Source organism: Cetorhinus maximus, chromosome 15 (genome assembly GCF_964194155.1).
Source record: "Cetorhinus maximus chromosome 15, sCetMax3.hap1.1, whole genome shotgun sequence".
Lineage (NCBI taxonomy): Eukaryota > Metazoa > Chordata > Chondrichthyes > Lamniformes > Cetorhinidae > Cetorhinus > Cetorhinus maximus.
In genome coordinates this window covers 3,486,482-3,605,918 of record NC_135893.1, presented here as the reverse complement: position 1 = coordinate 3,605,918, position 119,437 = coordinate 3,486,482, and the positions used below count along the sequence as shown (strand labels likewise).

At 41.1% G+C, this 119,437-nt stretch overlaps 1 protein-coding gene across 5 annotated transcripts; it reads right to left on the bottom strand.

Annotated features, from left to right (window-relative positions):
* Positions 1-37,567: 37,567 nt before the first annotated feature.
* Positions 37,568-114,420, bottom strand: LOC144690336 (guanine nucleotide-binding protein G(I)/G(S)/G(T) subunit beta-1). 5 transcript variants are annotated; one of them, XM_078557696.1, is made up of 11 exons: positions 114,396-114,420; positions 66,828-66,935; positions 64,001-64,039; positions 56,466-56,572; positions 53,924-53,987; positions 48,451-48,613; positions 45,525-45,591; positions 44,466-44,667; positions 41,413-41,629; positions 40,890-41,003; positions 37,568-39,091 (listed from the first exon to the last, which is right to left on the bottom strand). In XM_078557696.1, the coding sequence occupies exons 2-10, from the start codon at positions 66,882-66,884 to the stop codon at positions 40,897-40,899; spliced, it is 1,023 nt and encodes a 340-aa protein (XP_078413822.1). In that variant the 5' UTR covers positions 66,885-66,935; positions 114,396-114,420; the 3' UTR covers positions 37,568-39,091; positions 40,890-40,896. The 5 variants fall into 5 exon arrangements, with proteins under 5 accessions (XP_078413822.1, XP_078413819.1, XP_078413821.1 ...); XM_078557693.1 differs by having other exon boundaries at positions 114,004-114,403; XM_078557695.1 differs by lacking the exon at positions 114,396-114,420 and adding an exon at positions 94,992-95,158.
* Between the last annotated feature and the right edge of the window lie 5,017 nt (positions 114,421-119,437).

Here is a 119,437-nt window from a genome sequence, read left to right as displayed (position 1 = left end):
AGGCCAGACCCCTAATTAAACCGCGAGTAACTAATTTGTCAGAGCCGCATGAGTTAATTGTGCAGAGACAAACAAAATAGAATAGTCAGGAAAACAGGAAACAGGAAAACAGGAAAATGCTATGGAACTCGATTGGGGGAGCCCCGGACTCCATCACGAGATTCATAGCAGAACAATAGTAAAAATTAATCAAGAAAATGTGGAAGGATGATTGGGATCTGAAAGGTCCCCTACTGAATTTTCTGTAACTTAATAAAATGAATTGATCTAAGTTACAAGAGCTGTTTGTGCTGAAGAGAGAGAGAGAGAGAGAGCGGGAGTGTCCCTAGGGGGGGTTAATGAGCAGTGACATGTAGGAGCCAAGGAAATGTGAGCTTCAGCCAGTTTGATTGTCCCTATAGATGGAGCCTCCAAGATCCCTTTATTCCCCCCACTGTCACTTGAAGTTTCGTTTAGAGTATGAGTTTTAAGTCGTTAAGTTCAATATTATAGGAACATAAATACATACCTTTATATATGTGTTTGTTTGTGTGCAAGGAAGCATTTGTGTGTGAGCTTTAATGTGTTTTCTTCCGTAAATTGTTATTTGTGTGTGCAGTTCAGCACTTTAGAGTTGAAAGCCCCATGTTAGATTAAAGGAAAAGTATACTCAAACATTCTAAAGTTTTGAGTATAAGGTTTGAGTTGAGATTTCGGGCAAAAATCGCAATTTAAAGGTATTGTAAAGCTAAAACAGGGTTGGATGAACCAGCCTTTGTACCACCCCCTTGCAGACTAGTATCAACAGCTTCCAAGCTGATTGGGATTGATACATATGAGTTGGTTTTCTAAAATTCTGAGGAATAAAAAGATTACCTGAAATTCAAAAGGATTCTAGGAAAACGAAAAGACATAAACACACGGTCTAGGTGGTTCCAATGGATAAAAAGGGGTTTTTTTGAAGAGATGAATTAAACATTAAAGGAAATCTGCATCTCATTTTGAATTTGGGACAATCTTGAGATGTGAAAAGTGCAGTGTAATTTAACAGGTGACTTCTGAATAACTAGGATGCTATCCAAAGATAAAGAATGTGTCGATAAACATATGGGACCTTTAATCTGGATACAAATCATTACACATGAGAAAGAGGTTGTTTTAATTTTGATAGTGTAAATTAATTTCTTACAAAGTTTAAAATTTTGAGGTTTGGTTCGCGATGAAGTTCTCAAAAGGGAATTTTCATTTTAAAGGGTTTTTGACAACAATTGACACTAATTCAAATGCTGCAAGCTTTGTATTTGTAAGTCTGTTCCCAAAATATGAAGCTAAGCTCAAGACCTTGACAAAATTTGGCAGAAATCCAATTTTTGGCTGAGTTAATGAACCTGGGATAATTCTAAGAAAAGGGTCAGACACAATTTATTGGGTTACTTTTAGGACAATAAAATGTTGTTTGAGAAGAAGATAAGGAAGCAAAACATGTCAATGCCTGATTTCGATATTAAAACTGTTATGAGAATACTTTACTGGACTGTAAAGTCTCTCCAGACAACCTGAACTAGATAAGATGGTAGCTGTTGTATGTGTAAAATGGTATGAGGCAAGTAGGAGAAAGAGTCAGGGAAAGAGGACACAATGTACAAACTGTTTTAAGGGAAGTGAATTTGATAATCTGGCCATCGACTGAGACATTGGAAACGCACAGGAGGAGATAAGCAAAGATCTAGAGACAGAGATCCTCATTGACGTGGAATAGTTAATACAGCCTAAAGAGTAAGGAAACATTATAAACGATCAAGACAATAGAGAAACTGACCTCAAGAGAATCTTAGGATGATCATGGTCAGGGAAAAAAAACATAGAGGTAAAACTATGTGGAATCTGTAGTTCAGGAACTGAAATGTAAGGAGAAATAATACTTGACAACAATTTACCACAAGATGGATACAGATAAAGGGAAAGCTGGAAAAAGGCTAAATAGATGTATTCCTGATTATATTGATGTGCCTGCAAGCTACAAAAAGTAAGGCCACAGGATTAACACTATGATGACAGACAGTTAAGCAGCTCCCAGAGAGAACCATCACTGGAAGTGAAGATACTGAGCCATTGAAAGATAGGATAAGAAGGTGCATTGTAGAGTTGTATTGGCAGTTTAAGGAATTGAGGTCCGGTGTGGGACAGCAGCAGGAGACAGTAGACTAGAAGGAGTGGAGGGGGCCCATCCAGATGGATTCAGATCAGGGAACTCATTTCACAGGAAGAGTCATTAAAGAAATGTATAAATTTAAATTTAAACAGAAATTCCACATTCCCTACCAGCCACAGAGCTCGGGGATGGTGGAAAGGATGAACCGAACTTTTAAAGAAAAACATCAATCACAAAAGCAATTCAAGAGACAGGGAACAGCCCAGTATTCTGATGCGCCTTAGGGCCACCCCAAGCAGAACCACCAGGTTCACCCCATTTGAAATAATGACAAGGAGAGCAATGCAGTTACCCGAGGGAATCCTAGTAGGAGGGGGAGATGTAGGACCACTAAAAGGAAGGATGCGAGACTATGTGAGGGAAATAAGTAAGCAATTGCATGAGTTAAGGAAGGAAGTCAGAGATCAACAGGTGATTAAAGATATGGAAACAGGCAAATCCAAAGAGCAACAATGGACCCCCGCCCCCCCAAGTGATGAGTAAGGTGATGGTCAAGGTGAGCCCGGAGCGAACAGGCATGGACCATACGAGGTAATTATGACAGGTGATATGTGGGCACTTGTAGATATGAGAACGGGAAGTAAATGGAGGCATTACGCACAGTTAAAGATACATGACAATTGACCAAGCGGTAACCTGGACAACGGGAGCCGATGTTAATGTCTCCAGAGGTTTACGATCCTGGTCGTGGGCCTATCAGTACTGGCAACAAGGTCGGGGATCATCACTGCTCATCCCGCACCGCAGGAGGAACTTTGGTACAGCATGGACAGTGCCGAATGCGACACGCAATGGGGAATGATAAATGTAACAGTAGGAGAACAAGTGCTTTTGAATTGTAGTAAGGGTTTGCTTCAGATCGGGCGTGGGAGGTCCGCCCAAAAGAGAAGATTAGTACCACCACCCAACCACCTCCCACGTCTACTTCCACAATTCGAGTAGAGATAATTGAAGCCTCTCAAACCACACCGACTGACCCACCTTGTCCGACTATGCATCCAGGGGCGACGAATGGTTTGGTGCTGGTTAATCAGAAGTTTTGTATGATAATGTACACCATGAGCTGGTACCTGTAGTCTTGAACATATCCGGAATTGCCCCGCCCCAGTGGTGCTCAACCCATATTCAAGCACTAAATACGGCTTGAATGGGCCAGCTGATGACTGAAGCATCTCAATTCAACGGTGAGATGTGACCAGGCTTGGGAGGGAACCACGTTAAGCGCAGCCTGATAAATGACGCTGCCACGATATTCACAACAGGGACTATATTCAATACAGGGACTATGGGCCAAGTGCTGGGTAAATGGGATTAGGTAGGTAGGTCAGGTGTTTCTCATGTGTTGGTGCAAACTCGATGGGCTGAAGGGCCTTTTCTGCACTGTGATATTCTGTGATTCTGTGACATCAGTGGTTAATTCAGAACCTGGCAACTGTTGACCAGGAGGCCCAGACCTTGAGCTCCAAGTTTAAGGAAATTTTAGAACGGATACATGGAATTCACAACGCCCAATTAAACACAGACCAGGACATGACACGGTTAATTCAAAACCTGACTACTCTGCTTGAAGGTCATGCGGGGACTATCATTAAACTGACCGGGATAGGGGAAAATATTTCAGGTGAAGCAAGTAGAAATGATGTTTGCAGCACCTATGGATCCTGGGCACTGGAACAAGCCCGAGAGAATTTAAGACAGATTAATGAATGGGTAGTTCCTTTAGGGGTAACTAATGAACATTTATTTAATCTTTCACGACATAAGGATCATGACTTGACTGGTTGCCAGCTCAGAGGTTTAACACGTGTATATAGAATGAATGTTGAATGTGTAGTGAATAATAGTATGCTAATTGTCTTAGTGATACCTGTTATACCTATGTCAACACCCGGCAGAACATTACATGGAGTAGAACATATTGGGGTGATACGGGGGGATTATCATATTAGGTACCATGACATTCCATCATATACAGTAGATATAGAAGGGAATATAGTTAGCACCACATTAGAAGGGTGCAGTATAGAGACCACCGCAGTAGTATGCGTGCACCCAATATATGAGACGGAAGAAGCTAGGTGTGGATTTAAAGCAGCAGCAAATTGTACAATGGAACTAAATGGGCTGCAAAAGAACCGACTCATGTTGCATATACAGGGAATGGGAGATATTGTGTCACCGCATGGCAGGAAAAGATCCAGTACAGGAGCAACGTGAAGTGCCCCATCCACAATCATTCAGTGTGCCTACACCCGCAGGTGTCGGCAAGGGTGGGTAAGGTGGAACTGGTTGAAATGTGCAAGAGAGGAGTGGCTACTATTCAGGTCATGGGGAGCCTTAAGGATAACCTGACACAGTATTTGAACCAGTTCTCCTATGAAATTCCCCTATTACCAGAGCACCTAACCGTGAATCGGAGACAGGCTCAGCAGATATATAGAACTTACCATACACTGCAGCAACAGGTTAGAGCCTTAACAGAGGATATCGAGCAAATAGGTTCCTCCACATGGTGGTGGTGGAATTGGGGCTCAGATGTACAAATACACCCATGGATTTGGATTATCTCCCATGCCCTGGTCATGATTCAGCTGATACTAGTTATATATTTAACATACTTGATTCATTGTACCTGAAGGTGGTAAAAGAGGTGGTGCTGGGGGAGTTTTAGCAGGCGGAGAAGAAATTTAGTAAGACAGAGGCCTGAATTGAAGGGCCAGATGATACAGCTGATCTGACGGTACCTTTTACAACTCAAAGCTGAATGACTGGCCAGCATCAATGGGTGGCGGTGCATAAAGGGACGGACAGGACCACTGTAGTTGGCTACCTTGAGCTAGGTCAAGGACCAAAAGTGGGGACTGTTAGGGGGAAGAAAGTAAGTGAGAATTTATGGTAAGGGAGAATTCATTATAAGGGAATTAATTACTTAAATTAGAGTCTACAGGCAGGCCAGCGCACATCAGTAAATCAACAGTTAAACAGATAAACCAGACAAACTTTGTACACCCGCAGAGCTTGCAATCACCAGCAAGGTCCTGGGAGCTAGACTGGACATGAAGGAATTAAAAATAAGATAGATTGGGTGTCCTGGGAGTCAGACTGGAGACTTAGGTTGGAAAACAACTAAGATTAAGTGTACTCTTCAACAGATAGGGGAAGGACAGATGGTCCCAGTTTAGATAGGAGGGAAGGTCTCTGCCTGGGTGAAAAGTGGGATGTACCTGATGCCAGAGATGTACATGATCAGTAAAGTATAAATATGCTGAACACTAGTAATTTAGCAGAGTGCTATCTCAAGCTGCCTTGAGATGGTTCTCTTCTTGCAATTGCTTAAATAAACAATCGTGACCTGTACCTGAGCCTCCTGTGGTCCATTTGTCAAAGTTACCACAACAAAACATATTAAATTATTATTATTGATTAAAAGAAACAGAAATATTAGCGTGAATTGATAGTTTTGTCTCGCATTTATTTTTATTTTTACAGAATCTGGAAATTTGACATTTTGAACATATAAAGGCTACGTCTGGAAATTTTAGGTCTCACCAATGTCATTGTTGAATCATCCAACTGTGGGAATACCAGGCCAAAATGAACTGAGTCAACCTTTGAGTTTGTTTTACTTGGTTCTCCTCAAGCATCCTAGTTTCCTGCAGGCATTCCAATTCCAGAATTTTGGGAATTTACAATGTGAGGAATCATGGAGACACTTCACAATTCTCCTGCTGAACCCAGGAATTTATTGGATCACATGTCCCAGCTCCTAATAGTTCCCTGCAACATTGGAATCCAGAATCCATCTAGAATCCTCATGTCTGAACAAGGAATGTTGTAAAGATTACAGAGGTACAAATGTAAGTTCCACTCCAGGACCTGAGCACATAAAGCTGGGCTGATACTTCAGTGCAGTGCTGAGGGGTTGCTGCACTGCCAGATGAGTCATTTGCTGAATGAGATGTTTAAGCTGATCTCCAGCCTCCTTTTTCAATTCAATATACAAGCTCCCATGGTGCTATTTAAATAAGAGCAGGGAGTTCTTCCGGAGTCCTCACTAGAATCCAAAAGAGATTAACTGCGCATTCATTTTGTTACTTGGACTTTGCTGTGAACATGGTTTGTGAGCCACTTGCCTATAAAATATGAGTGACTACATTTCAAAAATAAACTGTTGTCTGTGTAGCTCTGAGATGTCCCAATAAGATGAAAGGCATTTTATAAATGCAAGTCCTCTCTACTATTCTATAATGTAATGCCTAATAAATCTCTATGCACCGGACACCGGTGAACAAATTATCTTTAATCCTCTGATGAAACTAGTTAAGTCACTTCTAACAATTAACATAAAAGGAATGTTAAAAACTAGTTTGTTCTGTAAATCAGGAGATGTAGCGGAAGCCACTTGAAGGAATGTTTGCCCTATAGAAAAAGTTTGCTACTATCAAATTTCCCTTAAGAAATCCTTCTGGATTGACAGGTTGCTTTAGTAGTTACTGGAGCAACTGTTGCTGGAGCTCCCTAAGTGCCAGTAAGAGGAAGAAGCTGAGCTATTGTCCCATGTAGCAATAGAGTCTATAATGCAAATAAATATAAAGGAATGACAGGGGCCAGAAAGGAAATCTTTTGCAAATGCCGGGGTGGGGGCACAGCTGAGATACAAGATGTGTGTTTTCTGTCCTTACTAGAGAAGATTCCGTCAATGTCACAGTGAAGGAAGAGATAGTAGAGAAATTGGACAGGGGAAAGTAGATAAGAAGAGATACAGAGAAAGGTTGGCAGCGCTTAAAGTAAAAAATCACCTGGTCCAGATGGGATGCACCCCAGGGGAAGAAAGGGTTAAAATAGCGGAGACTTTTGCCACAACCCTTCTATCTTCCTTTGTTAAGAGAATGGTGCCAGATGACTGGACGATTGCAAATGTTAAACCTCCTCCAAAGAAGGGGAAGAGAAATAGACCAGGAGCTACAGGTCAGTCAGCCTGACGTTGCCAATGCGAAAGCTTGCAGGGACAATAATCTGGGACAAAATGAATTGTCACTGGAAGAACAGAGGTTAATAAATGACAGCCAGCACAGGATTGTTAAAGGCAAATGCATGTCTGACTAACTTGATCGAGCTATTTAATGAACTGATGGAGAGGGTTAATGAGGTGAGCCCAGTTTCTGTTGTGTACATGGAGTTTCAAAAGGCATTTGATAAAGTGCCACATAAAAGACATTAGTAAAATTGAAGGCCATGGGATTATTGGAATGACAGCAGCGTAGATGTGATGCTGGCTGTGTCTAAGGAAGCAGGAATGGTGGGTGAATGTATTTCAGGCAGGAGGGAAGTGTAAAGTAGTGTTTCCCAGGGATCAGTATTCGGACCAGGGCTCTTTGTTTCAATGATATGAATAACCTGGACTTAGACATAACAGCAGGTAATTTGCAGATGACCAAAGCTTGGAAATATAGGGCAGAATATTGCTGTCAGTGTGTAGGGGCGGGCCCGATGTGCTGAGGCGTAAAATGATGCGCGATGATGTCGGGCGTGCGTCCAGACATTGCCATGCATCATTTCAATATTTCGTTTGGCGGGCGTGCGCTGGAGGTGGCTGCACACCCACCGAACTGTCAACGGCCTATTAAGGCCATTAAAACAGTAATTAAACCAGTTAACAACGCTGCCCGTCCAACCTTAAGGTTGGCAGCAGGTGAAGAGCCCAAGCGGCCTTCGCGTTTTTCAGGAAACTTGGATGAGGTTTCCTGAAGGTTTTATAAAATAATTACATAAAATTTGCAAAATGCACAAGCATGTCCCAGCTCGTGTGACACTGTCACATGAGGGGACATGTTTAAATAACTTTTTACTTAATTTATTGAAAAGTTTTACGTTCAACTTAATCTCCCCGAGGTAGCTCCTTGCCTCAGGGAGATCGCTGCGCTCCTTTGTGCGCATGTGCGTAAGAGCTCAGGCCAGGGGCATTCTCCCTCCCACCCCCCCCACTCGCACAGGTACTGCTACCGGCCACATGTTACGCTGGGCGGACCTTAATTAGCCCGCCCGCGTAAAATGGCGGCATGCAGCCAATCGTGGGCGGCGATCAGCACCGCGCCCACTCCCGCCCAGCACACCCGCCATTGGAAAGATTCTACCCATAATAAAGAGTGAAGAGGACAGCAGCAGAACAGGAAAACATACACAGACTGGTGATTTGGCCAGGCAGTTGAAATTTAATGTAGAGAATTGTGAAGTTATCCATTTTAGTCAGGAGGATAAGGAGAGACAATATAAAATAAATGGAATAATTTTTGAAGGGAGTGTAGAGACAGAGAAACCTGGGGATGTCCATACAGAAATATTTTTCGGGGCAAGACAAGATGAGAAAGCTGTTAAAAAGGTATATGGGCTTTATAAACAGAGGCTGAGCGTATAGAAGCCAGGGAGTCATAATAAACCTTCATAAACCATTGCTTAGCCCCCCGCTAGAGCATTGTATACAGTTCTGGGTGCCACACTGTAGGAAAGGTATCAAAGCCTTAGAGAGGGTGCAGAGGAGATTTACCAGAATGGTACCAGAGATAAAAGGCTTCAGTTATGGGGAGAGACTAATGAAGCTGGAATTGTTCTCCTTAGAAAGGATTAAGGAGAGATTTAATAAAGATGTTTAAAATTGTGAAGAGTCTTCATGGGGTTGATCGGGATATACTGTTTCCACTGACAGGAATGTCAGTAACCAGAGGATAAGAGATTTTTTTTTAGTTTCAGTTGCTATAATCTGGAAGGCGCTGCCTGAAAGGGTGGTGGAAGCAGATTCAATTGTAACTTTCAAAAGAGATTTGGACGAATACTTGAAAAGGAAAATCTTGCAGCGCTATGGGGAAAGAGCAGAGGAGTGGGTCTAATTGGATAGTTCTTCTTTTAAAGAGCCAGCAGGGACATGATGGGCCAAGTGGCCTCCTTCCATGCTGAAGAAACTACAAATCTATGAGCTCTGTATAAAAGCTGAATAACAATATTCCTTCCTCCTGTACCGAATACTGGAAAAGAAGAACAGGTTGAACAACATCTAAGAGAGAAACATAAGAGCAGGAGTAGGCCATTCGGCCCATCACGCCTGCTCCACCATTTAATTAGATCATGGCTGATCATCTACCAGGCTGCATTCCTGCACTATCCCCATATCTCGATGTCATTAGTACCCAGAAATCTATCAATTTCTGTCTTGAACATGCTCGATGATTGAGCTTCCACAGCCCTCTGGGGTACCCCAGGCCACAAGTAACATCCTCAAAGACTCACCACCCTCTGAGTGAAGGAATTTCTGTTCATCTCAGTCCTGAATAGCCTGCCCCTTATTCTGAGATTGTGTCCTCTGTTCTAGACTCACCAGCCAGGGGAAACATCCTATCCGCACCTACCCTGTCACGTCCTGCAAGAGCCTTGTAACTTTCAACGAGATCACCTCTCATTCTTCAAAACTGCAGAGAATACAGGCCCAGTTTCCTCAACTTCTCCTCATAAGACAATCCTGACATCCCAGGATCAGTCTGGTGAGCCTCCATTGCACTCCCTCTATGGCAAGTATATCCTTCCTTAGACAAGGAGACCAAAACTATACACAATACTCCAGGTGTGGTCTCACCAAGGCTTGATACAATTACAGCAACGCATCTTTATTGCTGTGCTCAAACCATCCACTTTCCTAATTGCTGGCTGTACCTGCATGCTAACTTTTAATGACTCATGAACAAGGACTTCCAGGTCCCTTTGGATATCAACACTTCCCAAGCTCTCACCATTATCTTTTATTGATTTTCTACCAAAGCGAATAACTTCACACTTATTCATATTCTATTCGATCTGCCATGTTCTTGCCCATTCACTTAGCCTGTCCAAATCCCCTTGAAGCCTCCTTGCATTCTCCTCACAACTTACATTCCCACCTAGTTTTGTATCATCAGCAAATTTGGAGATATTACATTTGGTCCCCACATCCAAATATATAGATTGTGAACAGCTGTAGCCCCAGCACTGATCCTTGCTGTAACTAGTCACAGCCTGCCATCCTGAGAATGGCCCATTTATTCCTACTCTCTGTTTTCTGTCTGTTAACCAAATCTCAGTCCACAGTATGTTACCCCCAATCCCATGAGCTCTAATTTTATTTGCTATCCTCTTGTATGGGACTTTATTGAAAGCCTTCTGAAAATCCAAATACACCACATCCACTGGTTCTCCTTTATCTAGGCCACAAGTAACATCCTCAAAAAACTCCAACAAGTTTGTCAAAGATGATTTCCGTTTCATAAATCCATGTTGACTCTGCCAAATCATATCATTATTTTCCAAGTGTCCAGTTATCATATCCTATATAATAGATTCTAAATATTTTCCTTACTACTGACATCAAACTAACAGGTCTGTAGTTCTCCGTTTTCTCTCTCCCTCCTTTCTTAAATAGTGGGCTTACATTTGCTACTTTCCAGTCTGCAGGAACCTTTCCAGAATCTATAACATTTTGAAAGGTAACCACCAACGCACACATTATCCCTATAGCCACCTCCTACAACACTCTGGGATGTAGTTCATCTGGTCCAGGGGATTTATCAACCTTCAATCCAATTAATTTGTCCATAAGACCATAAGACATAGGAGCAGAAATTAGGCCATTCAGCCCATCGAGTCTGCTCCACCATTCAATCATGGCTGATAAGTTTCTCAACCCCATTCTCCCGCCTTCTCCCCGTAACCTTTGATCCCCTTATCAATCAAGAACCTATCTATCTTGGTCTTAAATACACTCAATGTCCTGGCCTCCGCAGCCTTCTGTGGCAATGAATTCCATAGATTCACCACTCTCTGGCTAAAGAAGTTTCTCCTCATCTCTGTTCTAAAAGGTCTTCCCTTTACTCTGAGGCTGTGCCCTCGGGTCCTAGTCTCTCCTACTAATGAAAACATCTTCCCCACGTCCACTCCATCCAGGCCTTTCAGTATTCTGTAAGTTTCAATCAAATCCCCCCTCATCCTTCTAAACTCCATCGAGTATAGACCCAGAGTCCTCAAATGTTCCTCATATGTTAAGCCTTTCATTCCTGGGATCGTTCTCGTGAACCTCCTCTGGACCCTCTCCAGGGCCAGCACATCCTTCCTGAGATACGGGGCCCAAAATTGCTCACAAAATTCTAAATGTGGTCTAAATGTGTCAAGTTATTTATTAATTCTTTATTAATACTAATTTCTTCCAGTTCCTCATTTTCAGTAATCCCTTGGTTCCCTACTAGTTCTGGAGGATTTTCTGTATCTTTCTCCATGAAGACAGACACAAAGTAATTGTTTAGTTTCTCCGCCATTTCCCTGTTCTCCATTATAAATTCTCCTGTCTCCGCCTGTAATGGACCCGAGCTAATCTTTTCCCCTTTTCACGTAGCTAAAGAAGCTTTTACAATCCGCCTTTATGTTTGTTGCTAACTTGCATTCATATTCTTTTTTCCCTTTCTTTATCATTTTTTTAAGGCTGGATTTTCCACCCCCACCCACCGCTGGGATGGTCCGGTCCCGCCGAAAGTCAATGGATTTTTGGCTGGGTTGTCGAATCTCCCACGGTGGGCTCGGCCATGACAGGGGTGGAAAATCCCAGCCTTAGTTCTCATTTGCTGGATTCTAAATTGCTCCCAATCCTCGGGTTTATCACTTTTTCTGACAACCTTATAAACCACTTCCTTTGATCTAATGCAATCTTTAACTTATTTTGTTAGCCACAGTTGATTCACCTTTCCTGGTGGGTTTTTGTGTCTTAAGGAAATGTATATCTGTTGTAGATCATGTAATATTTCTTCAAATACTAGCCATTGCCTGTCCACCATAGTCAACTTGACCCTCATACCTTCCTTTGTTCAGATTTAAGACCCTAGCTTCAGAATGAACTAAATCACTTCCAAACATCATGTAAAAATTCTATCATATTATGGTCACTATTTCCTAAAGGCTCCTTTACAGCAAGGTTATTAATTAGACCTTTCTCATTACATAATACTAAATCTAAAATAGCCTGATCCCTAGTTGGCTCTTCAATGTACTGCTCCAGAAACCCATCTCCTATGCACTCCGGGTATTCATCCTCTACAGCATTGATGCTCATTAGGTTTACCCAGTCTATATGTAAATTAAAGTCACCCATTATCACTGTAGTACCCATGCTACATTCCTTGATTTACACTGGGCCTATAAACAACTCGCACCAATGTTTGCTGTTTTCTTAGCTCCACCCAAATTGATTCTACATCTTGATCCTTCGATCTAAGATCCTCTGTCACTAATGTACTGATCTTGTCCCTTATTAACAACATTACCCCTTCTCCTTTTCCTTTTTGCTTATCATTTCTAAATAATGAATATCCTTGAATATTCAGTTCCCAGTCTCGGTTACCCTGTAATCATGTCTCTGTAATGGCAATTAAATTATACCCAATTACCTCTATTTGTGCCTTCAAATCATTTACCTTATTGCAAATGCTGCATGAATTCAGATAGAGCACCCTTAACTTTATCTTTTTAACATTATTCCACATTCTGGTCTATTTGATGCTTGCTTATGCTTTGTCTATCTTTTAATTTTGTTTTCTACTCTTCTACTTCCTGTTATCAGCTTTGCTTCCCTCCAATCTGAGCTCCCGCTCTGGTTCCCATTCCCCTGCCAACGCCCCCAGCAGCACTAGCAAATCTTCCTGCGAGGATGTTAGTCCCGGTCCTGCTAACGTGCAACCCGTCCATCTTGTACAGGTCCCACCTTCCCCAGAACTGGTCCTAATACCTCAGAAATCTGATGCCCTCCCTCCTACACTAATTCTCCAGCCACATGCTCAATCCTCCTATTCCTATGTTCACTAGCATGTGGCACTGGGACCAATCCTGAGACAACCGCTTTTGAGGTCCTGCTTTTTAAATTTCTTTCCTAGTGCCCTAAAATCTGCTTTCAGGACTCCAACCCTCTTCCTACCTATGTCGTTGGTACAAGATTGGCTTGTGTTTCCAGTGTAGAAAAACTTAACCACTTCATTGCCTTCACCTATGGAAATGGGAGGTGGTGCTGATCCAGCCTGTGCACCTCATGCAAATTGGGACACGGAGGAGGTTACCCATTGGCATCAACAATGGCAACTTTCCCCAACAGTGTGTCTTACACACATTCATCACAGACCAACACTTGAAGAGATATTGTTCGACTTGGAGTTACTTTCAAATGATTCTTTAGTTTTGTTTCTTTGCATGACAGTAAATTGTAGGTCAAGTTAAATGTTATTGTTGTTATGAAAGGTATTCATGTCATCTAATTTTGGGCAGCTGATTAGGTATCAGCCACTGTTATTTTATTTTTGTTTTATGTAAGTTTATGGAATGAGCAATTCAGCTGAATGGATTGTCTTGGTTTCACCCACAGGTGGCGCTCAGACCCTTGGCACAAACAGAGCCTTTCGATTGCTTTGCTGATCGTGACATTCATTCATAACCTTTCCTAAAACACAAAACGCAACCCAATGCCAAACTTATAAAGTCTATTTTAGCTGCCCAGCAACAGTGATCTATTTTTAAATACAAATAAAAATCTGGATTGAAATAAAGTGGTTGAAATTCTGTATATCTACATTTATTCTAAACTGACATGTTATAAATTGGAATAATTTCAAAACTTCTCGTTGTAAACTTTGCTGACATAAAAAATTCCTAAATATAATGTCACTCACCTAGACAAGGAACAAGTCTGAACTATTAATGCCGCACATGACTTGTACATATATCCTTATTCCATGTTTGCATCCTCATGTCCCTTGCTAACTGAGCATCTGTTTTCCTTATGCCTATTTATGAAGCAGCTGGGACATTTATTTACATTACAGATATTATATAAACATAAGTTGTTGCTGTTGTTGTGATGTAGGATTTGTCATGCAAATATTCCCATTGTAAGAATGAGCTGAGTGATAATTTTGTCTTGCTGTGATCAACATTTTATCAAACTGAACTCAAAATATAGAAACTGGTAACCAACACTGATGGTATTCTATTCCTGATAAACCAGCCATATTTTTCACAGTTAAAATAAAATAAGCATGTTACTTACAATCCTGCACACCTACATTTGCGATAATGATCTCAGATTAATATCAACACCATTTTTTCCAGTAGTTTCTTGCCTCCAAGTATCTTAAAGACATAATACAGTTTATATCACTCATTTTTATGTCTAGTGAATTCAATTACTCTTTTTGTTTAGTCACATATTTGGGTGAGTAGGACAATAACGTTACTGTTCCTTCTAACTATTATGAGTAAAGCATGTTATTGAGGAATAAAAGCAAAGAACTGCGGATGCTGGAAATCCAAAACAAAAACAGAATTACCTGGAAAAAAACAGCAGGTCTGGCAGCATCGGCGGAGAAGAGCACAGTTGACGTTTGAGGACTCAAAATGTCAACTGTACTCTTCTCCGCCGATACTGCCAAACCTGCTGAGTTTTTCCAGGTATTTCTGGTTCTGTTTATGTTATTGAGGAATGTCAGTTCTTGTGTAAAGTTCATCCCAGGACATTGGTTTTAAGTGATTTTTTTTCCCCCTAAAAATATTTTATTAATAAAATTTGTAAAAGTAAATTACAAAATATTTTAACTTGGAAATTACAGAAAGTGCAATAAAATTCAACTTGTCTCCATACAGCATGTTCCACTTTGAGGTGCTTCTATACAATTGTAATACTCTTTGATATTTATAATGTACATTCCTTGTCAGGCATACAGCCCGAGGGGTTCTGCACAATTCTCAGCCCCTTGGTGCACTGTGGCAGAAAGGCCTTAGACAGCAACCTTTCCCCATCGCGACTGTGTAGTGGCTGCCCCAAGTTTTACTGCACCCCTCAGCATGTAGTCCTGGACCTTGGAATGTGCCAGTCTGTAACACTCAGTTGAGGACAACTCTTTGCGCTGGAAGACCAACAAGTTTCGGGCAGACCAAAGAGCGTCTTTCACCGAGTTGATGATCCTCCAGCTGCAGTTGATGTTTGTCTCGGTGTGTGTCCCTGGGAACAGCCCGTAGAGCACAGAGTCCTGTGTCACAGAACTGCTCGGGATGAACCTCGACAGAAACCACTGCATCTCTCTCCAGACCTTCTTTACAAAGACACATTCCACAAGGAGGTGAACAACGGTCTCTTCCCCACCACAGCCACCTCGAGGGCAACGTGCAGAGGGGGTGAGACTCCTGGCATGTAGGAAGGATCTGACGGGAGGGCCTTTCTCACCACCAGCCAAGCTACACCTTGGTGCTTGTTGGAAAGTTCTGGCGATGAGGCATTCTGCCAAATGACTTTGACAGTCTGCTCAGGGAACCATCCCACAGGATCCACCCTCTCCTTTTCCCTCAGGGCCTCTAAGACGTTATGTGCCGACCACTGCCTGATGGACTTGTGGTCAAAGATGTTTCTCTGCATAAAATTTCCCACGAGGGACAGGTGGTACGGCACGATCCAACTACTTGGAGCGTTCTGCGGCAGCGTGGCCATAAGACCATAAGACATAGGAGCAGAAATTAGGCCATTCGGCCCGTTGAGTCTGCTCCGCCATTCAATCATGGCTGATAAGTTTCTCATTTATAAAGAAATAAATGCCAACATTGCATTTGCCTTCCTAACTACCGACTCAACCTGCAAGTTAACCTTAAGAGAATCCTGGACTAGGACTCCCAAGTCCCTTTGCACTCCAGATTTCTGAATTCATTTAGAAAATAGTCTATGCCTCTATTCTTCCTACCAAAGTGCATGACCTCACACTTCCCCACATTGTATTCCATCTGCCACTTCTTTGCCCATTCTCCTAACCTGTCCAAATCCTTCTGCAGCCTCCCCGCCTCCTCAATACTACCTGTCCCTCCACCTATCTTTGTATCATCTGCAAACTTAGCCAGGATGCCCTCAGTTCCTTCATCTAGATCATTAATGTATAAAGTGAAAAGTTGTGGTCCCAACACTGACCCCTGCGGAACTCCACTAGTCACCGGCTGCCATCTTGAGAAGGACCCCCTTATCCCCACTCTCTGCCTCCTGCCAGACAACCAATCTTCTATCCATGCTAGTACCTTGCCTCTAACACCATGGGCTCTTATCTTACTGAGCAGCCTCCTGTGCGGCACCTTGTCAAAGGCCTTCTGGAAGTCCAAGCAGATAACATCCATTGGCTCTCCTTTGTCTAACCTACTCGTTACCTCCTCAAAGAATTCTAACAGATTTGTCAGGCATGACCTCCCCTTGATGAAACCATGCTGACTTTGCCCGATTTTACCATGCACTTCCAAGTATTCTGAAATCTCATCCTTAATATTGGACTCTAAAATCTTACCAACCACTGAGTGGCCAGACCCATCCTTTGCAACACCGGGGGACAGGTAGAACCTCAGCACGTAGCGACACTTGGTGCTTGTGTACTGAGGGTCTACGCACAGCTTGATGCAGCCGCACACAAAGGTGGCTATCAGGATGAGGGCAATGTTGGGCATGTTTTTCCCCCTTTATCTAGGGGTTTGTACATCGCATCCCTGTGAACACGATCCATTTTCAATCTCCAGGTAAAAATTTCAAGTGACCTTTTTTCAAAAATGTTCTCCATTTATAAAATTTATGAAGGTATATTGCAACAATTTCAACTTGGAAATTACAGAAAGTGCAATAAAATCCAACATTTCTTCATACAGCATGTTCCACTCTGGGGTGCTTCAATACAATTTCAATACTCTTGATATTTACAAATACATTCCTTGTCAGGCATACAGCCCAAGGGGTTCTACACAGTTTCTAGCCCCTCAGTGTACTATGGATGAAAGGCCTTAGGCAGTGACCTTTCCCCATTATGCCACTGTGGCGGCTGCTTCAAGCTTGAGTGCGTCCCTCAGCACGTAGTCCTGGACTTTCGAATGTGCCAGCCTGCAACACTTGGATGAGAACAACTCTCTGAACTGGCAGACCAAAGAGTGTCTTTCACCGTGTTGGAAGTTCTTCAGCCACAGTTGATATTTATCTCGGTGTGTGTCCCTGGGAACAGCCCGAGAGAGAGAATGGGCATTTCTTTAACATCTTTCGTAAAGGATGTCTCAGAGTGCCTCACCGTCACTGAATTACTTTTAAAATGTTACTGTCCTGAGTCAAAAGCTGCTGTCTATTTGTACACAACAAGATTTCACAAGCACAATAAGATGAATGATCAGTTGTTTGAAGTTGGCAAAGACATCAAGGAAACTCACTGCCTCTGATGTTTGTAGCATCTTAACACAAATGTCAAATCAACCCCAGTCGCTTATGGCAGTCTCCAGGGACAGGATTGATGGGACATTTACTCAGCCATCTCCACTCTGACCAGGAATTGCAGTGTCACTATGTACAGGTGTAAAAGAACTCATTCTCAATGTGCGTAGTTTGTAGAAAAATAATCAGTGTATAAACTAAACCTTTTCCTGCTAAAGTAATGGAGTAAAACACAGACAGGTCTTTATTTGTTCAGAACCTTGAATGTGTAATTCTGATGGAGCCTACCTCAGTGTGTGATATGTGACAGTATTGCTGCAAAATTCACATCACCGTTCTACATGCAGCTTGAAGTTACATCAGTGAAACTATCACTGAGGATGACAGGCACTTCACCTCAAATGGGGGTAACTCTGTTTCATCCAAAACATGTACAATCCCATTTCAAATCAGCATTGATGGTACACGGCAGTCTTGCCACAATGTACAATTGACATTTACTTTTTCTGTATATTCCTGTACTCAGCTATTAATAAATAAAAGAGCTGAAATAACATGTTATTCTGTAGGTAGTAATTTACTGAAAATGGCACATTTTCTTAATTTTCCCATTAAAAAAAAACAATAAATACTTTGTAAAGTGAATACAGAAAACACAAACATTTGGCACTTGTTATTAGCAATTCAAAGTTAGCTGTGATTCAGTGGTTGGCACTGTCTACCTCTGACTCTCAAAGTCATGGTAACAATCCCCATTCCAGAGTTGCCAGTTCTGTTGAAGGGTCATTCGGACTCGAACCGTTAACTATGTTCCTCTCCGCAGATGCTGCCAGACCTGCTGAGTTTTTCCAGGTATTTTTGTTTTTGTTTTGGATTTCCAGCATCCACAGTTTTTTGCTTTTACCCCATTCCAGAGACTAGGGCCAGGATTTTACAGCCCCTCCCGCCCATCAGGATATCACAGTCCCGCTGAACTGAATGGAGACTTAAATGGTTCGCTGCATTCACTGGGGGAGACACCATGGTGGGGCTGTAAAATCCTGGCCTTGGAGTATGTAATCTAGGCTGACACTTAAATGCAGTACTGAGGGACTGCTGCACTGTCAGAGGTGCTGCCGATCAGATGAGATGCTAAATCAAAACTCCATCTCTCCTCTCAGTTGGATGAGAAAGAAAGTATAGAACGATTTCAAAGATGCGCAGGATGATTTTCCCTGCTTGCCAATATATATCCCTTAACCAGCTACACTAAAACAGATTAACTGGTCATTATCACATTATCACAGACCTGCCTGTGTGCAAATTGAGTTACGTTTCCTGCATTACAACAGTGATCATACTTCAGATGCACAGAATTGGGTGTGAAATGTTTTGGGATGTATTAAGGTCATGAAATGAGCTATAGAAATACAAGTTATTTTTCTCTCAAAGTGACATATTAGTGCTGAACACAAAACTCTGCATTGAAAAAAATATGCCTAAACTGATTGTAGCATTTAACATGTTTAGGGCAGTTAAAGTAGAGTTAGCTATCTTAAATACAAAATCCCAAATAAATTACACTACATCAGCATAGTGCAATTTTAATAAATCATCATTCAACAGTTTAACACCCATTATGGAAAACTGATACCTTCTAAACAGTCATCACTCATAAAACACTTACATCAATAAACATTGATTTTCTCATATCTATCCTGTGATATCACATAATAGCTCTTAGCAACTCATGGTGAAATATTGTGTTGGAGCGTAATGACCATGGTTATGTGGGCAGTTGTTCTGCAGCAACAATATTTCACAAATCGCAATCGGACAGAAGATTAGTTAATGTGTTTATTTTGCTAGTACATTTAAGGGAGGAATTTGGATAATGCACTGCAATTTTTAACACTTCCTTGAACTGTAAGACCGAATGGCCAAGGGATATTACAGCGGGTGTGTGGCAGACACAGATCAAGACAAGGTAGGTTTTGTTTCAATTACATTAGAAGAATGAAAAGTTGTACAAAACTCTTCAAGGATTCAGTTCCAACATTTTCAAATGTACGAACATTTCTGCTCCAGATCTGAGGGAGGATTTATAATAAAACACATCGTGCCATTACTCGGGGCCCCCAGAATGATGAGGGAACGCTGAACTGTGGGCAGTGTCATCTTTCAGCTGAGACATTAAACGATTTGCATACAAAAAGTCTCCTGGCAGTTTCCCTCCCTCTCAAGACACAAAACCAAAGCATGATGTGATTTGCGAGCTGGATTCGGCTGGAGAGAAGGGGGGGTGGGGGGTGCGGGGAAGAGTGGGGGCGATGACGGTTCAGGATAAGCAGCCTCAGTGTGCTCCAGGCAATGTGAATGAATGGCTGAGCTCTGAGAGATGGGAGACACTCTCCAGTGGTGTTCCTGTAATAACGCCACCTCTTGCAGCTTTTAGATTCACCTTTCTGTGCTCGCTCGGTTACAGTGTGTGGGCTGCTTTTGTTGAGCGCTGCAGGTTTCACTCGTGCAGGTTGATTACAATGAACACAGCACGGTTCCAGGGAGAGGAATGGTGAGATGGTACTAACCTTCAGAGGAACCAGATTGCATTGCTGGGCGGCTAGTTTTCAACTTTGAATATAAAACGAGATGGGTGAGGGAGAGAGAGAAACGATTTGGACGCACAGTGCTTTCATTTTACTGCATAATAACCCTTCTCTTTGTGGGCAGTATGACAGCAGGAAAAGAACCTGCATGTTGCAAAACAAAAACAGAAACAGAAATACCTGGAAAAACTCAGCAGGTCTGGCAGCATCGGCGGAGAAGAGCACAGTTGACGTTTCGAGTCCTCATGACCCTTCAACAGAACTAAGTGAAAATAGGAAAGGGGTGAAATATAACTTATATGATATTGTATTATCTTATATTTCACCCCTTTCCTAATTTTACTTAGTTCTGTTGAAGGGTCATGAGGACTCGAAACGTCAACTCTTTTCTTCTCCGCCGATGCTGCCAGACCTGCTGAGTTTTTCCAGGTAATTCTGTTTCTGTTTTTGTTTCGGATTTCCAGCATCCGCAGTTTTTTGTTTTTATCTCTGCATATTGCAAAAACTGATTTGGGGTCTGAGTTGAACTGAACAATGACCGGGAGGACAGGGAGGGGGTGGACCGAGAGACAAAGGGGATGCCATTCCATTGCAGTGCTATTCATTCAGAGGGAACTGGGTGGGAAAGGAGGTGGTTTTGATGCTTTCTTGAAGCTTCAGCCCTTTTTGTTGTGTGTGTTAATGGGGGTTTGGGCTGACAGTGTTTTCTGGAGGAGTGGGGGAGTTTTCCCTGCAGTCCTGCTACCCATCAACCAGCGTCACAAAGGCAGGTTGTCCGGTAAAGGCCACCTGTTGTTTGTGGAGCTTGCTGTGTGCAACAGTGACTACAACTCAGCAGGTACTTTACTGGCTGTATTGTCAACGTTTACGGCCACTGGATGACTCAAAGTGTTATTACATTTCAGTCTTTCTTTTAAAAACTTCAGTGTAAAGGCGGGGAGAGCGATCAGGGTCACAGGTTAAATTAACCTGGAGACTGCTAGTTAGGAAGCTACATGATGACACACCTCTCACCCACACCGCCTAATGGGAATTCTATTGCCCCATCCATATATTGATGCATTTTAAAGGGCAATAAATAAGTTGTGAGGTGAGCCTAGGTATAACTTAACTGTTTTTTTAAGATTGAGCTTAACCATGGACTTTAATCTCTATCCCGAATGTTTAACCTATCCATAACATATATTACCGATAAACATCGGATGGTTTAGATTACAATAATCATCTCTGTGACATTTTTCGATCCGAGAAATTGGCAACATATCGAACAACATGAAACGAGTTAAAGAATCAACACTCAGATGAAACACACAATGCAGGATCAGTGAGATCAGAAGGACCATCGCCTTTGTTTCTCTCTCCACAGAAGCTGCTTCATCTTCTGAGTATTGATGTTGATACTTGAGACATTTAACCGAGACAGATCCGTCCTCAATCTACAGAAATTGACCCCTTCCAATTGAATTATTTTATTGCTGGAGGTTGTGCCGTGTCCTGTTCCACAGCTAGCCGGAAGCTCATGTTCTTTGCAATGTGAGCTGCTCAACAGAAGGTCCTCTAGGTTTGGCTCGAACTCACAACCTCGGCATTGCACATGCCTCAAACTCGCCATTAATGTACCACGTGCTGAATTATTGTACCACAAGAGCAAAGCAGCACTCACTTTGCAAATTTGTTTTAAGTTGTATCGTCTCGTTAGAGGGACTAAGTTTTTCCAATTGAGTAGCGAGAGCTGAGGTTATATGATACCGTGTGCAGAAGTAGTTACATGACTGTGAAAAAACCAGTGAAATAACCAACGCTTTGAAGTTTTGGGTTATGTCCAGGGTGGGACAGCAACCCAAAAAACAAAGTTGAGCTTCGGGCCCCATTAACTGTAAATCTATCACTGCTCAGATTGACAGTTTTGAAGCTGTTCTTAGAACTGATTTACTTTTAATAAGCCAGCTTGGCATTTCAAAACTAGTTAATGCCACTAATGGGGGGACTCCACACGTCTCATATTCTGGCTTCATGCAGGTGAGTCCCCTTCCTGTGAGATAAATCCATCAAGAATTAAAAGGACTTAAAAGAGGTTCTTAAAGTTATGATTCTATCAATATACCCTAAGAAACAGTGACCATAAAATGGTAGAATTGAGCATTCAGTCTGAGAGCGAGAAACTTGAGTTGGAAACAACTGTGCTAAACTTAAATAAGGGTAATTACAAAGGAATGAGGTCAGAGCTGGCTGGAGTCGACTGGGATAGGATTTTAGCAGAAAAAACAGTTGATGAACAATGGCAGATATTTAAGAAAATAGTTCATGACTCAGCAAAGATATATCCCAGTGAGGAGGAAGGATTCTAGGAGGGGGATAAACCAACCATGGTTAACCAAGGATGTTAAGGATAGTATCAAATTGAAAGAAAAGACATACAATGTGGCAAAGATTAGTGGTAAGCCAGAGGATTGGGAAAGTTTTAAAAACCAACAGAAGATGACGAAAAGAAATAGAGGGAGAAAATCGGTGATACACTTTGGAAGGTGTAATTTGACAAGGAAGTATTCAATGAACGGCATGACACTAGGAAGTTCTGAGGAACAGAGGGACCTTGGCGTGTGGGTCCATATGTCTCTGAGGGCAGAGGGGCATGTTAGTGGGGTGGTGAAAAAGGCACATGGGACACTTGCCTTTATCAATCGAGGCATAGATTACAAAAGTAGGGAGGTCATGTTGGAGTTGTATAGAACCTTGGTGAGGCCACAGCTGGAGTACTGTGTGCAGTTCTGGTTGCCACATTATAGGAAGGATGTGATTGCACTGGAGGGGGTGCAGAGGAGATTCACCAGGATGTTGCCTGGGATGAAACATTTAAGTTATGAAGAGAGGTTGGATAGACTTGGGTTGTTTTCGTTGGAGCAGAGAAGACTGATGGGCGACCTGATCAAGGTGTACAAGATTATCAGGGGCATGGACAGGGTGCATAGGGAGCAGCTGTTCCCCTTAGTTGAAGGGTCAGTCACAAGGGGGCATAAGTTCAAGGTGAGGGGCAGGTGGTTTAGGGGGGATATGAGGAAAAACTTTTTTACCCAGAGGGTGGTGATGGCCTGGAATGCACTGCCTGGGAGGGTGGTGGAGGCGGGTTGCCTCACATCCTTTAAAAAGTACCTGGATGAGCACTTGGCACATCATAACATTCAAGGCTATGGGCCAAGTGCTGGTAGATGGGGTTAGATAGGTAGGTCAGGTGTTTCTCACGTGTTGGTGCAGACTCAGAATCACAGAATCAGTGCAGAAGAGGCCCTTTGGCACATCAAGTCTGCACCACTGACAAAGCTATGCTGACTATCCCTGATCAAACCTTGCCTCTTCAAGTGGAGATAGATACTCTTCTTCAGAAATTTCTCCAATAGTTTCCCTACCACTGATGTGAGACTCACTGGCCTGTAGTTCCCTGGCTTATCTCTACAACCCTTCTTAAATAGCAGAACCACATTAGCTGTTCTCCAGTCCTATGGCACCTCCCCCGTGGCCAGAGAGGAATTAAAAATTTGGGTCAGAGCCCCTGTGATCTCCTCCCTCAGCAGTCTGGGACACAAATCATCTGGACCTGGAGATTTGTCCACTTTTAAGCCTGCCAACACCTCCAATACCTTGTCACTCCCTATATCAATTTGCTTAAGAACCTCGCAGTCTCTCTCTCCAAGTTCGATACCTTCATCCTCATCCTCTTGGGTGAAGACGGATATGAAGTATTCGTTCAACACTCTAGCGATATCCTCTGGCTCCACCCTTAAATTGCCCCCTTGGTCCCTTATGGGCCCTATTCTTTCCCTGGTTATCCCCTTCCCATTGATATACTTATAGAATATCTTGGGATTTTCCCTACTTTTACCAGCCAGAGCTTTCTCATATCCCCTCTTTACTCTCCTAATTGCTTTCTTAAGCTCCACCCTGCACTTTCTGTACTGCACTAATGCCTCCGCTGATTTGTTTCCCTTGTACCTGCTAAAAGCCTCTGTTTTCTTTCTCATCGTAACCTGAATATCTCTGGTCATCCATGGTTCTCTGGGCTTGTTACTCCTTCCTATCACCCTAGAGGGAACATGTTGTGCCTGTACCCTCCCCATTTCCTTTTTGAACACCCCCCACTGTTCCTCTGTAGATTTCCCCACAAGTAACTGTTCCCAGTCTACCTTGGCCAGATCCTGCCTTATTTTACTAAAATCCACTCTCCCTCAATCCAAAACATTTTTTTGCAACTTGTCAATTTCTTTGTCCATAACAAACTTAAACTGTACCATGTTGTGGTCACTATCGCTATCGCTAAAATGCTCGCCCACCACTACCTCAGCCACCTGTCCGGCTTCATTCCCCAGAATTAGGTCCAGCAATGCGCCGTCCCTTGTTGGACCCTCTACATATTGACCTAAAAAGTTCTCCTGTACACATTTCAAGAAATCCACTCCATCCAAGCCCTTAACACTATGTCTATCCCAATTAATGTTGGGAAAGTTGAAATTACCAAATATAATTACCCTATTGTTATTGTTTTTACACACCTCCACAAATTGTGCACATATTTGCTCCTCAATTTCCCGCTGACTATCTGGGGGTCTATAATAAACACCTAACAATGTGGCTGCTCCTTTTTTATTCCTAAGCTCTACCCACAAAGCTTCATTCAATGCCCCTCCAAGATATCATCTCCCCTTACTGCAGTAACTGACTCCTTAACTAATAATGCAATTCCTCCTCTTCTTTTACCCCACCCCCCCCAACCCCCCCGCCGCCCGAGTCTCGCCTGAAGATTCTATATCCCGGAATGTTAAGCTGCCAATCCTTCCCTTCCCTCAACCACTTCTCAGTGATGGCTACTATATCACAATTCCACGTGTCAATCCTCACCTTTAACTCATCCGTTTTACCTGTAATACTCCTGGCATTAAAGTAGAGGCCATCCAGCCTTGCCTTACTCCCTTGAAGCCTAATGCAGCTGTACTCCCTCTGACTTGATTGTTTTACTGTATTATGATGTGTCCCTATTCTGCTAACATTCTGTGTCCCCTTCCCCTGCCAAATTAGTTTAAACTCCTCCCAACAGCACTAGCAAACCCACCTGCAAGGATGTTAGTCCTGCTCTGGTTCAGATGTAGACTGCCCCGCTTGTACAGGTCCCACCTTCCCCAGAAATGGTCCCAGTGATCCAGGAATCTAAATCCCCCCCTCCTGCACCAACTCTTAAGCCACGTATTCATCTGCACTATTCTCCTATTTCTGAGCTCGCTAGCACATGGCACTGGGAGTAATCCAGAGATTACAACCCGAGAGGTCTTGCTTTTTAGTCTACTGCCTAACTCCCTGAATTCTTGATGCAAGACCTCATCCCTCTTTCTACCTATGTCATTTGTACAAACATGTACCATGACCTCTGCCTTGTCACCCTCCCCCTTCAGGATGCCCTGCAGCCGTTCAGTGACATCCCGGGCACTGGCATCAGGGAGGCAACACACCATCCTGGAGTCACGTTGACGGCCACAGTAGTGCCTATCTGTTCCCCTGGCTATAGAATCCCCTGTTACTATTGCTCTTCTTCCCTTCCTGTACAGACAGGCTGCTTGTGGTGCCAGAAGCTTGGCTCTGTCCGCACTCCCTGGAGGAACCAGTGCCCTCATCAGCCTCCAAAATGGAATACCGATTTGTGAGACTCGATGGGCCGAATGGCCTCTTCTGCACTGTGTGATTCTGTGAAAATAAACTTTGAGGGTAAACTAGAAAGTAATGTAAAAATGGACTGTAAGAGCTTCTTTAAATATATAAAAAGGAAAAGAGGCCAAAGTGAACATAGGTCCCTTAGAGAATGAGGCCGGGAAAATAATAATAGGGAACTAGGAAATGGCAGAGAAGTTGAATATATACTTTGTATCAGTCTTTATGGTAGAAGACGCTAATCGCATTCTAAAAATGCTAAATAAACAAGGGGCAAAAGGGGGTGAGGAAATAAATACAATAACTATCACTAGAGAAAATGTACTAGGGAAACTAATGGGGCTAAAGGCTGATAAGTACCCTGGACCTGATGGGTTGCATCCTAGGATATTAAAGGAAGTAGCTACAGAGATAGTGGATGCACTGGTGGTAATCTTCCAAGAATCCTGAGATTCTGGAAAAGTCGCAGAGGCCTGGAAAACTGCCAATGTAACACCCTTATTCAAAAAGGGAGACAAAAAACAGGTAACTATAGGCCAGTTAGCTTAACATCCATGATTGGTAAAATGTTAGAATCTACTATAAAGGACGTAACTGCAAAGCATTTAGAAATGCACAATCTAATCAAGCAGAGTCAGCATGGCTTTATGAAAGGGAAATCATGCCTGACAAATTTATTAGAATTCGTTGAAGAGGTAACTAGCAGTATAGGCAAAGGGGAACCAGTAGATGTAATATATTTGGATTTCCAAAAGGCATTCACTAAGGTACTGCATGTAAAGCTAAATAAGAAGAGCCCATGGTGTTGGGGGTAGTATATTAGCATGGATAGAGAATTGGCTAACTAACAGAAGACAGAGAGTTGGGATAAGGGGGCCATTTCCAGGGTAGCAACCTGTAACTAGTGGAGTGCCGTGGGGATCAGTGCTGGGGCCACAATTATTTACAATATATATTAATGACTTAGATGAGGAAAGTGAATGTACTATTGCCAAATTTGCAGATGATACAAAAACAGGTGGGAAGGCATGTGGTGAGGATGACACAAGGAGTCTACAAAGGGATGTAGACAAGTTAAGTGAGTGGGCAAAAAAGTTGCAGATGGAATATAATGTGGGAAAATGTGAGGTTATGCACTTTGGCAGGAAGAATAGAACTGAATATTATTTAAATGGAGAAAGACTGCAGAAAGCTGCAACACAGAGGGATTTGAGAGTCCTTGGGCATGAATCTCAAAAAGCTAGCATACAAGTTCAACAGGTAATAGGGAAGGCAGAAGGAATGTTGGCCTTTATTTCAAAGGGAATGGAGTATAAAAGTAGGGAAGTCTTGCTAAACTGTACAAGGCACTAGTTAGACCACACCTAGAGTACTATGAACAGTTTTGGCCCCCTTACCTAAGGAAAGATATACTGGCATTGGAAGTAGTCCAGAGAAGGTTCACTAGGCTGATTCTGGGTACTGAGAGATTTTCTTATGAGGAGAGATTGAGTAGGTTGGGCCTGTACTCATTGGAGTTTAGAAGAATGAGGCGACCTTACTGAAACATTTCAGATTCTTACAGGGCATGACAGGGTAGATGCTGAGAGGTTGTTTTCCCTTGTGGGAGAGTCTAGGACCAGAGGGCATAATCTCAGAGTAAGGAGTCACCCATTTAAAACAGAGATGAGGAGGAATTTCTTCTCTCAGAGGGTAATCCGTGGAATTCTTTACCGCAGAGGGCTGTAGAAGCTGGGCTGTTAAGTATATTCAAGGTGGAGATGGGCAGATTTTTAATCAGTAAGGGAATCAAAGGTCATGGGTAAAAGGCAGGAAAGTAGAGTTAAGGGTTATCAGATCAGCCATGGTCTCATTGAATGGCAGAGCACTCGATGGGCCGAATGGCCTACTTCTGCTCCTATGTCTAGTGGTCTTATGCTTGAACTTTGTGATCATCATTGCATGGCAACCACCCTGGGTCTACAAGGTATTCAGGCAGGATGTACATTAAGGAATGGTGTATTAGAGGCTCAGTTGTAAATGGCTACACAAGCAGTTATTAAGCATTACCAATTAATGTCATTACAGGGGGTGCAAATCAAAAGGAGATGCTCTACCATAGCATGCATAAATTGTGGAAACATTTTTCTCCTCTGCAACACCAGATTACAAAGTATTTACAGCATAGAAAGCGGCCATTTGGTTCAATAGGTCTGTACTGTTGTTCATGCTGGACATGGGCCTCTTGCTACCCCTTTTCATTTAACCCCATCAACATGTCTTTCCATTCCTTGTGTTATCTAGCGTCCACATAAACATATAGAACCATAGAAAAGTTACAGCACAGAAGGAGGCCATTCGGCCCATCTTGTCCATGCCAGCCCAAGGACACCCAGGTGCCCTTTCTAATCCCACCTTCCTGAACCTGGCCCATAGCCCTGCAGCTTACAGCACTTAAGGTGCAGATCCAGGTACTTTTCTATCCTTATCTATGCTTTTCCCCTCAACTACCCACGTGGTAGCAAGTTCCATATTCTCACCACTCTCTGGGTAAAGAAGTTTTTTTTCTGAATTCCCCATTAGATTGTGCAGAAGCCAAACCCTTCAGATATTTACAGTTCTTGATGCATGAGGGGTAGCACTACACTGACCAGAAGTTCCAAAAGCCAATTCTTCTGTAGCAAATACAGAAATCACAAGGAATTTAGTTATCGTCTCCCAAATCCTTTTGATAATCAGGAATATTGAGACACAAAATATTCTTCCAGGACTTTTCCCTTCAAAGAATTGGTAACCCATTTATTGTCACTGCTCCATTGGGGACTTGAAAAACTGTGGAAATACTTAATTGAAAATCAATCTCAACAGGATGCTTGTAAGGATGGATTTTGTCTCTGTTAATGGGATTATCATTTTGTTCTGTTGACTGCTGAGTTTTACGCTGCTCATGTTTGACAATAGCCTTAATACAATGCAGATATATTAGTATAAAAGGAAAATATTGCAGATGCTGGAAGTCTGAAATAACAAACTGTTGTAAATACACAGGTTTGGCAGCATCTGTGGAGAGAGAAATAGAGTTAACGGATGGAAATGTTAATTAACTCCACAGATGCTGCCAGACCTGCTAATATAGTCAGCACTTTCTGCAGATATATTAGTGTAAGGTCTGGAGAATGTCTTCTTGCCAACTGATAGGCCACACCTTCAAAACCTTATTTAGAACAGTTTTCTTTGAATGGATCCATCACTAATCTGCAAATTTAAAGCCTCTTTATGTGCTAAATATCAGATAGCAAACACAAAAGAAACAGTGTCTATACTTCCTGCAGATGGGGGTCCATCTTGAAAGATGCATCTGTCACATAAGCTTAAGATGATGCTTGGAGCCACAGGCATACTTACAGGTATGTAGTTTGACTACTGTATGGCTGATATCCCTGGTTGATTGCACACTTTACTATCTCAATAAGTTACTATGGAGCGCTTCCATAACAAATAGGATCGCTTCTCGGCCTTTTGGCTAAGATCAAGTGTTGCATGGGCGACACCATGGTCCTGCCATGGCAAGGTCGGGATGGAAGGGCGAAAACCAATCGCAATCCGAATTCATACCGTGGGTTACCTATCACCGTCCGAGTCACGGTGAACCACAGCGACGAAGGAGGATCACCTATGGATCGGGGCTTCTTCACCAGGAGGATCCTGTTGAAGGCGTGCGGCTTCCAAGCTACGGAGATCTTCACCCTGCACGACTCCCGCAAAGGTGGTTATTTCGACGTCACGTTCAAGCAAGTGGCAGACTGCGTCCGGCTCCTGAGGGTGTTCGAGGAGAAGAGAGACCTGCCGGAGATGAAGATCCTGACGGCGGAGCCGCACTTTTCTCTGCCGTTGCAACGGGAACGTGAGGTGATGGTGCATGTGTACAACCCCTTCGTCCCTGTCGCCGACGTGGTCACCTTCCTCACCAGGTACTTCGATAAGGTGGGGAGCGGCACTGAGATTCGAGACGACTTGGGGATCTGGACAGGCAAACGCCTGTTTAAGGTCACGCTAAAGACCGATGGTAAGGGAGCCATTTTCCACCCTCCTTCCAGCTTCGCAATCGGGGGAAACCGTGGCTACCTGGTCTACGCTGGGCAACCCAAGCATTGCCGCTCATGCGGCAAGGCTGGTCATGTGGCGGCCAACTGCAGCGCCTCCCTCTGCAAGATCTGCAAACAGGAAGGGCACCAGACAAAAGACTGCAAACAGGCCAAGTGCTGCAACCTGTGTGGCGAGGCAAGTCACCTCTACAGGACCTGCCCCAAACGCTGCCGTACTTACGCACAGGCAGCCAAAGCCGACCACGGGGAAGCAGAAGAAATGTTCCGTGTCACTCCAACCACCAAGGCCCCCAGGGAGCTCAACGGGACAAAGGAGGACACAGAGAGAGACAAGGTGGAGAAAGAGATTGAGGCAACAGAGAGCCAATCAACAGCACCACCCCCTGAACCTTCCAGTCCTCAGGACAGCGAATCAATGGAGGAGGAGGCAGCAGTGGAAAAGCAGCAGGGGGAGTGGCGGACGGTGAAGAACAAGAAAAGTAAGAGGGAGCGAAGAAGAAGCAAAGGCGTTTCCCAGAGAAGCGGCAAGAGGCGTCTCCCATCCGACACGGATGACAAGGGCAGCAGCTCTTCGGATGAGGAAGTGCCAGAGCGGCACCGACAGAAGAGGCGGCAAAGCTCCAGGGCGTTGGAGGACGAGACACCCGAGCTCCAGAAAATTGGAGACAACAAGGAGACCAACGCACCCCAACTTTGCCTGCAACCTGAGGAGGCCAGTGCACCACAGCCCCTGGAATCTGGGAGCAGTGAGGCAATCATCGCACCCCAGCTCCAGGAAGCCGGGAACAGCAACCCCCCAGAGGGGGTGAGTTTTGGAGAAGCTTCTCCAGCAAAGGTCATCTCAAAATCCGCTCACTACGTGAACCTCCAGATGCCACTGGAGCAGAACACGGCCAAGGAGATCTACCTCAGCCCATCCAAAGTGAAGGAATTTGAGCTCACTACGGGTATGAAGGAGCAGACTAAAGGTCTGGGACTCTCAGAGACAGTGGTTTTGGTAGGAGAATAAATGCTTTAATATGGGTTTAAAGATTGTATCCATAAATGTGCGTAGCATTAAATCTACTACGCGATGTGTTGCGACCTTGGACTACCTTGCCAAGGTCAAAGCTGACCTGTTGTTTCTGCAGGAGTGTGCGATACCGCACCTCAGCTCCTACAGGCAATGGTCACGATGGTGGTCCCACGGGCCATCGATCTGGTCGGGCGGAAACGACTCTCGTTCCTCCGGCCTGGGTATTCTGCTGCGGGGAGGCAACTTCACCGTCTCCGAGGTCAAGGAGGTGGTGGGCGGGCGACTCCTGGTAGCAGACGTAATGTACAAGAACGCTCCACTCCGGTTAATTAACGTGTACGGCCCGGCACAAGGGGCTGAGCGGCTGGAGGTTTTTCAGCAGCTCCCACTGCTGCTGGCGACCTCCAGGCCGGTCATTCTGGGCGGGGACTTCAACTGCATCATCGATGCGGCTGGACGATCCGGCAGGGCCGGAAGCAGATTGGACGCTACGTCCAGATCCCTGATGGAAACAGTTAAGGATGCCAAGCTGCACGACGTCTTCAGCAACCCTGCAGACGGAGCGCAGCGTAGATACACCTGGTCGCGGCCAGACGGGTCCATTCGTTCCAGGATAGACTTCCTGTTTGTGTCCCGTGCATTCACAGTCAGATCCACCGACGTCAAGCCGGTGTTCTTCTCTGACCACTGCCTCCTACTGGCGGACTGCCACTTGGAGGAAGACCTGAGGGTGGGCAGGGGGGCATGGAAGCTAAATGTGCAACTGCTGACCCCAGAGAACATTGAGGAGCTCAAGAGGGATTACAAAGGTTGGAGAACCGTGAAACCCCTCTTTGAGTCCCTGACACACTGGTGGGAAGTGATCAAGGGAAGCATCAAGAGGTTTTTCATCCTCAAAGGCACCCAGAAAGCTAGAAAGGAACAGAGGGAAATGTCCCGACTCCAGGAAAAGATGCAGAATCTGCTCCGGCTGCGGTCGATGGGGGTCGATGTCAAGGAGGAGCTCCAAGAGGTGAAGGGCCAGCAAGCCTCGCACTTTGCCTCGGAGGCCTCCAAGATCATCTTCCGTTCCAGAGTCCGCTCCGTGGAGCAGGAGGAGACGTGCTCACGTTTCTTCTTCCAAAAGGTACACAGAGAGCGCTCTGTGATCAGCAGCCTGAAGGAAGAAGACGGCTCAGTAAAGTCATCACGGTCCGACATTCTGAGGATCAGCAAATCCTTTTATGCCGGACTGTATGACGTGAAGCCCACGGACAGCACGGCCTCCCAGTCCTTCCTGTCCTCTATCACGGAGGTCCTAGACCACAGTACTCGGGAGAGCCTAGACAAACCGCTAACCCCTGACGAACTGACTAAGGCCCTCGAGTCCTTCGAGAAGAGTAAAACCCCCGGAAGCGACGGCCTGCCGGCGGAGTTATATTCGGCTCTGTGGGACTTGATCGGCCCAGACCTGCTAGAAGTGTACGAGAGTATGCTCCTGGCCGGCAGCATGTCAGAATCCATGAGGAAAGGCATCATCACCCTCATCTACAAGCACAAGGGGGAAAGGGAGGAAATTAGAAATTGGCGACCCATTTCACTGTTGAATATGGACTATAAGATTCTGTCCAAGGTCATCGCCAACCGGGTCAAATCCACTCTGGAATTGGTGATTCACCCTGACCAGACCTGCTCTGTGCCAGGCAGGAAGATCTCTGACAGCCTGGCGCTGCTCAGGGATACGATTGCCTATGTACAGGACAGGGGTGTGGATACCTGCCTCATCAGCTTGGATCAGGAGAAGGCCTTTGACAGAATATCGCACACCTACATGGGGGATGTGCTCTCCAAAATGGGGTTTGGGGAGGGAATTCGAAATTGGATCCAACTGCTCTACACTAACATCAGTAGCGCAGTCTCAATCAATGGGTGGGAAACAGATAGCTTTCCGATTAAATCTGGAGTCAGGCAGGGCTGCCCTCTCTCGCCTGTCCTTTTTGTGTGCTGCATAGAACCCTTTGCCGAGTCCATCAGGAAGGATCCGGGCATAAGAGGAGTGACGATCCCAGGCAGTGGAGGCACTCAGGTAAAAGCCTCCCTGTACATGGACGACGTCGCCGTCTTCTGCTCGGATCCGCTGTCGGTGCGCAGACTGATGCACGTCTGCGACCAGTTCGAACTGGCCTCGGGAGCCAAGGTAAATCGTGGGAAGAGCGAGGCCATGTTCTTTGGGAAGTGGGCTGACCGATCCTTTGTCCCCTTCACTGTCAGGGCTGACGGCCTGAAGGTGCTGGGGATATGGTTCGGAGGGACCGGGGCATGCGTTAGAAACTGGAAGGAGCGAGTGGCTATGGTGAAAAGGAAACTGGGCATGTGGGAGCGACGCTCCCTCTCCATTGCGGGTAAGAACCTGGTCATCAGGTGTGAGGTACTCTCGCTGTTGCTGTACGTGGCGCAGGTCTGGCCCATTCCACACTCCTGCGCGATGGCGATCACTCGAGCCATCTTCCGCTTTATCTGGAGGTCGAAAATGGATCGTGTCTGCAGGGACGCGATGTACAAGCCTCTAGATAAAGGGGGAAAAAACGTGCCCAACATCGCCCTCATACTGATGGCCACCTTTGTGTGCGGCTGCATCAAGCGGTGCGTAGACCCTCAGTACGCAAACACCAAGTGTCACTACGTGCTGAGGTTCTACCTGTCCCCGGTGTTGCGAAGGATGGGTCTGGCCACGCTGCCGCGGAACGCTCCAAGTAGTTGGACCGTGCCGTACCACCTGTCCCTGGTGGAAAAATTTATGCAGAAAAACACCTTTGACCACAAGTCCATCAGGCAGTGGTCAGCACGTAACGTCCTAGAGGCCCTGAGGGATAAGGAGAGGGTGGACCCTGTGGGATGGTTCCCCGAGCAGACTGTCAAAGTCATTTGGCAGAATGCCTCATCGCCAGAACTTTCCAACAAGCACCAAGACGTAGCTTGGCTGGTGGTGAGAAAGGCCCTCCCCGTCAGATCCTTCCTACACGCCAGGAGTCTCACCCCCTCTGCACGTTGCCCTCGAGGTGGCTGTGGTGGGGAAGAGACCGTTGTTCACCTCCTTGTGGATTGTGCCTTTGCAAAGAAAGTCTGGAGAGAGATGCAGTGGTTGCTGTCGAGGTTCATCCCGAGCAGTTCTGTGACACAGGACTCTGTGCTCTACGGGCTGTTCCCAGGGACACACACCGAGACAAACATCAACTGCAGCTGGAGGATCATCAACTCGGTGAAAGACGCGCTTTGGTCTGCCCGAAACTTGTTGGTCTTCCAGCACAAAGAGTTGTCCCCGACCGATTGTTGCGGACTGGCACAATCCAAAGTCCAGGACTACGTGCTGAGGGACGCACTAAAGCTTGGGGCAGCTGCCGCAAAGGCGCAATGGGGAAGGGTCGCTGTCTAAGACCTTTCTACCACAGCGCACCGAGAGACTGGGAACTGTTTAGAGCCCCTCGGGCTGTACAGATCAAAATGAAAGGCTGTAAATGATTGTAATATTGTTTGTACTGATGCACCTGGTGATACATTTGTAAAAGTTTAACCTGGATTGTACCCTTGTAATGTTGTTTTTGAATTGGTTTTGAATGTGATTGAAGATTTTTTATGAATAAAGTATATTTTTACAATAAAAAAAAACAAATAGGTAATTACGTGGGCTGCCATTACCCAGAATACATAATCATTTACCTGCAGTGCAAATGCCACATGGATTATGACATTCAGCTAGTGTTTACAATAAATCTATGAAGGAACAAGTAGTATTCACCGTCCCATAGTGCATGCTTAACTGGTTGTAAAGCACTTTGGGATGTCCTTACAAATACAAGAAGTTTGGTGTTGAAAGAGAAAAATGTCTTGAACCTCGCTAAGTGCTTTGCAGTCAATTAAGTACTTTTTAAAAATGTAGTCACTGTTGTAAGAAACTCAGTGGACAATTTACACAAACATGCACTACCCAAATAAAAGGCACGGTGTTACTTGGTTTCTGTTGACTGAGTGTTTGCCAAATGCTTGTTGGCTACCTATGATGTGGGAGGGGTAGTTAATGACCTACGTACTTGATCAGGTTACAGAGCTGGAACTACGAGTGTGTCTGGGGATTGTAGTTATTCATTAGGATATGCCAACTATGCTACAGACAATCTATTGAAAGGACAATACCCTTCTAAGTGCAGGATTGTTCCTCGTGCTTTTGCCTGACCAATTTCCATGGAAATTCTTGCAATACCCCATATTTCCGGTTTAAAAACTCGAAATTCACTTCAATTTAGCCTTCAAAGAGCTCGAGGCTCAAAAAGAATACCTCAGGAAACTTTCTTTGATATTGCCTGAGAAACCCAAGATGTTAAACTGGACAAAATGGCTCTCCTTGTACACCATGCTCAAGAACAACCAAGACCAGTTGCTGGAGATTTGCTATGTGCAATGTACATAAAACAAAATATGGCGGTGCATTATGTCTACTCTCTCCCTACACCACCTGGATTTGAAAATCTGAAGTGCCTTATATCTAAAAGAATCCAGTCAACATTGATTGGAATTCTTTCAGGCTCAACTGCCACGTGCCCCTTTGCCCGAAAAATGCAACACTGAAAACTACGAAGGTTCTTTGGTAGGTGTTTCCCCTTGTGGGGGGGTGTGTAAAGTTAGGGATCCATAAATACAGCATAGTCACTAATAAATCTAATAAAGGAATTCAGGAGAACCTTCTTTACCAGAGTGGTTAGGTGGAACTTGCTATCACAGTAAGCAGTTATGCTGAATAGCAAAAGATGCTAGCTAAATACACAAATGAGAAAGGAATAGATGGAAATATTGATGGGGTTAGTAGTAGTAGACAGGGAGGATGTTCCAGAGCAGCATAAACACCAGTATACTCCAGCACTGCTGTAAAATCCATCTAATTCTGAATCAACCTTGAAGTTCAGAAGCCAAGGTAATCTCACTGTTAAAAATCAACTCCCCAACATGAGTAAATTGACTTCACAAAAGTTAAATAGCAATGATGACAAAGAATGGGGCTGTTGGTGAGAAACATGACCGAGCTTGAAATTCTTGGAAATCTCATTAGTGGTTGGTTACTTGCCTCAAAAAAATGGATGCTAGAAGTTTGTGATAATGAAAACTTGTGGAAGGAATGGACTTGTTAGGTGAAATGGCCTCCCCCCCCCCCCCCCATCCCCCCGGTGGTCTCGCTAGGCGGACCCAATTCAAAACTTCACAGCTGAAATTTTGTTTTGAGCCATTAGTAGCTTTTAAAAAAAATTAAACTGCTCACCTGAGAATTATCTATTTTCAACCTATCCATTTTAATTAGAAAAATATTAAACTATGTAACTAGAAGAGACCAATGAAGAAATGTGCAATGTTGTGCAGTTACTTGTAAATTTATCTGTAAAATGTAGCACTGCCTATTTAATTATAAAGCTTAAAATTTTCCAGAAATGCTACAAAATGTGCAACCAGGCAGCATAAATCATGGCTTGTTTAATGAAATCTTCACACCAGAACAAAATCGGTGCACAGGGCAAACAGTAAACTCATGATAGAACACAAAGTACTGGAAGGCTATTGACCTGCATCCTTAATAGTGGTAACACACTACAGTTATAACAGTGCTTTTATTTAAGGCAGCGGATTTCATTTAGATCAATTGTTATTTCAGCGATTTAAACAGGCATCTTTACTCATCAAGATTCCTGCACAAGAAGTGCAATCATAGGTTTGAAATATTTCTGAACTAATATCTTTTAAATTCAGAATGGCAGCTCAAATTTGCATTTAAAGGAGGTATGCAAATCAACCACTTTTCTATTTGGACAAATGGCTCTCATTGGGCCGTGAAAATATTATAGCTCAGAATAATTGAAATGAAATGATTGTTTGGCAGAACATTAAAAACATTACAATTGGCACAGATATATCATCTATGCTCAGTTAATTTCTCCAGCTGCTTGGATAAACGCATGGTATGGGAAGGCACTGTGCAATACAGATCAGGGAAGTTTCAGGTCTGACCTCCAGCTTCTGCTGATAATCTTAAAACAGATCATTAAGCAAGCAAGATTGAGCCTGACTACATGACTTGGACAACTCTGCCCACTTCGGTGAAGGCTACAAAACCACATTTCAGCAGGAGTCATCACTTTCAGGAATGGAAGGGAGCAAATAAACTTACAACATACAGAACAACTACAATCAATTGCATGAAAAAAAAATGATGGTAGAATTTCTGACACTGACAGCTTAAGGTTAGTATTTGTTTTATTAGTCCAATTTTTCTTTGGCTAGAAATCATACATTACATTCATAGCATGCAACAAACAAAGTACAGTGTACATGATATTGTGCAATAGCAAGTAAGCCTTGCAAAAGGGTCTGAAGGCAACACTGGGGGCAAGTTTTGGGGAGTGGTGCTATTATGGTATATACTGTGCTCACTAAACCAATGTTTGGTGTGTTCTGGCTGTGCTACCTTCCACACAGCAGTCCATTAACCTACTCTAGTTGGTGCAGCATGTCCTCCCATGCAATGCTGAAGCTATGCGCGGAGTGTTGCTGATGCCCCATCTAACAGCTGAAAGTAGGCCAGAAATGGGGAATGGATATTACCAAATTTCTTCTATTCAGTGTCAGGAGCTTTTGAAGTTTCTAATTAATGATGGACAATCTTGCTTCTGTGAGTCTATGGAAACATATGCTAAAAGTAACCAGCCGAGACATACCTCATGTCAAACTGCTTTATTACATCTTAAATAACAGTACATTTTAATATAGTTATCTATCTTGCATCCAGCTTTCTTGTAGTACACCAACTTCAAAATTAAATACAAAAGGCAAAAGGAAAGGAGTGAGGAGAGACCTACAGAATTAATGGAAAGGGTTGCCAGTCCAGGCCTACGCACAATTACAGCACATCTGTACAGGTTTGCAGGAACAGAATGAGAAAGCCACTAATGCTAGTAAAGAGCACTTCTGTTTACAGTAAAGTATGGTGCAGAAAACTCTGCCGTTCAACTCAGCAAAATCAGAAAGCCAGAAACCTGTTCTAGAAAATGATTCTAACATTAAGCTTTCTACATAAAGAATTTCAATTTTTAATGTATAAACAGGATGGTTTGTTTCCTTAAGAATCATTCAAGGTGAAGATCATTTGAACAGGCCAAGTTTGTTGTGAGAGCACTACTCCAGAAAGTGCATAGCTTTTTTATTCTTCATTGTTTATGCACAGAGTAGCCATGATTACAGCTGCAATGGTTACAATTTAACAGGTGTGTCTTAAAAGAACATCTACTGACTTAATTCCATAAGCACTTTTTGCAATTCTACAGCATGCTTCTATAAGAGTAAACCCTCCCATGGCAAAAGGAAAAACAAAAAAAAAACCTCCCAAAAAAAATTAACTTAGAAACCTCAAGATCATTATTTTCAACATTGACTTACATCATTTGATACACACATTGACCAAATCCAAGCACAGGACATCTGCGGCTGCTACAAGCAGGAATCTCCAGTAAGTGTGGGCAGAGTGAGCCCTGAGCAACTTTACTGAGAAACCCACCAGTTTAAAATTCATTGGGGAGTTTTAATTTTTCTACGTAACCCACAAGGTGAAGGGGGAAAATATTACATTATTTTAAAAACAAGCATTCATTACCAGGACTGTGTGCTTGGTTAGTTTAGTTCCAACACATTTTAAATGCAACATTTGTGCAACAAAAGGTCCGTGACACAGGACAAGACCAAAAAGAAGATAGCTCTGGGACTAATTTACAGTCATTGACAAACCAGGACGATGCTGGTCTAGGACTCCCTTGTTTAGCAGAAAAATTTCATACCAGCAAATTCCTTAGCTAAAAACACAACTTAAAATTGAGATGCGTGTTAAAACAGAGCTTTCAACCCTTAACTGACAGCAAACCTTCATGGATCTAAAATTTTAAACTACTGAGAAATTACCTGTTTATTCATGATTACCAAGTTTATTTTATAGCTACATTTTGTGGGATGATAGTGTTTTCTCAAGACAGAAACAAAATAATGGTCCCAAAAGGAATGCGCAATCTCATTTTTATACCACAGAATCTTCCATTTAAAGATGCCTAACATTGTGCTCTTCATTATAGCAAAGGTTAAAAGTACATTTTGCCCTTTGAAGTTGGGGGTGTCCAAGTCAGTATCAGTGGATCGGATATGCAATGTCATTGAATGTGGAATGGTCTTCCAGTCACCATGGAGTCCATCTGCAATCTGGAAAGAATGAAGAAAATTTGATTTGATGAGTATTGTACAGTTGCTCCTTGTTTAGACAGACATTGGAAATAAAAACTTCCTGACTGAACGAGCCCTTGTTCACAATTCATCAACATTGTGCCCTGGGACTTGATGTTAGTCAGCTAACATGTCTACATCACACTAGTCAGAATGTTATGATTCAACTCCCTACTTTAAAAATGAGCTTAATCCATGGTGTCACTTCTTTATAGGTTAAACACCTTGGTTAATACCATATTTTTATACTCAAAACACATGGAATATTCCCAAAAATTTCCAAATGCACATAAGGCCATTTGATCCATTAGGTAATTCTAGCAAATATGAACCATTTTGTTCTTGTGGGACAACGCTCAAGCAAAAGGATCCCGTTGTTTTTCTCATCAAATGTCAGGGGCTCCCTACATTGTAGCTTGCAAGGTTCTGGGAAAACTATTTTGGAACACATGCATGAAAATGTCATGGGCTTGCCTTGTTCTACACAAGCTGAATTAACTAATTTAATTTCCAAATATTTGCAGAGCACTAGGTCCAATTTTCAAATGTGGGGCAGCAGGTACAATGACAGAATTCCTTCACTCAAATGAAACTTAGGGGATACCCACGGAGTTTCTGTGGTCTACCCCGCCTAAATGCAAATTAAATATTGATAACAGTGATGAATAGCAGCTTGAAGTTAGTAGGGTGACTTTGCAAACCACACTGACAGCACAGCCTTAAATTAAAGAACCACGCATATTTGAAGGGCAAATGTTAGTAGTAACTTGAAGAGCAAAATCATGACCACAGCAGAGAACCACTGTGGGTCTCACTCTACAATTTTCTAGAAGCTTGCATATAACAGGATACCAAAAGGTGATTCCCTAACTACCCAAATATGTCATCATATGTTTGAAGGGCGCAGAATGAAGGAGGATGCATTGCTCATGGTACTATAACTTGCTATACACCAATTGTTTTATTTAACACAAGCAAAATATGGTAGCCAAAGTAAATTTGATTACATGCCCTTTAATAAATGAAGAGCCATTCTTCATGCACTTCATTGGTTTGCTTTATAAAATCAGATCCAGAACATATCAGGAAATTCTATTTGATTCAGCCCAACATGAGGAATTACAGCACTTTAGAAATCTCTTTAGAAGTAGCATGAAGCTTCACTCCGGTAGCTGCAGCAAGATTTTTCATGCTGATATTTCCTCTTCCCTCCCAATTGCTTGTACAGAAACCTGTAAAGTTACACTGCCGGAAACAGATTTTCTTTCGTGTTTGTGCAGTGAGACTTGGACAGCAAATTTTTCTCTTCACGAAGCATGAAAAAAGCAAACTTCATTATTCAGGAAAATTGAGAACAAACCAGTATATTTTTTAGGATTTTAATAAAATGCCAATCAAGACATGGAGGCCAATTGGAAGAGAATTCTTAAGATTCTCCACAGTATCACCGATGAACTGCACCACTATTCACTTCCAAAATTCTCTTCATAAACAAAGTGATAAAGAAATTGTATAGAATACATTCACAATGATTGCAAAATCAGTGCAGGGTCATAAGACAATAGCTAATAGAAACAAGGCTGCCAATAACTCATTTTCAGCTTGCTGTGATCTGTAAACATACTAATTGTATTTTCTTCTAATAATAGCGCAACTTGCTTTCGCAATCAAACTGATTTTTTCACACCAAATTTGAACTTAACCTAATCGCAAGAAACAAGTTTACATACAACACAAATATGTTGGATCATCTGCAGAGAAAAACTGCTCAACAAACCTAAGATTTAGTTCCAGATCTTCAGAAAACTATCCCATGATCCTGTTGCAACTGCCATGCCATCATCAGTAACACCCAGACAGCTTACACGATTATCATGGCCAGCCAGAACACCTGAAACAGTTAAGGGAAAAACCTTTAACATAACTTGCACTTGGATTTCAGCAGGTAGGGAGCAATACCATAAAACTAAAGATGACCTCCATTCATTAATCTGGATTTAGGGCTAATTTGATTTGAGTCCAGATTTAGATCTCAGGCTGCATATCTTTGGTGCTTTATTTGAAAAAAATTAGGTGATGTTTTCTGCCATTCCAAGAATGATGAATACATTTAGCTAACATTTTACCAGTGTTAGTTGTAATGATGCTAGTTTGTTAAATTGCATAGCAAGACTCAGAAAAATCATAGGCTATTAGACAATTTTAAATTTACTTATCCAAAATCTATTTTACACAGGAAATATTTTCATAATCCACAAAATAAAAGCAGGGCATAATTAAGGTGAAAATGTGTGAAGTACCAGCACGGTCAGCTTTCAGAGTATCCCAGACATTGCAGTTGAAGTCATCATAGCCAGCTAGCAGCAGACGACCACTCTTGGAGAATGCTACAGATGTAATGCCACAAATGATGTTATCATGGGAATACACCATCAACTCCTGATCAGCACGCACATCAAACAGCCTGCAGGTGGCATCATCTGAGCCAGTCGCAAATGCATTTCCATTAGGGAAGAACTGAAAGGCAATAGAGCACATTAAACACTTCCGTATGCACACCGGCATTTTACACGCACACACCAGCATTTTACACACGTACGAGCGCACACCAGCATTTTACACACGTACGTGCGCACACCAGCATTTTACACACGTACAAGTGCACACCAGCATTTTACACACGTACAAGTGCACACCAGCATTTTACACACGTACATGCGCACACCAGCATTTTACACAGGTACGTGCGCACACCAGCATTTTACACACATGCATCCAGGCATTTCTAGCATTAAGACATAGGCAGGCATTTACAACAGCTTTTATCTATATAGCACCTTTGTCGTAATAAAGCGTCTCAAGGTGCTTCAGAGGCGTTATAAAACAAAGTATGACACTGAGCCATATAAGGAGATATTAGGGCAAATAACCAAAAGCTTGGTCAACGAGGTAAATTTTAAAGAGTATCTTAAAGGAAGGAAGAGAGCTAGAGATTTAGGGAGGGAATTCCAGAGCTCAGGGCCCAGGCATGAAGGCACATCCAAAGATAGTGTGTTTAAAATCAGGGATGCTTATGAGGAGCACATATATCTGGGGCTTTAGGGCTGGAAGAGATCAGAGAGAGAGAGATGAGGCTATGAAGAGATTGAAAACAAGGGTAAGAATTTTAAAATAGAAGCATTAACTGGGAAACAGTGTAGTTCAGCAGCCACAGGGATGATGGGTGAACAGCATTTGGTGGGAGTTAGGATACAGTCAGCAGAGTTTTGGAGGCCTTTAAGTTTATGGAGTAGAATGTGGTAGGTCAGCTATGAGTACGTTAGAATAGTCAAGCCTGGAATTAACAAAAGTGTGAATGAGGCTTCAGCAGATGAGCTGATGCAGGGACAGAGATGGGTGATATTATAGATGTGGAAATAAGCGGTGTTAGCAGTGTCACGGATGTGCGGTTGAAAGCTCATCTAAGGGCCAAGTATTAATTGAGCTTGCCAGCAGCCTGGCTCAGCTGCATAGTTGTCTGGGACAGAACCAGTGGTGAGGTCCAAAGGCAACAGATTCAGATTTCCAATACTTAACTAGAGAAAATTTCTGCGCACTCAGGGAAAACAGGAAAGAAAGGGTTAGGGAGAAAGGTTATCTAAACCGATACTCATATTTTGTATTTCTAGGCTCCTGCCCTCCTGAAGTGTTCTTGTGATGTCAATTACATGTGTCTTAGAGTGTCCAGATTAAATGGGGTGAGCAGCGTGGGCTTTAAGTGGCAGCTGACCCTAAAGTGCTGAATGACAAAAATGCTCAAGCAGCTCAATATGCAGCAAAGCTCATCAACACTGTTTTGCCCCTGGAGCCAGGTGACCGCAGATGGCCTATTATTTTGTATGCCAAGGCTAAACCAGTGGGAAACAATATTATAGTTTCTCCTATACTATAGTATTGAGGAGACTGGGCCTATATTCTCTAGAGTTTAGGTGATCTCATTGAAACATACAAATTCTTACAGGACTTGACAGGGTAGCTGCAAGGAGGATGTTTCCCCTGGCTGGGGGAGGGGGGGCGCCTCTAGACACAGTCTCAGAAGAAGAGGTAGGCCATTTAGAACTGAGATGAGGAGGAATTTCTTGACTCAGAGTGGTGAATCTTTGGAATTCTCTATCCCAGAGGGGTGTGAAGGCTCAGTCATTGAGTATATTCAAGACAGAGATTGATAGATTTTTAGATATTAAAGATTATAGAGATAGAGGAGGAAAGAGTAGATAATCAGCCGTGATCTACCAGAATGGTGGAGGAGGTTCAAGGGGTCGAATGCCCTAACTATGCTCCGATGTTCCTGTTTTTGCAGAGCTTTGCAGAAGTAAAATCACCAAGTTGTCTTCAAGTGATTTAAAGGAACATGGAAAATAAGCCTTTCTGGGTAACCATTCAATTTTAAACTTTGAATGCAAAGTAGAAGTAGAAACATGTTTGAACAGAGATCTGCTCCAACTTTGTCTGAGCCCAGAAAATATAGTTAGATACAGTATATTTCCTCTTGCAGAAAGTTAAACATTTAAATAGACACAAGTCAGGAATGTGAAGGAATACTCCCTACTTGCCTGGGTGAGTGTAACTTCAACAGCAATCAAGACATTTCACATAATTCAGCCCAAAGCAGCTTGATTGCCACCCCACCCATCACCTAAAACATTCATTCTCGCCATTACCAATGCATAGTGGCAGCATTGTGTACCATCTATAAGATGCACTGCAGTAACTCATCTTCGACAGCACCTTCCAAACCTGTGACCTCTGCCACCCAGAAGGACAAGGGCAGCTGACGCATGGTAACACCATCTGTAAGTTTCCCTCTTAGCCACACACTATCCTGTGGTTCCTTCACGGTCACTGGGTCAAAATCCTGGAATTCCCTTCCTAACAGCATTTTGGGTGTACCTACACCACATGGACTGCAGTGGTTCAAAAAGACAGCTCCACACCACCTTCAAGGGCAACTAAGGATAGGAAATAAATGCTGGCCTAGCCAGTGATGCCCACATCCCATAAATTTTTTAAAAAGTACTTGATCTTTGCTGTGTCTACAAATGTTTTTTGATCATATGTGTTATTAATTTGACATGTTTGTCATGTGTCGGTGCAGACACGATGGGCCGAAAGGCCTCTTCTGCACTGAGATTCTGTGATGCCTCGTTATTTTAAGCCCCAAAGAAATTCTCAAACCTTATTTTTGTAGAAATATTTTACTAAGCTAGGGGAAGGATCAAAACTATATTTTGTTGGTTCTGACTGACTAACGATTAGAACAGCATCACTCCAGTCAAGCACAAAACAAACCCACAAAAGATAAAGCTAAACTTACACAAATGGCATTTATGTCAGATTCATGTCCAGTAAAAGTCTGTCGGCACATGCCATCTCGAATGTCCCAAAGTTTGCCTGAGGCATCACAAGCACCAGAGACAAAAAGCCTTGTATCAGGGCCAAGAGAAAGGCTCATGACATCACCAGTATGGCCAGTGAATGTGGTTGTTTGCTGCCCGGTTTCAATGTCCCAAAGAGCACTGATGAGAGAAAATGTATAAAAGTAAATAGCTTAGATGCAAAGGAATGCTTCAAATTAACATTTCAATAATCTCAACGGCCAACGTTTCATCTGAGAAATTCTAACATTTCAAATTGTGTTTAAATCTGCATATAGCTTTAACCCAAGTGCTGCGCTCAGGATAACTAAACCAAGAAGGCTGCCAATTTAAGCAGAATCACAAATTCTGCAACAAGGTTAAAGTAAACATGGAAATATAAAGGGGTCAAATGCATCCTCCTGATTTCCCCCCATTTGCTTGGATGAAATAATTAGGTTTTTATATAAAACTGTAACAAGGCAAGGCCAACTTATTTACTATATCCTATCATTCCGTTCCATGCTCATGGCTGACAAGCCATTTCAATATCCCCCCACCATAATCAATGAGCCAAGCAAGAAAGATGGAACTCATTTCTACTGCAATCATGAAGCAACATTTAATATTCAAGCTAAGGCTGGTATCTGGCCTGGTGTTGGCAGCTTTCATATTTTACCCCTTATACTATGTTTAGTATGTAACTGTGTCCTTATTTTACTTCCATCCAATACCTTATGACCATAAAAAGCTCCGGAAAAACATTTTGCTTTTTTTGCCCCCAGATCATTTTACAATAATTTATTCTGGTGACTCTTTCCTTACTGCACTTCAAGGATACAGTCCTTGGACTTTTCAAAGTAGACTAAATGCACATGGTATAGAAAAGATGAAATTTTCAACACTGTGCCTAACTTTCATCCAGTATCCTGAATACTACATGAACATAGGTTGCTCACTTGACAGTACACTTCAAAGCACATTTTAAAAATAGTTGGCAGCATGACTTCAACACTCACCAAGTGGTGTCTCCTGAACTGGTTACAATTTGATTATCATCCAGGAAGCGGCAGCAGGACAGATAGCCTGTAATCAAGAACAGTTAAAGCAGAAATGATTAAAACTGCAGGTGTATATAAAAACAGCCAAAATCTGTACTCATTTTGAATAACTCTCTTCCTGTAATCTAGTCAAAGTTAAAATTACAGTTAACGACAGTAACGTTACAATATGCATTATGCTTATTTTCATTAATTTATTTTGCTAGTATCAACTTCTTGCTGCAGTGTGGCTCCATGGGCACCACAAGTCCTTCTGTAACCTGCCCATATGAGTATTATTTAAGGCTGTATTAGCAGCCACCGCAACTGCAGGCAGCATATTCAGAAGACGGGACATGAAGTCACAGTGCCTGTGATGTCACTGGTGCCATAGGTAGCTGCCTGCATCAAAGAATTGGACCATCCATAATACTGAGCAATGTAAAACTATTTAAACAATTGCAACATTAATAAAACGTGTTCTTTTCCACCCCCACCATGGTTGAGGACCTGGTTTTCACAGAAAATTGAACCCCAGAACACCAGTTAAAAATCCTAGGATCACAACTGTGCTTTATTCGCTGCCTCACTGGTCACCCCGCTCCCAACCCCTCACTGCCCTGTTCCCTTGCTGTCTACAGCGAGGGGGACTGCAGCGAGTGAAGCCAAAGGTTGGGTGCGAGGTGAGCAAGTGGGCAGTGAGCATTCAACGGGTGCACAACGATGACATCAGCAGCACCACTGCACATGTGCCAGACATACAATGATGACAGAGTGGCAGTGACTTCCTGTTCAAGTGTGGTGGCAGACATAGTGATTACTTCCGGGACAACAGACACTGGTAAGTTACCTTGTTTCAATCAAGTTCAACCCTGCCCTCACTCACGTCCACATATTTGTTGCAGCACCCACAGCCGATTGTCCCCTCTTAACTCAGGGAACGGAGGAAAATGATAATATCCACATTAACATAGGGCTGAGATCAGCTAGTTTGGTAGAAATCAAGTTGAACCTAGGACTTTCCCCATATGGCTCAAGTACTCACTGCAGCAAAGGAGAAAAATACTCATCTTAACTCTACACAAGGGGAAACAGGAGGAGTAAAGATTTGCCACATCAATTTATCAAGGACCAGCCATCTGAATACCAGGATGTTCAAACATTGAGGATCTGTTAACATCCTGGAAGGCTCAACCTTCTGAGTGAAGCAGTTTCCCCTCATTCAAGTCCAAAATAGCTGACATCTTTTCCTGATACTGAGAGATCTACAAAGGTGTTGTCAATGAGTCTCCATGGGGATGGCAGCCTGGAACTACCACATAATCAGTATAAATGTGTCTCAGCTATTTCAAAACAAGAACTTGGAAAGGTTGCTGTTAAGATAGTAAGTATTTCTTTAATTCCACAAAGTAGTATTTATTTACAACAATTTTGCACAGGTTTGGGTCATTTATCACTAAAATTGTTATTGCCATCAATCCAAGGATTTGGTTTGAATTCTGTCTTCCATGCTAAGACGCAGGAACTAACAGGCCATGCCCCTTAAGATGACTAGTGACAGTGAAATTGTGCGAGATTTGGCTGAAATCAGGGTCAGAAAATAAGCCTTTTACTCACTATAGCTGGGAATTTTAAGGGTGAAGTCCACTACCCCCAAATACTGAGATAGTGTACTGCTGTTCACCAGACTGACTGGAGTGCCATCAATATCCAGAACATCAGCAAGGAATCACTAAAGTCGCCATGTATTATCAACATTCTGGTCTTGTTAAATTCAACTGGAACTTTTAACTCCAGGGGTGAAACTTCCAACAACATTTAAAATAGTTGTCTTTTTAAAAAATTCAATAATGGGACGTGGGCATCGTTAGCTAGGCCAGCATTTATTGCACATCCCTAACTGCCCTTAAGATGGTGGTGGTGAGCTTCCTTCTTGAACTGCTGCAATCCATGTGGTGTAGGTACACCCACAGTGCTGTTAGGGAGGGAGTTCCAGGATTTTGACCCAATAACAGTGAAGGAACAGCAATATAGTTCCAAGTCAAGATCATGAATGACTTGGAGGTGAACCTCCAGGTGGTGGTGTTCCCAAGTGTCTGCTGCCTTTGTCCTTCTAGATGGTAGTGGTCGTGGGTTTGGAAGGTGTTGTCTAAGGAGTCTTGGCAATTTCCTGCAGTGTATCTTGTAGATGGTACACACTGCATCAGTGGTGGAGGGAGTGAATGTGGATGGGGTGCCAATCAAACGGTCTGCTTTGTCTGGATGGTGTCAAGCTTCTTGAGTGTTGTTGGAGCTGCACTCACCAAGGCAAGTGGAGAATATTTCATCCCACTCCTGACCTGTGCCTCGTAGATGGTGGACAGGCTTTGGGGGAGTCAGGGAGTGAGTTACCCACTGCAGGGCTCTTAGCTTCTGACCTGCCCTTGTAGCCACTGTATTTCTACAGCTAGTCCAATTCAGTTTCTGGTCAATGGTAACCTCCACGATGTTGATCATGGAGGATTCAGAGATGGTAATGCCACTGAATGTCATGGGGCAATGGTTAGAATCTCTTCCGTTGGAGAAAGTTTGATCAGTGGGTTGAACTGTATGAAAGGTTTTGGGGACCTCCCTCAAATAATCTGTAGTTTCCATAGCTCTTTCTGAACTTAAGAATGTAAGAAATAATAATAGGCCATATAGCCCACGAGCCTGCTCCGGTATACAATTAAGGTCAAGGCTGAACTTCTACAACAGCTCCACTTTTTGCCAGATTCCCACATCCCTGGTAAATCCCTTATCATTTGGCAAAGTACAGCCTTACATAGGGTCAAAATGTCCATTAAAATTAATACAAACACCTGTGTTTTTATATGAATACAGCATCAGCCTCCAATAAGAGAAAAGATCTGTTGAGACTCCTTACCTGTATGCCCAGCCAACTCACGACTCACACGGACATTTCCTTCACGGGTTTTCAGGTTATAAATGGAACAGATGTTATCCAAACCACCACAAGCAACATAGTTCCCAGAAGGAGCATATGCACAAGTCATGACCCAGGAAGACCTCAGAGGAATGGCATGAACCTATTGTTCAGACACAAAGAACAAGATACAGTACATCTTGAAGTGGTGCCTTATTTCTAATGCGTGAGAGAATATTGTCACGCCAAACTGATTTAAAAATTCACCTTATTACTTAGCAATAAGAGCTTAAGATTATGAATTTGCTTTGTTTTTTTCAAAGCCAATTTTGTTAATTGACATTGTTTTTACTGTCTTGGTTTCATAATTACTCTATTACACACAGCAACCACAAAGAAAGAATGTAACTCAAGAGTCAAATTCATCTGCACTGATACTTGGCTGAACATCAGAATTTGTGTAACTCTTTGACAGGTGTGGTAACAGTTTCAAGTGGAATACTTTAGATACCAGACAATACACTAGCTCGCCATGACTCAAACATTTAACAAGTTCAAAAAAAATGTTCAAATGTGAAAACACTCCCATCACCAGCTGGATTTTTCTACCTTTAATCCTTAATGTCAATCTACACAGTTACAACTGTATTATTCATTCTGACAAGATATTCATTTCTCCATTTGAAAAAATATTCTGAAACTTCCCATATTAACACCACAGAATTGCTTGTAACATCATATTTATACTCAAGCCTGAACAGACAAACATGTTGGATGAAGACAACAATTAAGCACTCTCCTGAAGCCAGCACAAAAGATGTCAAAAGCTGTTTTCAGAAGGCTTCACCTGGTCAGTCTCAACCTAATTCTTAGTAGATAGCAACACAGCACGTGTTGCAAAATTCAATGAATCTGAATGAAAATGAAACAATGGAACAAACTAACCAAGTGCAAGTTTGTGGTTGAATGTTGCTGGGACAGCATCACTTTTGCATTATGAATAGCATACATTACCTGTTAATGCACCAATAATTCACTAGCAACAGACAGTGGGAACTTAGTTTTAAAAAAGGTTGATTAAACCTAACCTATTAAAAAAAGTGCATTATGATGCTGATCCCAAACAAGTATTCCATTCTTTTGCATTAACTGTTCACAAAAATGAGCAAAAAATTCAAATCTATTTAATAAAAAGTGAACAAACATCCATGGAGCATAGGAAAACATCCAGAGATCAAAGGCAGTTTAACAAAAACACTTCCACGAGCTAATCAGAAAACACCATTATCCACTTAACTACTGACACATCTACCAGAAATGTCCACTGTATCCCCCAACACACCAGAAACAAAACCACAAGAGACCCATAAATTCTTACAATTTACAGTGGCAAACACGATCTGAACCAAAATGACATGACTTAGTTTCTACCAGAAACTGTTAACTTAGAGAAGCTAGGACAAATGAAACATTTTCTCAAGAGCTTCAGTTGAAGTCAATTCTTTTTTTTTAAGATCACACGTTATAAAAAATGTCAGCTGAAGCACAGCTGGAGGGGTAGGAAGATAAGAGGGAAAGACTTGCAGTAGTTGTATATGTCAATGCAGTTTTCTCCCTTCTCTAACATGACAGATAAATGTTCGGAGTTACTTTTATTGTAGTACAATAGAAAAAATAAGGTACATGATAAGCCAGAAAGGTGTAATTTTGCCAGTGTTCTGATCAGATGGCTATCAAGATGCAGTGACATTACAAATCAAACATGCCTTTGCATTAAATTTTAACATTAAGGTTGCTTGTCACTACATTATCAAAGTGCCATCAACTATTATAGATTAGAAAATGCCCTGAAGTAAGACCTCTGACTCACGGACTATGTACCGGGATCTAATTAAGACAGCACAGTAAAGTCATCATGGAGATGTTGAATATCTGAACAACCTTTTTAGTAAGGTATAAAATAGAATCCCTTTATCTAAATTATTCTACAAAATTAAAGAAACACATCCCATGTGGGCTTCATTTTCAATTGATTCAATCTTTACTGTTTCCCATTTGGGCCAAAAATTTCAATTTGATTTTTTAAAACAAGTAGAGCAATCAATAACCAGCTGTATTTACATAGCACCTTTGAGAAAAACATCTCAAAGTGCTTCACAGAGGCACTGGACGTACTGTGCCAGTGAAGGAGATATTGGGAGGAGTGACCAAAAAGCTGTGTCACTAAAATAGGTTCGAAGGAGCAAATTCCACAGTGTGGGCCTATATGAAGGTGTAGACACCAGTGGTGAGGAAAAAGGAGGGGTGGGGTTTGGTGGCCAAGTATGTCATCAAGGCACCCTACCAAAATTGAAGTCAGTGGCAAATCGTGGGGAAATCTCTCCACTGTTTAGAGTCATAACTAGCACAAAAATAAATGGTCGGGGTGCTGAAAGTCAATCACGGCTGGAGTTCCTCAGGGTAGTGTCCTATGCCCAATCATCTTTAGTTGCTTTACTAATTATCTTCCCTGCAAAAACGGTCAGAAGTTTGCTGATGACTGTAGTGTTCAGTACAATTTGCAACTCCTCAGATGCTGAAGCAGCCTGTGTTCACATGCCTTGACATTCAACAGCATTCCTATCGCCGAATTCTCCCATCAACATCCTGAAGGTTACCACTGGCTAAAAACTTAACTGGATCAGCCATATAAATACCGTGGCTTAATACAGATCAGAAGTTGGGAATTCTGTGGCAAGTAACTCGCCTTCTGACTCCACAAAGCCAATCTACCACTACAATGGAATACTTGCCTGGATGATTGCAACTTCAAAAACAGTCAAGAAACTCAACAGCATCCGAGACAAAACAACCCGTTTGATCATCACCCCATCCACCACCTTAAATATCAAGTCCCTCCACCACCAGTGCCCAGTGTGTACCATCTGCAAAATGCACTGCAGCAACTCACCAAGCCTCCTTCAACAGCACCTCCCAATCCCATGACCTCTATTACATAGAAGAACAAAGGCAGCAAATGCAAGGGAACACCACCATCTGCAAGTCTCCTTCCAAGGTACACATCATCCTGACTTGGAACTATATTGCTGTTCACTCATTGCTGCTGGATCAAAATCCTGGTGCTGCCTCCCTAACAGCACTGTGGGTTAACTTACACTAGATGGACTGTAACGGTTCAAGAAGGCAGCTCATCACCACCTTCTCAAGAGAAATTAGGAATGGGCTATAAATACTAGAGCTGGGCTGGGTGGCAGGGGGGATGCCAGTGTAAGGGGCTATGGGCTATATTAGATGTGTAAGTGGGCAGTCTTTGTGATAGAGAGGATATGGGGTCACGAGCTCAGCTTGGTGCTGAATGAAATGCCAAAGCTGCAAACAATCTGGTTTAAACTGAGATGGCAGATGGATGGAGGATGACATCATCGTTGAAATGGGTAGGGAGGTTGAAGCAGGGAGCAATGACAGCTTCAGCTTTCCTATTGTTTAAATGGAGGGTAAGGAACCAATAACACATCCTTGGGGCACTCCAGAGATAACAGCCTAATGAAGGGAAGAAATGTTACTGTTGGCAATTCCGTGGCTATAACTGGATAAGAAAGGGTGGAATCAAATGAGGGCAGGCCCTTTGAGTTGGACAACGAACAGCATTGGAAAGAGAAGGTGGATCAACCCTGTCAATACCTGCAGAGATGATGAGGAGGAAGAATGCATCATAGCAACAATCACAAAAAATATAATTTGTGACCTTAATTAAGGCTGATTCAGTTGTAACAGGGTCGGAGGCATGGTTGGAAAGGTTCGGAAGAGTTGAGAGAAAGATGGAGACACTAATTTGGGAACCGACAGTATGTTTAACAACTTTGGAGAGGAAAGGGAGGTTTGAGATAGGGCAACAGTTTATAAAGATTGATGGAATCAGCTGTTTTGAAAAGGAGGTGGAGATGATGGCAGCTTTGAAAGGGAGGGAGATATCACCTGGGAAGTATTTACAACATCAGCTAGCATAGAGGCTTGGAAGGGAAGCTAGATGTTCAGCAATTTAGTGGCAGTGGGAATAGGTGACGAACTTGGAGATCGTGTGAGGGGTGATAGAGGAATGTGGGCTTAGAGCTAGGGTGGGGGAATCTGGTGGGGTAGGGGTAGGGGTAGGAAGGCTTGGCAACCTAAACAAAGGAAAACAGGGGAAGCAGCAGAAACTTGTTGATGTGAGGGTGGAGATGTCACCACACAACTAGCAAAAATATATACTCGGGGTGAACATAATGGTTTTCATGTCTCCCACCTGGTGTTTAGCTTTTGCAATGCTCTTTAATAACATTTAGCAGTCATATTTTTGCTGCACTTTATCAAAATTACTTTTGAATGTGAAGTCCAGCATTTTTAAAGATAAAATGGTTAATAGACTGATTACAAATATATATTCAGGCTGGTTCAGGTGGTCAGGCTGAGCCTCTGACCCCATGTCCTCTCTATCACAAAGACTGCCTACATACACATCTGTAACATAGCTATCCTCCAATCTCCCCACCTCAGGCCATCTCCAACATTTATTGCCAATCCCTGAATGCTGCTAGTGACTTAAAACACAAGATAGAGAGTTTACCATATATAGTTTATATCAATGTTATGCTTATGTCAACTCCATTTCAAATGTAGTGAGTTAGTCATCCTCCTGTAGTAGATGTACCAGCCTCAATACAAAGTGCTGCAGTACACCATCACATCAGGAATTTCCAGCTGATTCTATGCCAACTCCTTTGTGCAGTCAGTGAAAGATTCTGAACATTTCAATACTTTTGTACACCTCTGAAAACACTATGCTTACAACCACTGATACAGTTCAAGTCTGCAGCTGCTTACATGTGCAATTAAACTATAAAAAAAAATCCAACAATATTTTAAATCTTTTATGGAGCATGCTTCACTTCAATTTGAATTGGAGAAGTCCACATAAATAACACTAAATATCCCAGCAGAGATGAGTTTAAGTCTTACAAAGCACAATTGAGGGAATTATAAAGCAGAAAGTTATTGTTCAGATTTATAATTACGCCACCCTCGTGCCACCACCCCCGCCTCCCTCCACATTGTTTGCTTTTTTCTTGAAGACAGTGGCTCAATCTGTAGGTGCCAAAAACCCTCCTTGCACCTCACACAAACGGCCATTTATGTAGACAGCAATGGTCGTCAGCAGGTTTCCTGACCATGGAGGATGTAACTGAGCCTCATCTGTTAACCACCTGACATTTATGTATCATACATGGCTTATTTATACAGCAGGTGATGCCATTACCTGCAGAGCTACTGGAGATAATATTACAGATTTTGAAGTTGTATAACTATTGTGATCCAAAGGGTCCAATAGTGCAGTTAAACAAGGGTGCTGTAGGTATATTTTGAATGCCCGTTTGTGTTGGGTGCAGCCATGGAAACTTTGAGCCAAATTCAATTCCAAAATTCAGATTGGGCTCACCTTGTTTGTGGTGTAGCTATCCCAGATGATCAATTTCCCATCCTGGGAGGCACTGACTAGCAGTCTATAGGGAGAAAAACATGAAAATACAGCTGATACCACTTTCAGAATTATACCTGGAGTAGGTCCAACCATAACATTCAAAATTGATCTGTAATTTCTAAAATAAATTCAAGTATTTTAACAGTTCATGCATACCCTATAAACAACTTTATTTACAGAAATTAACACCCACAGATATATGCTTCACATGACAAATACAAGCAAAGAGTATTCCCTAAAACATTTGACTCACACGCGGTTAAATATAGGCAAGTCACACAGTTCTCAAAATGACTTCACTTCACAAGATTTTTTGCTCATCATATGCATTAAACCAAGTTCAGTGAAATACTAAAGTGATTTAAAAGCGAATTTCTTGAATAAACAATCAGATTTAATGTAGAAAGTGTACAGTGGGTTTCAGCTTTGCTCATTACCAAAGTACTTTAACACCAAACCTTTTTTAATACATTTCATTATAAAAAGTTCCTTTTTGAAAAGCTTAATTTTAATTGATTTAACTTAATGTTTTGGAGGTAAACAATATTATTCTACAGTTTAAACACTTAAGTGTACTTATTTTATAAAACATGTCTCATGGCATTAGTTAGCTTTAACCTGATGCATTAATGCACTTGGTACTAGGTACAATTACATTTTCCAAATTTTATCAAAATACAGATAAAGCTATTAAGAATTTAACATTTTTTCCACATTTTCAAGACTTCTCATGACAGATGCAGCTAGATACATCACGGATTTTCCTTTGTACGTCATTAACTATCAAGGGTTTAATAACTTGAAGCAATAACAATGAAGGTCTGCAACACACTTTGGAATCTAAATTAAAAACTAATTCTGTTTTTTGTATGCGTTTGAATTTTAGTTACAACACATTGCTAAGGCTTGTGTTAACCTAATCACTATGCAATTTAGCTTTCTGCATATTGTTGCCATTCTTAGGCTACAAATATTTTAACAAATTTAATCTTTGAATACAATGCATCAAATTCAAGTGATAATTTAAAATCTTTTCAAAGGTATACCACTATATGCATTCAGCATTTAGGATCTTTAATAAACATATACTTCTATGCAAGATTTAAAGTTACAGGGGCCTGTAACTATCAAGTTTTATATTCCATTCAACAAAAAAAAGCACTTATGTGTGTCGTGTTATTTTCATGAAACGCGGGCATAAACAGCAGCTGCTAGTGGTAAACAGCAAGCCACCTGATTGCAAATGCAGGAGGGTTCTGACGATTAACTGCTTTGTGCACATATATATATTAAGCAATGGAATGTTTACTAAAGTTTGTGTTCCAAAAAACAAGCATGATTTAACAATGAAAATTTTGGAAACAATAAACACACCTCTTAAGAAGTTACATTTAACTTCCAAGTTGATGGCAAAGGATAAATATCTAAACTATATTAATGCACGTCTGATGAACAAAGGGAGATGTTTATTTTACCTGTTTGCTACTACAATTTGGCAAGTTGCTGAAATGCTGGGTCAGACTGCTCATCTACAAGATGAACAAGCCCATTCCCTCATGGTCTCCAGGGTATAGGTGCACCTAGTCACAAAGCAGTTAGATTTCCCTAATGATCTGATCCACACCTGCTTCAGTTTAATTAACCAGAGTTTTGGTTTGTACATTTATCCATCCAGATTTCAAAAATCTGGATGCTTAAACCCTTCTTTACATGAAGCATCATCTTGCATTGAAAATGAAAATACTTCCAGTGTCAGAATATGCAAAACTTAAAATAAAATCAATACATCAATGATGCTGCATTAATGTTAAACCTTTTGTTGGCACATTAGTATTTGTTCCATTTATTGTCTTACAGTATTAAAATCTGGTTTGACTGAACACTGATGTGGATTTACTGAAATCCGTACAAGTATGAATGCAGCCAAACAGGTTTCTCAACAAAAATAATTACATTGTGATTGGCCTTATTAAAAAACCGTCTATTCCAATCATTGTTCAGTTTGTAATATCGGCATAATTAAAATTTTAGTGGCATCAGAGAAAGATATTCCATACTTGAACAATGAGACAAAGTTGTTCACAATGGAATTAGGTTAGTTAACTCCCTTAACCAGAGGAGCTCTAATGCTAAGTTACTAGTAAGTAGTACAGTGCTCTAATAGATCACTCACTTCAAAAATTGATAGCAATTTCTCTGTATTAAAAACACTATATGGTTAACATTTCATAATGTTTTTACAGATTGCCACTCGTTTATGTTGTGCACTGGTCTCTCTCTCCAAAGTCATTAGACAATGAAAACAGGCCTGTTGGGATTAAGTAGCAAACAAAATTCCATTTAAAATGGCGATGTGCCAATGACAAGACTGTTTGTTAGCTAAATTTTTTTTTAAAAATCCTAATGAACTTACTTTATCCCATGCTACTGCTCTAACAATCACTATCCTTCTGAATCTATAGTAACACTTAGAAAACAAGAGAACTAATGATGTACACACCTGGAGTCAGTACCCCAGTGCATTGCATAAATCTTAGCAAGGTGGCCTCTTAGTGTTCGCCTGGTACGCATCTGAATTCGACCCACTGGGTCGATGTTAGCTGTAATCTATAGAGGGAAAAAAAACGTCAGCTTGCATCAGGGAATCTTTCCCATATTATTCATTTCATAAGAATTTTAGAACCATGACCACAATAACCATAAATCTGAAACCATCCAATCTGAAAGATTATTTTGTATTTAAAATAAAAATATCAAGTACTGGGAACACTCAGCAAGTCTGACAGCATCCAAGGAGAGGAGAGGAAAGGTTTCAAGTTAAATATGACTCTTCTGCAGAACAGTTTTGAAGAGTCATATTCAGTTTGAAATTTTTCTCTCTACAGATACTGCCAGAACTGGGTATTTCTAGCACTTTGTTTTTATTTCAGATTTCCAGCATCCTCAACATTTTGCTTTTATTTAAACGTTTGTAGTTGCTATATTTATGAAGCTGGCAAATTAAGAAAGAAAATTAATGAATCAAATTATGTCACGTTCTTTTCTGAGTAAGGATGATTTAACAACAGTTATGAATAGAAACTCAGATGGACTCCCTACTAATCTCCCTAGCTCATGATCACCTCCCCAAGTGCAACACCCCACTGCTATCCAAGCTGAGATCAGTTAACTCACCGAACACACAGATCCTGATTTATGTTTTAGTATTAGGTAGAAAGCTTAAACAAATTGTGGGAAAAGTGAATTACTTGACACAAAGGTGATGAAAGATCCAAGAAACGTTGAAAACCTGATGGTGAAAACATAAAATAGGGGACAGGCAAGGAAGTGGAGTAACTGCACTATCAGATCAGCCGTGATCTTATTGAATGGCGGGGCAGACTTGATGGGCCAAATGGCCTAATCCTGCTCCTACTTGTGATCTTATGAAAACAAACTGTAACTAACTGTAAAAAGCTTGGAACTAAAAAAGGTACAGGAAGGAAAAGCATTTCATTCACTGATTTTGAAATATAAAAGGAGTGGGAGATTTATGCAGGGTTGGTAGTTGAGCATGTCATGAATTATAACAAAGTCCATTCAATGATTTCTCTTTTCTGTAGAGCATGTCCAGTGGTATATTTGTGGATAAGTGGGCTGGAAAGCCATTTCCTCTCTGAAATTTGGTTATGATGTGTGGGGCAATTTAAATCTTAAAATGTTATGGACAATATTTAGATTTAGACTTCTTAATTTTACCAAAACCTCTCTCACCAATGCACACCAAGTATTATCCTACTCTAGTAGCAACTTTTATGAAACCTTTGAATTAGACTATAGTACAAATTATAGACTCAGGTTTATGCAACAATTTTACAGAGCAGTTATAACATGATACATCCTGAGCCTAAATGGTGACAAGTGGCAAAAACTTGTTAAATCTGTGTCATGCTCCAAGGTGAAAAGAGAAACTATTTTAACTTCAATTACTTCTAAAGGTTTCTTTTTTGCTTGAATTTTCTTGCCACATTACAGAATGTGTAGGATGAAAATTGAAATCCAGCAGGTATAAATGGAAACAGGAAAAAAGTTTTTTGGCTGAATGTTGAAATAAGGAAATCTAGCCATCTTTGTAATGTGAACACAACCAGTTATTTTGCTGACTTGTATATTGTAGAAGGTTTTATGCAAACATTTCAAGATGATATAACAAGCCTTTAAAAAGAGGAAATATGAAATTTCACTGACCATTGTATATAATCTGGCTAACTCTGCATTGTAGATCACAGGAATCCATTCAAATCCACGTTATATTTATAGAATACCAGAATTTGTTTTCTTTTTAATGTTAACCTTTGACAAGACTTGTTCCAATAACAAAGAATTTTAATATCCTTCCATTAGAATATTCATTATTCTGGGAACAATCGTGTTTTCGATGACTCATCACATATCCCCAACTAGTGCAAACAGTATTTCATTAATTACTTTTTAAAAAACTTTACAATTTTCAAAATTCTTATGTCACTCCCCTTTGCCTTTTGTTTCCAATTAAAATTTTTTTTTAAATTTCCTTCAACGCTACAACTTTTTATTTGTGGTATAGATCTTCCCGTGATTAATATAATTCCTGTAACGGGGTGCCTAGAACAACAAACAACCAAGATGTCAATGTCTTCTATAATTTATCAACTGCTTGCCATAAATCCTTTATATTTAAAATCCAGAATCCTATTTTCTTTCTTAGACCCCGTTTTGCCAAAATCATGAAGTTTTGAAAAGGTAATTAATGAAATACGGTTTACACTGGTTGGGGTGGCACAATCGGTTAGCACGTTCTGCTGTTAACTGAAAGGTTGGTGGTTTGAGACCACCCAAGGAAGCTCATGGCTTTGTGCGTTAATGGTTTTGTTACAGGATGGGGCTATGTAGTTGCATGATCCACTGCCACTGGGTAGCATACTGTGACAAGCAGCCAGGTGGATAAGTCTTTCTTGTTTGTACACAGCCTCTGCATCAAGATCCTTGTAGTGTCACATGGCAACTCAGCACCATACAGCCCTAGGTTGAACTGCAGGGGTTCTCTGTGAAACCTTGGCCTCCAGCAATATGATTTACAGGCTCAATGGCGTGGGGACACACCCTGGTGTCCATCAACCAGGTCCCAGCTATGGGTCAATTAGAACTCACTTCCTTGTGTCAAAGGCATAGGAGTGGAGTCCTACAGGCCTCTAAGTGCCTACCAACTGCAACTGAGCGGGTCCTGGACATGGGGACTCCCAACGCTGCTCTGGATTCAGTCAGAGGTCGAAAGGGAGATGCAGATGCTGGGCAAGTCTGTGCCTCCAAATCCTGTCCAGGTTATGCAGCCAAAAAAAAGTGGAGAAGACCATTTATCCATTACCAGCAAGTGACCAACACGGTAAGTAGCAATTTACACGTTATAAGCCCAGTTCAATGGCATATGGATGGTGCTTCTAACGGTGGGAAGCATCATTATATACTACTGCACAGTCACCATCCACCTCAAGCTGGGTAGCCTGCAGCCACTAAGGTACTGAGCTGTCAATGTTTGCCTCTCTGTATGGATACATGAGGATTAGGGATTCTATCCTGACAAGCAGACAGAAAACGGGTACCCAAGAAACAAAGAGTGAAGATTTTCAGGCTTGGAAACTGGAAAGGCAGGACTGTATGTTGTGGCTTGCATGATGATTTGCAATCAACAAAAAAATGTACATAAACTCCAGCTGACAATCGATGCAAAAGCGACACCAGCTGTCAGCAGGAATTTGTCACAACGACATGTGGTTTCAGAAGCTTTAAAGCAAGATGCCAACCCTGCAAAGATCATCCTGCACCACCAAGGGGCAAGTTCTTGCGTGGCACTTCTGGCAGACTTTGCCTTTCCAGAATCAACTTGTTCAGCCTCAAAAGATAGGGCCCACCACCTGTGGTTAACAGAAGTTAAGGAAAACACCAAACTTAAGGAAAAAACATATAACTGCACAAAGTTGAATGGCAGGTCAGATGACTAGTCAGAATATAAACAACGGCAGAGAATAACTAAAAGGTTAATGAGTAAGAAATAAAGAGTGAGAAATGTAAAAATGGATAGCAAGAGTTCCTACAGGTATTTTAAATGGAAAAAAATAAACTTGAGTGTTGGTCCTTTAGAAAGTGACAATGTGCAGCTAATAGTAGATAATAAGGAAATAGCGGATGGAACGAACAAACGTTTTGCTTGTCTTCACTATAGAGGATGCAAAAAACATTCCAGTAATAGCTGGTAAATATGGAGGTGGAACTGAGAGGAGAACTTGGTGAAATTATAATCGCTAGGGAAGTAGTATTACGCAAAGTGATGGAGCTGTGGGCTGACAAGTCTCTGGGTCCTGATGGACTTCATCCTAGGGCCTTAAAAGAGGCGGCTAATAGGTAGTTGGTGTTAATTTTCCAAAATTCTCTAGATTTTGGAAAGGTTCCATCAGACTTGAAAGTAGCAAACATAACAACCTCTATTCAAGGGAGTGAGGCAGAAAACAGGAAACTATAGGCCAGCTAGCTTGACATCTGTTGTGGGAAGGTGTTAAGAGTCAATCATTAAGGCCATAAGATATCGGAGCAGAAGTAGGCCATTTGGCCCATCGAGTCCACCATTCAGTGAGATCATGGCTGATCTGATAATCATCAACTCCACTTTCCTGCCTTTTCCCCATAACCTTTGATCCCGTTACTATCTGTCTATCTCAGCCTTAAATGTACTTAACAACCCAGCCTCTACAGCCCTCTGTGGTAAAGAATTCACAGATTGACTACCCTCTGAGAGAAGAAATTCCTCCTCATCTCTGTCTTAAATGGGCGACCCCTTACTCAGATTATGCCCTCTGGTCCTAGACTCTCCCACAAGGGGAAACAACCTCTCAGCATCTACCCTCTCAAGCTCTCTAAGAATCTTATATGTTTCAATAAGGTCACCTCTCATTCTTCTAAACACCAATGAGTACACAACCTCTCCTCATAAGAAAATCCCTCCATACCCAGGATCAACCTAGTGAACCTTCTCTGGACTGTCTTCAATGCCAGTACATCTTTCCTTGGATAAGAGGACCAAAACTGTTCACAGTATTCTAGGTGTGGTCTAACAAGTGCCTTGTATAATTTTAGCAAGACTTGCTTATTTTTATACTCCATTCCCTTTGAAATGAAGGCCAATATTCCATCTGCCTTCCCTATTACCCACTGAACTTGCATGCTAGCCCTTGCGATTCATGCATGAGGACCCCCAAGTCCCTCTGTGCTGCTGCTTTCTGCAGTCTTTCTCCACTTAAATAATGTTCAGCTCCTATATTCTTCCTGCCAAACTGCATAAGGAGGTTACAGCTGGGCACTTACGAGAAACTCAAAGGTAATCGGGAAGGGTCGGCATGGTTTTGTGACAGGGAAATCACATTTAAATTATTTATTGGAGTTCTTCGAAGGAATAACATGCACTGTGGATAAAGGGTAGCCTGTAGACATGCTGTACTTGGATTTCCAGAAGGCATTTGATAAGGTGCCACATCAAAGGTTACTGAGGAAAATAATAGCTCATGGTGTAGGTAGGGGTAACGTATTAGCATGGATAGAAGATTGGCTGGCTGGCAGAAAACAGAGTATGCATAAATGGGTCTTTTTCTGATTGGCAGAATGTGGCGAGGAGTGTCCAGCTAGGGCCTCTCAAATTTTCATAATTTATGTCAATGACTTAAATGAGGGGAGTGAAATTGCAGATGACACAAAGGTTGGTAGGAAAGTTTGTTGTAAAGAGGAGGCTGCAGACAGATCATAGATAGGTTGAGTGAGTGGGAAAAATATGGCAGATGGAGTATTATGTGGGAAAAAGTGAAGTTGTTCAGTTTGGCAAAGAGAATAAAAAAATGAGTATTACTTAAACAGAGAACGGCTGCAGAATTCCGAGCTGCAGAGGAATCTCGGTGTTCCAGTGCATGAGTCACAAAAGGTTAGTATGCAGGTAAAGCAAGTAATTAAAGTGGCTAATGAAATGCTATCCTTTATAACAAGAGGAATTGAACATAAGTAAGGGTCAAAAACAGAAGATGCTGGAAAAACTCAGCAGGTCTAGCAGCATCTGTGGAGAGAAACAGAGTTAATGTTTCGAGTCTGTATGACTCTTCCTCAGAGCCTTCAGGCCCTTCTTAAAAGTAAGGATGTTATGCTTCAGTTGTACAGGGCATTGCTGCGACCACATCTCAAATATTGTGTGCAGTTTTGGTATCCTTATTTAAGGGAGGATGTAAATGCGTTGGAAGGTCAGAGGAGGTTTACTAGACTGATACCTGGAACAAACAGGTTGTCTTATGAGGAAAGGACAGACAGGCTGGGCTTGTTTCCGCTGGAGTTTAGAATAGTGAGGGGTGACTTGATTGAAGATCCTAAATGGTACTGACAAGATGGGTGTGGAAAGGATGTTTCCTCTTGTGGGCGAGTCCAGAACTAGGGGACACTTTTAAAATTAGGGGCTGCCCTTTTAGGACAGAGATGAGGAGAAATTTTTTCTGAGGGTTGTGCGACTTTGGAACACTCTGCCTTGGAAGGTGGTGGAGGCAGGGTCATTGAATATTTTTAAGGCGGAGGTAGATGGATTCCCTTGCCTAACAAGAATCTAAGGTTATCGGGGATAGATGGGAACGTGGAATTCGAAACAAACAGATCAGCCATGATCATAATGAATGGTGGAGCAGGCTCAAGGGGCCGAATAGTCTACTTCTGCTCTTATTTCACATGTAAAAGTGCAGCAGTTGATCTCAATTGATCACACCCAAGTTCTGAGGCTGCATTCCCATCATCTCTTGCAGATGGAAGGATGCCAGCCAATCAGGTTGAGGATTTGTAATGAGTCATTAAGAACAACATTATCCCCAGAATAGTGAGGGGGAAATTAGAATTTGATATTGGAACAAGTCTAGCTTTCCTTAAATACTTACTTTGTCAAACGTTTAAAAAATATATAAAATGGAAGGGGGATTGGAGTGGTTTTACCTTGGGTGGGAGAGCTAACATAGCTATAATGGCACAAATTACAGTCTGTTCTGTAAGTTCTGTGATTCCAAAAACATAACATGGTTTTGATTGAATTTCTGCAATCTATAATGCAAGAGTTAGCCAGTTTGGATATCATGGGTCAGTGTATTTTTTGTATTTGCTCTCTTTTTAAAGGTTTGCATATTTTATTGAAATTTTGGCCCAGAAACTCTTGCAGTATACAACTCAGCAAAAATTGGATAAAGATGGCTAGATTCACTTATTTCAACATTCAACAAACCTTTAGCTGCACCCTGTAGGATTTATGGATAATATTTACTCTCTAGACATATTTTGTTTCACTGTTCTTTTACCCCCAAATGTACTGTCACATTTCTCTTCATTCAACTGCATAGGCCACGAGCCTAGTTCACTGACCTGTTTATGTCCTCCTTCAATTCCCAGAGTTCTTCCTCACATCTTGCGATACTCCCTAGTTTGATACCACTCAGCAAACTTCAACGTTATTCCTGCTCTTCCTACACCCAAATCATTTATGCAGACAGTAACAATTGTTCAGGGTTGCAAGACCCCAATTTGTTAAACATACATTTATTCCTATTTTCTGTCTTTCAATTATTTGCTTCTGCTAGAGCTATATTCTCTTAACTACCTCATACTTCAATGTTTACAAGTTTCTTCCACATTTTATCAAATGCCTTTTGGAAATCCATTCATACATTATTGACTGCATTTCCTTTATCAATTCATATTCCAATTATTTCAACAGCAGAAAAATTAAATTAGACAAACACAACCTGCCCTTTACAAGGGCACGCTAGTGGCCTGACTGGCCTGCATCTTTCTGAGTACCCACTAATGACAACTGACAAGGTTTATTCTGTAGTTACCCTTTCCTGAACAGGCACATTTTCTGAAGCTTTTAAATAAATTCCTTAAGAATACCAAAAGATGGAAAAGCTTGCAAAAAATCTAATGATTTGAGTATGCCATCACTAATTATATCCTTACCTGGGCCAGAGTGGCATCTGCACATGCTTTCCTGGCATCCTAAAAAGGGAAATGGAGACAATAAATAAAAAATGCACTAACAAATTCCAATAAAAGCCCTTCTAGAATGATCAATACCTTGGAGAGCATTAATGTAATTCTATTTAGCCCTTGCAAAATCTTAATTAGTCAGTTTTGATTTTTTTAAAAAATTCTTTGGAATGTGGAAGACATTGGCAAAGCAGTATTTGTTGCCCATACCAGGGCACTGAGACAACACAATGCGGAATTGGGGCTGTGTAGGCCTGACCAGATGGGATGTCAGGACACTGATGAACCAATTGGGTTCTAAAAATTCAGCAGCTGCCATGACCATTTTTTTTAGGTCTTGTCAAGATGAATTAAATTCAACTTCACAGCTTGCTGCAATGGGATGTGAATTCACGACTTCTTTCTAGTTGCTGTTCAGTGCCATAACCACTGGGCTACTATATCCTGCTTAACTTGGAAGCTTTCAGAACAGCAGTAAGTGTTAAACAGATAACAGAAAGTGAAAACGCAAGTCAGAATACACTAATGATGATTACTCTAGCTTGGGCTCAGTAAAGTGATACTCTAATGCCAATAAAAGTGAATAGCCTGAAACACAAATTCATCAGCCCACCAGTCAATTCAGTTTAATTACACTTTGGTTGTGCTTACTTCAAGAGATACAATTACCAGAAATGGCAATAATCCTCTTCTGCAGTTTCAAATGACTTTTTAAAAACCCACTAACTTCTCCACTAAAAAAAACATGGTAAGGAACAATGACTCTCCATCAACATTCTTTGTCAACATAAACAGATTTTTCTTTCTTAGAATAACAAAGAGAAAATTCTTAAGATATTAGAGATCTCATACTTCCCATTGGAAAATAAAATTAAACATCCAGTTTATTTCAAGAGCTCACTTATCCACTAATTTTAATCATTTACATTGTGAAAAAGCCCAGAGATCCATGATATTGGAATAAAACTCAGATGTAATCTACTCAGAAATGTAATCTATTTTTCTGTATTTGAAAATGAATGATTTGCCAGAAATTTCTATATGCTATGATTGTTAGTTGCCAGCACCAGTTGTGAACTCAGATGACGTTGTGCCCATGCATTCTGATTCTACTTTCAATGTTTTCCTGCTCTCCCCCAACTATAACAGTGTCAAAAAGGGAAACCCAAGAGGAAATATAGATCAACTCAGATGTTTTTCATCATGTCCTGGTGAAAACATACTGGTGGTGCAATCCTTCGAAACGGAACCTACTTAATCAGACATATCTGTGCAAATTATGTGCTTGCTGGGTTGGATTCTTATATCAAGAGTGGGTCAAATTTAGTTGGTTCATCTTAAAAGATGTCCAGCTAGATCAGGGTGGCAGAATGCGAGAGACACTGGTTATTCATGTCTGAGCCCCCAGTTCAAACGCAGGCCAATGAAAACCTCCTCTGTCTGATGGTTGTATAAGTCTTAATCCAGCAATTGGAGTTATGGGCCTACAGCACGAATCTGTCCCTAACTATCTCAGAGGCCACAGGGTGGCTAGTATGGGAGATGGAAAAAATGCCACAGGGTGCAGCATAATGCTTTGAGGGTGGGGCCAAGAGGTGTTGCACAATTCAGACCCCAGGTGCTTGAGATGAGAAGAGTTCATTTTCCCAACATTAGCATTTTCAGCTTGAGCACTTTCCATGGTTCACAATTCTCCAATTGATTGCTTCTGCAGGGCCTTATCAACTGCTGGAGAAGCTGCCTTGTTTGGCATATCCCACATCAGTTTGTTCCTGGCTACATAATAATTGGTGTACTTCAAAAAATATTGTGTGAAGCATTTTGAAACTACTAGGTCAGGAGGAGTGTTTGAAGCACAAATACTGACAAGATGGGGTGAATGGCCTGTTTCTGTGCTGTAAATTCTATGTAATACACCAATACATTTATATACATCAGCAGTTGAACCAGTTTAGGTACAGTGCACACAAATTTCAACAACATCTGCAGCTGAAAGGTTCCAATGTGTTTAGATTCTTCACCCATTCATTCAGCAATGGAACCTTTGCTGTGGATAGGTAATTTGGATCATGTGCAAGATGGACCACGGAAAAGTCAGTTGCCAACTAGGTAAACAGGTTTTGCAGTTACTGAGGCCCATAAAGCTTCTCATTCAAAGCTTGCCATAAATTTTCACAAATAATCTGACTGCCCTCAATCAAAGTAGAGATTGAAGATATAAATTTTTCTGATCTGTAAAAACTATTTCACAGGTCTTTGACAGAACGTTGTTGGAACTTGGGTGTTCGGGAACATTGGTTCTTAAGCGGACACTGTATATTCATGAAACATCAGAGTCAGGAACAAAAGAAAAAGCTGACATTCAGTATCTTGAACGAATGGAGACTTCCAACTTGCTTACTACAGGTTGGATAATTTCAATTAAAGCACTGGTACTTTGGGGGCAAGGAGATTTCAAATTCAGGGGGCAGATAAACAACCTAGCTAATAAACCCCACCAAATAGTACTCCCAACTGGCAAATCACAATGCACATCAATAGCAGGCCTGAAACACTCATCTTTCTCACTTCCACCCCAACTCCCTAAATGATAGCATGCCAAGATACTGAACTTGCCTATACAGGAAACTGCAGACAAACCCACAATGTACCATTCACAGCACAGCGCACTGATAGCAACACACTGCCATTCCTTTCAAGTTTAATTTTTAAACACCTGCCTACTTATGAATTCAAACCAAACTAAAATTCAATAGTTCTACATTTGCAAGTGTGGGTCAGCTGATGCAATACTCACTCGGATCTGATTCTTCAGTTGCTCGGCCTCCTGACGTAACTGATCTAGCTCACTCATTTTCCTGTACTAAACTTGTGCTTTATTGCCTCCACTGGGACACTCCAATATCTGAAAAAGAAACCATAGCAAGTCACAATCTGAAAAAGATCAAAGAGATTGGAGGAAAAAGTACATGTCAGAACCCCTAATATAGCTAAAATGTAGGAGAATTAACAATAAAGTCAAAAAACTGCACTACAATTCTTTTGTTAAAAGCTCTATAACTTTTAGGCATTAGCAAAATTCATAAGGAAAGCGTATGCCAACACGTACCAAATGTTCATCAAAATTGCAAGTAGTACTGAGAATTGACTTCAAAAATTTTATTCCAAATTTTTCATATACTAAATATATAGCTTTTCTTTTAAATGCTCTTAGCACTGAGGGGTAGAAAGAATCTCCACCAGCAACACTGTCTGAACCAGGAGATCTTAACATTTTCAACTATTGCATACTTACAATTACCACTTGCAATTCCTTTTGAGTTTTTAAATGCTAGCTTGCCCAAGTGATTCAACGCTTTCCTACAGTCTAGTCTATTTGCTATGTGTGCATGGCTGTGTCTTTCTCAGCAGTATAATTCACTCAGGCTCAGTGTTGTTGATTCCGATGCTAAGCCAAATCGGTTTAACAAAAACCTGCTGATTATACAAACTCACCGCAATCCATGACCCAAATCCAGTTACTGCCGTAAGACATGTAATTTACACTTACACCATTACCTCTCTCCATGTTAAGCAAAGAGAAAGCTGGAATTTAGATAGAACAATGGCCAGGTTCCTTTCATAGCTGGAGGTGAAATCACTTAAGATGTGATTTTCTGAGAAATGAGAACTATGAAAATCACTTTGGTTCCTTTCTTTTCCTTTACCTGGGCAAAGAATCTACTTGCCATTTCACAGACATTAATAAATCAAGTTGCATTAGCTGAAATGATTGTCCCAGCTATTAATTTTGCCGTTATGTTACAATTATAATGGATAAGTCATGTGATAGCTCCAACTGACCTTGCTTGGGAACTACTGTACACTTTGTACATCCACTTCCAAGATTTCTTGAAAAATCCAAACTACAGAAGCAAACCTGACCAACTGAACTTCTCAAACATTAAGACTGTTTCCCAGTTCAAGAAGCAAACTGGCAATTAAGCAAAATATTAAGCATCTGCTTTTAATTCTCATTGAACAATTCCTTATCTTTGTAACTAGAGATAAAACTTTACAACATGAACTTAAAATGTAACTATGGCTGACAAAATTCACTGTCCAACTTGCCAAGATGGCAATTTTATTTGATTTGAAGTGAATAGCTGGATCAGTGCTGCACCAGGATTAAGTCTCAACTGCAAAATGGCTTCCAACCAGCACGTTGATTGGCCCATTCTCCTAAACTGGGGTTGCAGCTAGGCAATGACACTAAATCCTTTAATCTTTTTATTAAAAAAATGCCAGGGTTAATGCTATCAGAACACTATCTAATCCATAGGGCTGTCAGTACCATTTACTGCTCAATGTAATGAATGACCTCTATGTCATTTTAATCATACTAATTTACTCACTTACAGTGTAGCTTTAACTTTCTCAGTAACTGATGCATCTAGACAGCTCCAATAATACAATGGAGGTCAAATTTGGGGCTTGCTATGTTACTAATACTATTAATTCTTTTCAACTGGTTCAGTGTTATGGTGATATTCCAATGATTCTAATATGTTTAGGTTCTCCTATAATGCAGAGTCAGAGACTGTGCACTGGTTCCATGTAACATTCACTATACTGGCCCATGGATTATAAATTTTGCTTTGAATTCAAATCATTGGTTAAGTAAATTTGACTTTATTTTCAGAAGTACAGAGCCCAGGAATGATCCTAAGGTCCTCTTCAAAGTCTGTACTACAATTGTGGTGACAGTCTTTAGAACTGCTGAGGCTTCTGACAAGTTTTATCATCAGTGAAATTCATGTTCTGATGTCAAGATGTCTTGTAAGTAAATTGAAAGTTACAGCCAGTGAGTGGAGGGTAATTTTAATATCAACTCACTGGCAAACAAAAGAAACCAGCTGGCATCAAATATTGTGCTCTGCTCTCAGTGGCACAAAGGCACTTCCAGCTAAAGTAAAGATAATGCAAGGGCTTCAGCTTGTGTGCTAGGTTAGACTATGCTTTGCTTAAAAACAGCAGATAGAAAATAATTGCAACATTTAAAACCAGTTTCCACAGGAAAGCCCTGAATTATTTTTTAATAATTTAAGTTTTGTACATATTTTCATTTCTATATGCCCGTGAGAAAATACATGGCAGAGTGTACGTTACTTAATATGCTCTCAGCTTACTAGATGCAGCTTTTCATTTATTTTGCAAGATATTTCTATTAATAAGCTGTTGATATAAAGTGATCATCAATAAGAAGTGAACAAAATGAAGAGTACATCAGGGCTAAAGTATAAACCATGAATAAGACAATTGCCAGGTCTGCAACACATTTTAAAGATGGCTGGTCTAAATGTGGGCATGAACCACCTCTTTAAAAGCAATGCCAGTTTAGTGTCAAGTGACCAATACCAGCTTTCAATCAAACATCATGGACAGTCCAGATATGTAGCATGCTAAGATTAACAAACCAAAAACAATAGGAGCCAGAGGTGTGATATCAAATGAATTAAATTTGGAGTCAGGGGTTTACAGGTTATCCAATAACATCTTGGGGAATTTAGGCAAGGATAAAGTAATTTCGATCCTCGGACATTTGGTTATGATTAGGCACAATGAAGAGACACACTTGCCCCTTGTGTAAATTCTCCAACATTTCAAGGACTGTTTAAAGTGTTGGTTAGTCCAAATAGTTGATTGGCCAAGTTTGTTTTGGGATCTGTATTTCTGCAGCAGCTCACACAACCTGTGTGCCCCAAAGCACTTTACAGTCAATTGTATACTTCTGAAGTGTCGTCACTGTTGTAATGTTGGAAATACAAAAGTCATCTGTGCACAGCAAGCTTCCATGAATAGCACTATAATAATGACCAGATAATGGTTTTTTTTAAACTGATACTGATTGCTGAAAGAACACGGTCATGGATGTAATCAATGTGTCTCTGCTGTAGTCACTTATGAGTTGCTGTTCTTTGCATTCATTCCAACTATATACTCTGACTAGCTCCAACTGGATTAGTCAACTTCCTTACACACAATGGCTGATTTGGAACGTGATGACATGATGTACAATGAGCAATTGGGAATGGGGAGAAAATTTCGAAGCAAGGCAATAAGAAAAAAAAATTGAACAGGAGGGGGATACATACTGAGACAAATAACAAATCAGATAAAATGTTACCCTTCATTGAAATTCACAATTTATGACTAAATCTCAAGAAGTGAACAATTATTACTTAGTGAGCAGATACAAATCAAACTTTCAGCCAATTGGATCAAGGAGTGAAAATCCTTTTAACAGAACAGACATAGGGCACCATTCAGCCCATCTGCTGACCCACACTAATCATGCTCACTATGTGAAACCAGTAAAATGTCACAAAGGATAGGGCAGATTTTGATACTTTTCATAGTGACTACTAAGGAAAGAATTGCAAGATCCACCACCATCCCCCACCCCCAAGTATACATTATAAGCAAAATGTTGTTGGACTCTCAGTCTTTTAAAGGGTGGAGTTTAAGGGCACACATTTAGTGAAAGGAAAATGTATTTGTCTGATGAAACAAAGTCAACATTTCCAATACAATCTTAAATTCTCCCTTTAAAAACATTTGCCTGAATGAAACTGAAAATTTAAATTTGAACCAGTTGCCTTCTATTGACCTTCAACTTCAAGTTCAGTGACACAATATCACAAAAATAAGAGTAAAACACTGCAGATATAGGAAACCTCTGATGGGAGATCAACGATCTGAAATGTTAATTTTGTTTCTCTCTCCACAGATGCTCTGACCTGAGTATTCCCAGCATTTTGTTTTTATTTCATAATACCACTCGCCAGTTATTGAGCTGATTACCACTTCTGGTGTATGCATTGGGAGGAAAAGTGGGAAATGGTGGTTAGAAATGTAGATCCAGACATAAGAGTACAGAAGAACGAACTGATCAGGATGTTCTGTTCTTCCATAGAAATCCGGTTTCTATTTAATTCGCAGAACAGCACATCAGATACATATTATGGTAATACTATGGCAATCATTTTCCAATTCAACTTCACAATATTATCTAATCAGCACATTATTCATTCACTGATGCTATTACTAAACAGCATATATTTATGAAAGCCACAACAGTTCAGTGTTCATTAGGTCCAAGTAGGTATGAATATCAATTTTGTCATGAAGCGCATTTGCAGTTTATCATAAATTTTAGCTTTAAATGTTTTTCACGGGAGTTGAAGTCAGGTTCAAATAGTGATTTGAGTGTGTATTTTGAGTATATTATCAATTCTCCGAAGTGCCCCACATAATGGTTTTTCCTTTATTTAGGAAACTTTACGCCTACTGTTGAGTAGAGATATAAATTATAAGCTGCTGACACCTGGGTGTTTTTTGTCCCATTCATTCCTGAAGCACAGGGCTTGTGCAACTAGTGATAAATTTGGTGGAAACCAACACCATGGCCAACACAGGGAGATTCACTTTTTAACCAGATCTTCCTGCACCAATCCAGCAGATCTACATTAAGGTTTCTGCAGACAATACAAATGCATGCTTTGGAAACAAGCAATGCCAACATCCCACCACCCAATATGAACTAGCTCAACTTATACTACACTAGCAACCCTGGCTAAGGCCTCCAGGTTTGACTTGAAGCTATTCCCTACGTGTGCTCAAGATGCAAAAGCAGCAAAATGGGTGTTAAGTACCTAGATGGACTCATGGGTAACTAAATAAATCAATTATAAAATAAGAACAAAAGCTGGAAATATTGCTGGAAAAAAAACTTTTCTAAGCTTTTCGTCTTGCACTCATCAGGACACTCGCAAGAATACCAAAATAAAGGGGAAAAAAATAATTTATACTGTTATGTAAAGAGAGTGATGATTGGTTGGCAAGTGGCGTTGCCATGGAGAATGCACCATTGATGGCAACTGACAGTTAACTGCCAAGCATTGTTTGAAATTTAAACCAGGCAGCTTGGCTTTGCTTGATCAAGGCATTGCCCTGAGGAATGAGTCAGCGAATGGTTGTCACTTATTTTGTTTAGCTGAAACAGGCACAATGTATGTAAATGTTCTGTCTGTAAAGAACACACAGGGCCTTTGTATTAATATATGTAGCTTCCTGTACATGCAAATACGCCATGTTGAGAGCCTGACTGAATCCTAAATTGGTTGTCGGTGTAATTCTTAGCACATCGAGGATTATCTAGCAAATGTTGTCCAATTGTGGAATCACATCTAATGTTGGACACTGTTTTGAATTTTGCAAGCACGGGCTGGTTGGGTACGGGTCTGTACCCTGCCTGTTGTGAATAGCAGCTGGGACATGCTGTTTGATAAGATCCGCCAGTCTTTGGGGTATACAGCCTACATACCTAGCATCACACAGGCACTGAAATTCATATTCCGTATTACCCATTTGTGTGATGGGCTGGATGTCTTTTTGGCTTGACAGCAGCATCCTGTTAGTGGCGAATGCCACTCTTGTTGCTACTACAAAGTATCAGCATGAAACAGTTAGCTTCATCTATTGCTCAAATTTTTGAGATACCTTGCCCTTCCAGGGTGATCTGAGATAGGCTGGGCACTTTTCAGGGCCGAAAGTGACAGCCTTAGGCCCGTTCATGAGTTTGCATGAAATACAGCGTGAAATGATCGGACTAGGGCAGCCATTATCCCGCAGGATGCCTTTGATGCCCCTATTTCAGCACCAAGCTTGCATGGTGAGCAAATGGTTCCAGCCCTATTTACAAGGCTGCCAATAAGACCAATCTTACAGTGAGTGAAATTGTAAGAATTCCAAAGTGTATACCAACCAGTGAAGGTAGGCTTGCAGTAGATTGTGGTAGTGAATCCCCTGGCAGATTTCTCAACTACTATTGTCAAGGAAGGGAGTTCATTTGACTGCATTTCATAGGTGAATTTGAGCGCAGGATGGAGCCCATTAAGGCTGAAATCGTTACAGGCAGCTGCGGATTTAAACATAGAAAACATATCCGAAATATGCAAAGTGTAGGTGGTTAAGTGCCATTCTATCAAAGACACGTTTCTCATGGAACCCAACAAAGATGTTTGCGAGAGCTGGGCCTAGAGGGGATCCCATGGCAACACCATTTATTTGGGCATACATGGTGTCATTAAAACTGAACTCAACTGCAGGAGATGCTGAGTTCATAAGCTCAATGATTAGTGATTCATGCAATGGTGGTAGGTCTAGATCACCATGATAGTGCTGCAGTGCAAATGTCTAAGGCTTAAGTGGAACATTGGTGCATAGGCTAACAATGTCAAATGAGCACATGGACACAGCATTGCTATCAATATGCAAGTCCTGTCTGGCCTTCGCAAATGTGAACAAGTCCTTCACCATGAACGTGGAAAACTTGAGGCAAAACTGTTTGTAACAATTTGCCCAACCATTTTGTCAATTCATGTTGTACAGAACTGGTCATAGATAAGATGGGGCATAGAGGGGCATCGCTTTATGTGTCAGCCCATACATATGCTGGAAATACTCAACAGGTCAGGCAGCATCCGAGGAGAGAGAGGGTGAGGGTGAGAGAGAGACAGTGAGTTAACGTTGCAGGTTGATGACCTTTCATCAGAAGTCTATTCTGTTCTGATAGTGTTGATGAAAGGTCATCATTCTGAAATGTTAACTGTTTATCTCCACAGATACAGTCTGGCCAGCTGAGTTTCTCCAGCTTTTTTTGTTCTTATTTCAAATTTGCAGAATTTTGCCTTTGTATAAGTAAATCAATTAGCTATTTCTGAATTGTCTTCTGGGCTTAAGATACACCTGAAGAGTCCACCACTTAGACCATTTCAAATTCTAATGCACCTAACAGTTTCAACTAATGCATACCACAAAATAGTCTATAGGCACCCATGAGTGCTCCCCCCAACAAGGTAAACTTAAAAGGAACTGGAAGTTTAAATATCAAAGTATCTTTGTCTGTTCAAGTCATTGTTAATAATCTCTCACTGATAGAGTAAGCCCTGTTGGAAATTGAGACAAGAAGGTTTAGGTTCAGACATCGGTGGCCATCCCTTGATTTGAGGATCACATCTACTCAGAGTTGCAAGTTTCTGCCATGGGTCTTCATGTGACTGAATAGGTTGATTCTTGACCTGCAGATCTTTGGGCACATGGAGCAGGATGCCCCATAAGATAGTAGGATCAGGAGTGCAGTTTTGCTTCCTTTTCTTTTCTGCTGCCAATCTGTCTCTCAGCCATCAATATCAATGGTGCCGTGCAGCAAGGAGAGCTTTAAAGGGTCTCAGAGTTTTCTTTGTCCTCCCCTGGAATGTTGGCCATTTGAGTGTTCAGAAAAACAGGGCCTGGCGGCGGAGATTGTTTTTAGTCATCCAGACACACAACCCAGTCCATCAAGGTTGATTTTGCAGCGGTTTTGACGGAATGCTTGTGGGGTTACCTTCAAAGAGGGCACTAGCGTTTGTTCAACGGTCTTCCCATTGATTCCAGGGGATGTGGAGGAGGCATTACTGATGGAATTTCTCCAGTGCTAAGTGTCGCTGGTACAGAGTCCAGGTCACACTGCAGCATGTCTGTGTGGTGATGGCAATGGCTCTGTACACTAGGAATTTTCATTGCCTTGTGGGGAGTCTTTGTTGTCAAACACTCGCTGCAGTAATTTGTAGAAGGCTGAACTGGCACAGCTGAACAATGTTGGATCCCCTCGTCAATGGTGGTCTTTCGAGAGAGATAGCTGCCAAGGCATGGGAAGTGCTCAGCATATTTCGTACTCCTATGGGAAGTAGAATATTTGAGTGACCAGATATGAGTTGATACAAGTCTTGTTTTGGCAAAAGGGCAGGCCAAATTTCTGGTACGCAGAATTGGAGAGATAAAGAGTGGCTTGAAAATCTGGTGCAGAGTGGGCAAGGAACTGCAGTCATTTGCAAACTGTAGACCATGTATATCCAAGGTGGTCAGAGTTTTCTGTCTAGACATGCTTAATACTGACACCACAGGGCAGTTGATCAAAAAACATTGAGATATGGTCCCTATTCAAATTGCTGACAGAGATTAACATGAGCACTAGAAATGAAGAACTGCTAACATCCATGGAACCACACCTAGCACGTGTCACTTCCAAAGAATAAACTTCCATTTGTATTGTGCCTTAGATGCTCTTAACACTCAAAGCCTAAGCCAATTAAGTTCTTCTGCAGCACGGACATTGCTGCAGTAATCTGTTTTGGTGGTATTGGTTGAAATAGTGCCACGGGAGTGTTTATGTCCACCTGAGCAGGCAGACTGTGCCTCAGTTTGATGTCTCAAGACAGAAAGGAGAAATTTGAGAGTGTGTGCAGGTAAAAGTGAGTGCCATGATTTATTAATTTTGCGTATGGATCCTAATCAACTGTTGAAAATATTACACTTAAACAATGTGCCAGTTTACATATTATGGGATTTCTTAATACATCATCTTTCATTGTTCTCGTTGAAGTTACCAGCAACAATCCTACAACTCTAGTACATATCGCAATACCCTCTCTTGATACCTCCAGATGTGAATTGTATAATGGAAACCCTAACTAGATTTGCAGTTAAAGTGAACACAGAATATGAAAATTTCACTCTTTGACAACAAAGACAACACTGGATTCTTGATCAGCAAGTGTTCAATCACTGTAAGCAGTGTAATATAAGAAGCCCCACATTCCACCACTCGCAAACTGAGAAGGTCTCACATCTTAATACAAAAGCAAAATACTGCAGCTTCTGGAAATCTGAAATAAAAACAAGCGCTGGGAAATCTCAGGTCAGGCAGAATCCGTGGAGAGAGAAGCGAGTTGACGGTTCAGATGAAAGGACTTCAATCTGAAACATTAGCTTTCAAAGGCACACACAGATAAATACTTAAAAGTTTACTTAAGTTACCAAGCAGATATCAGCTAGAGGTCTAAATACAACATGCACAAAATACATTTTGACTTTATATTTTGCGTGATAATTGAGAACAACAGGATAGAGAAGAAGAAAAACAGCTACACAGAGCTGGCAGCGAGAGAAGAGGCTTTCATTCAGGTTGTGCTTTCACATTCCTGACATTGACAAATAGGTTACAATAGTGCCTGAATAAAAGGATCCATAAACCAGGAAACAGCAATTTTAAAGCATGCTTAAGTCAGGACTCAGCACAAATAAGGTATTATGGCATTGTTGCACCAAAAGGGAAGAGATGATGTGCTTCAAAAATAAATATTTTAAATTTAATTACAACATGAATGCAAATTGATTGAAATTCACATGGCAAGTTAAAATTAAATACAAATTACACGTTGTAAAGAGTTTGCACCAAAATTCCAGCAGAGACCTAGAAAGTCAGTTTTTTAAAAAACTATTCATTCATGGGATGTTTTGTTGCCTAGCCTCAACTGGGGTTTGAGAAGGCAGTGGTTAGCAATCTTCGTGAACCCCTGTAGTCCATGAAGTGTAGATACATCCACTGAGCCATTAGGGATTTCCAGATTTTTGACCCAGCAGTGAAAGAATGATGATATAATTCCCAAGCCAGGTTGGTGGGTGGCTTGGAAGGGAATGCATCTGTTGCCCACGTTCTTCTAAAGTGGTAGAGGCTGTGGGTTTGGAAGGTGCTGTCGAATGAGGCGTGGTGAGTTGCTGCAGTGCTTGTAGATGGCATACACTGCTGTCACTGGGCACCAGTGGCGGACGGAGTGAATGTTTAAGGTGACGGATGGGCTGCTGATCAAGCGGGTTGCTTTGTCTGATGTTGTTCAGCTTCTTGAGTATTGCTGGACCCTGCACTCAACTTGCAGCAGAATTTCCAGCCTCTGACCTTCTTTTGTAGCCACAGTAATTATATGGCTGGACATTTAAATTTCTGTTCACTGGTAACCCTCTAGGGTGTTGACGATGGGGGAGTCAGTGATGGCAATGCTGTTAAATGTCAAGAGGTTACTAAGTCAGCCTCCCTTAAAATTCAAACATTCAAATTTATCAATTGAAGTACTCCAATATAACAATGATATTTAAAATCCTAAGAAATGCTACTGTGGCGACACCAACAACTAATAAAACTCAATCCAGTGACTTAGAAACAAAAATGCTGGAGACATTCAGGTCAAGCAGCATCTGTGGAGGGAAGCAGAGTTAATATTTTACATCAAGATGATCTTTCATCAGAACGCCCAGTGACTTCTTGAAATCAATGATGTGATAAAATTTAATACTGTACTGTTCTATAGAAATTTTTGAATACACAATCTTTTTGATCTGTCCCAATGTCTGCCACCTCACTACAAAAACGTACTATTACATGTCCAATTGAACATGAGGTAAACATACTGGGAGCAGATGGTCAAGTTTCAGTGAAGCATTACTGAAAACAGAGTCTAGAAATAGCTTGGATGCAGTCAGAGCCCAACCATTACAAAAATACTAGATTGTTGAATTTCCAGTTTGGCTCCATAATTCCCCACCGCCCGCAAAAAAATGGTCCTACTTTACACATCCTATCTGATTTACTTCAGTTTTGATTTAATACTAATTTTTCTCACCGAATTGGAGAATCAATGCAGATCCACATCTAGGACCTAGGGCAAAGATTTAGGGCAAGAGATACAGGTGAATGTGAAGGAGAACTTTTTTTGTTTTAAACAGTGAGTGATAATGGTGTGGAACTCATTTTGCGCCAGAGTGGAAGGAGCAGAGACAGTGATTTCAAAAGGAAATTGGATGAGCATTTGAAGGAAATAAGCCTGCAGGGCTACAGGGATTGAGCAGGGCACAGGATAGACTTTGGGGAGCTGGCATGGACCCAATGGGCTGAACGGCCTCCTTCTGTGCCGCAAATAAAATAATTATGCTTTCATGGCAAAAGATTGTTGTCTTCTATTTTTCATCTGATCCCAATTTGAGCTGTCAGTTATAGGAACCTCTGATCAAAACACTCAGCAGAAACGGCACCAAGATGTCTGGATTTTGTGAATTGATAGCAAGCTGAAGCGGTCCCTTCAAACTATGCATACTGTAAAGGTTTTTGCGGCAGCTTGCTTCTGTCTCTTAAAATCAACTGCCTTGAAATAAGCATTCCTCCTTCCAACCATTATATTGCTGCTGCCCTGACTACTTTAAACAAATAGCTACAAATACAGCAGTGACAGACGCACACACTCACTCCCCAGGTGATAAAAAAATTCAACTATTTAAATAAATCTGGAATAAGAAGTTAGTTATCAGTGATGGTGACCATGAAACTACTCGATTGTTGTAAAAACCAATCCAGTTCATTAATGTCCTTTAGGGAAGAAAATCTATTGTCAACTAGTCTGGCTTTATGTAACTCCAGACACACAATGCGGTTGACTGTTAACAGTCCTTTGAAATGGCCTAGAAAGCCACTCAGTTGTGTGGAAGAAGGCAGCTGACCACCATCTTATCAAGGGCAATAGGGATGGGCAATAAAAACTGGCCTTCCTAGTAACTGCCATGGCCTGTGAGTGGAATGAGTTAAAAAGCTGTACCAGAACAGCTTCTTCCAACCTATAGATTACAGTACTACACTCCTAACCTCAGCATTGAAACTCTTTTTCCCTTTTTCTGCTGCCTCTAGTTCAAGTTTTTCATTTCCATTGCTTGCTCAAATTCAAGCTTCTTCATTTGTAACTGAAGTCTCACTACCTCCAGCTGTGACTCACGAGTGTCAGGTATCAATCACTTCCAACTTCAAATGCTGTGCTATCACTTCAACTGTGTCTGCTTTCTTTGCCCCTACAGGTAACCTCAACTGCAACTTATCCACTAACTCTTAACTTACCCTTAGATGCTTTTTGTAACCCAGATATATCTTCTACTTCCAAAAGAAGTTTTAATCATGGATACAGCCATTTTTGCAGTCTCACCACTTTAAAAATCCCTCACACCAACTCCTGAATTCAAAATGCTTCTCATAATCGTAACCTTAAAATTCACCAATTCCAAACCAAACGAGGAATTTCAAATATACCGGACAAGCCCCCAATTTGTTATGATTCGGCAGATTAAGTGTGCCATGTGGACCAAATCCACGAAGGAAATTTGATTGTGCTATCACAACGATTTTGCAATTTGTATTTATTTGAAAAGCATGTACTGAATTCCAAAGTAACAAGTCCACCAAGGCTTTTAGTTTAGTCTTTTAAAAAATCTAAGATACTTATTAACAAAAGAAAAAAATTCAAGCACATACATAGGACTATAAATTACTCCTGTAACTCCTAAAATTCCTAATTAACCTGACTCCCAGTTACACCTTTAAGACAGCAGTCCAAAAGTGCATTTTAGATTTTAAACAGATCCAGCAAATGAACACACTACCCTAGACAGTGGAATTCCAAATGACTTTCTCCAGCTTCAGTAGGTTGCAGGCTTATGCACAAATGGCGGAGGCTTCATTAAGGCTATTACACATACTGTTGTTAGATCTCCTGACACAAAGCCACATTCTCTTTTAAATATGTTTCTCTCTTTTTAATATGTAAATTCTATTGTTTCATATGTCTATAAAACCGTATCTCCCTCATTACAAAAATTTTCATGTTGTCACTATATATTGCCAGTAACCCTTGGGAAAAACAAACATATCTCTTAGCCTTGCTTGTCTAGCTATTTGTAAACAGACATCCCTTTGAAATCCAAACCTCCCTTCATTTATCTAAAAATGCAAATCCCCTTCACACCTTACGTGCTCAGCCAGCATCCATGTTTACTAATTAGCATGTCAAGCACCTAGCTTCTTTTTGATGAGTCAAAGCCTACAGTCTACTTGACTCCAAATGTAATTAGATCACACAGACAGACCTAACTATACTTACCCTCATAAACCTACTTTACAATAAACCAGAAAGATATGAAAATTATTATACTTCCATGGCAAGAATTACTGCCGCTGTTTCTATTTGTGAACTGCAGAAGTGAACTCAGCCTGAGCAGCTAGTCTGTCTTTAGCAAAATCTATTCAGCAATATCTTTAGTAATTTTTCCATTGCTTGACTATAAGTATTTGAAAAATCCATATACCTTCATTTAGTTTGTATAAAATCAACGTGTACTCCCTAATCTTAATTGCAAATGACCACTGCTAAAGAGTGCTGAACAGCGCAGTCTTAGATGCAATGATCCTTTCCAAAAAACAGCTTAACAAAATTCAGTTTCATGCAGGAAAATGGCCAATTCAAAGAGGTACAGGAGATCTGCAGAGACCCATAGAACTGCAGCAGGTCGTGGATCATTATCTTCTGAAAGGATTATGGATGGGGGAGGTGGAAAAGAGCCGGAGAAACGTAATTCTCCATTCTTCACATATCCATCAGTTGCCCAAATTGACATGTTTCAGGAAGGTCTAGTTAGAAACAGGAGAAGCCAACTGTACAATGTTCTGTGATAGAAACAAATGCTTTCGCTGAAATTGGGTCCAAATTCACTTTTGTTATGACAACAGCAGAAATTATGAATAGAATACTTTATTTACACAGCTCTTTATTCTGCCTATGTCCCTTGAAGTGCTTTATTCCATTAATTACTTTGCAATGACTTGTACAGCCAGGTTAACTGCACAAAAGTTTGTGTAAATAGTGAGCATGGAATGAGAGAAGACAAGCTAGACCATCAAATTGATTTTCTTTTCATAAAATACTGTAGATGTTATGCAAATTCTTTTAGTTACATATGCTCTAGCAATACCTACATATGCTAGATTCCGGAGATTTTTAAAATATTCATTCATGGGATGAGCGTGTCGCTGGCTGGGCCAGCATTTATTGCCTTTCCCTAATTGAGAGTGAAACACATTGCTGTGGGTCATGGAGTCACATGTGGGCCAGATTTCCAAGTGGGTTTTTACGACAATCAAACTTTTAATTCCAGGTTTTTATTGAATTCAAATTCCACCATCTGCCATGGTGGGATTTGAACCCGGCTCCGCATTATCCCGAGTCTCTGGATTGCCAGTTCAGTGGCAATACCACTATGCCACCACCTCCCCCATGAGTAATTGACTACATCTGGAACATGTCCAATCTTCAAAGACTAAAAAATATATGTAGCACAATTACAATCTTTACGTTTCATAGTTCTGTGCAACTTACATAAATTTTGAAAGGATTCAAAGTCTCACAATTATGGAGCTGAACAATTTCTACTGCCACCTGCCTTACCCCTTCTAATGCATAAATTGGTGTCAGAATGGTTACTAGGAAAGAAGTGATCTTCCACAATCATTTTGCTTATCTGAATAATAAAAGAAATGCTCTTCAACAAACTTCATTCTACAGGAAGGAGGAATGTACACAAACTGCAACTCCTCAAGCTTCCAAGCTGCTAGGTAGCAAGACTGCAAAGGAGATGTCGCCTTGAGTTTTCACAATTTTTGTTCAGCCACCAGCTTAATCTTGGCATATTCAAATGATATAGCACAAAGATTTCAGAACTGTAAGCACAGATGAGCTGTTCCCATGCCCACTTTACACTGGAATTTCTGGATCAGGTTTAAAAGTCCATTTGATTGAGGCAGTCTTCACCCACAGAAGTATTGAGTTTCCTCTGATTGCAGCTATTCTGAGGTTGATCAGTGTCCAGATTCTCAGTTGCACAGAACCCACGAATTCAGCATTACTCATCTGACCTGCAGTGATCAGGCAGTCAATTGAAGCCTGGCTCAGGCCTGTTTCTCCAGCTGCTGCTGCAGCAGATGTACACCAGACCTGCGATCAGTCAATTGGAACCATACGCATTCCTGCTCTGTTGCAGTATGGACGAATATTCTACCAATAAAAGTCCAAGTTCACCTAAAAATGCAATTGGAATGGGCTACAGGAGAGCGAGTGGGACCCTTGGAAACTTATCCTTAATAAGTTACCTTCAGTTGTTCGGGGAATAAGATTGAAGAAAATCATACAGTATACTTCTATGTGCTATCATGGAAGGACAAACTTTTGTGCATTTAACCTGTCATTGAAAAGTAATTAGTGGAATAAATCCCTTTAAGTGCTTTAGGCACACTAAAGAGCTGTGTAAATAAGGTATTCTATTCATTCTTAATTTCTGCTAGTTAATTGTGAGGCTGTGTAATAAATGTTCTGCTGCAGAGTGTCACTGCACTAGTATTCCAGAGACACAGGGCAGTTCTCTGGGGGCCTGGGTTCGAATCCCACCACGGCAGATGGTGAAATTTGAACTCGATAAAAATCTGGAATTAAAAGTCTGATGATGGCCATGAAACCATTGTCGATTGCCATAAAAACCCAACTGGTTCACTAATGTCCTATAGGAAGGAGATTTGCTGCTCTTACCTGGTCTGGCCTACATGTGACCCCAGACCCACAGCAATGTGGTTGACTCTTAAATGCCCTCTCAACAAGGGCAATTTGAGGTTGGCAATAAATGCTGGCCTAGCCAGCGACTCCCACATGAATGAATAAAGTACTGAAACATGCATATCCTGGTCACATTCCTGCTGCTTGGAAAGGTGAGGGCTAAATGCTAAAGACACAACAGGCCTGAAATAAACGAGTTCGCACTTACAGACTCGTCCATAGTAGCGATACCCAGAGGATGCAATACTAACCACTTTGCTGACCATGAGTCTGGCACAGCTACTATTCCTCTTTATGTGAAACCTATCAGGGAAGAGGGGTTGTGTGATTGCTCTGGCGAATCTTACCCTGATATCTCAGTGTATTTTCTTCAAAAGCAGAACCAATAAATAAATATCCACTGCAAATTTAGAAACTGACGGCAACTAACGATTCCCCAAAATCTGTTCTAGAATTTTACGTTATGATCCGTAGAAAGGCAGGAGTCATCTAACCGTCAATGGACCATCTTATACTTTTTTGCTTCCAGCAAGGATATGGTAAATTTGAGCTTTTATGGTGAGTACAAAGTAACCATTTTTGAACCAAAGTTTATGCCCAAAAGCTAAGACAGCTTTTGACTTTTGCCACTGGATATGTACATATGGAGGAATCAATCTGAAAAGCCAGATAGTTACAATGATGAGAGTTGTGTTATGTGCTAAGTAGATAAAGCTACATCCATAGACTATACAGGCTTTACCAAATTTAAGTGCAACCTGATTTGCACATTACATCTACCAGTAGTTTTCAACCCAACAGTCAGCTTAGCAAGTTCTCCACTAAGTCACACCACAGAGCTGACTATCAGCTCTCTATAAAAATGAACTTCAACGCATTTCAAAGAGTAAAAGGATATAGAAGCTAATCCACCTTCAATTATGGTGTTTTTGGCAAGTGCTTTAGAACTATATTATAGGCACAGTATCTTTTATACATAAAACAATTCTATTGGTACACAATTTAAAGAGCACAATTACAATTGCAATTTTAGATTAACATATAAAGATGGTTATATTCCATGAAGTTACAGCAGAAGCTCAATGATCCACCACAATTGCAGGATCCCCATAGCTAATTGGCAAATAATGAGCAAGACGCTGATTGCCTCTCTGTGCGCACACTCCATTCCAATGTACCCCGCAGCATTCAATTACTTCTGTCAGCAAGTATCAGCTGGCACTACAGTGCTGATTACTCCCACTCCCAGACATGCAGCCAGGCTCCGTAATTATTCTAATTTGTAGGCACTACCTGAGTCTGCTTTTGGCAGGATCACTGCAGATCAAGGGCATAGTGTCTTCAGTGCTACGGTGATTGTGATGAAGAAAGCACTTTGATCAAGCTCTCAGGTGTGGCAGGTCCAGCAGTTAAGAGTTGTATGCGGCTCCTTGGAAAAACTTGGAGGCAGCAGAGCAGCTGACTGATCACCTGGTGCAGCACCACTCAAAACAAAAATGGCAGCTCAAATGGGGAAAAAATTGCTGGAAGCTGCAACTTCCACTGGTTACCCATTGTTAACTAATCATTCTTATGAATATTTGAGGATGCAAACAATCTGCACATAGATAACTGATGTTCCACTTATTAAAAAGTATGACTTGCTTCTCATTAGGGTCAATTAGATTTTCTTTCCTATACATTACAATAAACCAATGCACTTAGTTTCTTAATTCAAAATGTACATTATGGCACAAATTTCACAGCCATTTGGTACACAGCAAGATCCCACAAACAGGAATTAGACAAATTACATGTTAATCTGATTATCTGATGCTGGTTGCACTCAATGTTGGCCAGAGTACCAAAAAACTCAGCTCTTCTTCAAATAATGCTTTGAAGCCTTGAAAATTCACCTGAACTAGCAGCTGAAGGCTTGGCTTAATGCCTTATCCAAAGGACTGTACCTCCTCCTAACTGGCACATGCTCAGCACTGCATTGGATTGTCAACCTAGAATTATGAAGTTCAATGTCGTAATTTCAAACTCAGACACATACTACCAACTAAGCCAAGCCGACAATAGGTCATCATAATTCTACACAGATACCCTGCAGAGAAGATTATGAGGAGATTTGATAAGGGTATCCAAATTTATAAAGGGTTTTGGTAAGAGTAAATAAGGAGAAACTGTTTCCTTTGGGAGAAGGGCTGGTAACCATAAAACAGGTTTAAGGTGATTTACAAAAGAACCAAAGGTTTTTTTTAAAGAAACAAAAGTGAGTTGTGATCAGGAACGTGCTGTCCTAATGGGTGGATGAAGCAGATTCAATGATAGAAGGTTGAGTGTGGGTAAAAACAAAAGGTTTTGAATTTTTTTTTATGATAAGGAATAATGTACACCATTGTGCAAAGTGACTGCAGAGTGAGGGGCCAGAAAACTACAGTATTTTTCATGATCTGTAGTGAAATGTAAATGCTTCTAGGCCACTTCAAATGGATGGAACTATTAGACTTCAAGTGGGTAGACACATTTTCCCCTTTACCTGCAATTAGTCAAGACTGTGGACCAATGCATTTGTATGAAATCAAAGTGACCTCAGCATTTCAGTCTTTAATACAGGATGGAGCAAATACTAACACCAGAACATGATTGGATTATGCCCTTGCTGGATTATGCCCATGTGAAGCAAAGCAAAGGATTATGGCGAGAGGGAGGTCCAAAAAACATTTCAATGGGCAAAATTCCATAATCAGAAAAGTCAAAATTCTGGCAAAAAGTGGAAAGTTTTCATTCCTGGCACATAACATTCAAAACAGAATTGGATAAACACTTGGAGAAAAAAGTTATGGGGTGTAGGGAGAAAGCAGGGGAATGAACTGATTAGACAGCTCTTCAACAGGGACAACAGGCTGAGTGGGCATTTTCTATATTGTGTCCTATAATTAGTAAACAGAAACTCCTCTGAATTGCTGAACATTTCTGGAAGAAATAGTTTTGATTTAAAATTGTAATTTTAATTTTCCTATCTGCCCCAGTCAGTACCCATGGAACCATAAGGTCAGTTGGTTGTGGGTTCAAGTCCCACTTCATAGACTTGAGGGAAAAATCCAGGCCAACACTTCAGCACTGCACCGAGAGACTATTGCAACAGTTGGAAGTACCGCATTTCAGATAAGACATGAACGAGATCCCTCCTGCCCCCTCAGAGGGTGTAACCGATTCTATGGTACCATTTTGAAGAGCAAGGTAGTTTGCTCTCAACCAACTTCAGTAAAAAAGACTGCCTAGTCATTATTTCATTACTGGCTGCAGGAGCTTGCTGTGCATATAATGTGTTTGTTACCTCCATTTCAACAGTGACTATATTTCAAAGTACTTAAATGGTTGTAAAGCACTTTGGAATGTCCTGTGGTCATGAAAGATCTTATGCAACTGTAAGTCTGTCTGCCTTTGTTCTGTAAACCAACATTAGTTATTCCTGTCCTAAAGGTGATAAGGGGACAATTTGAAAACTTTAAATACTTGCTGGTTGTGTGCATGGAGGTCTTTTGCACAGTGGTAGCGTCCCTACCTCTGGAACAGAAGCTTCAAGTTCATGTCCCACTCCAGGACTTGATCGCTACGGGTGAGCTCATAACGTGACCAAACAGGTTAATTACCAGCCTATGAATCCTTCCAGTACACCTGATGACATGCATTAAGAGGAGAGTTTCCTGGTCAGCCATACTACACAAGGCAATGGCAAAACACTGCAATACATTGTCAAACAATCATGAACCAATCCAATAGAAGTCCGTGGTCACCAACACCCGCTGAGGGCATGGTACCTGAAAGAGGTGGTTTGTGCATATTGTATTCACAGGTACAAGTCAGATAAGGTTAGGTTATGTTTGTGTCACTAATTCAAAATTGTGCATTTGAGCCAAAACTTATTTTTTTTAAGGAAAAGATAGACAAGCATCATGAAAGGGTCACACAATGCCACAGCACTGTTTAATGATGTTATAGCATCAGCCAAAATCCTCAAATTCCTTAAATAGCACTATTATAGGGGCAGGGCAGGAAGCCCCTATAGTAGTACAGGCAATGAGACTTGCCAGCATTGCCCACATTCCAAGACCAAATTAAAAGACACTGCACAAGTTCAAAAGGAATTCGTAAACAATTGGATGAAACAATTTCATTAGAATATGACAGAGTAAGAATTAAGCAATCTTTCTCAATGTCAGTCCTCCCAGGCACTGGATTGTGAAGAGACTGGAGTTTGATAGACAGCAATGGGATAAAATAAAGAGGATCTAAGAAATGCCACGTCAGGGGTTAGGAAGCTGACCTAAATATTCTAAATTTCTCTTCGCTATAAGGAGAGATCTACCCGCTGCTCAGTTCAAATTTGTGCTCCTTTAATATTCTAACACGTCTCCCTTGAGTCATGATTTTACGGAAAGAATCGCTTTCTGTAGAAATTGGACAGGTATGATTGCAAGGACCAAGTCCGTGAACCATACATTAAGAGGCAATCTTAAAAGACTCCCACAATAATTAATGATAATGTTTACTCATTTAACATGCCATTGATCTTATTTCCAATTTAAGCAGCCCCTCAGCTTTTTTCAATATATAGGCTTATGTTACTCAAAAAGAGATAATGTGACATTTAAAGGCTTCCTTTCTATGAAAAGGGCTCCAATGTTAATCTCAAAACAGATTACAGGCCTGTATGAAGTACAATGCACATCACCGAATTTAAAAAGAATATTGTTGTTATTTGGCGAGGCTATTAAGAAAGTGATCACTTATTACTAAATCTGAATTTGGCAAACAGCAAAAAATAAATAAAAAATGTGAGGTTGTGTTCAGCAAGTGGCATAAAATAAGAACCAAGGATCAATGAGTCAAAACTAGGACAGAGGGTCGCAAAAGATTTTCCATGTGATACAATTAAAATGGCATTAATAATTCCACTGAGTAATAAATATAAACTGCATATAAAGCAAATATTTAACAGGCAAATGTGCAATACCAATTCATTTGAACAAAGCAGTTCCAATGAGTGCAGGTGGCATTCATTTAATACCATTTTTTCCGTAAGTAAAATCAAGTTGTATGGATAATAATGAAATGGTGAGGCAGAACTTCAGACATGAGGGAAAGCATTAACCATACTTCAGGAGGTATCCCTGTTGCATTATAATGCTGAAGAAAACCTTTTATATTCTGTCTAATACTTCAAGGTGGCTCAAAGCACTTCACAACCCATGAATTACATCTACTCATTTTTTGCACTCAATGTAGCAGCCAAACTACACACAGCATTGTCCCGAACAGAAAATGAGATGATCGATCAGTTTTGGTGATGTTGGTTCAGGGAGAAATGCTGGTCAGGGTACCAAGAGAATCCCATGCTTCTCCAAAAGAACACCATGGAACCATTAACATAGAAAAAGCCCCAAAGTGACATACAGCAGTGTAGAGGACAAACATGGAACCTGTACCATAGGGAGAAATAGTGCTTTTCATGTTTTCAGGATGTCCTAAAGTGCTTAAAAGCCGAGTATTTTTGAAGAGTAATCACTTTTGTAATTGTAGGAAATGAGGAGATATTAGGAAGGGGGACCAAGGTGAAAGAGGTAAGTTTTACGGAGAGATTTAAAAGAAGAGTGCGGGGACAGCAGAGAAGTTCGGTAGAAAATTCCAAACCATTGGGCTAAGGTGGTTGAAGGCACAGCCCCCAATGGTGGGGTAGAGATGGGGGTGCAAAAGAGGGTAAGAGGTGTAGAAAGTTTGTAGCAGGTGGTTGCTGCATTGGGCAAGGTTACAGAGATAGTGAGGGGGTGGATACAGGATGATAATTTTAAAGTTGAAATGTTCAGTATCAGGATCAATGTAGGACAGCAAGCACAGGTGTGATGGTGAGTGGGAGTTGGCAGCAGAAATTTGGACGAGCTGAGTAGGGTGGAAGATGAAAAGCTAGGCAGCAAAGCATGCAGGTGGCAAAGTCTGTGAGGGTCTTGATGGGCTGAGGTAGCAGTAAATATTAGAGGTGGCAGCAGACAATCCTTTGAGACCGAGAGCTTAGCTCAGGATCGAAAACAATGGTGGTGTTGAGGGCAGTTGGGCTCAATCCAAGTCAGTGGCATGGGGGAGATAGAACTGGTTATAAGGGTATGGCATTTATTGGGGTTGGGGTTAGGGGGGGAAGAACAGGTGAAGAGAAACTACAGAAGATCAGGAGTTAATGGGATAAAGTGATAAACCTTTTAAGAATGTTGAATATTTAATTTAGTTACACACTGACCTGATCAAGATATTAGATCCATGAAGCAGGAATATTTAATCAAAAAGTGGTTCTAATTTTGACAATTTATTTCATAAACTTGAAACTTGAACGATATTGCTTCATAAATTTCCTGTTTTCCCCAAAGGAAAGTCTTAATTCGTCAAGTTTCCTGTTAGCTTGAATTCCAGATAACAACAATTTTGGCTACCCATACCCTGTTGAAGACACGATGATCATTTTTAGTTGACCAGAATTGTGACAATTCGCCAGATGGATCTGACGACATTTGCAGCAGTCCATCCCTCTACCAATACAAGCCATGTTATTTGGTGGTTATTTACTGCAGCTAAGCAGTAACAGATTAATAAATTTATTCATATAACCCCTCTATAATGCTCTTTTGGGTTCCATTTTACAGTTTTCGCTTATTTTACTTGAGCTAATTAATGTGATCCAACGGAAGTTCCACATTCAAAACAAGATTAATATATAATCAAAATAGAATTTACTGAAAGCTCATGAAATTTAGGAATTCATTCCATCAAGCTGACTAAAATTTTCAGAGTCAATTCTGGGAGCAGAAAGAATTGAAGATTCTGATGCAGAAGCGCGAGAGAGCTTAAAGAAACAGATACTCCTTGTGCTTTTTTTTTACCCAATATTAATTTATTCTATGTACACAGTCAATTAATTTTCTTTCTTAAATTAAGTCTTTAACCCATCAGGTCATTGGAAAATGAGTTACTGACCAATGATTTTCTTAAAATATTGCTAAAAATTTAAAGAAAATTCTAGACTCTCCTTAAATAGACAGAATGACAGCAACCACTTTTATTGCCATGTATAAATATTGGGATGGTTTAAAAATACAAATAGTGTCTCAAATCCAGCTATCCAAAAACCAGCAATGCCCAAAAAACTTTTTTAAAGCTGCCATCACCTGACTTTCCCTCCTCACTGACACTTTGATCTAACTGGCTGGGAAGCTCTTTGGAGCAGCTCCCACTCTACCACCAACACTTCACTGAAGTGCAGCGGGAACCCCATTTACATAAACAGAGCTACTGCCACACTTCCGGTAAAGTAACACTGAAGGATCTGAAGCAGCTCCAAAATATTTCCTGGCTTATCTTGCAGCATTCTGTATTTCTTTCTAAACTGCCTTTGTAAGCCTTACTTGAAAAACACACCCTCAACACTCCACATACCTGATCCAGTCCGAACAGCTTGATCTGTAATCCAGCACGAACTCAGTCCCGAGGTTGCCAGCTTTGAGACACTCCATGTAATTTTGATGTTTACAGTACAGGCATGATGGGCTGAAGGGCGACCTTCTATGGTACATCATTCCACAATTCCATGTATATGTTCTAGTAAATAAACACCACCTATTTGCACCTTATGTCACCCATGCTCGCTTTCATCAGCCAGAACGATGGCATGGTTGGACTGCGCACTTCCCTATGGTTGCAATCAACACTGTTTTAACACTATTTTATGAGGTAAAATTCTTACTTCAGTAGTAACCATAACAAAACTGCTACCAATCCAAGAAAGATAAATTTGAATGAAGATGCAAGTTATGATTCAAGTTCAGATGCCTTTGCAGCCCAATTTTTTTCACCCACAGGCTGTTCTGTATCTTTTATTTCTAAACTTGGCAAATTACTTTCTGAAATAAGAAAATTATTGTAATTTTTATGTCAAAGATCCCAAAGTTTCAGTAAGGAGCAATGTCCATATAATTGTAATTTCTTTTGTTGCTGGAACTGACATTTCAGTGTACAAGAATTCATGGTGTCATCCTGTATAAACAAAGGCCCTTTTTAAGACAACACACTGTGAATGTTGCTGTTTACTCAACATCTGTACGGAGTTGCCATCTGCAAAAATACATCACTGGTTAACATTTTAACTCTGAGCTTTCCAATATCGAACCATCTTCAAATTCAATATTCATCAGCTTTAACAGAAAAGGCTTTTTTTATAAATAAGACTTGGGATTGCATTACATTTAAAATAAGACTGATATCACCCTCTTTTGTGATCAAAGGTTGAACCATGGTGTCAATGCATAGCAGGAATTCTAACAATCAATCTGAAAATGACTTGCATCAATAGCAATGGCAAGCATAGCAGATTTATAGATTCCATCTCTGGTTCTATTACACAATGCTGAGATATGAAATGTTGACACACTCATTGGTATGGCAATGGTCAATTGACCCAGTAGATCAGCGAGGTGTGGTGAACATTGTATTGATGGTGTAATTATTGGAGTGCGATTTGACATCACAATTACTTACTGGGGATTTTTTTGGCTTGAGGTGAAGTCTAAAATACATCCTTTCAAATTTGGGTTGATGCGGAAAAATGGCTCAGCTGCTTCTGCTCATTTTGGTCAGTATATCCCTCATTTTCTGACATGGGTTTCTTGTGACACAGTTCAATGTGTTGCTCAAATTCAGCTTTCACGGGACCATAGAATTGTCAGATGGCCAAAAGATTGTTGAAGCCAGAGGTACGCAAGTATTTGAGTCAAAGAGGCAAGTCAAGGAAGGCCTGGCTCAACGAAGTCTGCATGTCAGATAGTCATTTGGTGACATGACAATTTTGTAGGGCTATGCAGAAAGTACAGTGGGGGTGAAACTAATTGAATAGCTTTTCCAAAGAGCTTTTCCAGGCACAATTCAGCAAATGGTCTCCTTTACTTTATGATTCAATGAAGAAGCAGGGTTGGACACCATTATGCATGTGAAATCAGAATCCTTGATTATGGGTTAAAGTATTGAAGGGTGAAGGGGGGCCAAGAATGAAACACTGGATGCAAAGATAACCATGTGGACAAAAAAGAATTTTTTTTGTGAGGCAATGTCTGCTGTGTGAAAGGTAGAAGTGGGCCCAAGAGAGAGATCTGTATGTGCATTATGGAGAAGAAACATTTGAGGAAAAAGGAGCACTTTTAAAAAATTCACTGATGGGATGTGGGCATTACTGGCTAGGCCAGCATTTATTGCCCATCCCTAAATGCCCTCGAGAAGGTGGTGGTGAGCTGCCTTTTGAACCACATGTTCATGTGGTGTAGGTACATCCATAGTGCTATTATAGAGGGAGTGCCAGGATTTAAACACAGTGACAATGAAGGGACGGCAATATACTGCCAAGTCAGGATGCTGTGTGGCTTAGAGGGGAACTTGCAGGTGGTTGTGTTTCCATGTGTTTGCTGCCCTTGTCCTTCTAGATGGCAGCGGTCGTGGGTTTGGAAGGTGCTAAGAAGCCTTGGTGAGTTCCTGCAGTGCATCTTGCAGATGGTACACATTGCTGCCACTGTATGTTGGTGGTGGAGGGAGTGAATGTTTGTGGATGGGGTGCCAATCAAACAGGCTGCTTTGTCTTGGATGGTGTCCAGCTTCTATTATTGTTGAAGCTGCACTCATCCAGGCAAGTGGAGAGTATTCCATCACACTCCTGACTTGTGCCTTGTAGATGGTGGTCAGGCTTTGGAGAGAGTCAGGAGGCAAGCTACGCACCGCAGGATTCCTAGTCTCTCACTTGATCTTGTAGCCGGTGTTCATATGGCTAGTCCAGTTCAGTTTCTGGTCAATGGTAACCCCCAGGATGTTGATAGTAGGGAATTCAGCGATGGTAATGCCACTGAATGTCAAGGGATGGTGGTTAGATTCTCTCTTGTTGGGGATAGTCATTACCTGGCACTTGTGTGGCACGAATGTTACTTACCACTTGTAAGCCCAAGCCTAGATATTGTCCAGGTCTTGCTGCATTTGGACATGGACTGTTTCAGTATCTGAGGAGTCGCAAATGGCGCTGAGCATTGTGCAATCATCAGTAAACAGTCCCTCTTCTGATCTTATGATGGAGGGAAGGTCATTGATGAAGCAGCTGAAGATGGTTGGGCCTAGGACATTACCCTGAGGAACTCCTGCAGTGATGTCCTGGAACTGAGACGATGTCATCAACTCCTTGATGCCATACGTAGTAAAATGCTGCCTTGATGTCAAGGGCAGTCACTCTCATCTCACCTCTGGAGTTCAGCTCTTTTATCCATGTTTGAACCAAGGTTGTAATGAGGTCAGGAGTGCTGAGCAATCCTGGTGGAACCCAAACTGAGCATCAGGGAGCTCATCACTGCTTTACTCCACTTGATTTGTGGAAAAGTCATGATGAGGCTGGGCAGTGAGCTATGAACACAGTCATCCAAGATGCTATGATAACTGACCAATGCAGTTTCAGCATTTCCGCCCAAGGCTGGGAGATCTCTCAGTGTGCTTTTACTTATTCAGATAGCCCAAACTTTTAATGAAGATGTCACAGAATTTACATTTTCATGCCATATCATTCATCTGGAGGTGCCACAGAATTAGTGGTCCTGGTTATTTGAATATACAAATACAATAGTTCACAAATAATTATCCAAAAAAAGCATTTTCAAAACTTTGATGCCATGACCAATAGACATGATTTAAAAAGCTGGATAGTAACATTCCAGCACATTGAAAAAAAGTATTGCTCAATAAAATGTTCTTGCACAATAGCACTGAAATGTTGTACAGCAATTGTTTTCATAATTAAACTAGTGTGACAAAACACTAAAGCACTCTATGGTTGGTTTAAAAATTCTTCCATTTTCTTCATTCCCTGTCATTTCTTCCCCAAAAGAGCTTGTTCTGCCCAAAGTCCCCAATGGTTGCGCAAACTAATTTCGTTCTTAAATTCTATATAGATGGGCAGGGCTACGATGTCTCTGCACCCAGAAAACAGAACATCTTTTGCTTTTAACAGCAGTATTAACATTGGCAGGTCCCATTCTGGAGATACCAGCATACCTTGTGAAGTCAGAGTGCCACTGATGACAGCACAGCAAGTAAAGCATCACTCTCCTCCAAAAACTCTCTAAAGGTGGAATATTTGACTTAGGAATAGGTTAACAATAGTCACTGCAGAATAGCCACTATTCTGAAAAGGGCTTTGCATCATTTTTAAACCAGTATATTGTAAGACTTTGAACCATGGTCAAATAGTATACCGTGGCTTGCATATTAGTGGCCAATGAGCAAAGCTCTCAGAACTCTGGATCCTGTTGGAATGTATTCAACATTTGGGGCTCTCAAGAAAACTAACCTGACTGTAACTTCGGCTAAAGATAGTCCTAACATCAAGAAATTGATATGAAGCATAAAGCTGAAATGTTCAAAATGATTACATTTTCACTTTAATTACTATACATTTAATATGTAAAGAAATGAAAGGAAGCTACAAGGTTTTGATTTTTTTGTACTCAAGTTAAACCAGTGCAAATAGAATCACATTTTTCTACTTTTGGAACATAGATCCTCATTCATTTCACTTAGAGATACTGTAAAGTAGAACTGACTCTATTCTGCAACATATGTTTTAATGAGCTTTGTACTTAAAGCAAGTCTGTCACTGTCAAGGAATGGAATGTTGCTTTCTAACAGCAAGCTACAATACTGAGTACTTTCTTTGCCTTCTTCCCCATTCCAAAGCACAACATTCCAACTGCACTGTGATTTTTTTGAGTTCCCACTCTGGGTGAAATTGATCAATTTAGTTATTTAATTGTGAGCAGTTCTCTGGGTTGCCCCATGTCAAGTGTAAATTCAGACTATCCAAGCTTACTTCACTTCAGTCTCCTCACAGAAAAAAGGTGATTTTCTGCACCAAAAACCTGGAATACATACATTAAATAAAGTATGGTCAGACGTAAAAGAGCCTTCATTTAAACTGGGCATTTTGAAAGCAAGAACATGAAAGAACAACTGGGTCAAGATCAGAAGGTACCCCCCCACCCTTAAACAGTATAAATTTCATCACATTTCTACTTCTCTTCAGCTCTGAAGAGGGGCCATACAGACCCAAAACACTAACTCTTTCTCTTTCCACAAATGCTGTCAGGCCTGCTGAGTTTTTCCAGCATTTTCTTTTTTTATTACAAAATGCATTTATGGACTTACCTTTAATGAGTTAATCTGCACAATACTACATTTCAACAATGAAAGTTGTCCATTTTACACAAGTACAATGCTTGCCTTCATTAATTCAATAAAGAAGGGAATCTCAAGAATTATAAATTGAAGTAAACTGTGCTCAGCTGAGGAATAAACTGCTGCAAAATACATTTTTTGCTACGTTAAGAAATGAAATTTATCAGATTATATTCCGTTTAAAAAGCCCTAGGCTAGACAAATGGGCATGAAACTCATCAGAATCTACCTTAAAATAATCAGCAGTATATTTTTAAATCTGGAGACTGGTATGGAAGAGTTGAATAAACTCACAATCCAACAAATGTAAGTAACGATATTAGCAGAAGAATACCCAGCCTTACTTTATGTTGATTCACGTTTACAAAATGTTCTCCAAGTCTGGTTTATTCCACCATCAGGATTATTCCTAGTTTGGCACAATCCTCAAATACCTTGATCGTGTTAATACTCCAATCCCTTTATTCCACACTGGCCTTCTCACAATGATTAGCTTATGCTCGCCCTGTTCAATCTTATTTTATTATAGCATTGCAGGGGGTGGGGTTTGGCCAGCCCACTTCATACCGAGATGTTTCTTGCATTATTTCCCAATCCCCCGTCTTCAACAAGAAATCAAGTGCCTCAATTACAGAGCTCACCCACCAGGCTAGATGAAATTAATGTTTAAGAATATGCCCCAGATTTCACTGGAGTAGGACAACTTGTAGAGTTCCCTGTTTTCCCCTCAACCTTCAAGTTTGATTATTTTTTTACGCTGCAAGTTGCTGGAGGCATAAACTGATAACACAGCAAGAATAAGAGAGCATCTCGTACTTAGAGATTTAAGGATTACAAAACAGAGAAATGACAAAAGAGGAAATGGGCTGAATTAGAGTCAGAAAGAGAAAAACTAGATTAAGAAAAACAAAACAAGAGAATTTTTTTTCTTTTTCTGTTAAGTCTTTGACAACAATTTATTACCTGCAGAAATGAGACCCTGCAGTTTGAACTGCTCCTTTTTTGGGCTGGAGAGGTTGAGTCACATTGCATGAACATAGATCTCTATATGTTAATTAACAAACATCACTTTCCGCAGTGAGTTTAATTGGCGACTAATGTGTAAACGCTGCAGCTTCATAAAACTCACAGGTGGTTGGAGGGTGAGCTGCCTACAGAGCGAACCAAATCGCTCAACAAATTCTGTTGATTTTAAATTTACTGGGTATCTTTTCCTTGCCACAAGGTGATGGATGATTTGCACATGACTAATGCATTACTTTGACAGTAAATTTGGGTCACTGAGAATTTGATAGTTTAAAGTTACTTGTCCTCAATGAGGAGCCTAGTTAAGTGATGAAAGAAACCTCATTATATATAACAATAAGACAGGGAAATTAAATCTAACATATCCCCCTGCAGAACTTTCACTTAAAATTGGGACACACATTCAAATACACCTAGCCATACTCCTGAACAAATTTAAAACCACATTGCTCTCAGTACAGTACACTTTCTGTAATTTACCTTTAAGAATTGGGGATTTAAAAAAATGCAGACCATATTTCTAAGAACTCACTTTTACAGGAAATGTTCAATAAAATGAATGGCTGAGGGTGTCAATTTAAAATTTCTGCACCGGGGTTGCAAGGTTCAGCTATTATTTCCGACAAATACTAGCTATATCGATTGGGTACTGGTACATTCAAGCATCTGTGTAGACACAAGTTTATTATTTGGACCCAAGCAAAATTAACCTAACCACCATTTGAAGAGTTATGCAACTAGACAATCAAATTATTTGTACATGATCAGGCGACTTGTTAATACCAGTACCTGAATTAATATTAATTCCATTTAGAAGAATCAGGAAGTCTTGAGTATGGTCTATCAAGATCTAGTGATGTCTTAGCCCTGCATAAAAAGAGCACTTAGTGAACCCAAAGTCCTCGGATACTAACGCGTTCTGAACTAGTTCAGCAGTTTTCACTGCTGTCAACGCAAAGCTTATTTACATAGTAATTCTCAAGAACCACACAAATACTTTCAACATTTCTATTGTGCAATGATCACTTAGGGCAAGAAACAAAAAGCTAAATATATCAGAAAATTCTGGAATGCAAGTCAGCAATTGAAAATAAATTAATAGCCCCAGACTACATATTTCTAGAATTTCAGTTTTTCAATCTGTGTTCATGTTTTTAACTATAAATCAGATCAGAATTGATCAGACATCATATATGCAGTGGGATCCAAATGCACTTCTGTTCCAGTAAATGTATTTTAGAAGGCAGAGTGCTGCTTTTCCTTTGTGTGGTTTCAAGGAAGCCACACCCATCACATCAACCCAGATGCAAGACATGAATTCACACTACGGAACTTCAAAACAACTCGATGCAAAAATGCTTTCTTCAAAACTATGTATAACTCAGCAGTCTTTATGAACGGAAAACAAAAATCTTTAATCAGTATTTTCTGCATGAACCTAAATGTTAATGTAGTAATATTCTAACACACTGCAGAACTGTTTCTGAAGTCCTCAGAGGGTTATAGCAACACTAGTCCCTCAAGTTATAACTCCTACATAAATTAAACCTGGAATACTACCCACATTTTCAACAAGCACAAGCACACCTCAAAACTAAATGCACATATCCTTCTGCATGCAAGGTAAATTTAAGGTTCCTAAAGATGGCTGAAGTTTCATAAACTCACTGAAATACAATTAGGAATTTGTTTCTAACTTTGGTTTACAGAATGCCTAGTAAAGCAGAACAATCAGACAACTGACAAATCATCCCTAGGTTTCCAGCCATAAAGGCCATGCCTTATCACCACAGCCAGTGTGTACTGCAGCTAAGATCTGCTTGTTTTTATTTACAAGGCATGCCAAATGAGAAGTGGACAATCTAATATGAATTTATATTTTTATAAAGTTTCTGATCAACATATCACCTTAGTTTTCCACATCCTTAGAAAAACACAAAATGGCTGCTGTGCAGAATGCTTTGAATAGAACAATTTAACCAGTTGAAATGATGCACAATCCTGCCCTACTATTCCAAACACTAAAAATAATCAGACTGCATTATCTATCCAAGATGTACTTAAAATAAGATAACATTTACATACATAGCATATCCAGGTTTACATATTGTGAGAATAGCTAGCTTAGTTAAGTACTGGAGGGTGTTGAAACCAATGGTGCACCCAAGAAAGATGGGGACAAGTGGAAATGATGCAAATACTTAATACAAAAACTTCCTATCTTTTAGAAAACTTGAAAGCAAGCCAAATTCAGTTTTACAACAGTTTCAGAATTTTACATTAACAGCGGGGAGGTTAGTTTAAGTTAGCCACTGTGGGTGTGCCTACACCACATGAACCTGCAGTTCAAGGCAGCTCACCACCACCTTCTCAAGGACAATTAGGGATGGGCAATAAATGCTAGCCTAGTACATCCCATGAATGAACAAAAGATGGCCAGTTTTTCTCTCTCTACTGGGTTTGGAATACTGATACATCTAAACATATGGAAATCTGGGTCTACACATCAACCATTGGGATAGGGATTTAGCACAGTAAACAGTGGCAGCTAAGTGATGCCAGTCTTCAGGATTCTGAGTTAAATACTGCCGTTAGCAAGACAATGAAAAGAAAACAACTTCAACAGTAGGAACAATCAACAATGTATTAACACATTTTCAAAAACCACTAGCTGAACTCCTATGGCACTGTACACTAGAAGACAAAGTGCAATCTTCACATCAAGCAGAGTTAGATGATGAGGGCAACAAGGTGGGAGCTGGATCAAGGGGAGGAGAAGCAAAGAAACCACTTCAGCAAGAGAGTAGGCATTTGGCAGGGAGTATTTGAAGAGCTTGAAGAAGTCTGATTTTGGAGAAAACAATTAGTGTTAACAGTTCCTATTTTTGGATTTAAGGAGGTTTCTCAATTGAAGAATGGTCCATTTGGTTTGATTTTAAAACTAGAGATATGCCTACATGTACAGGTAATGTTTCTTCATCTCCGAATAAACATCGATGCTTCAGGATTTTCTTGAGATAAGGCAAGACATTATTGTGCAACAGGAACACAAGAAATAGGAGGAGTAGACCATATGGCCTGTCAAACCTGCTCTGCTATTTAATATGATCATGGCTGACCTTGGGCTTCAACTCCACTTCTCTGCCTGTTCCCCATGCCCTTTGACTCCTTGAGACACCAAAAATCTGTCTATCTCAGCCTTAAATGCATTAAATGATGGAGCATCCACAAACCGCCAGGGCAGAGAATTCCAAAGATTCACAACCCTTTGAGTGAAGTAATTTCCCCTCATCTCAGTCCTAAATGATCAGCCCCTTAACCTGAGACTGTGACCATGTCTTAGATTCCCCTAACAGCAGGAATCATCTTCAGAATCTTGTACATTTGAATGAAATCACCTCTCCTAAATTCCAGAGAAAATATACCCAATTTGCTCAGCCGATCATAGGACAACCCCCTCGTTTCCAACGACCAATTTAGTGAACCTTCACTGTACTAGCTCAAATGTAAGTATATCCTTTCTTAAATGTGGACAGCAAAACTGTGCACAGTACTCTGGGTGTGGTCTCACCAAAACCCTGCACAACTCGAGCAAGATTTCTTTATTCCTATACTCCAGTCCCCTTGCAATTAAGGCCAACATGCCATCTGCCTTCCTAATTGCTTGCTGTACCTGTATGTTAACTTTTTGTGTTCCTTGTACGAGCACAAAGTCTCTTTGAACATCAACACTTACAACTTCTCACCTTTTAAAAAATATTCAGCTCTTCTATTCTTCCGACCAAAGTGAATAACATCACACTTCCCTACGTTATACTCCATCTGCCACCTTGTTGCCCATTCCCTCAACTTGTCTATATCTCTTTGCATCCTCTGCATCCTTCCCATAGCTTACCTTTCCGTCATCAGCAAACTTACATTATTCTCTATCTCTTCATCTTAGTCATTAACATAGATTGTAAATAGCTGAGGCCACAGCACTGACCCTTGTGGTACTCCAGTATTCCCTACCTGCCAGCTTGAAAAAGTCCCATTTATGCCCAATCTCTGCTTCCTGTTAACCAATCCTCTATCCAAGATAACATATTACCTCCAACTCCATACACACCTATCTTGCCCATTAGTAAAAGTCGCCATAGTCCCAGAGGACCATAGGCTGCTTTCTCATTAGACACACAACTGGTGGAGAGTTTAATCTGAAGGTCACCAGACCTCAGGCGAGGGGAGGGGTTGAGAAGGCAGGGTCTACATGGGTGATCTCAGCCGGTACAGGAATTGAACCCACGCTGTTAGCATCACTCTGCATCACAAACCAGCTGTCCAAACAACTGAGCTCTTGCCCATTAACCTTGTGTGTGGCACCTTAATCAAAAGCCTTTTGGAAATCCAGGTATACTACACTACTCGTTCCCCTTTATCTACCTTACTAGCTACATCCTTAAAAAAAACTCCAATAAAGTTGTTAAGCAGGATTTCCCTTTAGTAAAACCATGTTGACTTGTCCTAATCATACTACACTTTTCCAAATGGAATTTTAACATCTCCTTAACAGATTCCAGCATTTTTCCAGCAACTGTTCATAGGCTAACCATCCTGTAGTTGTTTTCTCTCTCCCTCCTTTCTTGAAAAGCGGAGTAATATTTGCTGCCTTCCAATCTGATGGGGCTGTTCCCAAATCTAATTAATTCTGGAAAATTACAGCCAGTGCATCTACTGTCTCTGCAGCCAACTCCTTTAGAACACTAGGGTGTAGGCCCTGGGAGTCTGTCACACTTTAGACCATTAAGTTTCTCCAATACCACTTCTCTGTTGATATCAATTTCCTCACTCTTTTTAGGCCCTAGTTTACAACCTATTTCTGGAATGCAACTTGTGCCTTCTGATGTGAAGGCACACGCCAAATATTTGTTCAATGCCTCTGCCATTTCCTCATTCCCCATGATAATTTCTCCTATCACTGATTCTAATGGGCCAACGTTAACTTTAGCTACTCTCTTCCTTTTTATAAACTTATAAAGGCTCTTATAATCTGTTTTTATATTTCTAGCTACTTTACTCATTCTATTTTTTTTTTCCTTTTTATCAACGTTTTGGTTGCCCTTTGCTGGTTTCTTAAACACCCCCAATCTTCAGATTTGTTACTGTTTTTGGCAATATTGTAAACCTCTTCTTTTAATCTAATAGTTATCCCTAACTTCCTCAATGAGCCACAGATGGATTTTTCTTGATGAGTTTTCGGTTTTCCATGGAATACATTTTTGTTGGGCATTTTGAATTGTTTCTTTATATGTTTCCCACTGTTCATTTACAGCCATACCTTTTACTCTATTTACCTTAGCCAGTTCTTCCCTCATACCTATGTAATTGGCTTTAAGATTCTTGTTTGTGATTGAAATATGTCACTTTCAAATTTAACCTGGAGTTCAATGGTATTATGATCACTATTTCCCCGAGGATCTTTTACTATGACATTACTAATTAACCCTGCTTCATTACACACTACTAGATCTAAGATAGCTTCATCCCTAGTTGTTTCAAAAATGTATTGGTCCAAGAATCACTCACAAAAACATTCCACAAACTCATTAGCCTATATGAAGCTTAGAGACTCCCACAGTTATTACAATGCCCCTTTGTTACAAATCCAGTGATTTCTTGTTTAACGGTCTGTCCAACGGTATAACTATTGTTAAGGACCTATAAACTACCCTTACCAGTGTTTTCTGACTGTTGCTGCTTCTAATTTCTACTCATACTGATTCTACTTCATGATCTTCTGAGGCTAGACCCCTTCTCTCTAAAGTCCTTATGTCATCCTTTATCAGGGCTAGCCCGCCTCCTTTACCATTTTGTCTGTCTCTCTGAAATATTGTTATCCTGGAATATTTATTTCCAAACCCTGATCACCTTGTAATCATGTCCCTGCAATGGCAATTAAATCTAAATCATTTACCTCTAGCTGTGTGTTAGTTCATCAATCTTATTGCAGATGCTTTGTGCATTCAGATAAAGAACTTCTAATTTCTCTTTTTACTTCTATTCCTTGCAATGACCTATTTGTTGTGTACAGTTTTTGTAACATCTGTCCCTTCCTGTTCCAAACTGCTTGTCTTTACCCATATTACTATACTCCTCCTATGCCTTGGCCTCTCTTTGGGTTTCTAAATCTCCCTTCACCTGAGACCCTCCCCGCCCCCTTAACTCATAGATTAAAGCCCTGTCCACAGCCTAGTTACATGATTGACCAGTAGACTGGTCCCAGCTGACAAATTCGAGCAAATCTTAACACTGAAAAGCTACAAACATAACAGGTGCTGCAGGCAAATATAAATATACAGGAGAAATATCCCATGAATCAGCTGACATGGGGGCTTTCAGTGCACTTTGAAATGCAATGAGCAGCAGTGCAAGGTGGCAGCTCACCACCATCTTCTCAAGGGCAATTAGGGATGGGCAATAAATGCTGGCCTAGCCAGTGATGCCCAGATCCCATGAATGAATTAAAAAACCTACCATTATTTAAATATGAAATAAATTACCTACATACTCACCACTTCAAAATGCATAATCTGATTTTTGCCCATCAAGATGCAAATCATACATTTCATTCGATCCTCAGTTTGTGTTGAGTTAGCTCTCAGCAGCTGGTATACTACATTTGGCTTCATCGCCACCCAAGGTAGTTTGGGAAAAATAGCTAGGATTCATATTACTCTCTAGTGACTCCTATTAGAAAGTATGCATACGAACATTAGGTCAGGAGGGAATCAGTTTTTGCTGCGATATATCATAGAAAAATGGCTTAGCAATATTCATTAGTTAGGTTCACATGCAAAATTAGCCAGAAGTTGCAGCAAGTTACTGATAGAACTATACTTTAGGGAGGGTCAACCTTCAGCAGAGAAAAGGAGAAACAAGATACCTCATAACAGCTTTCAAATTTGTTTTTAATTGTTTGTGCTCAGATGGGGTGTCACCGAAGACTAGAACGTTTCTGCGTTCATTTTGCATCTTGGTGTATGATGCCAAATTAAATGGCCCAGTTAGATTTCTAGGGTACTTTCAGGAAAGAAGTTCTTGAAAAACCAAGCTATCAGTTTGGCAAGTTCTAAGACGGCCGCCGGCAAGAGACAACACTGTGCCACCACTGCTGAACGACAGCTTTAACATAGCCACAGCAACTACAGAGTTTACTTTTTGACTTAAAACTTCTCTCTAAAAAAAGCTGATAGCAACATGCGGAGCTTTTCAAACAGGTCCCGGGGTTCCAAGCAGTAAACTGAGATATCAATTGGTCGATTTACCACAACACCACTTTATATTTATATAGAGCATTTAACACAATAAAACATCTCAAGCACTTCAGGAGCACTTTAAAGCAAAATTAGACACTGAGCCACATAAGGGAGATAGCCAAAAGCCTGATGGCCAAAGTCAGTTTTAAGGAATGTCTTAAAGGAAGAGAGGTGGAGATGCTTGGGAAGGGAATACCTGAGTTTCAGGGCCAGAATCTCTCATGACCACAAATGGTGGAGCGATGAAAATCATGAATGCTTAAGAGGCCAGAATTATGTGAGCACAGGCATCTGAGATTTGAGGCTGGAGGAGAATACAGAGATAGGGAGGGAAAGGCCATGGAGGGGTGGCCAGGAGCCAATGTAGGTCAGCAGGCATGGAGTAATGGGTGAACCAACTTGGTGCAAGTAATCTTCCCTTCACCCCACCCCCGGTGGCTTTCCGCAGGGATCGTCCCCCCCGGGACACCCTGGTCCACTCCTCCATCACCCCCTACACCTCAACCCCCTCCCACGGCACCTTCCCACACAACCACAGAAGGTCCAACATCTGCCCCTTTACTTCCCCCGTCCTCACCGTCCAAGGGCCCAAACACTCCTTTCAAGTGAAGCAGCACTTCACTTGTACTTCCCTCAATTTAGTCTACTGCATTCGCTGCTCCCAATGCGGTCTCCGCTACATTGGAGAGACCAAATGCAGACTGGGTGACTGCTTTGCGGAACACCTTCGGTCTGTCCGCAAGTATGACCCAGACCTCCCTGTCGCTTGCCATTTCAACACACCACCCTGCTCATACCCACATGTCCGTGCTTGGCCTGCTGCATTGTTCCAGTGAAGCTCAATGCAAACTGGAGGAACAGCACCTCATCTTCCGACTAGGCACTTTACAGCCTTGCGAACTTAATATTGAGTTCAACAATTTCAGATCATGAACTCTCTTCTCCATCCTCACCCCCTTTCTCCAATAATTTATAATTTTTTTAAACATATTTTTCTTTTCCAACCTATTTTTAAATTTATTTTGATCTATTGTTTAATCTCCACCTTTTAGCCCATTTCGATTCCTTCCCCCCACCCAACCCCCCAAAAGGGCCATCTGCCACTAGCTTGTCCTGCTTGCTACCCTTAATGTCCCCATTAGCACATTCCTTAGATATTATCACCACCGTCAACACCCCTTTGTCTATGACATATTTGGCAATCTCTTCTTTGCCTCCACCTATCACTGGCCCCCTATCCGGCTCTACCTTTCCCACACCCCCACCCCCCCTACCAACTTACATTTCACCTCATTTCTCTATTTCCTTAGTTCTGATGAAGAGTCATACGGACTCGAAACATCAACTGTATTCCTCTCCGCAGATGCTGTCAGACCTGCTGAGTTTTTCCAGGTATTTTTGTTTTTGGTGCATGGAAGGATATGGGCAGAGTTTTGGATGATCTCAAATTTATGGAGGCCAGCCAGGATTAAAAATAATTATAACCAGGATTTTAAACTTAGATTCTAGAGAAATTTTGAACAAATCAACTTGAAGGGTGTCAGAACTAGGGAAATGCAAGATTTGCATTTGTTTCATGTAGTTTCAAACATTTCCAGATCATTTCAGAAAAAAGGCAGTGCAAAGCTCCCCCATACTTTATCCCGATAATGAGCCTTGCAAACCTCCCTCTCTCACTGGTATGTTTATTTCCTATCTTCCCACGTCAGCTATTTTTTTATAGAGCATATTTCAATACCATAACATTTTCAGCAAGAATATCACAGCCTTGTTTTAGGAAGCTGACAGCCTTTCATAAGTCAGAACAGAAGATCCCCAAATGTGTTGATATATGTAGCCCATTTCTTGTAGTGTGTAAATATTTTCAAAGAATCGCACACAAAAAAGCTGAAAACCACTGGTTTACTGTACCATATTACCTGTAAGATCAAACCACTCCAGCCACTTTCCAACATTCAGAATTATCATCATCAGCTGAAGACATTTACTGATGCATTTACAATTGCAGCCTTGGTGTAAAGCCATTCTGTTCCACACCAATAATGCAGCTGTGGCCTAAATTCAGTATGAATTTAGTTAGCATCTGACTTGACACCAAAGTGAACTGAGAGTCTGGAAGAGGGAGTCACAGTCCAGTTTGCTTCAGAGTCAGTTTAGGCCTTAAAATTGGATTTGAAATTTTAGCGCACAACCAGATTTCTGCTTTTCTTGATTCAAAAGAAGTGAAAAGACACCATTAACTCTCACTACATAGAAATATTCCTTGATCAGTATTAATCCTGTGTTAAGCAAGGCAATCATATTAAAACTCAATCATGCAATGTGGAGCAGCATTATTTAAAATGGGAATGGCAGCCAAGGGGTTATAGTGCTGGGACTAGCAAGCCAGAGGTTCAAATCTCACTTTGGTAAACAGTGAAATTGAATTCAATAAATCTGGAAATGGTAGCAACACTGTGGAAGTTGTCAGATTGTTCACTAATATCCTTCTGGGAAAGGAACCTGCCACCCCTCCCTGGTCTGGCCTACATGTGACTCCTGTCCCATATTATGTTGTTGATTGCATGCTCTCAGAGCAACTACAGATGGGCAATAAATATTTTCCATCACAGTGTTGTCCACATCTCAAAAATAAAAACACCTTAGGGATATTATAATTGGCTCCAGAATTTCAAGATGAGAGAAAAAGTGATGACAGCTCTTGCTCCTAATTAAGCAGCAGTAACTGGTTAAACTGAACATGTGGACATCAGAAGTTATTTAATCTCATAATTCTATGAAAAGTGCATAAATATTAATTTAGCAAAATAACTGACAAAAATTGTAAATACTTCCACCAGAAATGCTGACCGGTTTCCCCTATCAAAAGATTATTTCCATAAGTATTGCACTATTCACTTGGAAATGGTTATTCCTGAAATGCAAATTCACTTGTGCAGAATCAGGTAACACACAAAAAAATAGAGCTGTTTAGCTTATGGTCAATGTGTCTCATGAATTGCTGCTAAAATGCATCTTAACACTCACATTAGTACTCCCAAAGAACTAGTCAAGGGCATACATCAAAAGGGAAAGAAATCAAAATCAGCTCTGGAGCTCATAGTTTTGCACTGCATTAAAGAGGCCAACAACCTTTTTACTACTGCCTCATTATTGGCTGAAGGAAGAATTTTCTCCATTTCCCTTCCTCTCCCAGCCTCTTTTGGTCATTTATCTTTCTTATTAGTCATTTCATTCAAACCACATTTTATTCTGACAAACCAGAGTTTTTTTTTAAAGGTACAGTGAAATTAATATTCAAATTTGTTGTGTCAATGCAAATTAAAAATTAATTTGCAAAGAACGTGAACCAGACATTAATACTGTTGACTGTCATTGTATACTATATCAGAAATGATACCTGAAATTACTAATCCTTGTGTCTTTTAAAACCTTAACTGTCATAATACCTAACATTTGTATTCATAATTTGCTTCAGTTTGCATCATCTCCTTGTATGTAAATTGGGCAACTGCACAATAAAATCCCATCACTACATTAGTGCTCCACCACATAAATGGTTTTAAATAGCTTTAAATAATGGCACACAGACAGTTCGCCTGGAACAGCCATCCATTTCCTGCCTGTGGGGAGAAGCACTGACAATAGCTTTCCTGGTCCCAATGGAAGCAATGCACTAACAAGCTGAGCTAACCACCTCCCTGATTCTGGCGGAAAAATATCTCCCCTGGCACAAGAGGCCCAGAGAAAAACAAGGACATCTGTACATACAACAAATTATTCCATAATAATCAGCTTAAAACTAAAACACTTTCAAAGGAAATGGAGACTTAAAGTAGGATCACAGCCTTGCATGTCAGCATGATTAACTGTAATGGTGATTTTGAAAACAGGATCAGTTTAAAATCATTCTTTGCGAGTGATTTCATGTAATCAGGATTAAAAGCTAGCGTCTGCCTAACACAGAATTAGGTCCATATTTTACTAAATATTTAGCAGGCAACATATGGTATACAGAACTAACAACCCATCAGCATAGCGGAAACCAAAATGGCTTTGTGCTGCTGCTTCACAACCGAGATCAAGTACAGGACAGATTTCTTTAAATGGAGCTTTTTTAAATGCAAAGATGGACTGGAAAAGGAATTAAGTACAAGGGCACAACAATCCTGAAGCCACAAAAATTTCTACTGTTGAATCATTTCAATTAAATTCCCCAAGTATGTATGCAAGATCTTGATCCTTATCAGATGTGCACCCTTCAAGAACACATGCCCCATTTCAAATTTTTATCATGAGGCAGAAATAACTTTTGTCCATTCAATACTGGGAAGAAATATATGTGGACAAATAATGATCTGATGTAAAGATCACAAAGAATGTTAAAAGTTTATATTTGGATACAGTCCACAATGGACCTGCAAATATCATTCAATTCAGATGGAATTACACTCTAGTGCTTAGTAAATCCTAAAAAAAAGTTATAAATTTGGGTTGCAGTAGTCCAGAAAGCATGTTCATCCTCAAATACTTTCTTATTCACTCCTAATCTAGGTGGTATTTACATCACAGCAGAGTCCAATCCTGTCTTCACCTGACATTTGTACAATGTTTCTTGGAGTGCTGAATGGATTTTGATCAGTAACAGTAACGATGACCATTTTTCTTCTCCCTTCACAGGGCTGCTAAACGCAATTACAGCACTCATACTGCTAACTCAGTATAGAATATGATTTGAACCCAAGACCCACCAGGTCTGTATGGCTGTCCAAGGATAACCCCATTATGTTAGTGAGGAGGGTCAGTTATGTACGAGTGGGAAATAACATTACGGTTTGCAAAATAGTGTCATTATAAATACTTTTTCAAATGTTTTGGGGTTTAACTATGTGTCAACTGGATATAATTTCCGACATTCAATTTTTGCGAGGTAAATTATTCTGAACTTACTTTTAAGTCAAAAATCACTCTAGTCTATAAGCATACATTATACAGAATCCAGAAGTTTCATTTTTACTCCAAAATACATGCACTCTTAAAATTCATTTTCAGGATGTGGGTATCACTGGCAAAGCTGGCAGTTATTTGTCCATCCCGAGCCTTCCTCAGGCTTGATACTAAATTAGCTTTACACTTCACTGAGCAGTGAAGAACCAATCACGATATGTGATTTGGAGCCACAAAAAGGCTAGATCAGGTAAAGATGACAGATTCCCTTCCCTAAAGGAAGTTAGTGAAGCAGTTGGATTTGTATAACAATCTGATAACTTCATGGTCAGTTTTAAGCCTTCACCCCCTGCTCTCAAATTATATATATATATATTTTAAATTGACTTCAAATTTTTCAAACTCCCATGGTACGATTTAAATTTACATTCTCTGGATTATTAGTTTAATCCTCTGAACATTAATCCTGTAATACAATAGTACTTTGGGGGGCAGACACCAGTTTACTCAAATTTACTAATACTGCAACTAAGGTTCAATGCTGCTATACCAGTTACAAGGACACGCTTAATCCAGTATCCTATCACACACTTCCATTCAAGGCTGCCCAATGTGAAGCTGGAGCCCCGCTTTACCTCACTCCAGTGTGAATGAGGCATGCCGTTACAGTCTACCACAGGATTACCACTTTATTGATTACAATCATAGAACAGTACAGTACATAAGGAGGCAATTCAACCCAATAATTATAGTGGCTCTTTCAAAGAGCAACCCAGTTCATTCCACCACCTGACTCTTTCCCCATATCACTGCAATTTTTTCCTCCAAGTATTTGTCCAACTTCCTTTTGAAGGCTACAATTGAATCTATGAGCACCATCCTATCAAGCAATGCATTCCAAATCCCTACCACCAGCTACATAAAAAACATTTTTCATGTCGCCTCTTGCTCTTTGCTGATCACCTTAGATCTGTGTCCTCTTACTGACCCTTCAGCCACTGTAAACAGTTTCCCTTTATGCACTAAACATTTCAGAATTTTAACCGGCTCTATCAAATTTTCTCTCAGCCTTCTCAGCTTCAAGAACAAGCCATGTCTCTTCTGCTTATACATATACCTGCAACCCCTTAACCCAAGAACAATGTAGTAATGTGCCCCAAACCGCAGTGTCCAGAATTATACACAATACTATAGCTGGAGTCAAGATAGTATTTTATGAAAGTTCAGCTTAACTTCCTGGCATTTGTACGCTAAGCCTCCATTTATAAAGCTCAGGATCCACACGCTTTATTATATGCTTTGCTGACCTGTTCCGCCACATTCAAAAAGTTTGTGCACAAACATCCCCAGTGTCTCTGTTCTTGCACTGCCTTTAAAATTATATTAGCTTGCATTCTTTTATCCCTTACAAGTGTATCGCCTCACAGTGCACTCACTCAATGTGTCTGCCCATTCCTACACTGTTTGTGTTTTGCACAATTACAAAATTGCAATGCAATGTAAGAGCAGTCCACACCATAAGGTTTAAGGAATCATACTGCAGCTAATTAAAAATAATTCCAAAAAACGTGGTCACAATAATGCTAGAACTTAAATATCTTCCAAGTCAGTATGGAAATTTCTTACATGAGGAGGCACTGCAGCTGTTGTATGATTCTTTTGATTTAAATGTGAAAGTGGAGGAACAGATGACTTATACACAACTGGCATGACAGTTGCCCCTGTTCCACATTTCTTTACTTCAATAGGTTTCATACTGTTTACTGGGGTTTTTTTTACATACAATGAACATCTTCACTGAGGAAATTGCTGCATAACATTTCAAGGTAAATGTCTTGAGTACTGCCCCATACCAGCTAGTTGTATTGCAAGTAATAAGGAGGTTATAATTTAACATTTGTTGGTGCTTCAAATTAGTGTGCAAAGGAACAGCAGGGTCTCAAATAGCAGTTTATTCTTAATGGCGTGAGACTAGGAAACTTTGGAGGAGGAATGAGATTGAGATGTTAATGTACACAAATCTAAAAACAATTTATACAAATCACCAACGTATACAAATTCTGATCAAAGATTCCAATGGGCTGTTGGCTTTTACCTCAAGGGGGCTGCAATACAAAAAGAGAGGAAGGAATCCTTCAGTTGAAAGGAGCCTTGATCAGGCCGCATCTGGAGCATGGTGTTCAGTTTTGGGCAAAGCGTCTCAGAAAGATAATGCTGCAACGACCCTACAGAAAGTAAGTGCAAATTCACCAGAATGATAATTGAGATTGTAGACCATTGAGTGGAAACAGGAAGTTGTTTTAAACAAAGTAGTGGGAATCTGGAATTCTCTCCCAAAATGTGGTGGCCGCCGGGTTAGTTGAACTTTGAGTTAAATTAACAGTCATCAGGAAATCATATTGAGGGACATGGATCAGAGGTGGGTAAATGGAGTTGAAATACTGAATAGATTCACCTTGGTCCAACTGAATGGTGGAATCGCTCGCAGGGCTGAAATGCCCATTGCTGTTCCCACGATAATGATAATAATACACACTCTGAAAGCACTCCAGAACACATCCTAATGGTTATTTAATCAGCAGCTCTGGGAAAGGCCTCAAAAATAGGCCACCTTGTCAGCCTCCTGGTTACGAATTGGGAATTATATTGAAAACATGAGCATTAATGGAAAAAAAACCAAACATCAAAACACACTTACACAAAGAAGTTAATATAAAAAGGAAAAAAAATGTCAAATGCAGGTTTGAGATTACAACACATTCTCAGGGATCAGAATCAGAACAGTTCAGTGCAGACGGTCATTTAGTCTCTCTTTCAAAGAGCAGTGCAGTTAGTCCTGCTCCCCAACATTGGTGAAGGCTTTCAGCAGGAGCAACAACAATGTCTGGTCGCGGTAAAACCGGAGGCAAGGGGCGTGCCAAGGCCAAGACTCGCTCCTCCAGAGCCTGTCTCCAGTTCCCCATCGGCCGCTGCGCAAGGGTCACTATGCCGAGCGTGTCAGGGCCGGAGCCCCCATCTACCTGGCCGCCGTCCTTGAGTACCTGACAGCCGAGATCCTCGAGCTGGCCAGCAACGCGGCCCGGGATAACAAGGCGACCCGCATCACTCCCTGCCGCCTGCAGCTCGCCATCCGCAATGATGAGAAGCTCAATAAGCTGCTGGGAGGGGTCACCATAGCCCAGGGTGGGGTCCTGCCCAACATACAGGCTGTGCTGCTGCCCAAGAAGGCCGGCCACTCCAAGCAAGGTTTACGCCTGAAAGGGTGAGATCGGAAAAACATCCCCAACTCTTTTTCCATAGCCCTGAAGCTGCTTATTAAATAGTTGAATACTCCTGGGAACCATCAGAACCCCAAACACTTCATATTCTTCAGCAAAACTCCAAGTCATCCATTATTTAAGTTAAAAATAAGTAACTTACTGTAGCAAGGAGAAAATTAAATCAATGCCCACAATCTTAAGTGGGGCCAGGAGAAATCATCTCTGACTGATGTGTGATGCCACATGTAGCTGAATAACCCAGTACTCACCATTTCACTCATACATGGTAAATAGTGAATATGATGAGATATTAGAAGGCTGTTAAGGGAACCACAATTTTCACAGAAAGGAAAATGTACTTGATCTGAATACAATGTAACAATTATTAAAACCTAGATAAAACAATGTTAAGGCAAAGCTAAAGTTTTGCAGAATGCATGTAAAGTAATCTAAACCACACTTCCTGAGCAATGAAAACAAATATGGAAGTATCATATGTACAAAGATGGACATTGTACACAGCTACCAAAATTAACTGTCAGCAATCTTAAGAGGATACTTCAACAATATGTAAAAAAGCAGTTGCAGGAAGTAAACTATAGCAGTATATCGAATACAGAAGTTAAATATTCAAAACTTGATTTAAATGTTTATAAAAATATGAACTTCCAGAAAACTATCCCTATATTGCACAAAATCTTGGCCAAGATGGGGGGGGTTGAATAGTTTCCATTCCATTTTTGGCAAATCTGCACTGTAGTAAGAGTAGTTTGTGCTAAGTCTTGGTACATCAAAACTTGATTACTGTAATTCTGTGTACTATAAATTCCAACTACTAAGTCTACTCATTCCAGAGCTTAAGTTACCCAAAGCTTACCTAAACTTTTCAATCATCTAAGTTATACAGGTGAATTACTAATTGAAGAGAACACAGATTTTCTTGCAGAAGAAAGATTAGATCCATGACAGGTGATTTATTAAATACGGCATGCAGTCTGAAACACATCAGCTGTAATACTTGATTTACTAAACAGTAGGTCGAGAGATTTTTTTTAGAAACTTCTCCATAGAATGAGTTTTAAATGTCAGGAACCTTGCCCAATGTTCAATGGTTCAGTCAATGCCCTGCTAGCCTTTAAAATTACAGTGCTCCAATATTAACAAAATTATCTGCAGTACCAAAAATGGAATATGTGCTTGCACATACATCTCAGGATGAGTTAGCAATATCACCCATTCAATCAGAGGCACTCCAAACAAAGTGAGTGGGAAATAAATCTCCTTGGCCTCTGACCACCTCTGTGCATATACAAGACACATTTACCTTGTATATGAGGTAATATACACAGGAAGACACCAGAGATCACTTAGCTGCCCTTTTAATCAAGAGCGAGCAGACTGGTGAATCTAAAGGGGAATGAAGAAAAACAGCCAACTTCAAGGCCAGAATTTCTCTTCCAAATGGTAGATGGATATTTGTAATCATGTGTGATGTATATATACTGGAATATAGTGGTCCAAAATTAGTTACAGTGACTCTATCAAGGCATTCTTTCTTCTACAATTTTACCATGGATTAACAAAAGGAAGACAAAAAGTGCATGCATTGGATGGGCTTTGTGAAGATTAACTGTCCAGCAGTACAGCTTCCCTTCATTACTTGGACTTGAACTATACATAGGGATTCTTAACATCAATTTCTAAAATTATTCCTTCCTTAACAGGCATCATATATAAAAGGCTGCTAGTAAATAGAAAAATACAATTTCAGCCATTCAAAAACAGCATGACCCCACCTACTCAATTTCCCATTAATCATCTTAAATTCGCTGTACTTGGGGGGTGAAGCCCTTCGATGTACACATTTAATTATCGTGTGGCACTTCGATGTTAAAGAATCTCATTTTAAATCCTGTGCATGTAAAAAAAAAACGATTGCCGAACAATTAAGGTTAAAAAAAAACCTCAAGGGAAAAGGGGTATACACAGACCAAAGCCCGAGTCCCTCTTTCATTAAAAAAAATACAGATGGAGAAAGATTACTGCAAACAAAAAGATTACCAAATAGGTTTAATATGGCACTGTAGTTGATTAGTAATTATATGTTTTTCTTGCCGATAACAGGGAGGGGGGGGGGGAAAGAAGAGGAATGACTTTATCGTTAAAAGTCAAAAATCCGTCGCAGCATTAATTGTATTAAAGCGAATCTTCAGCAACGGGCGAATTTCAGAGCCTGAAAACCCAGCCCTGTAAGAAATGAGGAGGAGCCCCCAGCACAATCCCTGAATGTGGAGGAGGGGGGGGGAGAGAGAGAGAAAGAGAGGCTTTGCCAAAAAAAAAAGACTGGAAACTGCACATTTGGCCGTTTCACGGGCAGGAAAGGGAGTGGAAAACTCAAACCCGTCGAAGTATCTTAGCCAAACTCTGGGATTTCCCCCCCTCCCCTCGTTTATTTCTTGTAAGAAAGAAAGAGAGAGAGAGAGAGAATAAAAAGGAGCTGCCATCGCCATGTTTGGAGTCCGGGCCCAGATTGAGGAACTCATTCATTAACCGGGGGGGGGGGGGGGGGGGGGAAGAGAACCTACCCCCTTCCCCCCCCCCCCCCCCCCTCCCACAAACAGGAATTACAACAATTCCAGCCCCACTCTAAACCCGGCGACTGAATATGGACCGAGTGAAAGGCGGGAGGAGAGGGGCAACCTCCCCCCCTCCCCAAAAACCCAACCCCCTCCCCTCCCCCTCAAACAGGCATCCTGGGCCATGGGGGTAAATAACTCCCACCCCCCCTCACACACACCCCCCCTCACCCTCACCCCGCCCGGCCTCACCTACAACTCCTCGGCCCCTCTCAGTAGCATCGACCTCAGCCCGGGCTCCGCGGCTTCGGCTCCGGAGGCGGCGGCGGCGGCGGCTTCTTCTTCCCCCCTCCCCCGGCTCTCACTCCGACTTCAGGCCCGACCGTTTGTAATCGTTCCTTTTAAAAAAAAATTGTCTTCCTCTCTCCCTCTGGTTTTCTTTTTCTCTCTCTTCACTCTCGGCGATGGTGACTCCAGCTGAGTATTTGTGTGTGTGTGTGTGTGGAAGCGGTGAGGGGGGGGGGGGGTTATTTCTTTTCTCTCTCTCTCTCTCCACCTCCTCCTCTTCTTTCCTCGGCCCCGCTTTCCCCTCTCAGCCGCTCCGAGCGCGCCAGCCCGCGGCCATTAGATGGAGACAGACTCACCCGGATGGGCGCGGCCCAGCTTACCACCCCTGCACCGGCCGCCCGGGAAACCCCGCGCGCTCGCCACCGCGCCCCGTCGACGGGGACCCGCAGCCAGCCGGCGTGCGCGCGCACGCACGCACGCACGCACAGCGCAGCGCAGGCAGCCCCCGGCTACCGGCACGCACGGCGCACGCAGCGCCGGCTACCGGTACGCGCGCGCACACGCAGAGCTGGAGGATGGCAGGGGAGGCAAGGGACCGTGACCCCGCCCAAAACCAGCAGCAGAAGCGTCGTCCGCTTGTCCCCCCACACACGGTTCAGTGAGTGAACAAAGATCTGGCAACTGGAGTACAATGTGGGCAAATGTGAAATGGTTCATTTTGTCAGGAAGGATTAAAAAAAAGCAGCATATTCTCTAAATGGGTGAGCGATTGCAAGAGCGCTGAGATGCAGAGGGACCTGGGTGTCCTAGTGTATGGATCACAAAAAGGCTGGTAGGCAGGTACAGCGGGTAATTAGGAAAGCTGATGGAATTTTATTGTTTATTGTGAGGGGAATTGATTACAAGAGTAGGGAGGTTAGGCTTCAGTTGTACAGGGCATTGGTGAGACCACATCTGGAGTATTGTGTACAGTACTGGTCTCCTTATTTAAAGAAAGATGTAAATGCGTTGGAAGCAGTTCAGAGAAGGTTTACTCGTCTAATACCAGGAATGGGTGGGTTGTCTTATGAGGAAAGGCTGGACAGGTTAGGCTTGTATCCACTGGAATTTAGAAGAGTGAGCGGTGACTTAATTGAAGCCTTTAAGATCCTGAGGGATCTTGACAGGGTGGATATGGAGAGGATGTTTCCTCTTGTGGGAAAATCTATAACTAGGGGTCACTGTTTAAAAATAAGGGGTGGCTCATTTAAGACAGAGATGAGGGGAAATGTTTTTCTCTGAGGGTTGTGAGTCTTTGGAACTCTCTTCAAAAGGCAGTGGAAGCAGAGTCTTTAAATATTTTTAAGGCAGAGCTAGATAGATTCTTGATGAACAAGGGGGTGAAAGGTTATCGCGGGTAGGCAGGAATGTGGGCTTGAACCACTCATCACATCCTGCCAACCAGCAAAAGATCCATTTATTCCAACTCTCTGCTTCCTGTTAGTTAGCCAATCTTCTATCCATGCCACAAGGTTACCTCCTACACCATGAGATTTTATTTTCCGCAATAACGTTTGATGTGACACTTTATCAAATGCCTTCTGGAAATCTAAGTACAGTACATCCACCAGTTCCCCTTTATCTACAGCACATGTGACACCTTCAAAGAACTCCAATAAATTGGTTAAACATGGTTTCCCTTTCACAAAAGCATGTTGACTCTGCCTGATTGCCTTGAATTTTTCTGAGTGGGCTGCTATAATATCTTTAATAATAGCTTCTAACATTTTCCCTATGGTAGATATTAAGTTAACTGGTCTGTAGTTTCCTGCTTTCTGTCTCCCTCCCTTTTTGCTATTTCCCAATCAATTTGGACCTTCCTCGAATCTAGGGAATTTTTGAAAATTAAAACCAGTGCATCAACTCTCTCACTAGCCACTTCTTTCACAACCTTAGGGTGAAGTCCACCTGGACCTGGGGATTTGTCAACCCACAGCCCCAGCAACTTGCTCAATACCACTTCCCTGATTGTAATTTTCCCAAGTTCCTCCCTCCCTTCCATTTCCTGATTTACAGCTATTTCCGGGATGTTACTTGTGTCCTCTATAGTGAAAACTGAAGCAAAATACCTGTTTAATTCATCCGTCATCTCCCTACTTTCCATTATCAATTTCCCAGATGCACTTTCTATAGGACCTACACTCACTTTTTCTTATTTAAATATCTATAGAAACTCTTACTATCTGTCTTTATATTACTAGCTCGCTTTCTCTCATATTCTTAATTTTTCTCTCCTTATTAATCTTTTTGTCATTCTTTGCTGTTCTTTATATTCTTTACAATCTTCTGACCTGCCACCCATCTTCGTGTAATTGTATGCTTTTTCTTTAAGTTTGATACTGTCTCTAACTCTTTTAGTTAACCACGGAAGGTTAAATGGATGAATTTTTCTTTCTTTTTGGAATGTATATATTCTATGTATTCTGAAATATCATATAATATTGGGCGCACTCGTTTCACCCTCAAAATGAATGTAAAATTCAATCACATTATGATCGCTGCTACCTAGGGGTGCCTTCACTAGGACGTTATCAAATAATCCTATCTCGTTGCTCAATACCAGGTCTAGTATAGCCTGCTCTCCGTCTAGCTCCAGAATGTGCTGTTGTAAGAAACTACCCTGAAAACATTCTATGAACTCCTCATCTACCTTTGCCCATCTAATTTTTCCAGTCTGTATGTAGATTAAAATCCCCCATGATTATTGCTGTACCTTTCTGGCAAGCTCCCATTATCTCTTCTTTGTCTGTCCTACTGTGTAGTTACAATTAAGGGGCCTGTACACCACTCCCACAAGTGACTTCTTGCCTTTATCATTCCTCATCTCAATCCAAACCGCTTCTACATCCTGGCTTCCTGAACTTAGGTCATCCCTCTCTAATATGCTAATACCATTAACAGAGCCACCCCTGCACCTTTTCCTAACTCCTGTCCTTCCTAAATGTCACATACCCTTCAATATCAGGTCCCAATCTATGTCATCCTGTAGCCATGTTTCTGTAATGGCTATCAGATCATACTTAATTATTTCTATTTGTGCTATCAGTTCATCTGTTTTGTTTTGAATGCTATGTGCATTTAGATACAGAGCCTTTCATTTTGTCCTTTTATTATTTTTGTAGGGTCTAGCCTTATCTGCTGATTTACTCTTAGATTTGTACATCTCACAAACAGATTATTTGTTCAATATCACGTTGTTGTTTGTGGGAGCTTGCTGTGCATATATTGGCTGTTGTGTTTCCTACATTACAACAGTGATTACACTTTAGATGTGCCTTATTGGCTGTATATCCCTTTGAGATGTCTGCTGGTTGTGATAGGCACTATATAAATATAAGTTTTTTTTGCATGACCACCAGATATCCCAAAGCACCTTATGGCCAATGAAGTACTTTTGAAGTGTAGTCACTGTTGTAATGTAGGAAACACAACAGCCCATCTGCAAAACAGCAAGCTGTCATAAACTGCAATGTTAAATGACCAGATAATCTGTTTGAGGGTAAATATTGGCCAGGATACTGGGGAGAACATCCTTGCTCTTCTTTAAAATAGTGCCACAGAACGCTTTATGTCCATCTGAGAGGGCAGATAGAGCCTCAGTTTAACATCTCCTCTGAAAGACAGCACCTCCAACAGTGCAACACTCTCTTGGTACTGCACTGGAGTATAAGCCTTGATTTTTGTGCCAAAGTCATGGACTTGAACCCACACCTATTGACTGAGAGGCTAGAATGCTACCAATTGAGCTACAGCTGACACACAAAAACATAAGAAATACAAGCTGGAGTAGGCCATTTGGCCCTTTGAGTCTGCTATGCCATTCAACAAGCTCATGATTGATCTCCTAATTCAAGTCCACTTTCCCAATCTATCCCCATATCCCTTGAGTCTCTTAGTGCCCAAAAATCTATTGAACTCTAAACCTTGAATATACTTAACATCTGAGCATCTACAGCTCTCTGCCTGCGGTAAAGAATTCCAAAGATTCACAACCCTTTGAGTGAAGAAATTTCTCCTTATCACAATCATAAATAGTCGGCCCCTTATCCTGAGTCTGTGACCCCCATGTTCTAGATTTCCCAGTTAGGCTAAACATTTTCTCAGCATCTACCCTGCCAAACCCCTTAAGAATTTTATATGTTTCAATTAAATCACCTCTCATTCTTCTAAACTCTAGAGAATATTGGCCTTGTCTAGTCAATCTTCCCTCATAGGACAATCCCCTCATCCCATGAACCAGTATTGAACCTTTGTTACACTCCCTCTAGGGCAAGTATGTTCTTCCTTAGGGAAGAAGTCGAAAACCATGCACAGTCCTCCAGGTGTGGTCTCCCCAATGCCCAACCTAGTTGGAATAAGATTTATTTTCTCTTATACTCCAAACCCGTTGTAGCAAAAGCTAACCTGCAATTTGCCTTCTCAATTACTCGCTGTATCTGCATGCTAACTTTCTGTGATTCATTTACAAGGACAGCCAGGCTCCTCTTGAATGCAAACATTCCTCAGTCTCTCACCATTCAAAAAAATTCAGTTTTTCTTATTTTTCCTACCAACGTGGATTAACTTTACAGTTTTCCACATTGTATTCCATCTGTCATGTTCTTGTTCACTCACCCAATCTGCCTGCATCCCTCTGTGGCCTCTTTGCATCCTCCTCACTGCTTACTTTATCTAACTGTGTATCGTCAGCAAACCTGGATACATTACATTCCGTCCCCTCACCTAAAGTATTAATAAAGATTGTAAATAGCTAAGGCCTAAGTACTGATCCTTGCAGCACACCACTGGTTACAGCCTGCCAACCTGAAAATGTCCCAAGAAAGCCAGGAAGTAACCCTCAATCTTTATAAAACATCAGCTCAGTCCCAGCTGGAACATTGTCTCCCAATTCGGGGCACCATGTTTTAGGAAGGACGAGAAGCCTGTGGTGGAGGTAACGAGATGGTCCCAAGGATGTCTGAGTAGAGTTGCATGAATAGGCTGGAGAAGCCAGGCTTGTTCTCCTTGGAGCAGAGAAAGCTAAGGGGAGATTTGATAGAGGTTTTTAAATCATTTTATTCTCTTCAAATAAAGAGAAACTGTTTCCAATGGCTGAAGAGGTGATAGCCGGTGGGCACAGAATTAAAGTGATTGGCAAAAGTAACAGAGGCGATATGAGGATAAACATCTTTATGAAATGAATGGTTAGGATTTGGAAAGCACTACCAAAGGGTTGAGTGGTGGATATAGAATCAACGGTAACCTTCAAAAGGGAATTGGATAAATACTTGAAGGAAAAAAATTTGCGGGGATATTGGGAAGGAACAGGAGAGTGGGACTAGCTGGATTGCCCTTCAAAAGCGCCAGCACAGATTTGATG

Bases quoted from the DNA above. Each gene is read 5' to 3' on its own strand.
- LOC144690336 (XM_078557696.1), bottom strand. From the start codon at position 66,884: ATGAGTGAGCTAGATCAGTTACGTCAGGAGGCCGAGCAACTGAAGAAT. The intron at 53,988-56,465 runs GTGTGTACATCA...TTCTCCCTATAG, and splicing joins CACTGGGGTACTGACTCCAG to ACTGCTAGTCAGTGCCTCCC. The intron at 41,630-44,465 runs GTAAGTTTAGCT...ATTGCCTTTCAG, and splicing joins CTGACATAAATGCCATTTGT to TTCTTCCCTAATGGAAATGC.